General features: G+C 40.7%; 1 protein-coding gene across 6 annotated transcripts; it reads right to left on the bottom strand.

Moving 5' to 3' along the window:
- Nucleotides 1-33473: 33473 nt before the first annotated feature.
- Nucleotides 33474-96889, bottom strand: TPM4 (tropomyosin 4). Of its 6 annotated transcripts, none has more exons than XM_075205120.1 (9): nt 96671-96889; nt 85647-85772; nt 41937-42070; nt 39646-39763; nt 39269-39339; nt 36723-36798; nt 35503-35565; nt 35210-35279; nt 33474-33917 (listed from the first exon to the last, which is right to left on the bottom strand). In XM_075205120.1, exons 1-9 carry the CDS (start codon nt 96782-96784, stop codon nt 33835-33837), a joined length of 855 nt encoding a protein of 284 aa, XP_075061221.1. In that variant the 5' UTR covers nt 96785-96889; the 3' UTR covers nt 33474-33834. The 6 variants fall into 6 exon arrangements, with proteins under 6 accessions (XP_075061221.1, XP_075061210.1, XP_075061241.1 ...); XM_075205109.1 differs by lacking the exons at nt 85647-85772; nt 96671-96889 and adding exons at nt 51857-51995; nt 52327-52432; XM_075205140.1 differs by lacking the exons at nt 85647-85772; nt 96671-96889 and adding exons at nt 51857-52083; nt 52327-52414.
- Nucleotides 96890-144179: the final 47290 nt, after the last annotated feature.

The raw sequence follows: 144179 nt of genomic DNA on the forward strand, positions 1-144179 counted from the left end.
CAGGGCCATCTTACCGACTGGGCACGATGGGCAGGTGCCTGGGGGCCCAGGAGCAAAGGGGGCCCAAGGCAATGAAGAAAAAAATCCTGTATAAAAAAAAAACTTACCTTTTGTGGTCACGATCCAGCTCCCTCCCTGGTCCCCTCTTCAATGAAGGGGGTCAGACTTAGGCGATTGAAAGGTAAGTTAAGGGGGGCCCTAATATATATATATATATATATATATATATATATATATATATATATATATATATATATATATAATTTTATGTAAAAATAAAAGCGATTATATGTGTGCATATATATATATATGTGCATATATATATATATATATATATATATATATATATATATATATATATATATATATATATATTGTGGCAAGAGCCCGCTACTGCTGCAGCACATGCGAACAACTTCTTCCTTTTTATGTAGTTTTATTGTCAGGATGGTAAATGTTTTGACACCGTACAGATTTCACAGCAATTCTTGGAGACCCTAAACGTTAGCTAGACATAGCTCAGCTCTCTCAAGACCAGCCAGCTTTCCCAGCGTTGGTCTTAGTGCACAAATGATAAAAACAAGCTTTTATGCATGATACTCCACCCCAGCCCTAGCTTGATGGGCAGGTGACACACCCACCTTCTCTTTAAGAGGAAACGCCCATCCCTGGCTCTGTTTGCACTAACAGACACACCCTGTCTGTTTGCTGAGAGGAAGGATTTCAAATCATGTAAGTTTAACCAAACTTAAACTATTGCTTTTCATACATAGGTGCATTACTGCACAAATGTTTTACTCTACTTCCCTGCTTTCTCTGCATATTGCCAGCTAAATGCCCCCTTTTGTTACAAAATATATATATATATATTTATAATCACTTTTTACACACACTATAATATATATATATTTATATATATATATATATATATATATATATATATATATATATATATATATATATATATATATATATTTATTAGGGGAGAGGGAGGGAAAGAAACACTTCAGACCTTAAGTCCCGCAGTGGAACGCATATGCGTTCCACCAAAAGGAAGTTGAGCATTTGGAACTTCCTGTTGGTGGATGCGTTCCACTGCGGAACTTCAGGCTGGCGTCTTCGCTACTGTCTTCAGTCTGGCTGTCACAGTGACAGCCAGGCTGAAGATAGCGGGCCCCCTGGTAAGAGTGTGCCGCCGGGGCCCCCTGGTGAGCCCGGGCCCGGTACAAGGGTACCCCCCTGATGGCGGCCCTGCAGACGGGGCTTGACTGAGTGATTTCTTTCCATTCAATTTTCAATGTAGTCTTTGACTTCTATGCGCAAATGGTCCTTGAATGGCTTATTTATTGCAAAATCAAAAGTCTGGAGATAAGCAGTCATTCCTGCGGGAATCTTTACTTGATTTATTCTTCTCTCTGCGAGGAAGATGTTCATGTCTTTAGCGCAGTGAGTGCTGGCTGTATCCAAGACTAGCAGACCTCTTTGGTCACCTCGCAAAACAAGTGGCAGCATTAAATCCAGCCACTTCCTTATAACTGCTTGTGTGCACCAGGCTTTTTCGGTTTCAAGAACGTAAATGCCTGAAACACGTTTCTTGCCCTTACTGATGATTAGAGGTGTGGCTTTCTTTTCATCCAGACGAATTGCCAAAACACAGGTAACCCATGCACTTTTGTAGCCAGTGGTGGGAATGTTAATTGACGTGGCACCCCTGTGAGGAACTGTCATTTGAGATCCTTAACCCATAAACACTGCAGTTTCATCCATAGCAATCATATTGCAGGTTTTGTATTTAGAAAAGTCAATCCCATCAATAAAGGACTTGAATGCAAGTGCACGTCTAATAACTTCAACATCTTCCAGCTTAAACAGTGTTGTTGATCTTCTTAGAGACAGTTCATATCGCTGAAGGAAACCGTCCAACCAGTGTTGTGATGCTTTGAATCCTTCTGGGACCATTTCGAACTGTGGTGCCATTGCAAGGGCAAATGCTTGAATATCAGCCCTGCGCACAACCAACGCCTTTGCTCTCCTGTCAGCAATCCATTCACCAATGATGTCTTCCAGCTCAGGATATAAGGGTTGCCGACCTGATCCAGACCTGCGCTTCTTAGCTTTTCCCTCATCCACCTGTTGACTGAGGTTATTGTACTCTGCACATTTTCGGACCATTCGGAGATCCAACATCTTTTCTTTACAGAAAGCTGAAAGATTAATGCCCTGTGAGTCCTCCACAATTGCTTTCTTATACTCAACGGTATAGCTCTTTCTTTTTGCACTCATGTCTGGGGGTCAAAACAGACAGGATAATAAAATGATGACCGTTATGCTCCCCTCATGCCCCTCAGTCCTGCTTTTATCCCCATCATGCCCCTCGGTCTTGCTTTTATCCCCATCATGCCCCTCGGTCTTGCTTTTATCCCCATCATGCCCCACAGTCCTGCTTTTATCCCCATCATGCCCCTCAGTCCTGCTTTTATCCCCATCATGCCCCTCAGTCCTGCTTTTATCCCTATCATGCCCCACAGTCCTGCTTTCATCCCCATCATGCCCCTCAGTCCTGCTTTTATCCCCATCATGCCCCACAGTCCTGCTTTTATCCCCATCATGCCCCTCAGTCCTGCTTTTATCCCCATCATGCCCCTCAGTCCTGCTTTTATCCCCATCATGCCCCTCAGTCCTGCTATTATCCCCACCATGCCCCTCGGTCCTGCTTTTATTCCCATCATGCCCCTCAGTCCTGCTTTTATCCCCATCATGCCCCTCAGTCCTGCTTTTATCCCCATCATGCCCCACAGTCCTGCTTTTATCCCCATCATGCCCCTCAGTCCTGCTTTTATCCCCATCATGCCCCTCAGTCCTGCTATTATCCCCACCATGCCCCTCGGTCCTGCTTTTATTCCCATCATGCCCCTCGGTCCTGCTTTTATCCCCATCATGCCCCTCGGTCCTGCTTTTATCCCCATCATGCCCTTCAGTACTGCTTTACAATACCTTACTTACAATTTTTTTTCCCCTCTTTTTCTGTACTCTCCTCCACTGCTCCGCTGTAAATGACGCTGGCACGCACACCAGCATCATTCACAGAAAACAAGGGGAGGGTGCATGCTCACTGTCAGAGAGAGTGAGACGTTGCAGCTGTGATTGGATGCCACTGTTAAATCTTTAACAGCGGCATCCTTTTCATTCGGGGGGGGGGGGGGGGGGCAGGGCTGGGGGCATTGTATTGTAGCGCAGGGACCGGGCAAAATAGGGATTTAACTAGGTCTTATTTTCGGGGTAGGGCTTATTTTGGACTGTTCTGCAGAAGTAAGGGTAGGTCTTATTATCGGGGTAGGTCTCATTATCGGGGAAACGCTATAGGAGATCTCAATTGTAAATCGCTCCCCACATTTTAAATTTACCTTCCCCTCCAATGCAACATGGTTTTGCTAAGTTGCAAAGTTATCAGGCCCGTGGTGTGAACAATGACAATAGTATAAGTACACCTTCTATGAGGGTTGAAAATCACTTTGTGTTTGTCTTTCTGAATAAAACATATCTATGTCAATGCTAGAGTTTATTCATTAGCCCCAACATTAGAAAGGCACGCAAGGTGCTTGCAATCAGTTAAAAACACACATTAAATTCAAACTATAATACAGATGTATAGTACATGATACATAACTGAGCCACTTTAAAAGGCATAGAGGTTCCTATACAAGAAGAATATACGTGTTACATTGTAAAGGTGATGTGATTGTACCATCAGCAAGGGATCTATTGATCCCTATGCCATATTGAATACACAGTCCACACTGGCATCAGAGCATAGAAGTAATTAAGAAAATTATGCAGACACAAGGTTCTCATGATCAATTCCACACTTCATTGCTGTCTGTGGCAATCAATGTATTACTTGCCAATGGTATTTACATGTGGACATGCCCAAACTGTATTTTCAATAATCATCATGTGTCATATTGGCATAAACAAAATCATATTACAATTTACACATACTGGCTATTATACTGCTTTGATAAAACTGTAATAAAACAGATAAAGGAAAATGGAAAGACACCACTGGAAGTTTATTCAACCTTTATAAAGCCTTGTGTGAATAAGCTCTTCAAGCAGATATCTTGGATCTGTGCTGTCACTTTTCCTTTACATGTTTCTGTGGAAAGTTTAAGCAGATCTCACCAGTGATGTGCAGACCCTATAAGGGAGTAAGATTTTTTTATTTATTTATTTTCCAGATGTTACTGCAGTGCTGTTGATTGATGTGGTGGGAATACAGAATATATATAGAGAGATATTGAGTAAGAGATGCAATAACATGATTTATTAGAGCATGTACTTATTTCACAAGCAATGGGCAGTTTAAAACATGTACAAAAAAAAGTTGACAATCAAATTGGCCACTATGGCCATGGAGTGTGATATTGGGATGGGTATGAAATTGTGGCACTTTTGACATTTTAAAAAATTCAACAATGAATCAGCACTAACATTTGGCACAAATCAAGCAATTCCAGAAAGTTATGTTTACTAGCATTGTGCAGGTTCATTTTTGGGCTGTAACACTTAACTGTACTGTACTGTATTTGTCTGCACTTTGAATAGAAACATAGCTAGAAATTGCTTTTTCCTTGCAGTAAGTTACATCATTTTATGGCATTCTAAGGCTGAACTCTATTCCATTTACTCAGCACTGAACAGAGAAAACCCTGCTTAAAACAGGGATTACTAATTTTCCACACAGTGCACAAATTACATACACAGGAATTTTACAAGGAACACAGAATAAAACAAGACCAGGGGAAAAAATGCTGTAAAACCATTAATAGCTTTTACATTCCAAGAACAAGAAGTTATTGTCATTGAGGATTTGAAAGCCAGAAATCCATTGATAGGTAGCCTAACTGCTGTAAATTACCTTTTAATAACACCCTGGCCACTTTTTAGTTGTAGTTTATTCTGTCATTTTTGCTTAATTAGCCTATACCATACTTGCCAACTTATGGCAAGTATGGTCCGGGAGCCTGCCGGAGAAGGTTGGCGTGCAGGGGGCGGGGCTCCGAAAATCGCGCCATTTTGGCCCCGTCCCAGTGACTTAATGACAGCGGGGGCGGGGCCAAACTCCGTGATTCCCTGTGAATCGCGGCATTTTGGACCTAAATGAAGTGGGCAGATCCGGGAGATTGCCACACTCTCCCGGGAGTCCGTGAGATGCAGGAGTCTCCCGGACATTCCGGGAGAGTTGGCAAGTATGGCCTTGTCGAAGTCAGCAAATTGGATAAAGTCATTTCAATTAAAGTCTAGCAAACTTGGTTGTCTTTGTGTGAAAAGATGCGTATGGTACGCATCGACGTACAAGGGCACGACACGGTGTGAAAGGGCGTACGCATCCACTACACGTGGCAGCAACAGTAATTGGTCTTTTACCATACATTCGCACAAACACGCATACTTATAAAATAGTACACATTAATGGTAGTTGCAACACATAGTCAGTTATGTCGAAATATAGTAGTATTTATATGTTATATCAGAGTTACATGCATATTAGTGAAATACACGGAACAGGTTGAAGGAATCACATCATGAGTGGTATCATAATGAACCTCGTTACATATCCTACTGTTTGGTTCACTCTGCGAGGGAATCGCAGAGTGCATACACAAGTTATGAATGATAGGGAATTATGAACTACTTAAGACTAAGGAATCTTGGCGGGAAGAGCCGAGCATACCCCCTGGAGAGGTGACCCCCTCCTTTGGATTCCTTAGGATGAACTAGCCAATGATTGACAACCCCTTGGACCTTCCTGAGACCTGGAAGAATAGATGCAAGCTATACCATCTTCATTGTATTACTGTATTTGATTGTGTATATAAGCAGCAGCTTCACATCCAGTGTTCAGACATCTTGTCCCCAGACTTCAGGATTGAATGACTGCACTTGATCCAGAGCGCCTGCGATAAGTAACGGCTGTATTTATTATCACTTCGCTTGAGCATATTATTCTACTATTTGCGAATAAATCTTTGTGCGTTGGAAACACAAATCGAGGTTCGACAATCGTTATTGGTTAGCGACAATACGCACATAACAGCCTATACAACAAATGATCTCTACATTCTTGGAATAGGTAACTTTTGTCACAAAATGGAACAGAATAATACAGGCACTTGAAAGATTTGCAAAAGAGAAATATTTCACCTGTCAAATTTTGTCTTAAAATTGATGTTTCATGAAAACAAATAGTTCACAAACAAAAACTATTTCACCAAAGTGAAAAAGGTAGAAGATAAGGAGGATAAGAAATAAAAAAAAGTCTATACCCGGAACCCCATCTTTAATAGTTTGTGAGAGACTAGTATAGTATATGTTACTGGGACCCATTTTTGCAGGCAATGCAAATAGGAAATATGTTTAGGCTAGTGATGGGCAGTTCATGAATGATCAGTTCAAAATGAACTAATCTTCAAAATGAACAAACTCATTTAGTTCACAGCTCTGGCAAAGATTAGTTCATCAGGAAATAAAACAAGTGAGAGGAATTAGACATAGATAAAGCACAGAAGCTCCAGCAGGCTCACTCACACTGGCATTTTAGTTCCTAATGCTGTAAAGGAAAGTAGAAACCACAACATACAAATCTAATGAAACTTAAGAAGAAAAAAAAAGTGTCTACGTGTGTATGTTCATGCTACTCACTTTTTGTGATAAAATCATACTTGCCTACTTTTAGGCATTGAAGTTCGAGAGATTTCGGACAGGGGGCGTGACTAGATGGAGGGGGCGGAGCACAGTCAATTGCGTCATTTTGGCCAGGACCCTGCCCCCCCACACAGAAATGATGTTTTGATGCAGGGGCGGGCCAAAATGACGCAATTTCCCACAAATCGCATTATTTTTCTGGATGCGGGAGACTTGCCTGCTCTCCTGGAAGTCCGACCCGGATTTCTGGAGTCTCCCGAACATTCCGGGAGAGTTGGTAATATGGATAAAATCACTGTCCTATTAGTCCAGAGGTCCAAACTCTTGATGCTGGCTTTGGTACTGGGTCCTGAGCTCCCCTCCTCCTACACTCCTCATCTATGCTAAATATGCTACTGGGTTTGTTGGTGCTACTTCAGCAGCACTGCTATTCAGCTTTCTCATGTTTTTTGGTTTGTTTTCTTTGTAAACTTGCCTGATGAAGGGGCATCTGTGCTTTGAAAGCTGGCAAATATAATAACAAAATGTTGGTTAGCCAATAAAGGTATCACTCCTGGGGGGCGTGGCCTGGCGGTCAATCCGAGCGGATGTGTTTCACTGGAGCTTCTCGCACCAAATACAATAAATAATTGTTGTTTGGTGCTCTGCGGTCACATTGGCCACAAAAAATACACCCCAGACCTCCCTTCCTAATCTATTTATGGAGTTGTACAAGTTTGGTTCTCTCTCCAGTTATAAAGTGAACAATTCCAAATCAGAGGCCCTCACACTACACCTTTCGCCCCCCTCTAAGAAATTATTGCAACTTAATTTTGATTTTCAGTGGCGTCCTTTTGCAATTCGGTACCTGGACGGTTTTCTCACAACTTCCTATGAAACCCTGTTTCAGGCCATCTATCCCCCTTTTCTATCTACAATTAAACAAGATTTACTCAACTGGAATTCCTTTTGTATCTTGTGGTTTGGGAGAGTCAATACCATTAAAATGAACGTCTTGCCCAGGCCTAGAGTATGTGGAAGAGGTTCATCTAGGTCTGCAGTTCATTTCTTCCAAAAATGCTTTACTAGTTCCCGCTCATATTGCCTTCGGAACACATTCCTCCGCCATCTCAGCCTTTCTATATAGTGGTGCCGCAGGTAATTTTTTAGATATCGGCTTTGCCAAGTCTCTTGGGATCCCTCTCATGAAAATCGGCACTGCAATCACTGTCTGTGGTCTGGATGGAGGCCCTTTACCCGGAGGCAGGATTTCCTTCATGACCCCGTCATTACAACTTACAGTGGGGTCTTTTCATTCTGAAAACCTGTCCATCTCATTAATTGTCCTTTCTTTAAACAAGATCACCATTAAAAACACATATCCTCTCCCACTCATCTCAGTCCTGTTTGACCAACTTTGAGATGCTACTATTTACTATTTACACCAAGATTGATCTTCGTGGCGCTTACAACCTCATACTCATCAGGGAGGGAGGTGAGTGGAAGACAGCTTGTAATACTCAGTCTGGCCATTATGAGTACTTGGTCATGCCTTTCGGCCCGTGTAATGCGCCTGCTGTCTTCCAAGATCTTATCAATAAGGTTCTCCGTGATTTCCTTGGACAAATAGTTGTAGTATATCTGGATGACCTCCTGATTTATTCTCAGTCTCTGCCACAGCATCAAGTCCATGTCAAACAAGTTCTCCTAAGACTCAGAGAGGATCACCTCTTTGACAAACTAGAAAAATGTGAATTTGAAGTTCAGAAGGTTTCCTTCCTTGGATATATAATCTCCCCTGATGGATTGTCTTTGGATCCTAGCAAGCTCCAAGTCATTTTGGAATGAGTACGTCCCACAAATCTAAAAGTTATCCAAAGATTTCTTGGCTTTGCAAATTATTATTGGAGATTCATCCGAGCCTTTTCTGAATTGGTGGCTCCCATCACAGCTCTTACCTGCAAAGGGGTGGATTCCAGTAATTGGTCACCGGAGGCCATAGCGTCATTTGAAGCCCTTAAAAAGGCATACACCACTGCTTCGGTCCTCAAGCATCCCAATCCGCAGTTACCATTCATCCTGGAGGTAGATGGCTCTGAACTAGGCGCTGGTGCCCTCCTATCCCAGAGGGACCCCTGTGATCATAAATTGCAATCCATGTGCGTTCTTTTCACACAAATTTTCTGTTGCTGAGGTTAACTACAATGTTGGCAACTTAGAACTTCTAGCAATTAAGTGGGCCTTTGAGGAGTGGCGTCATTGGTTGGAGGGAGCGGTTTATACAATTTCAGTTTTCACTGATCATAAAAACCTTTTGTATATTGAAACTGCTTAACGGTTAAACTCCAGACAAGCTCGATGGGCATTATTTTTCATTCATTTTATCTTTGTCTTAACCTATAGACCTGGATCCAAGAATACCAAGGCAGATGCTTTGTCTAGGAGTTTCATTCCTCACCAACTACCTGCTGGAGAACCGCAGTCCATTATTCCATCTTCCATTATTCATGCTGGTTTGACTCAAGACCTAGCTAACACTGTGCGTCAATTCCAGAAGTTAACCCCTCCTGAAACGCTTGCAGGGCACCTATTTGTTCCGGTTCATCTATGAAGAGCTGTCCTTTCTGAGGCCCATGAGAACAAATCGACCGAGCATCCGAGTATCTCAAAAAACCCTTGAGATTCTTTCATGCTCAGTGAGGTGGCCTTCCTTGTCCTTGAATGTTGAGTTTTGTCCTTTCCTGTGAAGATTGCGTAAAAAACAGAACTTCCAGAACCTGTCCTTCAGGTCCGCTTATGCCCTTGTCTACTCCTACGAAACCCTGGATGCATCTGTCAATGGATTTGTGTTATGTTCTTGCCCTTAGATTTGCCCTCATTTAAGATGGCCGTGATTGCCTCATGAAGTTTCCATCTTGGATCTCTGTTATGAACTTGCCCTTACAATAACCCTTATCCAAGATGGCCAGAACTGTCTCAGGAAGATTCCATCTTGGATCTCATTTCCTGTTTGGGCCTAGAAAAGGCACTTTCTGTTATGCAGCCTTTGCTCGAGTATTTTGTTTGTGTCTGAACCAGATGCTTCCACAGAACCTTGCTCCCTTGTGATTTGGAATACAATTACTTGATACCTCTACAAGATATTTATCTTGTTGATACTTTGGACTTGCTTGCTGGACATTTAAGATTTATTTCTATATCAAAATAAATCCTGTTTACTACAGAACTACCTGGCTATTGGGTTCCGTTTGTAATACCAGAAGAGTGACAATTTTATTGTGGATCTGCCATATTCTTCAGGAAACAACACTATTTGGGTAGTAGTGGACCGTTTCAGTAAGATGTCCCATTTTGTTCCACTGACCAAGCTCCCCAGTGCTCAGAGTTTGGCTGTGCTATTCCTACAGCATGTTTTCCGTCTTCATGGCTTACCTATCGATATTGTTTCTGACCGTGGCTCCCAATTTTTTGCCCAGTTCTGGAAGTCCTTCTGTAGCCTCCTTGGGATTAACATCAGTCTCTCATTAGCCTATCATCCTCAGTCCAATGGATAGACTGAAAGAGTTAACCAATCTTTGGAGCAATTTCTACACTTTCATACCACCGAATTTCAAGACAATTGGTCATCTTTGCTCCCATGGGCTGAGTTCGCATATAATAACTCGTGTCATTCCTCCACTCGAACCTCGCCATTTTTCTGCAATTTTGGTTTTTATCCAAGATCCAATTCCTTGTCCTCTCTCAACCATTCTGGCCTCCTGGAGATGCGTCCATGGCTTCGCATCTCAGGACTGTCTGGAAGAAAGTTCATGCTGCTTTACTATGGTGCTCTTTCCAGTTTAAAAAATTTGCAGACCGTTATCGAAAAAATTGTTCATTTAGAGTGGGTTAAAAGGTGTGGCTCTCCACTAGCAATATCAAGCTCAAACTGCCCTGTAAAAAACTTGTCCCTAGATTCACTAGACCATTTCCTATTGTTAAACAGGTCAATCGTGTTGCCTTCAGGTTAAAGCTGCCTCGTTCACTTAGGATTTCTAACACTTTCCATTGTTCTCTCCTGAAGCTTGGTATCCCTGCATGCAAGTCTAGTCTCTGCTACTTACGGAAATCTCAACCTGTCAACTTGGAGGATCCTCAGGAATTTGTGGTGGAAAAAATTCTTGACTCTAAAAGGTCCAAGGGCAAATCCATTACTTGGTTCAGTGAAAAGATCATGGCTTGGAGAAATGATCTTGGGTTCTGTGGAGACTTTTACACGTCCGCAAACTCATTAGGGAGTTTTTCAAAAAATTTCCTAACAAACCTGGATGTTGGGGTTCCTTAACCCCTCCTCAAGGGGGGGTACTGTCATGAGCCACGGCTTTACTATGAGCCGCCGCAGCTCGCTTCTTACTGGTCTTCATCCCGTCCGTCGTCATGACGACTGGGACGTCATTTCCACCTCAACCCCGCCAATGCCAGGGCAATGGTCGGATGCTTCCTCAGGCCCTGACGCATCCCAGCTGGCAAACACAGACAAGCGCGTGCACAAGTAATTTCAAGTACTTAGCACTGCGACCCAGCAAGCTGTTGCTCGGGTGCATGCGCAGTTTACACACACACCAGCTGGGGCTTATTTTCCGTTTATGGAGCTTGCTCCTGGTTGGTCATTATCTGTATTTAAGGCAGGGAGGGCTTAGCCTCCCTGTCTGTTATAGCTTTCAGTTTTCCTGGTTGCTGACCTGCTAATTGTTCCGTGTTCCTGTACTGCTGTACCTCTGGATTGACCTTTCTGTGTATGACCTTTGGTGTGTTTATTGGATTGCGATTTTCTACTGATGACCCCGACTCCTGCCTCTGACTCGGATATCCTGTCTTTCTGCCGGACCTAACCCTTTGCCTGGACCCCCCTTTGCTGACTGCCTGTGCCCTTTGACCTTGGTTTGTCCCTGACTTTGTTTGCCTCGTGCTGCCATTTCCATGCCGTGCTACGGTTTAAACCACAGGCTGATCTGCTTGTGTTTGTTCCTGAGACGCTCAACTCCTTTTTGATTGCCTTCTGTTGTGACCCCTGCCTGTTTACCTGATTCTGCTATTTCGCTTGTTACCCTGACCTTTGCCTGATTACCGGATTCTGCTTGTCTGCCAGTTGCCCTGTTCCACCTCGGACTCAGTCTGGTCTCCAGGTATCCTCCTGCCACCCACACTGCGCTCGCCATATATAAGCCCCTTCTACTTAGAGTTAAAGACCCTGGGGCATCTGAGTACCTGTGAGCTCTACAGGAAAGGCGGCTGCTAAAGGCGAAGACCTTTACCACCTGTTCTACAAGCTTATGACTATAACTGGTAGTCGTGACACTGGGACGGAAGATGAATTGGAGAGGGGCAAGAAGGGAGTTGTCCAAGAGGTGCCTGGTGAGGCGGATGCAGACAACCTGCTCGAGTAATTTAGAGGCATAGGGGAGAAGTGAAATAGGGCAGTAGTTAGTGAGTGAGGTGGGATCAAGAGTTTCTTGAGAATGGAGGAGATAAGGGCATGTTTAAAGGAAGAGGGGAAAATGCCAGTGGAGAGTGACAGGTTGAAGAGGTGTGCAAGGTAGGAGCAGGCAACGGGGGAGAGGGAGCGAAGGAGGTGAGAAGGGATGGGATCCAGGTGGATGGGAGAGAGGAATGAGGGAGTGAAATTTTTTACCTGAAGTAGGGTGGAAGGAGCACCAGAGTTGGTTGATGGAGGAAGGTGGATCGATGAAGGTGGCAGGAGGATGATGCAAGGATTTGATGTCGAGTCTGATTGTCTCAATTTTGGAAGAGAAATAGGAGATAGTAGTCTGTAGCAGAGAGGAAGAGTGCAATAGGAGTGGGGGTGGAGAGGAGAGTTGAACGTGGCGGCAGGGATTGGAGGACTGAGAAGAAATGAGGGACTTAAAGAAGGATTTTTAAGCAAGGGAGAGGGCGACGCTGTAGGAGGAGAGGATAAATTTAAAATGAAGGAAGTCGGCCAGGAAGCAAGATTTCCTCCAGAGGTGTTCAGCAGCACACATGCAATTCTGAATGTTGCAGGTGAATTTGGAGTGCCAATGTTGGGGTAGCAAGCGGCGATAGTGGAAAGAAGAGGTGGTGGTGAGAGCATCAAGGGCAGTGGGGAGGGAGTGGTTGTAGAGAGAGGTTATCTGGTCAGGATAGACCAGGGTAAGAAGAGGGTAGAGGAGAGTTTCGAGAGAGAAGGAGAATGAAGTAGGGTCAAGTGCATCAAGAATGAGCCTAGTGAGGGTTATTTGGCGGGGGTGCAGAGGAAGACGACAGTGTGAAGGAAAGGAGATGGCGGTCAGAGAGTGGGAAGGGAGAGTTAGAGAAGTCAGAGAGAGCATTTATTAGAGAAGACAAGGTGGGGTTTTCAATAGTGATGTTAAAAAACACCTAATATGATAGAGGGGAGGTCAGAGGAAAGGTGGTGAGGAAGCCAGGTTGCAAAGTTGTTAAGAAAAAGGGTAGTGGGGCAGGGGGGCGGTGAATGGCAGATACGGAGATGGATGGGGAGAAGAGACGGATAGCGTGGACTTTAAAGAAGGAGAAAGAGAGTAAAGGCACGGTGGGAATCACCCACAAGGTACAGTTAGAGAATAGAAGGGGACTCACAACACCTCTCGTCCAGTCTGGCGGAGTGGGTGAAGGAAAGGCCCCCTTGGGAGAAAGCAGCAGAGGAAGCAGTGTCAGTAGAAGAGAGCCAGGTTTCGGTGATAGCAAGAAGGTGATGAAGAGGCCGTGGGTATAGGGCAGTTTGTTTCGTATATATCTGGAGTTCCAGTACAGGAGAAGAGGAGGGAGGGAAATGGGGAGATATGTATGAGATGATTAGGGTTGGTGGAGCATAGCAGAGGGTTGAATTTGGGTGGATAAGGGGGCTAATGGAGAGGATGGGTATAGGACAGGAGCAAGGAGTCATGATGAGAGACTGGGAGAGGTGGAAAAATGGAGGGGAGGGAAAATAAACGGGCAGATGATGCAGGAAGAGAGGTCAGAATGTATAGACAGAGGCATGGAGCATCAATAGGCAACCAGTAATGAATCAAACAAAAATAAAAAAGAAAAGATTAAATAAAATACAAGGTAATAATATGGTAATGCAATCGCGAGATCAGTAGGAGATCTCAGGCAGAGAAGAAAGAATGCATGAAAAAATTGAGTATGGCATGAAAAGCTTGGTATACGGTATAAGTATTGCAACAATAGGTACTGTCACTAACCGAACTTCTAGATCTAGAGCTGGGCCAGTTGTCCCTCTGCCGGCGCCTATGCTGCGACGCGGCCGTCCACCATCTTGACTGGGCTTCTGCGCATGTGCAGATCAGGAGGTCTATTTATAACCTTTCCTTTATTGGTATTGGCTATCCATTAGCCTTGTCTCCATTTAAGGCACTCCTGACCGCTCCTTAATTGTCTGATCTTGATTCTCACCTCCTCGTGTCAGCTGTGTACTTTGTTTCTGTGGCTGCTGGTAAACCTGCCTCCTGCTGTATGCTGTAGTGACCGCTGCTTCTTACCTGTTGGCCGGATACTTTTAGCCACATCTGTAGTAAACCTGCCTCCTGCTATATGCTGTAATGACTGCTGCTTCTCATCTGTTGGCCGGATACTTTTAGTTACACCCGTGGTAAACCTGCCTCCTGCTGCATGCTGTAGTGACCGCTGCTTCTCACCTGTTGGCCGGATACTTTTAGTTACACCCGTGGTAAACCTGCCTCCTGCTGTATGCTGTAGTGACCGCTGCTTCTCACCTGTTGGCCGGATACTTCTTAGCCACAACTGTGGTCAACTAGCCTGCCGCTGTAGGTGGAAGTGACTTGTTACCTATTACCTGTTGGCCACCTTTCATTCTATCAGCATTCATTATTTCTGGCTAATTGCCACTATTGTGTTATATCTTTCTCATTGGACTTATTTGCTTCGGTGTTATTGGGATAACATTACCTCTGTTTGCTTATCCTATAGTTTATGTTTCATTATCTCTCCTGCCGGACAAGTATTGTTACCATCATATATATCTACGCTCACCTGAGTACCCTCACATTGTTTCTATTATCAACGTTATAGTTAGCTGTACTCCGTTGCTCTGCGGCACTCTGTTGGGGACCGCGACCTGCGCTGTGATGCCGCGAAACCCAAACCCTCTTGCGGGGGTCCCTGGAGAAGACCAGTCACTGCGTTAGACTCCGCGCCTCGAGAGTAGTGAGAACAACTAGCAGAGCATTGGGTCAAGAACTCTAGTGACCGTGACAGGTACAGTGACAGATGGCGCATACAGTAACTTAATGTGCAGACATGGGTACTATACCATCACAGAGGATGAAAAAAGTCCATGAGGATTTTCCATGAGGTGTAGTGCAACCATAAGAATGGCGAGTCCATAGGAGAAAACTGGATGAACAGAAGAAGGGAGCGCTGGAAAGAGGCCTGGTCACAGGGTGGCATGAGTAGGGGGAAACAGGGGACATCTGAGGGGAAAGAATTCATCTTTAGTCCAAGGGCAACAAGGATTAGTAGTATGACATTGAAGTCTAGGTCCTGGGAACATCAGTGGAGGGGTAGTAGCAGAGGCAGACATCAGATGCTGGCTGGAGGACAACATCCGAGGGAGAAATTCAGAGCTCCTGTAAAGTAAACAGGTAGAGCATAGTGCAGAATGAAGACGTATTTTCAGGAACCTCCGCTTGCTTGAAGGCTCCTTGTAGGCACAGGGAGACGGCAGCAGTGGAGAGATGCTGCACCCAGGGAATTGAGTGATCGCAGACAGAGTGCCCGGGGGCAGCACCAATGGAAAGGTGTAGCACCCGAGGCCAGAGATTAAAACCGGAAGTAGGCCGCAGGTGCAGGCCAGGCAGCAGGAGGAACAGATATAGAAGAAAGCAGGTTGGATATAGGGTAAAGAGTTCTTCAGGAGAGAATGGAGTAAGGCCAGGAATCGCTGTGTAAAGCCCCAAGGTTGGAGCGATAGAGAAGACCAGCGGGTTTATTTACTAAACTGCGGGTTTGAAAAAGTAGAGATGTTGCCTATAGCAACCAGATTCTAGTTATCATTTAGTACAGTATACAAAATGATAAATAGAATCTGTTTGGTTGCTATAGGCAACATCTCCACTTTTTCAAACCTGCAGTTTAGTAAATATATCCCCAGGCTGGAGCTGATGCATGCAGCTAGGCCAGAGCCATGGGCTAAAGTAGCAGGATTGCTGGAGGAGTAACCAACGGGCGCTTGAACACCGCTGGAAAAGAGGTAGGTGTAATATCTAAGTGAGATAGGAAGGAGCAGAGCCGGGGCTACACCGCAAGTGAATGGAACCCAGGAATTGGACCCCAGTGGGGAGCACGTGCGGTACATCCGCGCTGCTCGGAAGCCAGAAAACATGTGAATAAAATACAAAATCGTTTACTCCACCATATATAGCGGAGATTTTATCAAACATTCAAGAGAGCTAAAGTGGACACCTTTCGTCACTATGGTGACTTTTTCAAGGGGGAATGTCCAAGCACTGATTAGTGCTTCTATTTATTGTCAGCGATGTGGAATAAATTAGATGACATCATTCATATGACATCACAACACTTTCCCTAAGTTATATATCACAGCCTAATAATATTATATAAGAAATATTGGCTCTTTCATTTTCTAGTTGCATTGAATATCATTCAAATCCACTGTGAGTGTGTTCTTTGTACAGCGTTGCGGAATTAGTGGCACTATATAAATAGATGATGATAAGGCCAGATAGCATCGTACACTAGTTCCGTAATTGGATCTCAAAGTGCTCATGATGTTAAAGACTATCCTTTTTCCAATCAGTTTTCCCTTCCTCCTAAATGGAGCCTGCCACATTGATTCTATCACAACAGAATTCTTGACAGAGCAGGTTGGCTGCAGATTATTTTTTCATTGGATAGTGGCAATATGGTGTTGTATATCCGGATTCTGTTTGGAGGTGCGCACCGAAGAATTTGACCGGACCTGCTGATTGCCGGAGTCACGTTCATACTGAGAAGGTAAATCCTTTATGTATGTTTTGAATAACGCCACACGCTGATGACAAGATCTATTAAGTCACTGAAGAGCATTACCGGACCCGCTGATTGCCTGAGCCATGTTTATACTGAGAAGGTAAATCCTTTATGTATGCTTTGAATAACGCTACACGTTGACGCTAAGTACTACTGAATAACTTTTGGAGCCATACATTGGAATCTTTACTGTTTAGCTGCTATAGCGATAAGAAGATTTACCTACAAGCTTGACATAAGTTATTTCAGCGATTAAACACAACAGCATATGTGAGATTTTTGTGTTGGCGGTAACAAAGGCACAAAGAACTGATTTTTTTCTTCTATATGGAAATGTATCATAATATTTCAAGTGTATAGTAAGGAATTTCTTTCCCTATATACCTAACAATCAACATCAATATTGGTGTATTATTTGGATCTGAACGGAAACTTATATCTTCTCTATCCATCTTTATATGAGTGAGAGATTGACTATAGATCTCATTAGGAATTATTGGACACTCATCTAGAGTTATAACCAATTTATTATATGCATTCTGTATAAAGATGCCATTATTTTACCTTGTTTATGGATTACTGTGATATGTAATGAATACATCTGATTTTTTATTGTGTTGTAGATACTTTATTCTTGGCCAAGAATTTCTTTTATATGTTTGTATCATTTGATTTTGATTCAAGTGATATCAATTTGTCACCTTTTCTGTACACACTTATGTGCATTAGCTAGACCAATAAAATATACTAACGGTTATTCTGCGCATTTCATATGTTTTTGTTTTAGTTTGTATATAGAGACCTAACACTGTCTTTTTTTAAATTGCTGCATTTGACACCGATATTTGCACAGAGTAATACTAGCTATAGAATTTAGCGCCAGAGAATCAAGTTGCTTTGTTTTGATAGTGGCAATATTATATTTTATTAATGTAACACTCAATATACATAATTACCGTATTTCCCCATATATAAGGCGCTCCCATGTATAAAACGCACCTTAATTTTGGCCCCGAAATTTGAAAAGAAAAATATTACGGTAGTTGTCAAAAAAGGCAGGGAGAGTGTAATGGCCAGCTGCTCTGATTGTGATCAGAGCAGCTGGGCAGCACACTCTCCTTGCAATCTCCAACCCTCCCCCTCCCCCCCTGCTGCCACTGGTCCTCTGTCCCCCTCCTCCTGGATCCCCTGCTACCACTGTGCCTGTCCCCCTCCTTCGTGATCCCCGCTGCCACTGTGCCTCTGTCCCCCACCTCCGTGATCCCCGCTGCCACTGTGCCTGTCCCCCCTCCTCCTGGATCCCCCCCGCTGCCACTGTAATGCTGCCCCGCTCCCCCTCGATCCCCCCCCCCCCCCCCCGCAGCCACTATAACGCATTTAATAGTTGAGTGGTGTATTGACCCATAATTTTCTAAAGTTTGCGTCAAGCTCAAGAGTGTAGTCTAATTTGTAAAAAGCACCAATTTGGGACTGCCAACATTCAGTTTCTTTTTTTAAAAAAAAGGCTTAATTTAAGATATCTGCAAACCAGTCCTTCCTGAAATAAATATCTTCAATTCAAAAGGAATACCTAAAGAGGTCAAAGTGTGATGTTTAAGGTGCAAACAGGAACAGCAGGTATATATAAAATGGCCAGTTTGTTATTTAAACCACCTAACTACACAAACTTCCAATTAAGATACAATACATGGCCAAAAGTATGTGGACACACCTAATTTGTGTGTTTCCCCATTTCAGCCACACCCATTGCTAAAAGGCACATAAAATCAAGCATACAGACTTGAAATTTCCATAGTCAAACCTTAATAGTAGAATGAGTTGCACTGAAGAGCTTAGTGACTTTCAATGTGTTATATCATGCCACCTTTCAGACACGTCAGTTCTTCAAATTTCTGCCCTGCTCAACTGTAAGTGCCGTTATTGTAAAGTAGAAACATCCAATACCAACAACAGCTCAGTCGTATGACACACAAGCTCCAGAACAGGACCAACAAGTGCTGAAACGTGTGTAAAAAAAATGGTCTGACTTATGTGCAACACTTACTGACTCTGGAAGCAATGTGAACACAACAGATGTTCATCAGAAGCTTCATGGATTGGGGTTCCATGGCAGAGCAGCCACACACAGATCGCCATGCGCAATGCCAAATGTTGACTGGACTGGGGTAAAGCACACCACCATTGGACTCTGTAGCAGTGGCAAAGCATTCTCTGGAGTGACAAATCACACTTCACAATCTGGCAGTCTGACAAATGATTCTGGCTAGGTAGTGCTCTCCTGGCAACCACCAAACCCAAATGCATACTGCCGACTGTAAAGTTTGAGGTGAAATAATGATCTGGGACTGTTTTTCCTGGTTTAGCCTGGGCCCTAGGTCCACTAAATTAAAAACTTAATGCTACTGCATACAATGAAATTCTAAAGAAGTGTGTGCTTTGGGGATTGCCTTTGACTGCCTGACCTCAACTCCATTAAACACTGAGATATTGAAACGTAGACTGCAAGCCAAGCCTTATGCCCAATATCACTAATGTTCTTGTGACTGAATGGATGTGAATTCCAAAATCAAGTGGAAAGCGTGGAGGCTGTTATAGCAACAAAGGGGACACCAACCCCATATTAATGCCCATGGTTTTTGAATAAGATGTTCAAGAAGCACACATGGATGTGATGTTCACATACTTTTAGCCATGTAGTCTAGTGTATGTACCTCCCCCCCCAAAAAAAAAAAATATATATACAATCTGTTTTGTTGCCTTATGGATGAAAACTATTTAATAAAACTTTTCTATAGCACTAAGGGTTAACTTGTTTACTACAGTGTTGCAGAAAATTAATAAACTAAAACGGGGCAACTACTATAGGTTGATCTATCATTTTAAAAAGTACACATTTAAAAATAAAAAACTGTTACATCAAGAAAAATGGAATTCACATCTTAACAGATTGGAGGCTTGATGTCCTTCAATTTCCATAAATTTGAAAACCATGTTTTCACCAATGTTTTAAAGGTCTCAAGTTTTTAATTTCAATTATATTTGCAGCATGCATGGATAAATATAGAAACTCCATTAAAATTAATATGAAAATATAAAAGAGGGGAGGGAGGAGGACAAAACAAACAAACAAAAAAAACCTCCACTTCCTCCTCCAAATCCTGAAACAATAGCAGAGAGCCTGGGCTGGATTTCACTAAGGAATTCCACTAATGAAGTACATTATCTTTTTTGTATAAAAAAGAAAAGAAAATGTGAGGAATAAAGATGTACAATAATGTAAAAAAAACACATTAATATTTACCTGAAATTAATCTTGACCATTTTACTTAATGCATTGTACAATAAAACTGTACAAAATGAATACTAATCTCCCTCACATCCAATTAAATTATAGAGCACTCAATACACATCTCCCTCAGCAGCCAAGAAATTGCAGAAGAGCATTGCGAAATTACTTACACTGCATTTTCTTTTTTTCTCCAGTTACAGAAAAACACAAGCAAAAACAAGCGAGAACCATGCCCTACAGCCAAAAAATAGCAATAATGATAGCCATTTTGTCGAAGCCAAAGCTCCCATGCCAACCTCCCTCAAGACTACCAGTCCTGCCCTGGGGCTCTACCCGATCCCCTTAAGTTGTAGATGGTGGAGAAAGGCAAAAGATTTGCCTCCCTGGCAGTCAAAGTAATGTACACTATACCAAAAGTAATAAAAATTATTATGTAAACAATTATAAAATGTGGAATCTATTAAGGATTGAATTTAAAATTGTATATCCAACACTGAGAAATATGACATTTGTATTTTTTGGGAAGTTTGGAAAAGTGGTCAATTGTCTCTAAAAGAATTGGCTATTAGCAAATTAACATGTAAATTGCTAAAAAAAAAAAGGCAATTTTTATTACTATTTCTGCAAATTAACATTTAGTAGATTTCATTGCTTCTAAAGAGTGATATTAGTATTCACGGTAGGAATCAAATGCTTTATGGGCCAAAAATGCAGCACGCTGTATCGAGTTCATATAGTGTTTGAAATAAGTACTTTGAGTGCCAATAGTGTAATCCACAAAACAATGATTATACGCAGGTCATGGGCTCAGTATAGGGCAAAGAACCCAACCAACGTAGTTATGTACCCCCCTCCAACTCTAATTGTGGCTCCCTGCTAAGTTCTATTGTAGTGAACAGGAAACTGAAAGGGGATGCAAGAGCTCATTTTATATATGGTTAAAATCTCCATCTCACAAATAGATTAAAAATATAAAAAAATACACACAAAAAAACAAACATACTTATTCCTTTTTCCTACAGGAAAGTTCTCAAATAAAGACTATTTATTTTTAAACATGAAGGGCCTGATTCATTAAGGAAAGTAAAGCAAAAAAGGTAAGTTTGCACCTTGGCCAAGCCATGTTGCATTGGAGGGGAAGGTAAATTTATAATGTGATGGAAGATTTATAGTTGGGGGAGGGCATAGCCTAGACCAACCTTACATTTCAGTGTACAAATAAAGTTATCAAGTAGAAATGTTCGGGCTCGGTTCTCCGAAAACCGAGCCCACCTGAACTTTGCTGATCCAAGTACCGAGCCGGCTCGGTACTTTTGCACGCCCTCGGAAGTGAAAACAAGGCAAAACATCAATGTTGTATCTTTGGATCTTGCAAGTATTGGATTCTATAAGTACCACCCTCCACGGTGATCCAGCGCCATTACACAGAGAGACACAGAAGGGGTAGCATGGTACTTGGCAGTCTCTAGTGCAGTTGAGCAGCGTCATATCTAAAACAGAAAGAGGAGGGGTAGCAGTTTTCGTAAAACTCTCCAGTGACATTCTACATGTCTAGCTCACACAGAAACAGGAGAGGTCCATTCCTAATTGTCATTGCTGAGATATAAATAATAGGGCTGTCAGGGTTCTTCAAAATCTGCAGTCACATTGTATTGGGGTATTATAGCTCACACAGAAACAGGAGAGGTCCCAGTGGTGTTGAGAGTCTACAGTCTAGGTGGCATTGCTCCACTGCTAATAATTTTCATTGCTAAAATAGAAATAATAGGGCTGTCAGTGTTCTTCAAAATCTGCAGTCACATTACACTGTGCCAAAGCTCACCCAGAAATAGGAGAGGTGGCAGTGTTTAGTGCTGAAACAGAAATTCAAATATTAGGGCTGGCAGGGATTTAAAAGTCTCCAGTGGCATTCTACTGTGCCATAGATCATAGAAACAGTGGCAATGTCTTTGTCACTCTCCAGTCTTCTGTAACATTCTTCTTGTCACTCTCCAGTCTCAATTATGATGATACCAATACCTCTACGTCATGTGCTAAAGCCTATGTTCAAGTGCATAGTGGTTTACAGTCAGGGAAACAAAAATTTAAAAAAAAGCTTGTACCTTTTTAAAGAAAAAAACATCTCTCTAAAAAAGGTGAAAGTTTACTGTAGAAAAATATAAAATTGCCAACATGCCATTCTCCCCAAAATATTAACAAGCATACCAGCATCAGCTAGCTTCCTTCTCTCAGTTAGATCTCAGCACCTGCAATCTACACTGTCATCATCCTCACACAATACTAATTCATCCCCGCTGGAATCAACCATTACAGAAGTCTCTGTACTTTGATGTAATTGCTGGTAATGGTCTTTCCCGTGGAATTTGTAGTTCATTTTACGACAGAGCTGTCACGATTTTTGGACAATTCGTTTACACCAGACCAAATGTCAAAATGTTTTGCTGACCCATCTCCATCACCACTGGGTGTCTTGGGAAGTTTTTACTAGCAGCAGTTGCCAAAGAAACTGATGGAGGATGAGTCGTCGTGTCATGTACCACTTGAGCTTTCAATTTGCTGACCAGGAGCTCAATGCATCTCTTGAGATCTGGGGCAGCTGGAAAGAAAGAGAAGACATAGCTTAAACCTAGGATCATGCACAGTTGCCAAAATATAGTGATCTGATTTCAAGATGTTGATAATTCTCGGATCCTGGCAAAGCGAATAAAGTATTGAACTACAAGTCCTACATAGTTAGCGGCATTGCTTAGTTTCATCTCCTCCTTCAATTTCTCTATCTGCTTTTCCAATCTGCTTTCAATTTCTCTATCTGCTTTAAGAAAGGGTTAGACAAATTTTTAGCGGAAAGATGTATCCAGGGATATGACCGTCAATTAAAATGAAGGATAGTAGTGGATATAGGGTAAAAATAGGACTGCAATATTGAGTCTGGGGGGATTTTCACAATTGAAACAGATTGGCGGTTGCTTACTCTGGATTAATTTCAAATATAAGTGCAGGATCGCAGGAGATCCAAAATAGGTTGAACTTGATGGACTGGTGTCCTTTTTCAACCTCATCAACTATGTTAAAAGTCTAATTAGGGGAATCACTTGACTCAAGCTAATAGTGTCTGAACTCACTTCACAGGTGACTGCTTAGAGTGGTTTCAGCACCTTGCACAACAAGGAAAGTATTCTCCACTGCGCTGGACTAAAGTACATTCCCCCTCAAATTCGATTCTTCTTGCAGCAGCTGCAATCTCCTACATGCTGTTGTAGAATGCCGAAAATGATTCTAATTATTTCTGGATACAGACAGCATCTCCTGTCCCTGTCATTTTTTGAAAAGCTTGTTACCACCAAGTTGATTGTGTAAGCAAAACAGGGAATGTGATGGAATTCTCCCCGCTGTAATGCTCTCATAATATTGGTGGCGTTATCACAAATGACATATCCTCAGGAGAGTCCAAGCGGTATAAGCCATGTTGCAATGACTTCCTTTAGTTTTTCAAAAAGGTTGTCAGCAGTACACATCTCAGTGTAGCCAATGCTACACACTTTGTATTTGCAACAGGACGACAGTGCTAATGAGGATGTTGATGAGGATGATGTTGTTTGTTTAAGTCCTGCACCAGTGGAAGCAGTTCTTGCCAGTGATAAGAAGAAGGCCATTGTCATGCCTGGGCATAAGACCAAAAAATCCACCTCTTATGTGTATTATTTTTACCCAATCCTGACAACAGTTGTCTAGCCATTTGTAGCGTTTGTAAAGTCACACCGACAACACCTTCCTCATAAATATCCTCACTAGTGATCGGAGTTAGTCCTGCATCCAAGTTGCTAAGGCTAGAGGACTTCTCCACTATCCAGGATTACTAGGAAAGAATTCTTGAGCGTTTCTTCCGTTGCTGCTGCTGTTGGGGGTGGATCTTCAACCCAGAAGTAGACCAAAAAGAAGACTACTAGTAGTATACAACAATTGACTGTTAAATAATCCTTTGCAAGAGGAAGCAAGTATGAAAGCTGTCATCCAGTTGCAAAGCGAATCAGACGCCATGGCGACTATGCAAGTATTAGATCTGCGCCCAATATCCACAATTAATGCAGCTGGTTTTAGACGGTTAATTGAGGTCCTGTGTTCCTGTTACCAAATTCCATCACAACACCATTTTACTAGAAAAGCAATTCTTCACTTGTACCAGAAGGTTCCCTAAAATGTAATTATTGGGCTACAAAATTCCATTCTACCCACAGATATTTGGACAAGGGGAACTGGACAAACTAAAGATTATATGACTGTGACAGTGCACTGTGTTGGTGAATTACCTTCAGCAGCAAGAACAGCAGCAGCATGTACCCAACAACGCCAGATTAATTCAAGGCAGGCTACTCTGTGTATCAGCAGCTTCACTAAGAGGCATACTGATGAAATCCTGTTTGAAAAACTAAGGGATGTCATTGCAACATGGCTTATCCCGTTTGGACTCTCTTGAGAATATGTCATTTATGATAATGCCACCAATATTGTGAAAGCATTACAGCTGGGTGAAATCCACCACATTCCCTGTTTTGTTCACACAATCTACTTGATGGTACAAAAGAACACTCATATGCCTCCTCGCCCATGGGATTATTCCTATTGTTGAGGAAAACATTCCTAGGAGGCGCAGACATATTGCTTACACACGAGGTTGGATTTGAATCAGGTGTGCTAACGACTGGATCTTGCCGGCCCTTTCTTGAGAGAGACAGGCTTTGTCCATACGTGTATTTATTTGCACTCCTAGAAATACAAGCTGTTGTGATGGTATCAACTGGCTTTTTTCTATATTGACTAACCAACCATGTTGTTGCAGAAACTGAATCACTTGAGATATAATATCATCCAGATACGGCCACAAGGTCACTCCTCTTTCCCTGACCGCCGCCATTAGTACTACAAGGACCTTGGTGAATGTTCTTGGAGATGTGGAAAGGCCAAACGGAAGACAAGTGAACTGGAAGTGACGCCCTAGAATGCAAAACCTTAGGAACTGTTCGTGATGGGATGTGACCGGAATATGGAAATATGCATCTTTTAAGTCTATTGCCGTTAGGAAATCTCCTGTTTCTAGTGCTTTGAGAATTGTGTTGACAGATTCCATCCTGAAATGTTTTGCTCGCACATAGCAGTTGAGAGCCCTTAAATATAGCACTGTCCTGAAGGCACCTGATGGTTTCTGGGCAAGGAACAGTCTGGAGTAGAACCCTTTTCTTTCTTGTGCTGACGGTACTGATACAATAGCTCATTCTCACCAGGCCTCTGAGACTTTCCTCCAATGCCTGCCGTTCTAGGGAAGAAGAGGGACTTCTTGACTGAATGAATTTGTCGTCTACAGGGTATGTATGGAATGCTATAGCATATCCCTTGATGACTATCTCCTGGACCCATTTGTCTTGTGTGGTCTGAATCCAAACTTTTGCAAAGAGTGATATCCTGCCTCCCACTGGAGTTAGTGGGGACTGGATTCGTAGATAGTCATTGGGGTCTTTGCTGTCCTTGCTTCCCCTTTCTTGGTCTGAAGGGCCGAAAGGACTGTCTTGCCATACTATCCTGTTGTCTAGAATATTGTCTCCCCAGTCTGTAGGTACGGGCCTGCTTAAATTGCTGTTTTGGAGAATAAGAAAAGAAACATCTCACCTTTCTATCCTGTGGTAACCGATTAGCTTTTCCACTTGCTAACCTCTGCATAAGGTTGTCCAGTTTTTCGCCAAACAGGAAACTGCCTTCATATGGAATTATTGTCAGATGGCTTTTAGATTGGTGATCTGTCGCCCACGGACGTAGCCAGAGCGCCCTTCTCACTACTACTGCTGAAGTCAAGATCTTGGAAGAAAACACAATCGTATCCAACGCAGCTTCACACAAGAAATCAAAACTTTTTTGCATAAGCTCTAGGGATTTGAGAAGATACTCTATTTATCTTATCCTCGATATCCGTATACAGAGTATTGGCCCAAAGTGTCGGGGGCTCTAGCTACCGAAGCCATGGCTCCCCAGATTTTAGGGTTATGCCTCAGGAGATATGTAATTTCCTGAAGTAAATCTCCATTTTCCTATCCATAGCATCTTTCAACGGACCCCCATTATCCCATGGGAGAGTGGTCCTTGAGGACAGGCCAGCTATAGCTGAATCCACTTTAGGCACTGAACACCATTTCAGCATATCTTCATCCTGAAAAGGGTACATGCGATTTAGCCTTCCCATGTTAGGATTACTTTTGTCTAGAGCCTGACATTCTTTAGTAATCAGGGGCCTGATTCATTAAGGATCTTAAATGAAGAGGTATCTTATTTCAGTATCCTGGACAAAACCATGTTACATTGCAAGGGGTGCAAACTAGTGTTCTGGTTTGCACATAAGTTAAATACTGACTGTTTTTTCATATAGCACACAAATATCAACTTTAAATTTCAGTGTACAAATATGATATCAAGTATTTGTGTACTACATGAAAAAACAGTCAGTATTTAACTTATGTGCAAAACAGAACACTAGTTTGCACCCCTTGCAATGTAACATGGTTTTGTCCAGCAGACTGAAAGAAGAATCCTCTTCATTTAAGATCCTTAATGAATCAGGCCCCAGATCTTTAACTACTTTATGCGTATGGAACACTCTAGACTTCACTCGGTGCTCTGCAAACAATGCATCCTGCGGTTTGATTGGTACTGCTGGCTCTTCAATACCTAATGATTTGTTAATATGCTTCAGTATAATATTTACAGTATCCAAATTAAACATTCTGGGCTCCTCTTTCACTTCAATCTCACTATCTGAGTCCAAATCCCATTCCTGAGTAGAGCTGAATGTTTCGGAGGACGGCTCTGGCCTAATTTCCTCCATATCTTCCATTGTACGGACTCTGGCCCTTGTAGCTCTCTCTTCTGGGGCCTGAAACTCCTGCATTGCTTTAGCCATCCATGAAAAGAACTGCCTGAATTGTTCAGGGGGGGCAGGTTCCCTACAGTTTCCGGGGTGCATGATACACATAATGGGTCAGTACAATCCTTCGGCAACCTGCCATCACAGGCTGCACACACACGAATATTCACTTTACATTTCCTTTTTCCCTGCACAAGCTCCACAGAGGTACTGTAAACACATAGAAAATAAACTAAGTAACCTATCCTTAGGAATAAAAAAAGACCCCTTACTAATGGCTTACCTTGGTGTATCCTTTAGCTTTTTTGGGGCGGTTTCTTGGTCCATAGTGCACTATCCAATAGCTGCCAAGTCCTGCAGCTTCCAACACCAAGCAAAGACTGAACCTCATTGATAACGGGCTGCAGCTGCTTAATATGGTGCCTGCTCTCGACATCATCATAGTGAGTCTTTGCATACTTATCACCTGATTCTCTCCACAGGTGAGTCTGCCAGAGAATCAGCGGTGCTGGCAACGTATAGCGCGAGCGTTCCTGTGTGCATAACCCCGGGAGTCTCATAAGATTCAATCAAATAGAACACCCGTGCCCATCTGAAACTGCCCTGCAGCCAGCGCAGAGGAAAAAGACAAACTCAGGTAAGCCCTCTCGAATAACATAACAAACAAAAATAACAAACACACTACACTATCCTGTTCTAACACTGCTGAGACAGAAAGAAAAGACACTGAGGAAGAGAAGGAGCTACCCTATTTAGGAGCCAGGTGGGACAAAATTCTTCCTGTCTACACTAGCTGATCAGGGATTAACCCATTGTAAGGGCTGGCATGGGGTAGGGAAAGGAAAGTTTGTTTTATCCGTCACTTTATTTTCCCTGCAAAATCCCATTTAATCAGCCTGCTCTACTACTTGCACAGCCACTCCCTACCCATGCTACAGCTGTTTCAGTCCTCTATCACAAGTAGGAAGAAATAAAACGGATTTTGACCCACTCTCCTCTCTCATGACTCTGCAAGAACTCAGCTATTCCATCACCTGTTCTTTATTACTCTCGATTCAACACTTCCACCCACTCCCCACATCATAACTCCATGCTGTCCAGGCATCCAGAAACGAACTACATGTACTACAGCCTCACACTGCACTACTTCTGATTGCACAGGACATTGGAATCTCATTTTTTGCTATTTTACTAATAAATCCCAATGCTTGCCAAAATATTTTTCTCTCTCTTTTCATGCCATTATCTTTTGGACTATATCATCCCTCAACCTTCCTGCAGCACAAACCTCTCTCCACATTGACCCTTCATTACGTCACTCACCTCTAGTTAACACTCATGAACTCTTTTCCTATTTAAATTCAATCACTTTAACAGCCTCACCCTGTCGCCAAAAATTAAAGGACACACGTCTTACAATAATCTTTCCAACCTTTCTTTCTCCCTGCTTCTATTAGCTGGTGATATATCACCTAATCCAGGTCCCCCTCACTTCTCCCACACATATCTGAACGCTACCGAAATCCAGCAAACCTCAAACGCATCACCTGTCTCTCCTCTCTTCCAAAGTCCTTTAAATGTGCCCTTTGGAATACACGCTCCATTTGTAACAAACTTACCTCAATACATGATCTCTTCCTCTCAAACAACCTCAACCTTCTAGCAATAGCAGAAACATGGCTCACGCAATCAGACACTGCCTCACCTGCAGCCCTTTCACATGGTGGTCTCCATTTCACCCACACCCCCAGACCAGGAGGCAGACAAGGAGGTGGGGTTGGACTACTTCTCTCCCCACAGTGCAAGTTCACATTTCTCCCAAATGTCCCCATCATCACGTTCACATCTTTTGAAGTACTTACTGTTAGGATTTTTAACCCATTCTCTATGCGTGTTGCAGTCATCTATCGTCCACCTGGACCACACCAACAATTTCTTGAACACTTCTCTGCATGGCTCCCTCGCTTCTTATCCTCTGACATCTCCACCATCATCAAATGTGATTTCAACATCCCTATTTCTAATTCAAGTTCCAATGCTGCTTCCAAACTGCTCTCTCTAACCTCCACACTTGACCTCTCCCAGTGGATTGAATCCGCTACTCATCAGGATGGCCACTGTCTTGATCTTGTTTTCTCTAGACTATGCTGTTTCTGATTTCCCTAACTCTCCTTTCCCCCTCTCGGATCATCACCTTATTAGCTGCTCGCTCACCCCCAGTTCTTTACCTTTCCCAGTGTCAAATTTTTCCAAGCCTCCTCACAACCGCAGAAATATCAACTCTATTGATCTTCAACAGTTTTACCACTTCTCTCCACCTTCTCTCCCCAATTTCTATTCTCCTCCCTTGATCGGGCAGTACCCCATTTTCACCAAACCGTAGCAACTGCCCTTGATCAAGTGGCTCCAGCGACACTACATACTCCGCGTAGACTTCGTTGTCAACCGTGGCACACTCAAATAACATGAACTCTACACAACCTCTTTCATAAATCTGAATGTCACTGGTGTAAATTTTGTACCTCTAATGATTTCATCACAAATACTGCTATCTACCACTCCTATAGAAATTCTCTGGACACTGCAAAACAAACATACTTGCAATCTCATCTATGCTCAGGCTTCTAACCCCAAATGCCTTTTTAACACATTTGAATCTCTTCTCAATCCTCCCACCCCAAACCCTCCGACTACCATCAGTGCCCATGATCTCGCTTCCTTTTCAAGGACAAAATTGACAAGATCAGACTTGAAATGGTATCATCTTCCTCGACAAGCAATCAGCTCAATTCCTTTGTGGCACCCTCTGTCACTCTTCATTTGGTCCCACAAATGAAGAGAGTTTCTATTCTCTTCTCCTCTTCCTACTTTACCTCCTGTACTCTTGATTCCATTCCCTCACAAATTGGTAGGTCCCTGTCTCCTGTGCTTATTCCACCTCTAACTAAAATTTGTAATCTCTTTCTACTGGTATTTTTTTCATCACTATTCAAGCATGCAGTGATTACTCCTATTTAAAAAAAAATTAAAAAAAAATAAAATAAAAATTAAATTCTGACCCAAACTCTCTCAAATTACCACCTCATCTCAGCTCCCATGCCCCTTCAAGCTTCTCGAGAGAATAGCCTACACTCGCCTCACACACTTTCTTACAGCAAACAACCTGTTGGATTCTCTTCAGTCAGGCTTTCGATCCCAACAATCCAGAGACTGCGCTGACTAAGGATGTCAATGATTTGATCACAGCAAAAACTGAAGGCTCTCTTCTAATTCTCCTGGATCTCTGCTGCATTTGACACTGTTGACCACTCTCTCCTCTTACAAATGCTACTAGGTCTTGAAGGCACTGTTCTATCCTACCTATCCAATCGCTCTTCCAGTGTTTATTTCTCTGGATCCACCTCTGCTCCGCTTCCTTTATCATCATAATCACCATTTAGTTATATAGCACCACTATTTCAGTGCTGTAAAGAGAACTCACTCACATCAGTCCCTGCCCCCATTAAGGCTTACAGTCTAAATTCCCTAACACACACACACAGACTATGGTCAATTTGTTAGCCAATTAACCTACCCGTATGCTTTTGGTGTGGGAGGAACCTGGAGCACCCGGAGGAAACCCACGTAAACACAGGGAGAACATACAAACTCCTCACAGATAAGGCCATGGCCGGGAATTGAACTCATGACCCCAGTGCTGGAAGGCAGAAGTGCTAACCACTTAGCCAACGTGCTGCCCATCAGTTGGAGGCTCAAAAGGCTCAGTACTAGTTCCTCTGCTATTCTCTATCTACAACACTTCTCTTGGAAAACTAATAAGCTCCTTTGGATTTCAGTATCATCTCTATGCAGAGGATACACAAATCTAGCTTCTCCTGATCTTTCACCATCTGTGTTGTCTCGCGTTACTGACCGAGTTGGAGAGAAGACATTCCAGGATGTAATGGCAGAAAGACCAACTCAATCTTTCTAAAACTGAATATTCCCACCCAAAAACAGAAGCTTCCTGTCTGACATTTCCGTTGACCATAAATACCACCCCACAAGCTCGCCGAGTAGGTGTAATCCTTGACTCACCTATCCTTTGTTCCCTACATCGATTCTATATCTAAATCATGTTACATACATCTAAAGAACATTTCCAGAATACGCACAGCTCACACAAGACACTGCAAAAACCTTAAATTTATGCACTCATCTCCCGAAGACTATTGCAATTCTCACCTTACTGGTCTTCCCAAAATCAGACTTGAACCACTACAATCTCTTTTGTATGCAGCAGCTAGATTGATTTTCCTTGCAAACCTTCCTTCTTCATCTGCTGAGCCACCGTTAGTCTCTACACTGGTTGCTTGTATTTCAACGAATCCAATATAAAATTCTACTAACATACAAGGCCGTCAACAAAACTGCACCTACATACATCTCCTCACTGGTCTCAAAATATCTCTCTTCCACTCTCATCACATCCTCCCATTCCAGGTTACAGCACTTTGTGGAATTCCCTCCCTCGCACAGTAAGACCTTTCTCTTCAAATCTGTTCTCTGAAAACCCACCTCTTCTGGCAAGCTTATAATATTCCTCAACCAGCATCCTAATTTCCCTAGGTTACCCCATTATCACCCTCTACACAGTTAACAGAAGACAACAACCCTCTGACCAACAATGCTGTGTAACTGATCACACAGCCCACTGATTACTTTTTACCTTTGTATTCTATCTGGTCCAATGTGCAATATTATGTGATGTAGCACATGCCTCTGTGTTTCAAACTCCCATTGTCCCCTAGATTGCAGGCTTGCGAGCAGGGCCCTCTTACCTCTCTATGTATTACTCTGTATGGTCTTATAAGTGTTTGTTCCCAATTGTAAAGTGCTACGGAATTTGCTGGTGCTATATGAATAAATGTTGATGAAGATGCAGCACGAGCAGACATGACTTAATAATGTACAGTTCATTAACAGCACTGTTGGGCTTAAGGCAGCCAAGCTCTTGGTAGCTTGTTTTGTGGGGGCCCAAACAAACCAAGCACTTCAGACACAAAAGTGGAACTCCTTGTCGCTGGAGTAATTGCTTTGTTAAAATGTACATGTCTTTTTCAATATCTTACATAAGGGAGGGTGGGAGTGAGGGCCCAAGGACAATTTCATCTTGCACCACTTTTCTTTTCTGCTGTGTGGCAATGTTTCCTAGATCTGCTATGAACGTATCAGCGTGTGTAAATTAGTGTTATTGAGGTTAATAATGTAACAAAAAAAAAAAAGTGACTTTAGCATATTTTTCTAAAAAAATATAGATCCAAAACAAAAACACGGGAGGGCAGTTTTGGCAAAACACGAACTTATTCCAGATCCAAAACCAAAACACAGGGGTCAGTGAACATCTCTACTATCAAGTATTTTTGTGCACATGAAAAAACAGCCGGTATTTAACTTATGTGCAAAATAAACTAGTTTGCAGCCCTTCCATTGTAACATGGTATTGTCCAGGAGAAAACTTACCCTTTTTGCCTTTTATTAACGAATCAGGTCTGAAGTGTTTAAGTGGTATCTCACATTCTAGTTTTTTTTGTCTGCATTTGTCCACAGTAGTTTGTCATAGCAGAGAGAGGTTGTGGCTACTATGCAAGATCAATAGCTAAGTTACCAAATAAAATGTACCTGTTGTATGTCCTTTAATAAAAGACTGCTTATTATCATCATTTGTATTTTGTTTCCTTTTTTTTAAAAAAAGTCTGGATTTCCCATATAAATATAATAATCATAATAAATTTGTTTCTGAAACACAGTAATATTTCTAGCAAATTTAGATGTGAAGGTTACAATTTTTACTAATTTTAATTCACTGTACTGCATCCACTTCAGTATAAAGGTAGAAGTATCATGAAGAAATATTCAACTGTACAAGAAAAATGAATATCTGTTGAGAATAATTTTACCCTGGATTTCTGTAAGAGTTCATTTACCTGTTATTGTGTTGAATGGTAGACTAGACCACTTAAATATTGACATTTTAAATGATCCAACATGTAATAAAAGGTTTCAAAATTTCACCTTTGTTCTTCCAAATAATAAAAACATCAGAAAATGAGTTCTGTAAAATGATACATTTTCGAACTCTGTAATTGCATACAGTGTATTGGGATTCCAGAGCACAATCATGGCGATCCATTTTTTGCAGTGTGACCCAAAGATTAAGTGTACCTGTTTTAAAAAGGTCCACTAAACCGAAAAAAAAAAAAAATACTCAATATGATCTATTAGTCACTGGAAAACTGTTAGCTTTGTGTTCTGTACCTATAGCCACAACATGAAGACACTCAAAGCTAAAAAAAATAATTGCACTTTTGCAAGAGCAAAAGCAAGTGCCCATTTAGCTTACACAAAATCTTGTGTGCATTCATGAGAAAAGTGGTTATCAGGTCAATAGGAATCCTTGCCTCACTTTTGTTGAAGTTTCTTCCTTACTTAGTATCAATTTTAAAACCAGTGTGCCTTGTCCAAATGTGCCATAATCTGTAAGACGTTATGCTCATAATAACCAAAAGCATATTGTTACAATAATGTTTTCCTAGTTTGATTTTTTATTGATATTCAAAAACGCCTATAACAACTTCTGTATTTTATACCAACACTTTGTGGTCCTGTAACAGAATAACATAAGAAATACAAATATTGAACAACATGTGACTATTCTAGCATTAAATGTACATGGGACCTTAGTATAAAAAGAAATATTAAAAAGGTACAATGCACCAACATAGTATGAGATTTTAAGCTCAAAATTGTGAACGGTTCCTTTAAAAAATAAAATATTTGGTCGCATTCATTGCTGTTTTCCCCTGGAATGTTAAGATATAATAGGTGAGACTGTAAGACTTTAAAAAGGAAGGAATAAAGTGTGCAGAGATTTCTTCACTTTGGATTATAAATTATTGAGTTCTAGTAGCGTTTGATCCAGAACTTGATGCATTCCCAGGTTCTCTTCTTTGGCATTCGCCAATTTGTCTGAAAAATATAAAATATATAAACAAATAAGTAATCTGCAGTGTCACAATCTTCAGATTGTTAGTTGTTATTTAAAAGAATATACATTACTTCTAAAATTACTTTATTGACTTTAATATCTGAGCCATGCGCACATGCTCAGCATAAAAATAGACGAAAGTTGTACAAACAATAACAAATGAGCATTTCATGATTCTGCCAAACAGGTATGAACCAAATATAAATAATGGAGTATAACAGTGTTCTGAATACAATTGTTTTTATCTAATGAGGAATTGCTATTTTTAATACACACAGAAAGACAATTGTTTGCAAAGTATTTGCCTGTTCACACATACATGCATTATATAAGCAAAATATTGTTTAATCGGAAAAAGAAAAAGAAAGAAATGAGTGTGCAGATAGATTTTTTATTTCATTTCTCAAGAGATTGTGAGCAGTGCAGTAATTGATAGTAGCTGTCACATGTCACATAGAACCAATGGGAAAGTCTATAACGAGGTCATGTCATTGAGAGCATGGTCAAGCTCCTCGCTGATGGCTTTGTATTTCAGCTTCTGGGCATACAACTCATCTACCATACAGAAGAAGCCAATCGTTCAGAAGGACAGGAGGAGAGCCAAGTACAGACGGAGAACAGAGTGAAGAAAGCATGGAAAAGAAAAACATCATTATTACAAAATTGATTTGTATTGTGTCACTCAGAAAATGGTCACCAACATTTGTCTTTTTTGTTAAATAAAGACTCAGTGAAACAGTTGTGTTAACTGAAGCAATATAGCAAAGTCACAACATTTAGGCTGCTAATTCTCAACTAATTATGTGAAAGGTTTTCACAAATATAGGTGTTTTTACCAACAAGGAAGATGCCATTTTTTGTGAATAATGACAATAGGCTGCAGACATTGAAGGTCTATCAGCTAGCATATTTCTGCCATGTACTAATCACTAGTGGGGGGAGTGGTTACTAAAAAGTTATTTAACCACTAAATAATAAATGATAAAACAAAACAAGCCACATAATTGAAAACTAAATAGTTGTTGGTGAAACAAAATGCAAATGCATGCACATTAAAAAGCATATAGGCAATCTGTTTTAGTTCTCTTTTGGAAAGGTAGTGAGCACCTCCTGAACACGCCAAAGTTTTTACAATGACCTTGTGCGACTCATTTTAAACCATGTTGTGAAACCAAAGTGGAATGCAGATCGGTCAGAACAAAACACCTCCCACATGTAACTGTTTTAGATGCACGTGTGTTCAAAAGAGGCAAAATATCAATGCACTGCTCACCTTCGAGGTCATCAATTGTTTTTTCTAATTTGGCAACTGTTCTTTCTGCAAACTCAGCCCGAGTTTCTGCCTATTAAGGAAGAGAGAAAACAGCAGTCTATAGTGTGAGCTGTGTAACAATCATTGGCATGATATCTTTCTGCAAGTAATGTATTCTATTCACTCCCAGAGTGGCAAAACACCACTGTGTAAATGTCTACAACACCCCACCCTGATAATAGAAATCCAGTCCAGCTTTGTAATGTGTAATCTTTTTGCTTCTTCATGTTTGAGCTAGTACTTCTTTTTCTTACCTCTTTCAGTTTGTCTGTTAAGATTTTTATTTCTTCTTCATATTTATCTTCTTTTTCAGAGTACTACAACAAAACAGAACATTTATTTTATTTAGTATTAATATCTTTGTTTCTGCATTGGGAGGACTAAAAGTTTTGGTGTATGTATACTCATCACAAGGACACTAGTTACATTTTAACTTTTCCAGCTTGTGCTTCAGTTTTATAGTGAAAGCAGGTTATTGTCCTTTTAAAAAGGAAATCAGCACCGCACAGTTGTGGGCTCTATTCCTGGTCTGTAGAAGGCATCTACTCTGTATATATACATAGGCTAGGCATTTTTAACTACTATGTGTAGAAGAGAACTGGGTTTCCAAACGTTTTTTCATGTCTCAGCTAGGTGCTGACAGTGTGAGGGAGGGAATTTGGTTAGATAAGCAAATTTAAAGCATGAGCATAAGTGTCATGATCTCACTTAGTAATAACAAGTCAAACCATATCACCTGGTCTGCATTGTTACTTTGTTGTGGCTCTCCACAGATGCCTTTATAGTTGCTTTGATTTAGCACAGAGCACATGCACCTAAAGGCAAAGCTAGCAAATGAGCCCTAGTGATTTAGTGATAACCTAGTGAGTCTATTACTACATTCTGGTCTAATTAAACATTTGTGCAATGAATACAAGAGGACCTTCTTCACCCTTCTTATGTTGATATAAAAACTGGCATAAACGCTCTTGTTTCAAGTACATAAATGCTGTACTAAAACCTTTACAGTAATAAAGTATATAATATAGCCTGGCTTTGCTCCTATATATCACTTAGGCCAGTGGATCCCAAAGTTTTTCAGTTCGATGCACCCTTAGGGTCTCCATAATGTTTTCAAAGTATCCCCATGACAAAATAGTTATCAAGTAGTCCCCTGTTTTACTTACCACTGGCCCTGGCCGCGGCACCCCTGTGAGATCGCCCCAGCATCCCAGGGAGCCGTGGCACACAGTTTTGGAACCACTGACTTAGACTGTTTGTTGTGTTTATTTCCCTCTGGATGTTTTTTTTTTTTATATATATTAATGAATCAAATAAGCATAGGATAAGGAACAAAAGTGCAGTCTGTACACAGGTCATTCCTTTGTAGTACAAAGGTCTATTTGTTTAAGTTTTGTAAGTGTATATTATCCGATAGTTGAGACATGAATGCATGATGTGCAACTAGAAAATGTACAAATAACATTCTCCTTACCTTTTCAGACTGAGCCTCCAGAGACTTCAAGTTGTTAGTCACATTTTTCAATTCTTCTTCCAGATCACCACATTTACTGCCATAAAATACAGGTTGATAAATTTACAAACAAACCCTATTTCATAACATAATACATTCAAATTTAGTACTTTGGTTTTATTGATTATTAATCCAATCAAAAGCAACTAACCATGACTTATATACAAATGAATAGCAGTATTATATTGTTGTAAATGACAGCAATATTACAGCTGACCAGTGATTTATTTTATTTTTACAAATTAAAAAAAGTTGTGTACTATGAAATCTTGAAGATTTTAGTACTTTCTATTTTCATCATCAAGTGATCTAGATATTTGCTCTATTTATTAAAACACAGCACCTAGAATTGAGGTAAAAATGTTCAGACTTTGTTGCATCAAACCATAAAATCTTCCTTTGCTTGGTCTCCCACAAGTGTTGTGACAAACTGTAGGTGAGATTTCATGTGCGTTTTCTTCAATGAATTTCTTTTTGCCACTCTCCCATAAAGCGCAGATCTGCAAAGTCACCTTGTCTTGTGATCACATTCTCCCATCTCTGCCATGCAAGACTAACTGTCAAACGTGCCATAGGCCACCCTCCTTTTTCATGGATGTTCAGTTATGTTGTAAGACCAATGTTCTATAGAAATTCACAGTTGTGCAATATCTCCACTCTTATATTATGGACTTGGGGATTGTAAGTCTTCGAAATCTTCTATCCCGATTGATGCTTTCTAAACCCTTGTCTCAGATTTGCTTTAAATGTTCTTTGACCTACATGATGAAGCTTTTGTTTGGAAACCAACTGTGGTTCCTCTCACAGGCAGGAATATATATAGTAAAATCAATTTAAACACTAATTGGTTAGAGTCTATCTGTGTACAATTAAGTTTGTGACCTATGAAGACAACTAACTGCATCAGGCTTTATTTAGGTATCAATAAGATCGACTTATGCAATCAATTGTCAATTTTCCTTTTTTTGTGTAATTAGGGAATTGTTAGTGATATACTTTGTATTTGACTTTAGGTATTTCTGTTGATCAGGAGTATGAATTTCCAAATAAATCCATTTGCCTTCTCTGACTGGATCACTTATAAATAACTTATTTGTGGCTGGCTCATGTAGAAATAATTTATTGTAGAAGTGTATTTCAATCAGAGGTGCAGGCACCAATGTATATTTTGAAATGCACTTCTCGTGTTACACTGGGATGTTTTGTATGCAAGTGTCAATGTTTGGGTTTGTATCTTTGCTAGAGGAAGTCTGTTGGGCAGCACGGTGGCTAAGTGGTTAGCACTTCTGCCTCACAGCACTGGGGTCATGAGTTCAATTCCTGACCATGGCCTTATCTGTGTGGAGTTTGTATGTTCTCCCCGTATTTGCGTGGGTTTCCTCCCACGCTCCAAAAACATACTGGTAGGTGAATTGGCTGCTATCAAATTGACCCTAGTCTCTCTGTCTGTGTGTGTTAGGAAATTTAGACTGTAAGCTCCAATGGGGCAGGGACTGATGTGAATGAGTTCTCTGTACAGCACTGCGGAATAAGTGGCGCTATATAAATAAATAGTGATGATGATAGCAGGAAATGTTAAGCAAGCCTTTATGTGAAGTGATAAAAACCTGTTTAGCCTGTATACTCCACAGGGGGCCCGCTGCCTGGCGTTACTGGATCTCAGATAATGCAAGCATCAAGTTTTAGCACGTAACAGAAAAGTGTAAATATTGTTAGCTTTGCACTGCATGTAAATCCATGTTTGGGTAAACAAATTGCATCACGATTCTAAAAATAGCCTGTGAGGCTGTGTTCAAATCGGTATAAAAAGCCTAGTCTTGTATTGAAAATTGTTCTTTCTTGCTTCATCTGACCTGCTCCTGGTACCTTCAACCAGTGTGAGCAAATAACCATCACTTGCTTCAAAGACCTGCTTGGAAACTTCTCTATTCCTGTGACCTACAGATTAGCCCCAAAATCGAATCCGTTCCCGGCTGTTTCTGAGGTTTGGTCTCAGCTTTTCCGGTACCACAGCTCTGCCCGCTACCCAGCAGCTCTGGCCAGTGCGATAGGACCTGGGTGATCCACCCACAGCAACTCTGATCAATCGGAAGAGTCCAGGAGTACCAGCCCTGGTGCACCGGCAAGGGGTGCATAAGCAGCATCAGTTACCCAGAAGAAACCCGATTCTGGATGCCGGTAAAGGAGTCCAGTGGTGGCAGCATTTGTAAGCCCCTCCTACTGCAGTGAGAGGGCACAATTGGGATAACGAAAGGGAACAGTGGCAAAGCAAGCACAGCCGGTTCCCAGCAACTGCAGACAGGGTTGCAAAGGCAGTCCATCCTGTCCCAGCTTCCATGACACAAAATTGTGAAAAATACCAAAAGGGGTGAATAGTTTTATAGCCAACATATGTAACGGCAGAAAGTGTTGGTGCTATATAGAATGAAAAAAAAGTTGAAGTCTGATTCACACAACATTGCAACAATGACCAATACACAAAACAAAAGGTAAGTGTAGATTCTTACAGTTCTGACACCTCTGCGCGCTCCTCTGCTCTCTCCAGCTCTCCCTCTAGAATGACTAGTTTACGAGCAACCTACAAAACAATACCAGTAAGATTAGATCACACTTAGGTACAATCAGGCAGCACACTGAAACAGCATGTGTACGTACTTTAAGGGATTATTTTGATAGCTGCAGGGGGGGGCGGCATTACAAACACTAGTAAAAGCATTATTTAACGACAAAGGGTAACTGAGCAGGCCAAATTTGCAAGTATGCTTTGCTATATAAAACAGACTTTAAAATCAATAGTATAATGCAATTTTTACGAACCCTTCCTATATCATTCATCCTTCAATCTATCTATTTCATGTTCTTTACTCTATTTGCATTTGCTCACCTCCTCATATTTGCGATCTGCTTCCTCTGCAATGTGTTTGGCTTCCTTGAGTTGCATCTCCTGAATTTCCATTTTTTCTTCATCCTTCATGGCTCTGTTTTCTATTACCTTCATACCTCTGAAAGGGAAAAAAAATAAAATGGGTTTTTTTTATCTGCAAAAGAAACACAACTTAATTCTTTAACCTGATGTTCCACATTGTTTAAACAATAAAGCTAAAATATCAAACCTTCCAAAGCGACACCTACCTAGTTCAGTCTACTCTTGAACTTCCCACCTAAATTTATTATTGCTGCTGAATTAAAGAACATAAAAACAAAAAAAAACCACCACCCCCACAAAAAAAACAAACCCATATCAATTAATTTATACTAGGTTACTATGATATGGAGAATCATTTTGTACCAGGTGGAAGGGGTAATATCGAAATACTGGAAATTTTTAAAATAGTTCACCATCTTGCCATTTTTCATACTATAACATTACTTACCATATGTAGGACAGGGAAATGTTTGAAACAGTTATGGGATATCTTAACCTGAATGCAAACCAAATTTTTAAAAATAAGCATTTGCTACATTTCAGTGATTTTAGGAAGAAATGCTTGGAGCTGTCTGTGTGCTAAAGTTATGCCAAGGAGCTCTGCTAGACAACTGAAAAGGGAAATGTGTGGACAGCCTGTGTGGAAGACAGAAGACTTTAAATGTGTTTTAGTATATTTTAGACATTGTGTTCCCAACTGGGTGTTTTCTGTACTTAGGAGTACAACATCCAAGCATTCATGACAATGGATTCTATACCTGCATTTGGTGACCATGAATCCATTTCTTAATACACAAATGTGATATTTATGTCTTTTTTGTGAATAACCCCGAGAGGATACTGTTCCTGCTGAATTATCAATATTCATGAATATTGGTTAAACCCGAAAAAGGTGCCTCTATTGTATGAAGTATATAAAGCACCTAACTCTAATCAGTTGATCCATGTATAATAAATACAACCATTAAAGAGGAGTTTAGTTGAAAGTTGTCCAGCTACTTCATTCATGCACAGATTCTGAATATATTGAAAACTTGAGTTTATTTTTTTTCCCTACTATATTTCCTATAAATGTATTCTGCTTATATTAAGTAAAGAGCATAGGAGACAAAAAATACACAAACAATAATTTGGGTATTTTTTGCAACTTCTATACATATTCTTCCTGAACACCACACTGTCATTGCAGTCTAGTTTCAGAGTGGGTGGCACAGCACCTGGATGTTCATAAGTCACAACTTACAGGCATGAGGAAGGTATAAATTAATTCCAGAAGTGTTTTAGATTTCATTTCAACTGTACAATAAATTAGCCAATGGACAGGATTAATGTTCTCAAAAAAGCAAAAAAAAAAACTTGGAAATAAAGCCTATTGTCATTCTGCCTATTAAATCATTTTACTTATTGTAAACCGACATCTGCACTCAATATATAGGTCATTGCAAGTTTAGAAATGGTCCAGGAGCAGAGACTGCTGTGTTTTCAAACGGTATTAAAACATACAACTAAATTTAAAATACAACCTATATAATTAGTTACAAAAATGAACACATACAAAGTGCTTCCTATTTATAAAACTATCCCGCACTTATCAGATGTATTCACTATATATATATATATATATATATATATATATATATGTACAGGCACATGTATTTCTTCCATTAGATTTAAATCTCTTTAAAATGCCTGCATCCAAAAAAAAAAAAAAAAAAATATATATCTTTATCTGATAATGTGACCATACAGGAAAGAATTTTAAATAAGCAGAGGTAAAAAAAAAGCAGTTTGTACCAATAACCCTTATTTTTTCTGTGCTTCATTGTGCCTAGTCTATCTTAGAGCAAACTTCCACCTCTGACAGCTCTTTCATATTTTTGGGCCTATCAGTGTCCTGAATGACTTTATACCCCACACGTATCCTTCCCATTAGACCACATCAAAATTTCTGTATTCAGAGTATTATTACATTGAGAGGAGATCTCTGGTAGAAGAGATAAAGGGATTTATGGGAACAGGGAGCATATACTACATGGTTAGCTCTTCCAAGCAGACTTTAGCACCACCAAATAAACTAGGTAAAGATAGATATATATCTGTATCTAAGGAGAGGGAGGGGAAGAGATATGTGCATGTTAGTCAAAAAAAAAAAAAAAAAAGCCTAAATATTGGGATAGTGCACTTTTGAAGCTTGCCTATACCTACACATGCACCTATCCTTAGCCATAGCTGTGTATAGTCAAAAATACCTTTCACTCTCATCAGCTGCTTTTTCTGCTTCTTCCAGTTTCTGCAAAGCTGTAGCAAGACGTTCCTGAGCTCTATCCAACTCTTCTTCTACTAGCTGGATTCGACGGTTTAATGCAGCGACTTCCCCTTCAGCCTAAAAAAAGGGGAGAAAGATAAATATACTGATCCAGACCTTGCATAGGTGCATGGGAAGTTTTACTGGTGTGACAGATGTGTAGTTTACCATGTTAAGAAATGTGACCAGAAAAGAGTGTTAATCTGCAACAGTCATTATGAGCCATGTTTTAGGATTCTACTATTCAGAAATGAATCAAAAGTCCTGCAAAACAAAATAATGGATGCAGTGTGCTAATAGTTACTGCTATAGTATAGCTTTCAGCCATTTAGTAGCCCTATTCACAAACAGTATATTTAGTTATTTTTCATTTTTTTTGTTTAGCAATTCCAAAGTTCAGTAACATGTTATGTAAAAACAAATCATTTTCCATTGCGGATGTAATATTACATATATACCATACACCCAAACTTAGGAAAGAAAATGAACATTGCTGCTTTCCCAATTATTCCAAGAAGCAGATTTAAAGTATCACAGTAACACAGCCAATAATCTTAAACTGAAAACAACTACTTTTTTCCTCAAAGCTACAAACACATTTAGGTGACATAAGTAATTGGCACATTTTCCAATTCATAATAGAAGACTTAGAATAAGAAACACATGAGATGACAAAGTACTGGAAAAGTTAGGAAATGATACTGCACACAGTATGTTGCAGAGGAGCACTGTAGGGCAACATAAAAGAAACTACTCATCATGGGAACTCAACCTTTCCCTTCATACAATCTGTGCTCACTGTGAGGGCTGTCCTTATAAGGTAAAAAGGCAGTATGGGAAGGCCGGCTAACAGGAAAATGCCAAGCACGCCTAGAGACTAGCTGTAAGGCCGGCTGGATGTGATCTGTGGTAATAATAATAATCTTTCCACAGATCAGCATTTTATGCTAACACATTACAGATTTTGTCTGCATATTAACTGATGATCGCACACTTTATTTCCAGCTGTCTTTATATTTCCTAGTTTTTCCACAACATGAAAATATATATACACGCACACAACCTTCAGAAAGGGTGCTGAAAAAGCTAGTTATAGACAACAATCACTGTTCAAAGTACAATGAAAGAAACTGATCACAGCAAAAAAAATTGTGCTAAGCAGCAATTTACATATCTGTTAATTGGGATTAACTGAACTGACAATGATGTTAATGATTTCCAATAGAAAAAAAAGTTTCACACTCCTGGGAGCTATTGTCTACTCTTCCCTAAACAGGGCCAAGGTGCAATCTTTGGTAGGCGCTATAGTGTCTGCTATTTGCTGTGGAACTGCATATCCTACCCAATCACCACAAGAGGAGTCATGCCTTTAGAATCCTACTACAGAGGGCAATAAGAGCGTTAGCCATTTAACAGATGAGAGTACAGTACATTTGTCAATAGCTATAAATGGTAAATCACTAACTATACTAGAAACTAAGAGCCATTAACTAAGGGCCATTTCTAATCTACAGGCTAAAGGTTGCAATCATTTCCAATACACTTGCTACCTTGAAAGTTTGCAATCATTTACAAGAGAACAGCATGTAAAAATGCACCCAAGTGTAATATGGCGTGGGTCCCTTGCCTGGGAAATAAACCACTGTCGGCTCAGCTCCCATGGTTGTCCTGGCTAAAAGGCACCGCTGCAAGCGGATTGGCCAAGCCAAAGGGTAAGAGGGATTTGCATTTTCTGCCCACTACTCATAAATGTATAAATTATATCTGGTCTTCACAGACATTCCTCCCACCCTGCAGGAAATATGCCATACCAATACCTTGAAGTTGTTAAGACTTCAAAGCACTATTCAGTCCATCAGGAGCAATATTCAATGAGAAAGACATTTTTTTTTTTTTTTTAAGTGTTCAACGGGTACAAGTCAGGGACAAGTGTTACATGAAATTTTGTTTTAGGATGGTGGAAACGTAGCAAGCATGTACAGTATAAATTCTTAGTTTGTGGAATACCAGCATGTAGCTAGAATGTGTGATACTGGAAGACCAATACTGGTCCATGTCCAAGCAAATACATTAACCATTTGACACACCAAAAATGATTCAGTAACATTTATTGACCCAGTTAAATACAAATATTTATAGCCAATAATTTGCATGATTTAGCTGCTACCTTTTTCATGTTCGGATTCAGTTTATTCTAGTGATAATAAAAACCCCACCTTCATTTCAGATAACCAAATACTGCAATGAATTGGGTAAAATTCTGCAAATACCAAAAAGGAAATTTATGCTGCAGTCATAGCTATTTAAACTCCTCCAGTTTATAAGGTATTTTCAGAAGTGGCAGCTAGACATTCTGTAGTTAATATTGGAATTGTGAGAGATAACCTTTAAATATATTAAGTTGATGAGCTTTGCAATAGGATGGCTGGGTCTAGATTGCTACATATATTACCCCAATTAGAATACATAGACATTGACACATTTTGCACGAAATGTCTGACATTGCCAAAATGTTTACGATTCTATAAAGGTGGGAGCAGTCTATTTCTTCTTTGCTAAGGAACAAGAAGATTTGGCACCTTTAATAAAGTCATGTAGTCAAGATCCCACAAGAGAACAGAGACAGCTGTTTAATTTCTTATTTTTCTATGAAAAACAGACATGGCCTTATCATGGAAGAACTTCAATCCTCATAAGAAAAATAAAAAAAAAATCTGACAACTCTTGTTTCTCTGATTTAATTTAACCAAGGCAAAAAGTTTCAGAACATATGGGTCGATGGTCCTTAAATCTATTCAAATTTGGCCGAATGTTTCATTAATCTAGTAGGTGCTTACCTTGTGAACAAGGTCTCTCCCCAATATTATTAGCCACTGGTGCTGGCATGTGTGGTGCATATAGTTTGGTTTATTATAATTTATTTTTCCATACAAATTATTTTTTTTTAAAAAAAAACTCCCGTTTGTATAATATTTGGTAAGCTTATTGGGTGGCCAACAATACAGTGCACACACACACGGCGAGCAACGGGAAGCTCTCTCCAGCTGACCTACTGTACACTTACAACAGGAAAGGGTGTGCTTGCAGGATACTCTAACCCAAGGCTTCAAACGCAGCCCTGCTGCTCACTTTCAGACACAGATTACTCACAAAAACTTTTTTTTCCCCAACACAACTAAGCTATAAGTCAAAAAGTATAAGTCAAATCACAAAAGACTATACACAAAAACACTATGCTCCCAAGTCCCTGATAAAATGATTAAGCAAGCTACTAGAGTAAAACATTTAAACTCTTCGTCCAATAGCTGTGCTTACACCCGTTCTAGACATAAAATAATAATAAAAAAAAAATATATGTTTCTCCAATTTATCCCAATGCTACCAGATATCTTCCGTTCTCAGTTAGAGAAAATTACAACAAAATGGTAATATACAAATAAGCACATGGATGTTACTGCAACATCTGTAAAATACACATATTAAGACATTTCCACAATATTTAGTTTTATTATGTTGTCTCCCAATTTTAAATAAGCTGAAAGATTCAAGACTGCTGTCTGTTGAATTTCTGCAATTTGCTTTGTTCAGTTCATTCTGCTTTCATACATCCTTGAATCAAATTACTACTAAATTTGCTGTCCCAGCTTTTGTGTGTGCAAAAGTTATATCCAAGAAAAATTTCTACCACCACAGGTCTATACTCTGGCAACCTGACAATAGGCTGGTTAAACCAGAGCCCACACCCATCGTTTTCACAGAAATCAGCCAGCTCAGCCATTAGTATACTCTGCACTAAGGTGTATGACCACTTCAAACCTCTCCGTGTAATGGAAAGGGTTCTTGTGATAAAATAAATGTGCATCAACAAACTATACACCATGCTTGCTAGCAAGAGATACTTTGTTTTGTTTTGATACTACCATACAATGAGAATTGTTGGCTTGAAGAGATAAGTGTCCTTACATCTATATACAGGCTTCGAACCAGACATGAATACAAAGACACCTTGAAGCATATCACATCCAGAATCAAAGGACATGTTTATTTATATTTACAATTTATTTGCACAAGAGCAACTTTTATTTACAGCTCAGTTTTCCTTGAGACATAAATAATGCAAGAAATTCAGACAAACTCCTATTTGCATTCCAGCAAATGGTTTCTTGAACTATGCATTTTAAAGTGCCATCATGATCAAACATTAGTTATGCCAACTTATTTATCTGCGCAGCCAAACTAGCACTATCTTCCAATACAGTCCATGCAGTTAAAGTAGTACTCTCACTCAAGTAATTATAACCAATGTCAGCTTATAGTATGACTCACTTATTTGAGTAACCTGTGCCTGTTTTTAAAAAAAAAGTGGGGAGATGTTCTTGGCAAAAAAAAAAAAAAAAAAGAGTCAGGACAAAAATAAGGATTCAAAAGAGCCAGTCACTTTCTAACAGAAAACTTACATTAGCACACAAACACTGTCTGGGATAGAGATTGAGTGTATAAATGCAATGGCAACAACCTACAGTGCGCAGAAGGCTTTGTGTACATTTACAGGTCTGTTCAAAGTATATTTTATTTATGTTGTAAATCATTTGGCACAACAAATGGCCACATCTGTGTCAGTTTTGACACACATATGGATGTCCAAATTGGCGGATCCAGTCAGTGGGCATAAATGGTTTTCATGGCACAAGGTTTCCTGAGGTACACACACACACACACACGATTTTCAAAACCAGTAAACCAGTATTTTTCACCTAGATTTTCATCAAGTCAAGAAATTGTTTTGGCACACACACCAATTTGGGCCAACACAGCCAGACTGGACAGTGAATTAACCACTTTTGGGGTCACCTTCAGCAAGCTTTTTTTGAAGTCAAATGCACAGCTTTGTTTTGAGGTAGAATAGTGCAATAAAATAATTCAGTCTTCAACATAAATAATATGACCAGCAGGTTTGTGCCTCTGTATATAAATCTTACCTATGTTATCTGCTCACATTGATCAAAGGTCAGCTCAGTCACCTCAAGGAACTTGCATTGACTGCTGGGGGAGGATTTAGTCATTTTTAAATAAAGGTAGGTGGAATGTAAAAGAACAAACACACCACCATTGATAAAATGATATTAGGGGTATATCATGATATAAAATTTACTACTGTATAGCAAAGCTCTGAAAAGGTAGATATGACACAGAAGCTACTTATTGAGTGAGTGCCTGCTCTACAAAGACCAAACACATAGGGGCATATTCCCGCCGCATTAAAACTATTACCGTTATTACGGTAATAGTTAGCTGGATTTCAGCTCGCGGCTCAGGCAGCTGCGAGCTGAAATCCAGCGAGAAAACCACTGTAATAACGGATTTTCTGCGCCACTATTAACGTAATAACGGTAATAGTGCGTGGAGCGTGAGATTTTCACCGTTTCCGGCGACAATTGAATATGCCCCATAGCATTTGTTCTTTTTAACACAATTTCATCAGCTGTAGTATCCGCAATGTAATTAGATATATTAAAAGAAAAGCCAAGATACATTTAATCTATTCAGCCAGTCCAGGTTAAAGTAGTATGAAAAACATAAGGAGACAGCCATTTCCTTGGTGCAATGCTTCATACCATTAGATAAGGTGAACATGTTTTCATGTAGATCTGAGAAAAATGTTCTGATATATAGAAGGCACTAGCATCAGAGACATTAATTGTTTGTGCAGCTGCAAATTAACTACGCTAATCCAAAGCAGAATATAAATATACTACATTTACTGTATGGATTAATCAGCGGTTATCTCAAGTAGTCCTTTATATATGGGTGGTGATTTATAATCACCCAAGATGCCCCCCCAGTTGGAATCTTTAAAAGAGGACATGTAACTAAAATGTCAGTGCAAGTACATTTTTATTTTATATATTTTAGTGACCAATTACATTTATTTATTGTTTTGGACAAGAATAATACTGCAGAACACTAAACAGATAAGCCACTTAAATATTATTTTTAAAATCATATTTCCCTGCAAAGGCTGTATATTAACTGTACACAATACCACTTCATATAGAGGACATTTATAGAAATGGGTACATATGAAAAAAGTGCTGTAACCCATGTTAAATGGATGTATCGTTTACAAAAGGAAAGCAAACACTACAAATTAGTTGCTATGGTTTGTAGTGTCTTGTGCTCTAGTTTTATGTTTTTCTCCCAACTTCAATTAAAAGCCAAATATTGATGTTTTTAAATACATGTATGCAGTTGCTTAGATTGCTGACAATGTAGTTACATGAAGTGGAACAGATGTTCTAACTATGTACTCAGACTTAATACTCTTGTGTAAATTATGTCATGTAATGAAGATGGAGGTGAATGAATAAAGGTGGTCATCACAAAAAACATGAAGGATCATTTGACTCATGAGCTGCCAGTTGAAGCCCTACCCTCAAAATTATATAATTTATAGCCAACTTTGAATACAAACACAAAGGGGGGTATTCAATTGTTAGCGAGATCGCTAAAATACTCGCGCTCCAAAAATATTACCGTTAATACGGTAATTTACTCGCTGGATTTCAGCGCCAGCAAGATATTACTGTATTAACGGTAATATCTTTCAAGCGCGAGTATTTCAGCAGTCTTGCTAACAATTGAATACCCCCCAAAGTATGGGTCTTGGAGAGGCGCGTGCTCTGTATTGTCTCATACTATACTACTATGAATCATGTCTGTGGTGAAATAAAAGAATCAGCTCATGAATGATTGCAACACCTCTGAATGAGCTCATGTGATGATTCATTTAGAGGAATGTACTGCTAAAACAGGTATGGTCTGCATGAACACTGAAAATGTTGGGACATGCCAGGAAGTTGCTGATGTGCCACTTGTGAGTGCACTGTGATGAGTTCCTCTTACACATCATGCGTTCCATCTCTACTCTAGAGTTTGTGCTTTAAGGATTCACAAATACAATCTTAAGTAGTTATGGGTTACATATTCATGTTCCTCTGTCTCATCATATTTTTTTTTTTACAACATTTACATATATTGAGTAAGTAATCTATCACAACTCATGTTTTAAGATTTCATATGCAACAGGGGCAATTTACTAAAGCCCATAACATTCACAAGCTCAGTGAATTAATGTTCTTTATTCCCTGTATAATCAGCAGTGGAAGCAAAAACCCTCCCTAGCTCCAACATACCCGACCAAACAGGTAAAAGGCGCATTCATATACCAAGCATGCAGAAGTTTGGGCATCCCCCTCTACATCCTATTCAAGATGGGACAGAGATCATAATGTGTCATGAACATTGCAATATTTCATTATATAATTTCATAAGCATGACAATAAGAGACCAATTATTTTTGTATCAATATTTTGCCACTTGTGTGTTATGCAGACACCAATGTCAACTAGTGCTTGGAATCAACATTCCTCATCTTCCACCTCCAGGTCCCATGAAGCATCCTTGCAGTGACCATTAAGGATCAAGGATGTGCAGTGTTGCAACAGGGCCACCAGGGAAAAGCAAGAGCAGTACAATCCCACCTGGGCAGCACCACCCACAAACCAACCCCCTGAAGCAAACCCTTTCCTGCTCGTCCAGTTTTCCATGGGAACGATATTTGAAACAGAAGTTTGTGTGGCGTTGCTGAGTTACAGTGGAACCAATATAATTAACAAATACCATACTTTTCTCTTGTCTTGCTTAGCATTATGTTAATCACTTAAAAATGAATGAACAGACAATAAAACGTGTGTGACATGTTCTAAGGGATAAAGATAATCTAATCAACTATGTAAATAATCAGTTGTAGAGGGTTGCAAACTGTGCAATAGAAAATAGCTGTAATGAGAATCAGATTTAAATTGTACCGCTTTGACAATGCAGTAACTTTCTTGAAATGTGTTTTAATATGAAAAAACCTTGGAGTGACCAGAAAGACCTAAACTATGTTTGGGAGGACAGATACCATAAGTAACTACACCTCTGATTTTTGTGCAGTGAAACAAGACCTGGCTACAACAAGCTGGATACTCCTAGATCAGGGGATGTGGTTTTTCACTATGTGGGATAGTTTTGGACTATATTTCTTATCTGACCATGCCAAGTCAAATGCAAAACTGAGCTAGAATAGCAAGTGGGATTTTTGTTAAGAGAAGTGTTATATAATACGTCTGTATTAAAAGTAACAGTATATGTGAACTTTGTCATTTTTGTATTCAACTGTTTTTTGCTACAGAAAGATACTTTATATGGATGATGTTGATTGAAGCAAGTAATTAGTCTACTGCTAAGACATCAACATATATCATTAATGGTCTAATTGAATTAGCGATGAGTTGCCACAGTAGCATCAAGCAGTGTGTTTCCGGGTGATGCTTTGGTAATGATCTTCGCTCATTTTTCGCTTACAAATCCGACGTGTGAGCCAAGATTTCATTATCATAATTGCCGGTTTTTCGCACATAAACAGCGCACAAGGCTACTTTGGAATCTTGCTGCTAATTAAAGTGGCCCATGAGAAAGACAAGCTGAATGTGTGAACTTCATTTCATAGTGAGGAATGTTTGACATCATAATCTTTCTGTATCAGTGTGACAGGAACCTAACTATTTGGCCACAGAGGACACACATATAAGCAGGAGATGAAGACTGAATACACTAAAGTGATTAGACCACAACGAAACACCTTAATAATGGATCTCCACTAAAAAATGAAATCCCATCTACTGAAACTTAACTTTAATCAATTAAAATAGCCCTTGGTGATTGAGTGGTGTGAACATGCATTTTAATGTATTTAAAACCAATGTAACTGGCCGAGACACTAAGGGGGGTATTCAATTGTTGCTTTTAACGCGCTAAAACAAAAAAAACCCGAGCGCTCTAAAAATATTAGCGTTAATACGGTAATTACTCGCTAAATTTAATCTCGATGAAATTCAGCGAGTAAACTACCATATTAACGGTATTTACGCACATATTACCGTATTAACGCTAATATTTTTAGAGCGCTCGGTTTTTTTTGTTTTAGCGCGTTAAAAGCAACAATTGAATACCCCCCCCCTAAGGGGGGGAATTCTATTCTAAGTGAAGCTTTGAGGTGGATGTTAGGTTACTAAAACCGCAACAATTTTTGCTAGCACCTCATAGGGGTGCAAGTAAACATTGAAGTATATACGCTATGTTTTAGAAACAGTAATAGCTGAAAAGGCTTGCAAACGTACATCATGCAAGACTGCAATGCAACCTCGTTCAGAATTGAATCTCCACCCCCTTAAAATCATTGTTCCATAGTCATGCAGTTAAAATTATAAAACAATCAACAAAACATTAGTAAAAACACATCTATAATGTTAGTTTGGGATGTAGCCTTAACTAAATAACCAGCACGCAACCCCTCATTCTCATTTGACTAGACTACAAACTTCATTGAATGTCAGCAAAGTACTGATGGGATTTTTGGTATCTTTATCTATACTAAAACATATAACCAGTGTTGGTCTGTTTGCCAAAGTACTCAGATGACATTTCAAGGGAGTGGAGTTTGAACCCTTGGTAGAAGGCACTAGAAAACAACGTTAATGAGACTGAGCAGAGATTTAACACAAAGTATACACGTGATAGTCTACATTATTAAACCAACATGTAACTGTCCATTGGAATATCTAAGCATCGTTATCACATGGTTATGTCAGAGAGGAGACTGTGGATATAGATTTGTATGCAGAATTTGGAGAAGAACACTGCAGTAGGAACAGTACAGAGGAGATGAGTTGGAAAGGGAGAGGGAGTGAGCAGCACTCTGTGAAAGGAGAAAGGAGACAGGAAGCAGAGGCCGTATAGTTTGGAGTAGCTGCGCCTCACTTTCTCACGCATCTCCCGTTCAGTGTCCAGCTCCCTCTGCAAGCCCTGCGCTCTGTCTTCAGCATCGTCGGCCTGTTGCTGGAGAGCCTGGATCTTCCTCTTCACTGCTTCCAGGGAGTTGAGTCCAGCCATTCTCTTTCTGTAGCACAGTATAATGTGTAACTAAAGGATCTAACTGGTGTCCGGAAATTAGGCTTCCAAGTTCCCTTTTGTGGCTTTGCAATGCACTAAATTTATAAAAAGTACAAGATAATAATAATCAAGCGCTATAAAAAAAAAAAAGGAAATAACAACGTGCAACCAAGGGGATTGGATAAATATTGCACTAGAAACTCCCGGTTACGCTATATTGCACTTCATAGGAAAATACAGGCTTCTTCTGCACTGGAGATATAATCCAAAAAATAATTACCAAAAAAGTGAAATTCAAAGGGCAAGAGGTTTGCACCATGTGTAAGAAAAGTATATACCTATACTGAGGATCAGTGCAGTAGTGGAAACAGACTGCAAACCCTTGGGTGCTGCCTGCGGAATAAGTGTAGTCAATGAGTTGCAGCCTGGAATTCTTGGGTGAGGTCATGGCATTGAGTAGGCGTGTCTGCGAGTGGGCGGAGTCACGACGTAAGCGGACATAGGGCGTTTCCCGCTTTAAAAATATGCACGGATTTTTCGACTTATTTGGGAAAGAAAATGTGGATTTTTTTTTTTTAGTATTCCCGCCCTTTGCTGAGTGACTAAGGCCTCTCGTGGAAAGTTCAGGCAGTTCCCAAGGCTTGCCTGTCTTCCTGCTGGCAAAAAGTACAGTGGAGGCTTTTCTGTGCTAAGAAGTTATTTTATAGCCTATTAATAATAAGCTGTGATAATTGTATTGATTATCTTTTTATATTTTATACCGCAAATGAATGAATTGATTGAAAAACACTAAGCATAGCTAGAAATACATATTTTGCGTTGTAAATATGCTATAGATAGGACTGAGAAGCTCCTTATTACTATACAATTTGTGACATGAATGGTCAAATTCTTCCATTTTCCATGGGCTCCCAAAAGTTAGCAAGTTTGCAACATGTGTGATAGCATTTATACTGTATTATAATTTATGATTATGTCTAAATGTGTGCTAAAGTGGACAGTTTCTAAACAATTGACATTCAGATGCTTTACAATATGAATAAAATGTATCGACTTTGAGAAATTTTGGTCCTAAAATTAGAATTCATAATAAAAATTGAAACGAGTATAAAATGTAGGTGAGCTAAACATATAAGGGGGAGGTTAAATTAACCACGAGGGTCCACAATGTGTCTCCAGAAAATTCCGTGAAGATACAAGTTTTTTTTCTCAAATCTCCACTCATTTTCCCTCATATCCCATAGAGATGAGAGGAGAAAATGAATGGAGATTATGTGGCACCTCGCGGCTCTTTAAATTCCCCCCAATAAGTGACATTTTAAAACATGAATCACTAAAGACTTAAGCAATTTCTAAATTCTCAGGAAAAGTGCATGTTTCTACATGTGTTTCAATTTTGCCATATGAAATGTTATTAGAACGTTATCTTTATATATAACTTCCATTGAATAGTTGGACATGGAAAAAGTACTATAAATTGCTCTACAACGTTATATTTAATATTATATTAATGAGTATTTGTGTTTTAATACAAGGAGATGTTTGAATAGATATGCATACAACTTTATTTTAGTAATTTTTATTAATTAACACAAGGCTAACCTTTGCTTCTGAGGACACATGGAACAGACACACATGACAAGTTTGTCAACTTTAATCTAAATTAGGCCAATGTTTAGGTTTCCGAGCAGGCAAGGATTATACTGGAAAATTTAGAAAAAGTGCTGTTGCACAATCACACAGTTGAAGTTAGAAAGCGGAAACAAATGCTAACTCTTTGCCATAATGCTTTGTGGGTATTGTATGTTTAAACTGTTAAATGGAGAATGCATATATTCTGAAAATTCCTATTGCCTGTCTACTGTGGGAGGTTGAACCACCTTTTTGTCAGATGAAATGCCCAAAAGGCAACAGTTAAATGCTGAATGATTGCTTAAGTCACCAATTTATTTAAGAAAGTCACTTGCATATCGGAGATCAAGCGGCGATTATGAAAAACCAGCGAACCCGATGGGCTTTGTCTTTAATAAACTTGACATTTTAAAAATGATGACCAACCACCAAGAATAATTGTTTTTTCATAACCGCCGTTTGATAAATATACCCCTAAATGTCTTATGAACATTTAAATATATCTTTGATCACCAAGTATAATGAGCAAATGTTATAGCACACTTGATTAACTCTTCATTCCTGAGATGGCATTTATGCAATTAGGACGACCCCAGAATATAGTATGTTACTGAGCTATCACATATAATCTGGAAGTCTCTAGCACCAGCAAATCAGTAACTAAATCTATTACAGTTAGAGTGCTTACCCAGTGGCGTTTGGAAAATGCCAGTGACACCGCATATCTAACATGAACTCATTGACAAGTGGTGGTAACCAGTACTTGCAGAATGAAGGTAAATAGAGCAGGTAGCATCCAAAAGACACCAATCTTGACTGCAGACTTAAGTATAAGTATGGGTCACTGGGATGTATAGATTCTGTAGCCATTAAAGCATGATTTTTAACACAAGTGAGTAAGGGACCTAAGGGCTTGCTCATTTTAGTGCTATATGCATGAGCTGAAATTTGAACTGTCCACATGAGCAGTGCAGATAAAATATTGGAGGAATCGGGATTATTGATCCCAATAGTAGCACACCTACAATGTTCACACTTGCCTAGTTCCCAAAGTGGGAGACACTAGCATGAGCTAGTATGTGAACACAGGAGGTGTGCTGAAACTTTCACTTTAAATAAGCCCTAAAGATTTGTCGACAAGTACAACTAAATGTGATTAATCAGAAGAGACTACTCTCCAAAGAAGTTAGTTTTCTGATGTTTTCTGGACGTTACCAGTAAATGCACATATTTATTTATTAATTAACATTTATTTATAAATCAACCTGATACTCTGCAGTGGTTTAAAACAGGGAATAAACACAGTAATACAAAAGACCTGTGTATTAGCAACAAGACAAAGAGGTAAGTGGGCCCTGCTCACAAGCTTACAATTTATAGACATAGCAGTACAATTGAGCAGTAAATGAAAGAGGAAGTGTAACAAATAGACACAATGAGTAGTGAACATGTAAATATGTTTTTTTTATTCAGTATTAACTACTTTTTTTTAAGGATGCTAATGTGACCATCTTTTGTAGGAAGACTAGATAAGAATAATTTTACGCAAGTGATTTAAGAACATACGCCACTTTGTTGCTGTCACAAACTCATACCTGCTAAAATCATATAGGACATATACATTGCTTTGCTCTAGTTTGTCATACTAATTTCCAAACTTAAATTACGCTGAACACAAATAAGTAACTGATGTCAATGGCTGATTTAGACAACCAGTATCTATTCACTGTAACAGCATCTACATATCTACCTGCATTATATTGTGTAGTGAATTCTGGTGCTTTTGAGTCAAGGCAGGCAAGTCATCATCATGTATTTATTTATATAGTGCCACTGATTCCACAGCGCTGTACAGAGAACTAATTCACATCAGTCCCTGCCCCATTGGAGCTTACAATCTAAATCCCCTAACATACACACACACAGACCAAGAGAGACTAAGGGCAATTTAATAGCAGCCAATTAACACCAGTATGTTTTTGAAGTGTGGCAGGAAACCGGAGCACCCGGAGGAAACCCACACAAACACGGGAGAACATACAAACTCCACACACATAAGGCCATGGTCGGGAATCGAGCTCATAACCCAGTGCTGTGAGGCAGAAGTGCTAACCACTAAGCCACCGTGCTGCCCATAATCAAGAGTAGGGCTTATCCAATTCTGGACGGTTGTAGTCAGTGCATCACTCTTACAAGGTGGCATGTGAACAAACGTGATTAGACATTGGGATCAATGATCCTATGCCTCTCACAATTGAATAGCGCTTTATGCATTTCCACCTCCTAGAATGTACAGGTACCTCTTGTTTGAATGACCCGGAAATTGTCAGTATCAATCACTTTACTCTGTTTGGAAATAAGTGTGGAAAACTGATCTAGAGCTGATGTGTCACAGATAAAATTGGTCATGTTTGTAAGTGTGCAACATATTACCACGTTTCTTTTGTGAGACCCACCTTCAGGTTTTGTTCTTTACCTTGTCACTAGTGGTTGATTTACTAGAGGCATAAGTTATACTCTATCTTGGCATTCCTGCTTTAATTTCTGGCTCCCAATCGGAGAGAAAAAAATCTATTTGTTTAAATTAATAGATTACAAATTTATAACTGATAGAAGCAAATGCAGATCCACCAACCTGAAGTAAAGCATAAATGTTCATAAAAAATACTGCAATCAACACTATCAGGAAACATTCCTAGGAATTTTGTTACTGGTATATTGAAGCTGAATGCTTCTTACTACCAACACAACAGCAGCAATGTCTTATCTGGGATTAACAAAACTATTCTTATTGTCCTTAATTTCTGAAGTACCAACACTACATTGAATGCTCATATTCAAGCAAGTAACTAGAGGTTAATTCCCGTATTACTAAAATCCACTGTGTGTGGATGAAAGTCTAGGTCCCAGGATATATAGTTCACCAGCTGTAATAAGCTTGTTATATGGGGGAAGGGAGGTGAAAATTGATTCATTACCTCTGAACAAGACAGTCTACTGTGCTTCCTGAGAGAGTACTGTCTGTGGAATGTTTTCAGACATAGCTAATATACGTAATCTATTTTAGTGACATCATACATCTTTTGTTTTATCACCTTCCCCTACTTTTATTTAAGGGGTAGTATGATCAAATTGTAAAGTATTTTAGATACTGTGTAAAATTAAATATAGACTTACTTTAAAATGCATTCATTACAATTATATTTGCCATCCTCTTCAGAACAGTGGTCTTCATCTGTCATTACCATCGTCTGAAAAGATCATAACGCTGTAAACTGGATATCCTGATCATGAGTGCAGACGCGCAAAAGAAACAATATTATGTGCTTTGGAACAATCCTTGTTCATTGTTGGAGCATACACACTAATGCGATATCGGGCCAAACATTTGTTTATCGGGTGATTGTGCCAATAATCTTTTGAAAACACTGAAGTGTCTACCCAGCCTTATATGTGACACGTGTGACAGTATGTGTAATATTAACCATCAGTCATTTAGAAACAAAGTTCAATCTTCAATTAACTATGTAGGTAAGAACAACATACTGTGATCTACACCAGTGGTCGAAGTGAGAATGAATACGGTGGTTTGCCATACCTCCACTTCTCCTACTGTTTTTATTGTAAAACTATTAAATTCCATTCACTTAAATTTCCATTACATTTTTCATACCGCCCTTTCTAAATTTCCACTTAAACCAAACCACTGATCTAAACATATACCCACCCACTCTCCACTTGTTACATGTTTCCCCTCCATTGTCACATAATGGGGGGGTGGAAGGGGCAAGAATTATTCTTGGACACAGTCCCACTAATTTCATAAACCAGCATGTGAAGTCCTATATACAGTTAATTTGTTCTCTTCCATATTGGCTTTTATGTATATTGTATAAGCCATGTAGTTGCCAAGTAGTGTCCCTCATTTTCCAAAACAGTCCATTTTTTAAAAATTAGCTATATGATTTTTTACATTGACCAACTGGACATTAAGCTCATATCTGTTCACATCTTCAGTGAAGTATTTAAAATACACTTAGATTATATCATCAATTTGTCATGTAATCATAAACATGGTGGGTGGTGTAGTGTTCTGTATCAACTTGATGATGAGTATGAATGGCGTTTTAGTGTTAATAATAAATTATTTAATAAAAATGGAGTGTCCCTCTCCCAAAAGTGATTCAAGCACCAGCGCTCATAGCGTGGACTGATTGCTGGTAATTCAGGTCCTCTTGCAAATGCCACATCCAGCGCCAGACTATAACAAGCTGAGCTGGTCACACTATAAAACCCAAAGCAGGGTGTCCCCCTGTTATAATGTGACACAACCCCAGCCTGTTCAGCACTAGGCTAAATTCTTTAGGGGAATCAGGCTCCCAAAAACAATTGTGAGCCCTACCACACACACCTAGGAGAAAAAGCAGCACTAGGCTTTTCACAACACCAATGGTGGAGATGTTTGTTGGTGTAATAATGCATTAAATGTAATAAAAACATTTTTGTATGTGGCACAACTGGACCCATCAAGCTTGTGATGTGTAGGGCCACATTAAACATATTTAATAAAAAAATTACACACACGCACACTGTGAAATTGTTATGTTTCACAGGAGATTTCTATCAGTCAGCGTTAGTGACTGGCCTTCCTAAGGCGCGGAGTCTAAAAAATCACCGTGGGATGGATTTTGCTGCCGGAGGTCCGCAGGTCACGGCCCTTAGATTAGTCCACTGATGTGATAGGAGACAACGGATGGCAGTAGTCGACCAAAGGCTGGACTAGGGAAGTGCACACTCAAGTTAGTGTAGTGTTGTGAGGCAAAGCAGACACAACTCCTACAGGTAAGCTGGATTTAGTACGCTGAAGCAACACAGACACAGAAGAATCCAAAGCTGTAGACAGTAGGATCACTGGATCGTATACGCTAAAGCAACACCACATACAATAGAGTCCAAAATCATAGTCAAAGCAAAACCAAGTCGAATACACTGGAGCGCAGACAGCAGTAGACATATCCAGAAGCAGGGTCAAAACAAGCCAGAGGTCATAAACAGGGAACCAGTAGAATACAACAGGCAGGAACACCAGGAGAGCCAGATGCTAGGTAGAAAAAATGTTGCTCTGACACAGGTAAAGTGTCAGAGTGCATCTGAAATAGCAGAGGAAAATCACAAGTCCCCGCCCATCGTCACATGACCGCAACGAGCTGCACCATCCGCCCGAATGGACAGAGCAGGCGGCAGTGATCGGGAGCAGGAACGTGAAGCAGGTAAGTTTCTAACAGAAAAAATACTTTATTCAAATAATGAGTCCCCCAATTTATCATTCACCTACATCCACAGGGATTCTCTTCATTCCTCCAATAATAGAATAAAGGAAAAACTTAAACACATTGACAACATTAACCTGCTCCTTGTATATCCCTGCACTAACTAATGCATAACAGCTTTGCTCTGATTGGTCAAAGCTACTCTGAATGGTCAGTTGCGGCTAGATCTCACATGAGGTCTGGCTACAATGAATCTTACCTTATCAGAGAGGTTCACAATATTATGTATGAATAAACCTTTTTGATACATTCATACATTGGGGCAGATTCAATTAGCCACAATGTTCCTCAGAACATCGTGGCTGCGAGAAATTTACAGAAATCTCTGCTGATTTTTCCTCGTGCCCCATAGAAGTGTGAAGAAAAATGAGCCGATATTTTACCGTAGTAATGCTAATTGAATTCCCCCCATTGTCCATTGAATTCAGTCCTGCTAAACAAGCTAGCGCTGTGTCACATTATCACTGTGGGTTTCCCTGTTATAGTGTGACCAGTCCAGCCTGTCATAGCATGGTGCTGGCACCCTATGAGCACTGGTGCTTGGATCACTATTGTGGGGGGAGGCATGCCATTTTTATTTATGTATTTAAACCATATTTTTGCATTGCAAAGGTCCATACTGATGATCATCATCAACATGGCTCTTTGATCCCGGGGATGAGCACCTACTCACATTCATATCTGTGGCTGCTTCAACCTCTAAGTACCTCACAATTACAATGAACACCCCTTCACTGTACTTTGCCAATGCCTTCATGCTTTTTCCCTCCCCTGTTCTGCCTCTGGAGGCATAAGGATGTGCAATGGGCAGGACGCATCATTGCTGTCTCACGGCTTTGGGGTTATAGGTTTGATTCCAACTAGAGCCCTATCTGTGTGGTGTTTGTATGTTCTCTCGTGTTTGCGTATGTAAAAACATGCTGGTAGGATAATTGGACCAATTTTGAGGGGGGATTAGCACCCGTCCCCTATTTTGCTTCCAGAAGCAGTGGGCATCCAGTGGCAGCTCACTTGACTCATGTTTCCGGTGGCTGACAAGCAGGAAAAACACGTGTCATGTCGAATTTAGAATGTAATCTCCAATACTGCAGGAGAATATGTGAATGACTACATAGTCTCTGTACAGTACTGCATAATATGATTGGTCCTATATAAATAGAACTATTATAATAAAATAAAACAATAATAAAGTCAGGAATATGCAAATATCTTAATACAAATATGGGCATACACAGTTGTCTTGTGCATATACAGTATGAACATGACATTCGTATTCCATGGGGTTTGCCTCCAACGTAAAATGAGCATCATTATATTTTTATAGATAGATTATAAATCATTTATTTGTGATCAAATACATATTTCAAGATAGTGTTAAACAGCTTTTCATTTATAGTAATGTTATAAATACATAATAAATAAAGGAACATAGACTTTATGCTCATTACCATGGACAAAATCCTAAATTCCACTGCTTGATCCAACATCTGACACTCGTTGGTTTAAAAGGTAAAGTTCCACATGTCTCCCCTTTTGATCCTCTCCTGCCATTTTGGCACAAATGCGGTTGTGATTGTAATTCTAGATACTTGTGTGCCCTGCAAATAACTGCACCTAAGCCATTTTCAAGTTCCAGTCCATTGGAGTTCCAAATATTCCTAATAGTTGACAATAGGTTATTTAGGAGCTCATTATTTTTATCTTCAATGTAACAAAGTAAGTCATGTTATCTAACAGTGTAAAATGTTCATAAAAGGCTCCCAAACAATTATATTTTTGTTGCAGGTATTCCCTTACATTTTCTAAGGATAACAACCAAGGCAATTACCTCCTTTACTTTTACTTTACTGTGCTATAGATCACTCACAATTTTAAGGTGCGTACCAAATTTTGAAAAGGCTGGACGTTGAACAACTTGTAGCCAAGTAGATCATCAGAATACTCACAGCAGTAAAACAGTATTTTATAAGATAATGGTACTAATCATGTACAGTCATGGCCAAAAGTTTTGAGAATATTATTTTTTACAAAGTCTGCTGCCTCAGTTTTTATGATGGCAATTTGCATATACTCCAGAATGTCATGAAGAGTGATCAGATGAGTTGCAATTAATTTAATTTGAAAACCTTTCATGTCGTTAGACTCCGCGCCTCCCAGTAGGTGGTGCCAAACTAAGTAAACCCAAAAACTGGATCCAGGAACAGTCCGTTAAAAGCTGATCTCTGTTGGCAAAGAGACCATTCCTGAATCAGAGGTCAGTTATATATGTTTGGTTTAGAGAAAACAATGATGATGTCACAAATATACACAGATGACACTAAGAAAGTTCTTCATTGGCCCAGGGTTTACGATGTTCCAGTAGACTGCTGGTCATAGGTCAGTTCATTTGATTCTCTTTCCAAAGGTGGGGGGCAACTCACTTCAACTGCATACGTGTCTTCTCGCTGAAATAACAGTTTAACCTGACCCATAAATAGAGTGCTTTTGAGTATTAATCTGATACTATTCATAAGTAGCGATTGCTATGTGTGATCGCTTCTTTGTTGACATCGGATTTCTGCTGGTAAAATTTGGCACCAAACTCCATACATTTCTGAGGGCCTGAACCATAATTACCTTTACTGTAATATTATCTATGTGTAAACAATCTTTAATTCACTTATTAAACAATGGAATGTGGATTGAAACTTTAGTAAATGTGTACTATTTACAAGTGTAAGTGTAAATGTAAGTGTGTGTTGTTTACCTGTGCAATTGCATTGTTAGACGTAGCGTACTATTCGCAACCGCAGAGTAAACCAATATTAATCAATTTAGCCAACTTCACCCAATTATTCGACTTCAACAGACTTCAGGGAGGATAATCTGGTGATTGATAGGTTGTTTTTAAACACATTATTTACCAACATAATAAGGACTGGTTGTACCATCAAATTATAGGAACCTATCAAACAAGCTTAATGTTTTACTTGCAACTTGTACCAACACAGGTTTGCTCATTTCTACTTCAAATCACTACAGTCATGGCCAAAAGTTTTGAGAATGACACAAATATTGTTTTTCACAAATTCTGCTGTCTTAGTTTTTATGATGGCAATTTGCATATACTCCAGAATGTCATGAAGAGTGATCAGATTAATTGCAATTAATTTCATAGTCTTTGCCATGACAATGAACTTTATCCCAAACACAACATTTCCACTGCATTTCAGCCCTGCCACAAAAGGACCAGCTGACATCAGGTCAGTGATTCTCCCGTTAACCCAGTGAGAGTGTTGACAAGGACAAGGCTGGAGATCACTCTGTGAAGCTGATTGAGTTAGAATAATAGACTGGAAACTTTAAAAGGAGGGTGGTGCTTGAAATCATTGTTTCTCCTCTGTTAAGCATGGTTATCTTCAAGTAAACATGCGTAGTCATCATTGCTTTGCACAAAAGGGCTTTACAGGTAAGGATATTGCTGCTAGTAAGATTGCACCTAAATCAACCATTTATCGAATCATCAAGAACTTTAAGGAGAGAGGTTCAATAGTTGTGAAGAAGGCTTCAGGGCTACCAAGAACGTCCAGCAAGCACCAAGACTATCTCCTAAAGTTGATTCAGCTGCGGGATCAGGCCACCACCAAGCAGAGCTTGCTCAGGAATGGCAGCAGGCAGGTGAGGCAAAGACTTTTGGAGGATGGCCTGATGCCAAGAAGGCCAACAAAGAAGCCACTTCTCTCCAGGAAAAACATCAGGAACAGACTGATATTCTGCAAAAGGTACAGGGATTTTCTCTGATGAATCCCCTTTCAGATTGTTTGGGGCATCTGGAAAAACGCTTGTCTGGAGAAGGAAAGTTGAGCGCTATCATCAGTCCTGTGTCATGCCAACAGTAAAGCATCCTGAGACCATTCATGTGTGGGGTTGCTTCTCAGCCAAGGGAGTGGGCTCACTCACAATTTTGCCTAAGAACACAGCCATAAATAAAGAATGGTACCAAAACATCCTCCAAGAGCAACTTCTCCCAACCACCCAAGAACAGTTTGGTGACGAACAATGCCTTTTTCAGCATGATGGAGCACCTTGCCATAAGGCAAAAGTGATAACTCAGTGGCTCAGGGATCAAAACATCGAAAAAAAAATTGTCCATGGGCAGGAAACTCCTCAGACCTTAATCCCATTGAGAACTTGTGGTCAATCCTCAAGAAGCGGGTGGACAAACAAAAACCCACAAATTCTGAAAAACTACAAGCATTGATTAGGCAAGAATGGGCAGCCATCAGTCAGTATGTGGCCCAGAAGTTGATTGACAGCATGCCAGACGAATTGCAGAGGTCTTCAAAAAAGAAGGGTCAACACTGCAAATATTGACTCTTCGCATAAACTTAATGTAATTGCCAATAAAAGCCTTTGACACTTATGAAATGCTTGGAATTTTACTTTAGTATACCATAGCAGTAACTGACAAAAAGGTCTAAAACACTGAAGCAGCAAACTTTTGTGAAAACCAATACTTGTGTCAGTCTCATTACTTTTGGCCATGACTGTATATGATAGTGACCTAAATAGGAGGGTTGCGCTCCCTCTTGAATAGATTATAAGGATATCACAGTGCTGCCTTCGGATTGGTGGGATCCCTGTCCTACTACAACAATCATATAAGGTGTGTGTGTGTGTGTGTGTGTGTGTGTGTGTGAGAGTGTGTGTCAAGGCCATTGGCATAGAGAACATATCACTATTGTGAAATTATCATTGTTTTTTGTGGTGTTTGCGTAAATGGGTTGTATTAAAAATAGTGGTAATATCGACTTTCATTAACAAATTGTTTGATTTACAGTCTAACCTGTATGCTGTTAAAACCGTAAAACTGTCAATAAAATATATTTAAAAAAAAAAAATAGTAATACCAGATTATTTTAGGGCGTGTGTTCACAATAAATTCTTTGGTAACAGTGCAAATCATATGACAGTGACCTGTCCACTCATGTATATGTTAGTTTGACAGGTTGCTTGTGACATAGTGTACAATAGAATGGGGAGGGAAAGTGGAGAAGCAGAGTACTCCAGCAGCATAATTTATATCTGCAGTTTGACAGTGGGGAAATTTAATCGAATTAATCCACAACCGTTGGAGTAATAGGTGGTGCCAGATTAATTTTGAGTATAAATTTATTTAGATCTGGTTAAAAAAAAAAATCAAATTATAAGTCTATATAGTAACATAAACCTTGGTACTATGCTAAAAGGATTATGGGTATATCCAAATGCAGAGCACAACAGTGAAATAAATGTGTTTACATTTGAAAGTTTTAAAATGCATCTGGTTTACAACAGCTGATATGTCTCTTAAGCTGGGTACACGCTACAGAATTTTCTACTAACTTTTTATGCCCAACAATTTTACATGCAATCGATGGTCTGATCGCTCGGTCCATGGACTGCACACATAGCCTTGTTTTAGACGATAAAGGGAAGGGCGGCCATCCCGTTAGCGACTTTTTACAGCCATGTTGTTGTAAGCAATAATTTTAATTTCGTACACACTGAAGCATCATTTGCGGGGCATGTAATGATATACCAAAGACATTAGCATAAAGGGGCAGAGCTTTCACTATAGTTAACACCCAAAGCCGCATAAAAAGAGAAGGCGACACTGTCTCTTCATTCATTCCTATAAAATAGAAGTTTATTACCATACATAAAATTTAGAAAAAACATTTAACTGGTAAACTGCAATGCAATAATTATTCCCTAATAATAAAATCCCTTTGTATGTAATGGAATGCTCCATTCTCTGCGGGCATCATCGCTGATTGATCCACAGCAGAAATGAACGCCCATGTCTGAGTGTATAAAATAACAGGGGCCTGTCTGGTGCCGAGGAGTGTGAGAAGATGGTGAGTGAGGAGAAGGTGTCAGTGGGGGTTGCGGGTGAGGAGAAGGTGTCAGTGGGGGTTGCGGGTGAGAAGAAGGTGTCAGTGGGGGTTGCAGCTATGGAGACGGAGACAGAGTCAGAGATGGTGCTGGAAGGGCCAAAAATTTTTGAAAAAGTTAAGGTGGGGGATGGAGATGAACTCAAGAAGACCAAAGAGCAAATCCAATGAGCCCAAGAGAGGTGGAGATGATGGTCAAAGTACTGGACCAGTACGACTACGACATTAAAAAAGGTCAGTAGCACATATAGTGTACCTGTTTGAGGGACTTTATTTCATTCTAGTTTCACACAAAGCAATGTAAACGCCTAATTTGTAACAGATTTTTTTTTTGTCAGAACGAAGAATTAATGGTGAGAAGGCCTGTTTAGATACCACTGATACCACAAAAGTGACACCTGTTATCAAACAAAAATTTTTTATGTAGAATTCCAAGATATGAAAGAAGTTAGACACAAAGGTATTTCAGTGAACATGTATAGACAACTAAATGCTTTGGTCACATACCTGTACCGTTATAATAACCAAAATGATGCCTGTTTTCCAGAATGTATAGAGGTTAAGCCCGCTATTATTGCGATTGCGCCACAGGACCAAAGCATAAACTCATCTCGAGCAGTGTGCAAGGTGAGAAAATGAGAGTATTTCTGGCGTTGGATATAAATTACAGATATAGAAGTTTAATGGTAAACATTTTTTATTTTGTTGTTTCGTAGGTAAAGAAATCAAAGGGAATAGAAACCGAAGCGACATCAAGAAAAAAATTAAAAACCTTGAGAAAAATTTTGTTGAAATGGGTATGCTGTTTGGAACTGTTCTGCCAAAAATCAGTAGCACCTTTAGAGTGTAATACTATTTTTTTTCACTTGCCATATTCTGCAATAAAAATGTTTGTACTTTTATTCCTGTAATAAAACTGTTGCATGAACACTGTGTGCTTTATTCTGGTTATTTTACAAATAATAGTTAATAAAAGTTAATATAACTTTAATAGTTTATAAAGGTATAATTTTATAAGGAGTAAATATGAATAGATTCCCAACATAGATGCAAAGGGTAATAACACACTTGCTTTATACAAGTGTAATGGTCTGCAGCCAGACAGGTGCAATACACATCAAAGCAGTGATGTGCCGATACCGCACCACGTGGGAACCACGTGGGACTGGTACAGGCATCAAAAATTTACATACACACGCCCCCAGGTTGAGGAAGTATCGGAGGATTGTGGTGGATCGGTCGGAAGTTTCTACACACTACACAGCGGAAAGGAGATTGGAACGAAAATATTGAACGGTACGACCAACCAAATGAGGCAACAATCGTCCATTTGGGCAGACTTTCGACCAACATGTCACTACACACACTGACCCGACTTTCATATGTCGGCTGGTTGAGCCAATTATTGGACAAAAACCCTGTAGTGTGTACCCAGCTTTAGCAAGTGCCTAATGGAAACTCTAGTTATAATCAACAGTTGCCTTGGAGACCTGTAATACAAAGGAAAAGATTCCTGACTGTGTTTACTGGTTTTGTGAGATAATTTAACATAATTATCATCACAGTCTGGAATACAGAAATAAAATGCACAACAGTAACTGCTTTTTTATTTTTGGTTCAAAGCAGTCTCCTTACAGTATTTGAACATAGACTGGGTGCATCTCCACAGCAACAATCCATGAATATACTGTACCTATATATACTGTGTGTATATATATAATGTATACTGATCTAGAATTCATCTCAGCAAGAAAAACTTGATATGCTTTGTACAGATATAAGAACTTTTATCTGAAACGTTACTATTAGAAAGAACCAAAAACCAGAAAAAAAAAAAGTAAATAATTGCCGCTGTTACGTGATTTTGTAACAAATATAGTCATGATCACCAAGGGGTAGATTTACTAAAGCTTCTTAAAAGTAAAAGAGTAAGTGTTGCCCATAGCAACAAATCAAATTCTAGTTACCCTTTAGAAAACTATATAAGTCTCTTCTATATACTTACGTTATCTCGTCTGCAAGCTCAAGCCCGGGTTACCACCGCATATCAAGCGCAATCACGTTTCACAAGCAGTGGTAATGAAGTTTTCATAATGACAGTCCCTAACTATATTTACTTATACATCAAATGAGTATGCAGCTAAGACACACAGTGCTACATCATGTTGTTTTCCACAGTTGATAGAAGGTGATATGCTGTTCTGAATAGCTGGTAAGTGATGACCCAGGAAAATATGACCAACATGAAAGACATTATCAGAAAAATGGAATACTATATTTTTCATATAATATTGTCCCCTTAATATAATGAACAATGGTGTTTCTGTGCAAAATACTGGCAGTTACGGTACAGAAATCTTTTTCTCAAACCTCTATAAGCTGCAAGCAAAATGAGTGAAGATTTTACATTAGAAATAACTAATTGGGGTTTCTGTATTATACATACAGCTGCAAAATACTTGTCTACCATACTCTACTACTGAACATACTATACCAGTCATTTAAGGATTCCATGTCTTTCTCTCAAAGGTTTGAGAGAAATTGGACCACACAGTTAAATGACGAAATGTCTATCGAACTGTGTCTTGGGTAAAAAAAAACAAAAAAAAACTGGTTGCTTATTAATGTTATGATTAGGTGCTAGAAATGCCCATAGATGCTGATAAATTAAAATTGGCTGAGAAAAGGAAGGCATTCTTGTGAAGTGTGCAATGAAGACCTGTTAAAAAAAAATGCTCCTGGCAATCTTAGTTAATTTGCATCTCAACTTCCTGGCTCCATCTGCATGCTTTTCCAGTTACTAACACATTTCCTCCTATCTAGAACGGAACAGTAAGTGAAGTGCTGTCTCACGCTTCGGTCAACGCTTCCTGTTTATATATACTGTAATTTAATAAAATAAATATAGCCTTTTTCTTCACCACTTTCTCCTGTATGTGAGCAACCGACATAACAGATTTCATAGTCTTTTGAGGTTTACAAATATTACAGACAGTTAAAATTAAACTTACAAGAAAAATATTTAAATAACTTGTTCGGTTTGAAGGAACTGAAATTAAAAAGAGAAATGTTACTATATAGTGTAAACTGTGCTGACTTGGCTTTCCTTGGATGCTAAATTAGCAACTCAGAAAATCACTTTGCTTTTATCCTCTTGTATTCTGGATGTTGATATATGTTGGAAACATTCTACCCGACTGATTTGTGTATAAATAATACTCAGCTAATTATTATTGTAAAGTCATAGCAAATTATTTTGAATTTGTTTTTCCATATTTAGCTCTGTACCAACCACTTATATGAGATTATCGTCATGGCAATACAAGTGGCACCTTCACATCTCATAATTTTTCATGTTTTCTGCATACGCATAATCTACAGATTTTGTATATATATAAGCAAACAGCCATTACATATATCCCATCCTTTAAAAGCCTAGACATGGTGATGAAAACTTCACATCTCTATATTATAAAATGCTCAATCAGTTTTTTTGATCTTGCTGGGGTTCTAGAACCTTGTTCTTCCACGACATGCATGTTACAGAAGCATGATCTGAGTGATCTTGTTTGGCTCTGTAAAATACCAGTTTTCTATATCTGGTTGTAGTGAGCACTTGTTACTAGATCATAGTGGAAAGTATATGTGTTATGTGGAAACATGTTACAGTAGATTTTTTCCAATTCATTGGGCAAGTGCATTTGAGCCATTTTTATTCTACATTGTTTTTCTTCCCTACCAATACACAGTACTTATAATATGTGGTATCAGTTGAAATACATTGCTCAATTCAAACACCATATAGCACCAGGGCTCCATGTTTGGAATAACGTGGCACCATATGTAATATCTAGGTAGGTATTACATCTAACGCACCTCTGCTCAAAAAAGCAAAGTATTATAAAGCAGGCAAGAATACAAAATTCAACAAACTGCATGGTAATAACAAATATCATTATAATGTGTGTACACTCTCATTCTACCCCTCGGCCACGCCCCTGATGCACAGAAGGCTGTGCAGAGAGGTCTTCCAAAGACAAATATGGAGGAAAGAAGTAGAAAGGCGATGCTCTTTCCTCCATATTTGCCTTGATACAGAGATTCCATTATTTTCACTCATGATATGATGTGCCACATATGCTATGTATTTTATTGTTGTCCACATGGACAGCATATAGCATAACAGCATAAGAATCAGTACTTCCCATGCTGACAGTATTTTACAAGTGAAATACTCTAGTACTATATGTTTCTATTACTATTTACAACTATTTACAAAGAGTTAGTCATCAGGGTGAGAACTTAAATAACTAAGTAATAATATATATTTTTTTCTTAATAAAAAGGTCTAGTGTTCATTTTCTATCTATACACAGAAGTTTGAGAGTACTAATACAAAATTCAACTGGAACACACCAACAATTTCTTGAACATTTCTCTGCCTGGTTCCCTCATTTCTTATCTTCTGATATCACCACCAGTGGAGAGTGTACTGACTGCCTTTATCTTGTTTTCTGTAGACTATGTTTCTGATCTCCTTAACACGGGTGGGGTACAGAATAATGGTTGCCATTATTCCGACAATACTTACTCCGACATGGTAACCGCAAATGGCTCCTTCCCACCACAATGTACTTTGCTTAGCGTTGTACATTGTGTATGGCCGCATACTTACATTTCCACCTTAACATCAAGGAAAAAAGTGCTGCGGTCGGCAGTGATGTCATCAAGACTGTTCAGATTCTTCATAGGTCGCGATCCCTTGCAGTCACCGGTCACAGCAGTCGTCCTGGAGTCAGGTCGGGAAGGAGCCGTTCGGGGTCACCAAGTCAGGGTAAATATTGTCATGGTAGTCAGCATCGATATGCTGACTACCACAGCTTAACACTACTTTCCCTCTCTGAGATCATCAACAGGGGTGGATGGGGGGGAAGGGGGTGGCTGGGCTGGAAAGTGAATTATGACACTACCTCTCTCTACTGGCATCTTTCCAATCATTTTTTTTAACAGAATTATATTTATTAGGGTATTTATGTAGTTAGGGGATGGAGGTACAGACAAAAGAAGGGGAATGGGGAGGGATATATAGTAGGGAGCAGACATACCATAGAATATAACAGAATATACATTGACATTGGTTACTGAAAGATAATAAATTAGGCACCTCTCGGGTAAATAAACAGATTAACACCAACTAGTGCATGACACCTCGAATTAGGTGAGGGGAGACAAGTCGGGTGGAGTAGAGGAGGCTGGTGTGGGTAATTCTTGTGGGTGTAATAGTAACGAGCATTCACTTTACAGTCATTTTTAATGCACACAGTGATTACTCCTATTGGGAAAAAAAATTTTTTGACACAGACTCTCTCTCAAATTACCATCCTATCTCTCAGCGCTCATGCCTCTCCAAGCATCTTGAGAGAATTGCCTACACTCGCCACACATGCTTTCTTTCCTCACACAACCTATTGGGCCCTCTTCAATCAGTCTTTTATTCCCAACACTCCATAGAGACTGCACTGACTAAGGTTGCCAATGATTTTATCACTGCTAAATCTAAGGCCATCAATGAATTTCATTCCGCTGGATCTTTCTGCTACATTTGACCACACTCTTGTCATACAAATGCTGCAATCTCTAGGTCTTCAGCACACCGTCCTACAGGGGCGGGCTGGACCGGGGGGCAGGGGGGCATCGGTCCCCCGGGCCGCTCACTTCTCACCGCAGGGATGCGGAATGCCACAAGATGCGGCCGCGTCAGCGCACAGGCGGCCGCATCACATGACACGCGATGCACTGCGTGTCATGTGATGCGGCCGCTGTGCGCCACCCCGGGCTGAAATCTGCCAGCCTGCGCCTGCTGTCCTATCTAAATCCTGTTACATAAGAAACAGTTCCAGAATACGCACATATCTCTCATTGACTATAACAGTACCATCCTTACTGGTCTTCCCCGAATCAGACTCCCACCCCTACAATCTAGATTGATTTTCCTTGCAAATCATTCTTCCTCTGCTGATCCGCTCTGTCAGTTTTTACATTGGTTGACTTTTTTTTTACCAAATTTATTATAAAGTACTTCTAATAATATACAAGGCCATCAACAAAACTGCACCAACATATATCTCTTCACTTGTCTCAAAAAATCTTCCAAATCGACAACGCCATTCTGCACAAGATCTGCGTCTCTCATTCACTCTCATTATATCCTCCCATTCCCATTTACAGGGCCTTTTTCAGGCTGCACCCACTTTGTGGAATTCCCACCCTCGCACAATAAGACTTTCTTCTAGTCTTCTTCAAACCTTAAAGCGTTCTCTGAAAACCCACTTCTGTAGGCAAGCTTATCAAATTCCTTAACCACCCTCTTAACCTCCATAGGGTACACAGCTAACACAAGACAACATCCCTCTGACAAACATAGTTGTGTGACTGATCATATAGCTCACGAATCATATTTTTGCAATCTGGTTGAACCAATATGCACTATATAGCATTTAACCTCATGAATCAAACTCTTATTGTCTTATAGGTTGTAAGCAGGGCTCTCTTACTTCCCTGTCTGTCTGTCTTACCCAGTATTGTTTTAATACTGTGTTTGTAAAGTACTATGGAATATGCTGGCGCTAAATAAATGTTGATTATGACGATGATGCACCTGAACAGATCTGGAACACATTTAAAAATCCTGAACTGATATGGAACACACATACAATTGCATTCAAGTATATTTGGTTTAATTAATAACTATTAAAACACACGAAAAAGAAAAGTGTTCACCAAAGGCACCTCCAACAGAGATCATACTGTTTCATTTTGCCTTCATCACGATGCATTAAGTCTTATAACCCATTGCTCGTCATTCATTGCTCATCACTTGTCAATCATTACATTGTTGATAAATAATAATAACTAATAAATGAAGATGTCCTAAAATGGACACTGCATTGGAGTCTTTATCTTCTCTTGCACGGCTCTGATGTTGACATCACAGGGGATTACCCTAACAAGCAGAAGCATGTCTGTTTACACGCTCTGTCCTGTTGAATGTTGTGCAGAGGTCATCAGATGACTGAGAACTGTGAGAAACACTGACTCTTTGAGCACAGTAATAACCCATTTGCAACATATCACATGAGTGCATGGCTGCCATATTGTGCTACATAAATTAATGAAGGTATAAATTAAGACAGCTCTCTTCTGTAATAAATAGTTGTAGGAGGTGCCAAACATTGTAATAGGTTTATGATATGGTCGTATAGAAGATAGCATACAACTTATTGTAATATACGTAATTATGTAAAAATGTAGTTACCTGATTTGATTGGCATTTTAAGAGCATATCCTGATATTTGATTGAATAGCATGCTGATTAACTTGGCCAAAATACTAAACAGCTCAGCAAGTATGTTAATCATGGCCAATACTGATCACATGCTCCAGGCTCATAACTGACACTACCTTTGCATTCATATGCAGAAATGAGATTTTGCTTTGTGAGACAAGCTTATTTAAATGAGGTGAAGGGATGGAGAAAACACATTTAAGGGGGTGTTCCGTGCTTTGCATGTCTAGCAGGTGAAAAGCACCAGGCCACCCTCTTACAGAAAGATGCATTACTCACACATGCCCCCTTGCCCAGCAGCTTTGCTCACATATGTCTGCTCTGCCCATATGCTTTAATCACATGTGCCCCCCTCTGCCCACATGCTTTAATCACACTTGTCCCCCCTCTACCCAGCACCTTAAGTCACAAATGCCCCCTCTCCAACACATCTTCTTCTACCTTATTCTCCACTGCACAGCATGGGAAGATATCCAGCAGCCTGCCCGCACTGAGTGCCATGTGACCGCTGCAGTCACATGATCTGGCGTCTGAAGGTACCTGAGCTGAAGGGGATTTAGCCACTACCGATCCCCCCTGCACTCAATAAAAAAATTAAAAACAGTACTTTAAAAATATATTTTTTTTTTCAAAGATAGGTCTTCAGTGGGGCCTGCCTCTGGCCACCAAGCAGGCCCGGACAATTTGTAGCCGCCCCCTCCCCTCTCACCGGCTATATATATACACTTTATATATATATATATGTCTCATTATATGAGGCTAATATCATATTAACAGTAAGGGACCAGAAAAAAGACATTATGCCGCACAGTAGTGCCCCAGTTCACATCATACCTCAAAGTTGTCCCCCCAATTCATATCATGCCATGTAGTTGTGCCCCCAATTCATACTATGCCACAGTTGCCCCCACAAATACATAGTATGCCACAGTTGCCCCCACAACTACACAGTATGCCACAGTTGCCCCCACAAATACATAGCATGCCACAGTTGCTCCCACAAATACATAGTATGCCACAGTTGCCCCCACAAATACATAGTATGCCACAGTTGCCCCCACAAATACATAGTATGCCAAGTATATGTGCTCCTCAATTTGCTGCTCTTACTTACCTTTGGAGACACGTCTTTCTCCAGAAACCCAGGAACTGCTTCAATAAAACAGCCAGTGATCGGCTGCTTTACTGAAGCAGCTTCAGCGCCGGCGTGCCAAACAAAAGTGGTCAGCGTACCACATCTGGCACGCGTGCCGGGGGTTGCTGACCCCTGATCTAGATCATGCCCTACCCCAAGTATAAATCTGTCCCCACATTTTAAATTTACCCCCCCTCCAATGCAACATGGTTTTGCCAAGGTGCAAAGTTTTCCTTTTTTGCTTTGCTCTCCTTAATGACTCAGACCCACTATGTCTATGTTTAACTTACTGCATTGGGGTGGTTCTAAAGTAGAAGTAGGTTGTACTTTGATGTGATGTTTTTACTGCTATCATAATGTGCATTTTCCTGAGTATCTAAAGACTCACAAATGTATGTGCAGACTTATTTTACATGGGTGTTTCCAAAGAACAGGATGGGGTTATGTACCTTGAAATGATTTGGGGGGACAATTAGACACTCTTGCATATATAAAAAATGACTGCTGCCCTACATATTTTCTGGTTTGTAAATGAGCCTTTACGTAATATTTGAAATATGCAATTTATGTACAGAATATTATCCTACTTTTTGGACCTAACCTTCGGGACAATTTGCATCATTGCCCAGCGGGACAATGATGGTGCAGTCGTACTTGTCACTTGGATCGCATGCTCATGCATCAAAGGCTTGGCCTGATGTTGCAAACTGCATCATCAAAGCCCGCCCATTCCCAAAAAAGATAAGCGGAAACTGGTAGGGTGGCCTAGTCTCCAATTCAGGAGTTTCTCATTCATTTCAAGAGAGTAGGAAAGTATGATGTACAGCTTTTGTGATGAGATAATTAATGTATATGTGATTTATGTAATTTCTGTGTGACTGTTTAGTAATGTGGACGGGCTATACGAGATGTCGATTTGAAATTTGATTCTTTATGCAAGTAACCAATATGTGCGCATGTGTGTGTCTGATGGGTGAAATTAGATTTTGCACTGGGGCCAAGTTTCAAACAATGTTGGACTTAAATTATTAACCCTTATGCCCTAAATGTTTTTGCTTTATGTGGATTTTCAGACATCCAGAGTAAACAGAACTACTTTACTTATGTCATTTTTTTTGGATATCTGTTAATCCACATGAAACAAAAACACATAACAGACAATTTTCTTCATAACGCATTTTAAATGGGTGACAAACCCTGGCAAGTTCTTCCCAATTTTATAGTTATTGTCAATCATTAAATTATGCTAGGATAATGTCAATAATATTCTGTTCCTAAAGGGACATATGACATCTATGTGTTGCAGGAAGGCTTCTGTGTGGAGTTTGTATGTTCTTCCCGTGTTTGCGTGGGTTTCCTCCGGGTGCTCCGGTTTCCTCCCACACTCCAAAAACATACTGGTAGGTTAATTGGCTGCTATCAAAATTGACCCTAGTCTCTGTCTGTCAGTGTGTGTGTGTGTATGTTAGGGAATTTAGACTGTAAGCTCCAATAGGGAAGGGACTGATGTGAATGAGTTCTCTGTACAGCGCTGCGGAATCAGTGGCGCTATATAAATAAATGGTGATGATGATGATGAAGGCTTAAGTGAGTGCATGTATCTAGAAAGGTAAGAAAAACAGCATCTTATTAGGATCCCATTTTTGCCATTTAGAAAATTGCTGAACCATTGTTTTATTAATTTCTCATCACATATTTTCAGATATACTGCACCAATATAAAGTTGTCCAGAATGTGTTACATGGCTAAAGGATTTATGTTAATCTCCAGTGTGAGTCATTAAGTGCTACTGAGAAAGGTCTTGCCTTAATAGTTTCAAGATTGCCAGGCATCTTATTTTGCACTGGAAGACAAAACCGCTTGTTTGCATAACTGGCATTCTTGACATTCTCTAGCTTCTATGGGGATGTAGCAGCTCATATACACCCTGCCGTGCATACTGCTGCAGATATTTAAGCCGGGAAGGCATATGTAAGCAATCAAGCACGGTGGGCCCTGCCTCTGGCTGTACAAAATGGTTGGGAAACACAGTATTGAACATGCAAACACTGATTTTTTTTAACAGTCTTCCTCTCAACATCTGTACAGAAGTATGTGACCAAAGATCAAAACGTTTTAGTTTTAAAAGGGAAAAGAGAGCTCCCATATACAGCTCAACAGTTACAGTGAGCCACTTCCAGCACAGAAAATGTGGAGATTAGGTGCAAAAACCAGTGCTTCTGACAGTTGCACCTATTTTTATTGATATCTCTAGGGATTATCCTCGCAATTGGATGTTGATTAGGACAGTAGGCAATTTCTGCTGTTTAGGATTAGGGCTAGCTGTACAAGGGTGGACTGCATAGTTCCATACAAAATGCCAGGTTACCTGTAATATGATGATTCTGCACACATTTGCCAACGAGGATGGGGGGATGGTGCATTTGAGGGTTTCTGGATTTAATTTGAGCTTGTATATATATATATATATATATATATATATATATATATATATATATTTATATACACACATACACAGTATAATAATAGGTATAATAAGTATATAATTTTATACTCACTATACAATGGAACTCCATTTCCTACATCTAGATACATTTTTAGCGGGCGTTCACTAGCATGTAGACATAAGCCGAATAAAAAATAAAAATTAAAAGTTGTGACACTTGAAATAAAGGCAGATGCAGCAGATGCGGACTTCACAAACTCACAGGGTCAAGGTCACAACCAGGGCTGAAAGAAAATTCAATTACAAATAAACCATTTCGTAAATAATCAAAATAAATAAATGACTAAAACCATGGAAAATTGTTAAAAGTATGGAATTATATTATTAGGAAAATCCCAACTCAAAAGCCACAACACCTAAGGGTAGATTTACTAACCTGCAGTTTGATCAGACTGATAGGTTTTCATACAAATTTAGGCCAAACTGGATATCAAACCACATTATATAAAACTTATAAAAAAAAGAGTTAAAATCAAAATTCTGATTTTACTAAGTGAAACATATGAAAGCCATTCCATGTGTTAAGTGGTGAGTCGGCAAAATGCATGGCAAATGTTTATTAGTAAAAAAAAAAATGTAAAAAATAGACGTGGTTCAGGCAGATGAGACACCTGAAACTTGTAGGCGATGTCTTACATATCAGAATGTAAATAAAAATCAAAATAAAGTAAAATAAATACCCTTCCATACCCAGATCAGGTTCTTGCAGCTAGAGAGTATCAGCCCAATGCTAAGTAGCACTGACCTCCTCCTGGAACCCCTGGCTAGTGAGTATCAGGGTCATACATACAAATTATAGTGCACATTCTTGTGGAACTACAAGCACCAGCATGTACATGTGCGCCAGTGCATACTTATACTTGTAGTGCCACAAGATCACGCACTACAACTGTTGTGTTGCCCATTCTAAATGATAGAACTAGTAGTGCCCCCAGTAGTAAATGAACTAGTAGTACTCCCAGTATTAATTCTAATAAAATCTTAGTGCCTCCTTGTGTTAAATTAACAAATTATTCTTCACACTGTAATAAATAAAAAATACTTACTAAATACTTAGTTTAAAACTTATTCTGTTCTTGTTCCAATGTGAGCAAAGGGCATACTTGCCAACTCTCCCTGAATGTCAGGGAGACTCCCTGAAATAGGGGTGATCTCCCTCACTCCCTGAAGAGTCTGGCATTCTACCTGATGCTGAGCCAGTACAAGACGTGGCTGGCTTTGTCATCTGTGGCAAGATGACACGGTTCAGAAATTGTGTCCTATGTCCATGTATTGATGCCTATGGAGGTGGCCATTTTCATGGAGACCAAGATTTAATCAAAGACTGACAAGTAAGACAACATGACTTCAGTAATGGAGACAGAAATGTAAAAGACACTTCAGTCTCTAGAGATTCATTAGCTGCTTTTCTTTAACGCATAGTTGCCTACTCTCCCGGAATGTCCGGGAGACTCCTGCATTTCTGGGAGAGCAAGGCAACCTCCCAGTTCTCGCCCCCGCAATAGATAAGTGTCAGGGGCAGGGCTTAAGAATGCAAATATCGTGTCAATCATTTAGAGGGCATGGCCAAAATGATGCGATTCATCAAGCCCCGCCGCCGCATGCTCACCTCCCCCGGGATCTCCCTGAAGCCGACGGGGAAAAGTTGGCAAGTATGGCAAAGGGTAAGATAAATAAATAAATAATAGAAAACCCTATGGACAGAACAGACTGCTCCCGAGGAGCACCATGCACGAAATTAGTTAATCTCCAGTGAGTATGGCTATTTAATAAATGGGCAGAAGTGGACTCTTACACCATTCAGACAATGACAGATAAGAGACCACTACTGATTGGCTGCTCAGCTATTAACGTAATAACCAGGCTCACCTGAGATTACACCAGAGAATACATCTAAAAGATTTGCTTAAGTCTCAAGTCTTAAGATACCAAGTCTCATTTTATTACTGTGTTTGTTCCCAATTGTAATATTGCTTCAGTATATGGTGTGCTATATGGATAAATGTCAATAATAATAATAATAATAATAATAAATTAAACAAAAATAAGCCAATTTCACTGCTGTATTGCTAGACTTCTTTCTTATCTGAAAAGTTAGTGTTCAAATACAATACCTTGTTTCACTCTTTGTTGAGTGTTGAACTGCTCTTTCACCTACAATGGCTTGGGGACATGATGAAGAGCAATGAGTCCTCCAGGCACTCCCAGGAACCAATTCAGCCTATTGTTTTTAAAAATGGGGTATATATGCAGGGATGTTAGGGCATACTTGCCAACTCTCCCGGAATGTCCGGAAGACTCCCAGATTCTGGATAAGTCTCCTGGACTCCCGGGAGAGTATGGCAGCCTCCCACATATGCCCACTTCCTAGTGAAGTGGGCAGAATTAGATCCAAAATGCTGCGCTTCTCATGGAATCGCAGCATTTGGTGAAATGGTGTGTTTTGCATAGCTCTGCCCCCAAAAAGCCCACCTCCCCCAGACAGCTCCCGGACACCGATGTGAGAAAGTCGGCAAGTATGTGTTAAGGTGCTAGGCGGTGTGGGACTTGTCCTGCGGGATCACCTGCCTGGATTATTTGTGCAGGAGCAAGAGGGAACAGAGGGAGCTTCACAAGTAAAGTTTTATTTTCTGTGGGTGTCCCAGATGTAGCTGCAATAGGGCTCGAACTCCCTCTTGGTGGCCTTGCATATATACCTTGTGTCCCACCATTGGAACCTTACAACATTCAGGCTCCATTGCTATCAGTTGCACTGCCATTGCTATTTCTGACTTTGGCCTGTTATTTGTACATGGCTTCATGTTGTCTGCCATGAATTTGTGACTGTCTCTGACCTTGTTTTTGCCTTATTATTCTATATGCTGTTCACATTTAGGTTTGACTTGGCCTGTCTGATTGTGAGCATCACACATTTTCTCTATCTTTCCTTGTTTGGGTTCAAAAACTAGTTCTTGGTGTTATCTTATATGATAAGAACAGGCTACACACATTAGCATTGAAAAACAACAGTCTTCAGTTACTAAAAATGCACAGTAATGTGACCTTTCCTCAGGGGTACGTTGAGATATGTTCATTAAAGCAGTTTAAAGCTGTGCTGCAGCACAGTGTAGTATATTACTTTAAAAAGCATTAAATAAATATTCCTATGTATCTCCATTATATTTTACAGAGTGCATGTACAGTTCTATTCACTTACATTATTTGTAGAAGGCCTGGCACCAGAGACCATTTACTATGGCTTGTTAATGTGTACGAGTCCTAAAACAACGTGCCCTGTTTTTAATCATACTCTGAATATGTTTAGTAAATTCAGCATTGTTCTATTGAGCATGCAGATGGTATACCGGGAATGTTTATTCTAAATATCATTATGTGCTTCAGGCTAAGCAACCTAAATGTCATTATAGAGTCTGGCAGTTACTATCAGCCAGGAAACAGCAACAAGTTTACGTAAAGGAAATTAAGTCGGGTTCTCTGACTGGCATTGGAAACTTAACCTAAATATCTTTCCAAAAAAAGTGTGTATTTTCCTGGCATGGTAACATCACTAAAAATATTGGATAAATTATTTGGGACGTAAAATCCAGAGGTTAATTAATAATTATAATTAGTTGAAATATTAAAGAGAATTTGTTATATTTTGACATTTGTTTTTGTCCATGTGTTGATTTGCATTAAAGAAGCAGTGAAGAAAGAAGTATTTGTTTGTGTGTCAATCACATTAGCACATCAGGATTGACAATGAATCTACCCATACAATATACCCTATGAAACTATACCCATATAAAATATAATAAAATTCTTTGTAAATGCCATCTATTCATACATTTAAATGTAAGATGCATGGATGGATGATAAATACTGATTTACAGAACATGAGTTACATAATCTCATCCTTTACCGACTATATTTATTTAGTATAGTATTAGTACTAATGTATTGATTCATGCATGGCAATGATGTTGGATGAGAGCCTTTCACAGAAATATGATACAATACATAGCTGTGTTTATACATTATTTTCTAAGATACTGGGTAAATAGAGCTGGCCTTGTATTCAGCAACAGGTACACGCAGAGCCGTAACTTAGAATTCTAGTGCCCTGGGCGAGAAAGACAAATGCCGCCCCCCTAGCCCTCAATTTTAACCAAATTAACCTAAAATATTCGTAAATTGCGCCCCCCTTTAGCGTTGCGCCCTGGGCGGTCGCCCCTGTCGCACAGCCCTAGTTACGGCCCTGGGTACACGTCACTTATACCACCATACTATTTTTAGGATTCATTCTAGTTTGTGCATTTTAATAATACTATAACCCTTTGATGTCTGCAATTTGTGTTCTGTGTTAATGTTAAAATAATCAAATTCCTCTCTAGAGACAAGTCATAGGCCTTAGTCATCTATATAGAAAAATCTAAAGTATTGGGGACTACTTATATCATTGATGCTGCTGATTGTTATTAATGAAACGAAGTAAGAGGTTATTTCAAAACTTTGTGCCCAACTATCTTTCACTGTTTATAGTATAAAGAAATAACAGCCTTTGTAGCCACAAATTTTCTGGTATTTATATATAACAAAGTTAGTGGTTAAGGGGGAAATATATATATTATTTAAACGTATTCATGTTTAGCTTAAATTTTGGGTGTGTTTGAAACTTTAATTGCAGGATGCTTACACCACATGAAATTAGTGTTAACTGAAGCCCTGAGCAGTTTCCTTCTCCATGACTTTCTGTTGTCATGTTCACATTTCATAGCCAGAATAAGAATCTGCTACTAAACGAAAACACATAGCATGTTCAATGGTTGCAACACATTTTTGAGGGTATAGCTCTAGGGGGTATATTTACTAAACTGCAGGTTTGAAAAAGTGAAGATGTTGCCTATAGCAACCACTCAGATTCTAGTTATCATTTTGTACACTGTACTAAATAAATGATAGTGAGATTCTGATTGGTTGCTATAGGCAACATCTCCAGTCTGTCAAACCCGAAGTTTAGTAAATATACCCCCAGGACTGTGATATACCCTACCAGAGAAGTTATACTGTTTCACCTGAGGGAGAACTTTTGTTTGAAATAATAATAATAATAATACACGAAATCCCTTGAGAAAGTGACACATGACATTCAGAAATATGTGAAGACTAGGTTAATACTGCTTAGTAGAACTGAGCACTCTACTAACAATTGCTCAGTGAATGAATCACAAGATTAAGCTGACAGGTAATAGATAGCATTGAGCTTGCAATGAAGTTATGACTTCACCGGCTGAGAACACATTGCTTCACTGTCCCCTCCTCCTGAGCATTCCATTTCTCTGACATTATCCCGTACCTAAATCATATGTGAGTGAAGTTGTTTGGCCTCTGCTGGAGAGTCTTAAAAAAATTATTTATTTTTAACTGAAGCTGCACCCCAGCCATAGAGAGCAGATATCTGAAGCATGAGAAGGCAATTGTAATAAAAGACCTGCACCTGAATACTTTTAAAAGCAAAACAGAAAAAGAAATTGACAGCAGGTTAAATCTGATTGTCACACCCAGTTTGACCTTTTCCTTTAGTCACAATTTAAACCTTATCTTTAACTTGCAGATTCTATGCTGAATTGTCTTTTTATTTCATAAATGTTCTGAGAATCCTGTAACCATAGTCACAGCTGTAAACTGTAAACTATTTCTTTTTTTTATTGTACTAACTAGAGCTTTTAAGCCATTTGTATTCAGCTATCCAGTACACAGCAAGAATACTGCAAAAGTAGAAAATGCGTCATAACTGTGAATCTTTTGGAAAGAAGGGATAGTTTAAGGGTTCAATTATTATATTTCAACTTATCTCTAAATCTGAGTACACACTATAGAAAATTACTGCAGGTACGATTTCTATAACAATTTTACTATAAAACTGAAAGTCCCATTGAGCATGCAGATTTATGTGTACGCACCTACACGATTTACCTTCAGATCTGTGAGCTTCCGAAAAGATTGTGAATCTGCACACTCTATAGAGATCTGCCTAAACTGCGATTGTGAGTGCATATACACACTTCCACATTTGCCCAACATGATTCCATCACTGATTGTGATTTTTAAGAAGTTTATAAAACCAAATCAAATGGTACAATCTGCTTTGGTACAATATACATGATCGTGGTAGCGTACTCACTAATGCAATATCTAACCAAACAGTCGTTTATTGTGTGATTGGTACGATAATTAGATGAAAAACCTGTAGTGTGTACCCAGCTTAACAAAATTTGTGTGTTATTAACAGATTGTGCCAATTTTACAGGCCCCTAAACTTTTACTTTTCAATGGTCATGATACAAACAAATTATGTATAAATACATACAATGTCAGGACAGAGACAGCATGTAAAGATAACCCTGCCCAGTGATACTTACAATGTAAGACAATGTTGGGCAGCAAACGGCCCTAGAGACAAATGTGGTCCTCTGAGCTGTCAACTCTGGTCCCCAGCCCCATCTTGCTTTACTGTCAGATTTGTTTGTTATAACTTGCAACTCTTGTTTAAAATGCCTGCTGATATGTCATTACAGATAGGTGTCTCTTTCTTTGATTATTGTTTCAACTTATTACTGAGATTAAGGGTAATCATCATCATCAGCTATTTATATAGCGCTACTAATTCTGCAGCGCTGTACAGAGAACTCGCTCACATCAGTCCCTGCCCCATTGGAGCTTACAGTCTAAATTCCTTAACATACACACACAGACAGACAGAGAGAGACTAGGTTCAATTTGATAGCAGCTAATTGACCTACCAGTATGTTTTTGGAGTGTGGGAGGAAACCGGAGTACCCGGAGGAAACCCACGCAAATACAGGGAGAACATACAAACTCGACACAGATAAGGCCTTGGTCGGGAATCGAACTCAGAACCCCAGTGCTGTGAGACAGAAGTGCTAACCACTAAGCCACAGTGCTGCCCAATGTGTGGTCCTTTTGAAGGTTAGAGGGCCTCCAATGCAACTACTGAAGTGTATAATTTTTCCTATCACTGATCTTAAAGGTGTTGTGAACACTTGATACATAGGGGGAGATTCAATTAGCTGTGATGTTCCTCAGAACATCGCGACTGCGCATTTTTACCGTTGCTATGGTAAATTTTACACTCACTTTTCCTCGCACCTCTATGGGGCGCAAGGAAAAATCAGTGGTGATTTCTTGTAAAAATCCAGTGGCCGCGATGATCTGAGGAACTTCGCGGCTAATTGAATGTCCCCTATAATGTAATATTTGTAGCTGGGTACCCCAACAACTACAAATATTTCATCATGTATCAAGTGTGCTCGCCACCTCTTAGTTTGTGGCTGTTGTGAGGCAAAGTGATATGGAGAAGAGGAAGACTGTTTAAAAGAGTTTAAAAGTTGAGTTGAGTCCGATAGAACATACTTGTCAACTCTCCCGGAATGTCCGGGAGACTCCCGCATTTCGGGTGAGTCCCAATTAGGGCCAAAATGCCGCGATTTTCTGGGAATCGCAGCCTTTGGCCCAGCCCCCCGCTGTAAAATTACGCATTTTCTGAGCCCCCATCCCCCCGCACGCCCGGCTCCCCCAGGGAGGCTCCTGGACACCAACTCCAAAAAGTTGGCAAGTATGCGATAGAATGGAGCAGAGACTTCCATAAAACAGGGCTGTGGGAGAGTGAGTACATGGGATAATGTTATGAGAGTGGGAGACATCAGAAGTCATTGGAAGAGTGTAGAGGGTGACCTGGATAGTATTCATTGATGAGGTCAGAAATGTCGGTGGGAGAAGAGTTATGTAGAAACTTCTAGGCAAGGCTCAGCACATAGAATTTTATTATTAAAATATGGAAAGCCACTATAGGAACTGACACAGAGGAAGGAAGGGAAGTATAGCTCAGTAGTGCAGCAACATTCATGATTGATTGTAAGGGTAATAGTCTTATAAGCACCTGGAATCAACATAATTTAAGAACGCCTTAGTCTTTGATGACAGTACCGTGGCTAGAATAGTTCTCGTCAAGATTACAGCTGAACTACACCATATCTTCCCAACATTTGGGCAGTCAGCATCAGAACAGGGGCATGACCATGTCATGCTGGGGCATGGCCAACCCTTCGGGGCATGCCTAGGAAATAACCCGTTCTCTTCTCAAAATCCCTTCAATGCCATGCCCACCAGTACGCACAACACCCATTCACTGCTGAACAGAATACCTCTCAACTTTCCCACACCTTTTTTTACACGATCTCTGTGGCGTGACAGAGACCTCAAATCAGGCCTTTCCCCCTAAATCGGCACGGTTTGTATATGCATATTTCACACAAGGGAGAAAAAGAAGGTAAAGTGGGTAAAATTATGTAAGGAAAGCAGAGACAGACTGAAGTGAAATACTCCTCATTGTTATGAAAGGGATAGAAAGATCGATATAGGTAGATAGTTAAGATAAATTTGTGTTAGGTAATTAGACCACATGAACTCACAATAAAATAGCATATAAGTTTAAAATAAAATTTAAACTTTTTTTAAACTCCTCTACAAAGCGTAGCATAAATAAAAATGTACATAAAGTTATTTTTTTCAATGCAAAACAGTTTGGTTACTGCCCTCTGGTGGATATTTGGAGAACTCCATTTCAGTAATGTAGCAACAATAACAGAATACATAGGGGCAGATTCAATTCCCCGTGTTGCCTCACACTATCACCATTACTACAGCAATTTCACCACTGATTTGTGCTCGCAGCTCTGTGAGCCACAAGCAAAAATCTGCATTAAAATGAATACATTAGTACATTGTTACCTTAGTAACAGGAATAATGCGCGGCCCGCGTTGTTCTAAAGAACAACTCGGGGAATTAAATCTACCCCATAGAATACTATAATAGAATAACAGAATAATATAGAAGAACAATTGCTTCTCTAATAGAAATTAGATTAATACAAATTTTAAAGACATTGTTTTACATAGTCTGTCCAAAATTTAAATGCCAATGAGTGCCAGTAACATGAAGTAGGAAAACCAACCTTCTATGATATTGCATTTATTAAGCTTCAACTGACACATACTGGGCTAGAGGAGCTGAGTTTACCTTTGCTTTTAACACCTGCACTGCCCCCTCCAACAAAATTGGTAGCATATCTTCATCCGATAATATTACAATAGAAACTACATTTCACAAGTAATGATCTCAGTTGAATTTCCCAAAATGCAACTTTCAATGCTACTTTTTAATCTGTCAGCTGTTGACGTTTTAAGGTTCACAATTAGGATAAAACAATTATATATCACAAGGATTTATTTCAATGTTTTACTACTTTTACATAACTTTTGTTTTCATATAAGCATATATCGAAGTGGTACTTAATAGAGAATGTCATGTTATTGTTAAACTAGGTGTATTGTATATTGAAAATGTACCCTTTAGGGATATTAGAAATTATTTTAATGTTCCATAAGCATACAGGCACAAGGAGGGATGACCTTTTATTTAGGGCACTGAAATCTGACTGTAAAATCCTTATAATCTCTAACTAAAGGCCATGCAACATACCTTATACTATGCAGGGGCATCTCAATATATAATGAAGTGATGACCTCATTTGACAGTTTAGAGGACTGTATACATAGATTATTGTATTATATTAGCTAAAAATGTAACATAATAAACTACATAGATGCATAGGTATTTAGTCATTTACTCACGATTCATACTTTCTTCAGTGGGTAGTGGTATAAAGGAAATATCTCATCTAGCACAGGATAATAGTGACATGTTTCTAGAATGAGAGCACTTAGCAGACTTACATCAGTTGCTTTTTTCTCAGCCTGCTCCAATTTCTCCTGAGCATCTTTCAAGGCTTCAGAGTATTTATCTAGTTCATCTTCTGTTCCTTTCAGCTTCTTCTGCAGTGCAACCAGTTCATCCTCCACCTAATAGCATAAAGAATAGGATTTTACTTCTCCCATAATGGCCAAACAAAAATCTCAATTGCATTGATGAAAATAGTATCTTCAAATTATTTGAAGTTGGCATACTAACGTAACTTGGTTTTATTTAAAATATCTTGCATCTGTATCTGTACATTTTGGCAGATACAATCGTTTCCTATATATTTTATGATGCCAATAACAAAAGAAAAGACACCCTTCGGTTACTCAAAAACACCATGTTAGTTCATTTGACACATAAATCACAAACTATTGACACTGAATTAATTGGACAAAATATTAAACTATATCGTAGGCCAGTGGTTCCCAAACTTTTTCAGTTCCCGGCACCCTTAGAGTCTCCAGAATTTTTTCAAGGCACCCCTCCAAAATAACTACCGAGCAGTCCCTTTTTATAAGTAGTTGGGTCAAAATAACATAATAAGTATTTAGGTCAGGACAGAAATACTTAGTAAGTTGTTTGCAAAGATAATACACATAAATCCAAGGAAAAATAATATTTGTACATATTTCTTTCAATTATATTTCTGTCAAAGAATAATTTACAGCTAACATTAAGAGGAATAAGATCAAACAAAATAAAACAACAACATGTACAAAAATCAGCACTCTATGCCCCTTTATCCTCACACTCTGTGCCCCTTCATCCTCACACTCTGCCCCCTCCTTCATTCTTTTGCCTCTCCATTGCTGTTTCAAATCACCATTTCCTCTCTGTTTCTTTACTTACCATACTTTGCCTTCTTTCTTCTATTTCTTCTACCTTCTTACCAATCTAACAGCGCCCGGGACCCAGCAAACTTCTTTCTCCTGCCACTCTTCACTGAATATGTCGGACGTGATGACATCAGGAGGATGCTGGGTCCCGGGCGCTGCCGGATTGGTAAGTTATGTTTTTTTTTTTGTCCCCTGGCACCCCTGTGACAGCTTCGCGGCACCCCTGGGAGCCCAGTATGGCCAACAATAAACAAACACTAAATAATGGACATCAAATTTTTGCATAAGGTCTCAAATAGCGGCAACATTATGTAGCACATTTTAATAGTTTATTGTCAAAAGGAAATAATAAAGTGATTATTTACATTTGTGTAAAAAAGTTCCATCTTAGCTTTTTCGTGGTATTATAGTAGTTAAAGTTAGTGTACATCTAACAGATTTGAACAAAGTGGCACTGTAGCAGTTTAGTTGTTTCTATGATACAGGCTTGTCATGACATGGCTTTGGTGTTAAAATCAAACTATGATGTCATTATTACAGAAAAAAAGATAAAAGTGTAAGGTGTGCACCTAAAATATGTACAATGCTGAAATATCACCAGGTATTAATAACTAAAGACGTTTTTTATATGATACTTTCATTTTGTCTTAATGTGTTTTTCCTATTGAGTACTAGATGTAAGTCTAGCATTATGTGATACTAACTAGCTTTTACTAGATAAATACTTGGGGTCTGAGTCATTAATGAAAGTAAGGCAAAAGAATGAGTAAATGTTCCCCAGGATAAACCATGTTACAATGCAAGAGGTGCAAATTAATTAATTTTTTTTCACATAAGTTAAATAGTTGCTGCTTTTTCATGTAGCACTCAAATACTTGAAAGCTTAAATCTGTCTCCACATTTTAACTTTACCTACCCCTCCAATGCAACATGGTTTTGCCCAGGTGCAAAGTTACTCCTTTTTATGCTTTGCTCTCCTTAATTACTCAGGCCCTTGGTGTTTTTTCCAAAATAAAATCATGCCTATATACCCAGAACCAGGGCTGCCATCAGAAACTGTGGGGACCAGTACTAATTGACCTGGCAGGACCCCTTCCCTCTCCCCATACATGCCCCCTCCCTCTTCGGCATACATGCACTCCTCTCCCTCATCACAGTACATCCCCCCTCCCTCTCATCACAGTACATGCCTCCTCCAACTCCCTCTTCACAGTACATGCCCCTCTCCCTCTTCGCCATACATGCGCCCCCACTTCACTGCACATTCACCCCTCTCCCTCATCACAGTACATTGCCCCCTCCCTCATTACAGTACATTCCGCCTCTCCCTCATCACAGTACATGCCCTTTCCACTCTCATCACAGTACATTCCCCCTCTCCCTCATTACAGTTCATTCCCCCTCTCCCTCATTACAGTACATGCCCTTTCCACTCTCATCACAGTACATTCCCCCTCTCCCTCATTACAGTACATTTCACCATTCCCTCATCACAGTACATGACCTTCCCACTCTCATCACAGTACATTCCCCCTCTCCCTCATTACAGTACATTCCCCCTCTCCCTCATCACAGTACATGACCTTCCCACTCTCATCACAGTACATTCCCCCTCTCCCTCATTACAGTACATTCCACCTCTCCCTCATCACAGTACATTCCACCTCTCCCTCATCACAGTACATGACCTTCCCACTCTCATCACAGTACATTCCCCCTCTCCCTCATTACAGTACATTCCCCCTCTCCCTCATCACAGTACATGCCCTTCCCACTCTCATCACAGTACATTCCCCCTCTCCCTCATTACAGTACATTCTCCCTCTCCCTCATCACAGTACATTCCCCCTCTCCCTCATCACAGTACATGCTCTTCCCACTCTCATCACAGTACATGCTCTCTTCCCTCTTTGCCGTACACGCGCCCCCTCCCTTTTTGCCGTACATGCGCCCCCTCCCTCTTCGTGGTACATGCGCCCCCCATCTTAGCCGCACATGCACCCCCTCCTCACCATCGCACATGCACCCCACACCCTCATCACAGTACATGCCTCCCCCCACTCCCTCACCACCGTAATTGTCTCCGCCCAACCCATCCAATGACAGTAAATGTTCCCCTCCCCCCATCCCATCACAGGAAATGTTTCACTCTCCCCCCTCTTTACCATCCAATCACAGTAAATGTTCCCCTCTCACAACCTATCCTATCACATCACAGTAAATATTCTCCTTCCCCCCCATCCCATCACATCACAGGAAATGGTCCCTTCTCCTATCTCCCCTCCTCATCATAATAAATGTCCAATTAACTTACGTTCTTGAAGCGATGCAGTTGCTCCCAGTCATTGATAGACTGGGAGCATGGCGTTCAGTGATGATGTCACCGCACCGCACGCTCCCAGCCTGTCAGTGCCTGGCAGCCGCCGCATTGCAGAGGAAAAGAGGGCCAATCTGTCAGACTAAGGGGCTTGGACAGTCCATGGGTCCCGGACAGTCAGAGACATCTGTCTAGGTCTCCTAGTCTGTCTGGGCCCCTTACAGCTGTACTAGCCGTACAGCCCATGATAGCGGCCCTGCCTCGCGCTAGGAGCCCCCTCTTCACGTTCTTACCTCTGTGTAGTTAGCAGAGGGTAGGCAGACAGAGGAGAGGCATGTCTGTCTCACTACTGCCACTAGCTACTGCTTTTCTATATTAATAAAAGGTTGGGAGTGTAGTGCGGTGTTGTGACATCAAAGTGTAGAGACACACTTCCAGCCTATATAGGCACAGATTTGTAGCAGGGCTATGGAAGCTAGAAACCGCACAGGGTCTGCTCAAGTTATTTTAAATGATTAATCACAAATAATCTTTCAGCCAATGAGGAAAGGGTCTGAGTTTAATTTAAATCCTGGGGCAACTGACGTTCATTGCAGGTGCTTCAGTGAAAATAAAAACGCTAACTGCCTCATGTAGTATTAGGAGTGACTCCAGGGATGCAAATTTTCACCTAGACAACCATATTGCGATGCTAGGCGTGCAAGTGAGCTAGGATGCTCTTCTCTTCCCTCCTAATGTAAATGTCCGTACATTTTACATTTGACCCCCTGCAACCCAACATTGCATCTCCAACTGGATTTACTTCTAACTCTAAATGGGCCTTAAAGGAGTGACATGATTTCACTCATTCAGTGTTTTAGATGCCCTTGAAGTTTTGGCACTGTGGACTGCTGCCTGAATTACTAATGGTAGTGCCTGCCCTGTATATGCCTTTTTTTTCTCCAAAACGAAAGCCAAAGGAAAAAGGCACCTGACTGCTTTCATTCTACTTAAGTAGTTAGAAAAACCCCACAAATGAGTAAGTAAAAGTGACTTCATTAGAGTATGAGCTGGTAAGAATTTTGGAGAAACATAGGTAATCCTAGTTTCTGAGCTTAGAAATGATTGTAGGTGAAAAGATGTGATGTAGACAGTAGACAACGCACACAAGGGTGTGGATATAAGGATTTTAGACAGAAAAGGTATTAGGTATATATATGAAAGAATTAGAACATTTGTGTAATTATATATTATTTTTAATAGAACTGACCTAAGCAGATATGAATCATTACCTGATTAAAGAACCACCCACAAGATCTACACAACTTGTACTTTCATGAAAAACAAACTCTAGAGTTTAGCAAGTTCTAGAAAAAGTATGTGTCATGGCAAGTACACCATCTTTGTTACTTTATTTAATAACTTTATCAAATCTCCTCCCTTCTCAATTACAGTGCTTTAGTGGGAATTCAAGATAAAGGATTTGCTTTGTTTATCAGGGTCCCGGCATTCACATACAGATAGGACTTCTACCTATCACCATGTTGAATCTCATATGATTTGGGGATGTCATGGTTACATTTAGTACTGGGGCCCTGCTAAATAAAGTAAATAGTGTAAGTGTCTCATGGAAGCTCCCCCATCAAATTATTATTATTGGAAAGGCAGAAGATTTAGTAGATCGCTTAAAGTTTCTCCCTATTTATTAAAGTCCCCTGGCCAGTGGCCTCCGATGAAGCTTCCCCAAGCAAATGTGTGGGCTTCCAGTTCCAGTGTACATGCACAAACTGGCAAGCCGGATCATGCATGCACAAACTAACCCAAGATTGGCCTGGGGAGCGGTGAGCCTCCTCTTACCTCTGTCAGTCATGTCAGTCAGTATCCCCGGGTATCTGAGCATCACTTAGCTGACTCGGTTACCTTTTATTTATAAATTATGTGGCTGAAAATTTTCTATCACAGCAATAGGAAATCTTTAGGGCTTCACGGTCATGATAAATAGACCCCATAATTACCCCTGTAGCATACATTGCAGAAGTACTTGTACCAAGTTATGCGAGACATACAGGCCACTAAGAACCCGACTGATCTGTTAACACACAGAAATACTGATACCCATCATTACCATTGCAGTTTTCAGAACAGTTATGAGAAATCTGTGGCTATAGGATTACCAGACCTTAAAATGCATAATTGCACTTATGAGAAATGCATACTAGAATGGTACAGTAGTACAATGTTATGTGTTCTAAAGATTGCAGCAGAGCGTAGAATACAAAAGAACAATGTTGTTTCTCAAGTTTTATTGTCTTTATTCTTTTGTGGTTTAAACACATTGCTACACTAAAATAGAACTGATTCTTTAGGAAAAAGAACAACTGGCAAATCTAGTTTATCTCAAAGCAAACACAAGCACTAATCCAATGTATATTAAACCAGAAATGATCTCACTTTAATATGTCACTAAATCTCTCTCATGTCCCAATATAATACCATGTAAATTCTGACCAGTGGTCAGTTAATTCCAGCTATTGTTTGTGTGAGCATATGTGTCAAAAATGATCTAGCTGATTTAGCTTGCTGGAGAATCTTGCACAAAGATAACCAGCCCTTTTGGACAGCTGTGACATGATCCCCAGCTATAATGAGTGGATTCTTGTACTAGGGCAAATTGTTTGTAGTAGAAGACTTTGGCAGAACATTCTAACTGCATATTTTAAATATTCATCATCATCATCATCATCATTTATATAAATATTAAAGGGTAGTTTTATAATACACCAAATAATACATTAAAATATGTTAATGTATTTATTGCAGAAGTATGAGAATCAGAAATATTCTTGCAATTTATTTCTATTCAGATTCATTTATCTACTCTACATCTGGCTCTTTACTTGTAAACAACCTTAATACACTCACCTGTGTTAATGACCCTGCTTTAATGCAAGTTGGCTGCACAAACATGGCAAATAGCTGTTAATGCATGTTACAAATATATGTCTAGTAATACTGACTAGAGAGATGTTGACAACACTTGTCCCATTCTTAGGGGGGAATTCATTTGCCTGTGTTACTGCAAAAAGTAACGCGGCCTGCGCACTATAACCGTTATTACGGTAGATTCAATGCTGGCTTTTTGCTCGCAGCTTAGGGAGAAAGCCGGGTTAAAATTAAAGTAATAGCGGTAATAGATTTTACGCTACGCTAATTCGGGGGGAATTGAATTCCCCCTTAAAATATAAACCAAGGCAGACCAATAAATGAGAGTAGGGGGAGTGTGAAATTGGCAGTTAGCTAATCAGAAATGGACAAACAATAGAATATGTACACAATGTAAGGGGATTTGTTTAACATTGTTACTCCCTGCCCAGGTTAAATGTAGAATTAAGTGAAGAAATATAGCGAGGATCACAGAAATGTAAGGTAGAAGAATTGTGTGGGTTATCCAAAATTAACAAGGAGTCAATAAAGAGTTTTGAGAAGAGAGGGGAAAACAAAACAAGAAATGGTCAGAACATTTTTGCAGCAGCATTTTGGATGTATTTTAGATTTGTAGCAGGAAGACCAGATAAAAGAAGGTTACAGTAGTCAAAGGGGAATAAAGTTATAGCGGTTGAATGACAAAAAAAAGGGAACATCTTAATAATGTTTCAGAACTAAAAGTGACACGTTTATGTGATTATTTGAATGCTGTAAGTGAAAAAAAAGTGAAAAATATAGTAAGACAGCAAAACAACAATCACGTGAAACTGACTCAGTTGAGGTGGTATCAGCCTCAATGGAACTTCAGAACAAAGTTTAGGGGGAAAGACCTCTGTTTTATTCTTGCTAAGTTTCAGGCATCAGAGATTCATACACTTAAAAAGTCCTGATAAATAGTTGGTGATTGTTATTTGAACATCAGGTGTAATTTTTTGCTACTGACAAATAGAGGTATGTGTCATCCACATAAAAAGTAATAACTAAATCTAAGGGATTTAACGAGATAGCCAAGAGACAACTTATAATGTGAAAATAGAAAAGCCCTAGCACTGAATCCCAAGGCATGCCAACAGCTAGATCCATAACAGCTGAAGATTAATTTACAAAAGTGACACTAAAAGAGCGATTAGAGAGATTTGACAAGAGCCAAGAAAGAGCAGTACCACAGGCCTCAAGTGACTAGAGGATCTGATAGAGGAGAGAGTGGACCACTGCATCACATGCTGATGAAAGATCCAAGAGAATTTGTATTGAGTACTTCCTTTTATATTTAGCCAGATGTAGACTGTTTCTGTCAGGTGATGTGGGCGAAATACAGATAGAAGAGGATCAAGTTAGTTATATTTCAAGAGATATGAGTATATATGTCAAATACTTAAACATTTTAGACTTTCAGGAAAATAGTAGAGACTACTTCAAAATTTGAGCAAGTAAGTGTAAGGTAAAAGGAGGAAAATCTGGAAGCGAGAGTAAAGAAGAGACAGATGGAATTTCTTTGTGAATGGATTCTAGAAAATAATCTGCAAACTTTGGTTATAATATGAGGCGCTGGTGGAAAGGTCAAAGTAGAGGTTCAAAAACAGTACAGCTGACATGGATTTGATTTGTGTTTGTTGAGTGATCTGAAATATGGTCGGATTGTTAAAGAGACAAAATAGAAGCTTGTCAGGATAAGCTTGTAATGACAAAATCAAGAAAATATTTGGATGTTCTCTAGAACTGTGCAAACATACACAGAAAATGTGTTTACTAAAGCAAGGCTGGGGGTTTAATTACCAAGAGCATTGACATTTTTATCGAACAGCTTTTCAAGACACTAATAGAGCAGTTAAAGTTTTCAACCAGAATTTTTACATCAGAGTAATTAGGTACAGATGAAAATGCAGAGTTGATATAAGAGTGAAAAACTGTGAATAGAGCGAACATAACAAGGAGAGAGCACTGGAAGAGAAAGAGTGTTTCCTAGCAAGAGATACTGTGGTCAGAAAGTGGGAATAGAGCAGCTGGAGGGGTAAATGGAATGAGTCCTGCCCATGGTCAAATCAAACAAGTCTGCTAATTAAAACAAATTGAAGCTTTGTAGTTTTGATCTTCTCATGCCAGTGCAGGCAACATCATGTTTGCATTTGTGGAAAATCTGTAAATACTCTGCATAAACTTTTGACTCTTGATCAACTGAGTGCAAATATGTGCAGTAACCTATAGGAAAGAATCTAACCAATGTTTTCATTCTCTCATTTGCAGAAGATTGATCAAAGCTGGCTGGTTGCTATTGGATACTGCACATTTGCACTATTCCACTATATTAGTAAAAGATCCCCATAGTCAAGATTCCACTAATGTGATGAAAGGTATTGCTGATTGGTAGACTGGTTTACTGGACTTTTGCACTATATTAGAAAATAAACTCATGTGTGTCATTGCCCTGTCAGATAGGTTGTTTAAGATAAAGAAACAACAGATATCTATGCAATAAGAAAACGCAAATCACCTTATTTACAATGTGCAAAATAGGTGAGGTGTGGTGCAAAATCCCCTTTGTGATACTACATGCCTTGTTTTTAGTTTGTGCGTGTAGATTTCCATCAAAGTGCTTGGTGTTGTGTGGCTAGATGGTGGAATCTGCAGATGAGTAAAGAGTTAAACCACCCGATGGAAGGCATTGGCCAAAGTAAAGACTTCCCTTGCTAAGTGCTAAGAGCCAAGATGTGGAGCAAAGTTATTAAAATGAGATAAAGGGTGTGGAAAGTGCTCAGACTTTGGGGGCTTTCCTTGCTTTTGCAAAAGCGTGCACATCTATTTCAAATCTGCAGATCACGTGAATTCTGCTCCAGCTCATGACTGGCAAACATCGGAACTTACCCTTTTTATTTAATGGGGCACATTTTGCACTTCCCGCTAATGCTTTTCTAGGTGCGCTTTGCCCACTGTAAAAAAAACAGCTTTAAACACTGAAACTAAACCTATTTGCAGTGTGCATCTACTGTGTGTCATAAAAAGACTGAGGTCCAAAGTAATTTTGTAGCTATAAGACTTACTAAACCTAATGTTACTCGAATGTTTTAGAACACAGTGCTTTGAAACCCCCCTAGTGACACACAGCTGTAAAGGGAAGACTTGGTTGTACTGTCACACGGTAAGCTAGAGCACTTTAAAGTTATTCCTGTGTGACACAGAGTTTTCCTCTCACAGCTGCGTGTCACTATGGCAGTTTAGAATACTACACTTTTCTGCCTGGAAAAGCATTCTAGAAAGTCTGTCTGACACTGATTAAACTATAAAGTCAAGGATGGCTCTGGCATGTAATGTGTATAAAGAACTGTCATGGTTGGGTTAATGAACAGACACATTTATAAAGCCGTACAATCAATAAACTAAAACCCCCATTTATTATGGAATGCTGTTGGCTAGTTGCAAAGATTTGAACACTTGGCGTAGATTCAACTTTTTGCTTAGTCAAGTTTTCTTACCAAATAAGGAAGGGAATTTGCTATTTCAGTGTCAAATAGCCATGAAGCAAATAATGTGGTATAAAATCAGACAAAAGAGGAAGCATGGGTAGGATAGCTATACTTGCAAAACAGTATTAAATATAAAAAGGAGTTAAAACACAAATCTCACTGTGTGGTCCTTTGTGCATTATGAACTCAGTTCTAATTATAATACATTATTTATAAAGCACCAGAATTGTACACAGTGCTGTACAAGGCACACAGATATTGCACACAAGTAATATCCAAAACAAAACTTAAATGGCTCTGTGAAACTTACAATCTTTTATTGGGTATCTTTCAATAAAATCAAGGAACGCGAAGGGTGATTGGTTATTTACTGCACATTAACAGTTTTGCACATTACTAATGAATACCTCCAGTGTTTATCAGTGAATTGAACACATTTTCAATTGAAGCAACAAGTACCAACGATACAAGTAAACTCAAAGTAATTTATTAGCTACAAGGAGTCCTAAGACTTGCGTTCGCTGTTTGCTGGTAATAATATTATCATATAATAGAATAAAGGGTATTTCTTTTAGAATATTATTATTGTTAAGTAATGTCATATTTTAACTGAATACTGTCAATATAATTGATATTTGATATATAAAATAAGACAGTATTGTATGCAATAGGCATGAATGTTTTCTTGTGGAATTTTTATACAATGCTGAGAGAAAAGATTTTTGTTTTATACCTAATATTGAGCTATGGGATAAACAACCTGTTTTCGAAAATAAATTTTATTTGTTAGGATTACCAATGTTATTATTAATTATAAGGTCTTAAGCTACACTCTTTTGTCATAAAAATATTGAAAATGTAATATAAGTTTATTTCTGTATTTATGTGTTTCACCTATTCCTGGTGTTCCTACTTGAACTGTACAATCTGAACACATCTGTCTGCCCTAATCTATACTGGTGGCTATGTGTCACATAAAGCGGTTTGTTACACAGGACCAGCTAGCTGGAGAAGCAGTACAATTTATAGTTTATGATGATATCTGATTAAAACCTTATTTACTGGTATTATCCTTGTCTCAGTTACCACCTGTTATGACTATTGACTGCCTACTCTCACATACCACAATGATCAGGTTATTTATAAATAGTGTATTATGTATAAAATAATATTTATTTTTAATAGAGTAGATTTCCTCAGAAATTGCAGGAAATCGATAGGTGAAAGGGGGATAGCTACATGGAAAAACTTCCAAGCATTACTTATAGTTAATGAAAATATAGCAATAAACTTGTGGTAATAGACATGTACTTATCATAATACATTATATGCTGAAGTTTTTAAACAGCTTGGGTCCTGGGACAATCTTATGTGCTGCCAGATGTTATCTACCCAAGCACAGGTTACTGCCTGCAATATACCTGTTTGCACTTGTCCTCAGCTGCCTTTTTATCAGCTTCAGCTTGCTCTGCCCTGTCTATGGCATTCTCCTTATCCAGTTTCAGCATCTGCATCTTCTTCTTAATTGCTTCCATCCTGGCTGGAGTTTGTAGTCTGACTGCAGAGATGAAAGGAGCAGGACCTGGTGCAGGAAAGGATTGTGTGAACTGAGCAAAGCACAACTAGAGGAGGATACTCTACAGGCAGCTTTAAACTCACAGAGAACATCATTGGATGTTTTATTCCCATGAGACACCACAAGACTTTCACTTACATCCATTTCAAGGAGAGAATTGGACTCATTTCAACTGAGAAATCTGCAACCCTTAGCCAGTCACCTTATTTGGGATTGATATTGCTGTAAAGGAGAAAAGAAAAGATTTGGTTTCCATTTTTAACCTTCTGACAACAGTAACAGTGCTGACAAATGAACGCATGCCACAGATAAGGCTTATTAGCATATCTCAGTATATTTGTATAGCGTGACCAGCTGCCCTTGCAAATGGAAGTGGTGCCATGTCACCAAGTCACATGAACAAAAGCTACTTGTAGAAACACAGCCCTGGTAGTACCCATTTCATTTGTATATTTACATGTATAAAACAACTTTCTAATAGTTATATAATTTATTATTGTTTTGAACAAACTCTAAAACCATTTGGACAATGACAACACTTTACCAACCATGGGATCAATACTATAGAAAGGATATGAGGGATAAAATACTTAAATACATTTTAATTTACAGGTGCTGGATTATGCTGGTTACCAGGAATCTTCCTATATGTTCAGTGGGATGGCTTTTTCACCATTTAGATGGTTTTAGCAACGCGCACAAATACCTAAGTAATAGAATCCTTTTAAGCACACAAAAGACAATCTTAATGTCCCCTCGCCCTCATCATTCATTTATGACTTAAATGGCACCTAAGCAACATTTTAGATGAAAAACAAAAATGTTGAATTAATAAAAGGAGTTGTCCTAAAGTAGTAATAAGCAGGGTTACATTTTTCTTTCCACATTTGCATGTTCATTTGTCCTCTCAAACCTGCAAAAGAAGGCACATTGCCTTGTTCTGTGGGCACTGCTAAAAGTGGAATGTGGTCTGTGTGTTTAGACTTCCCTGAATCCCTTGTGTGTAACAAGTTTCCTTCAGTGATGACATAGAAACAAACATTGATTGTACATAAATGATCCCAACAATTTGATAGCTACATGTGCAAAATAAAGATGACATGAAAAATATGACCATGGAAGAAAAAAAACATAGGTAAAAAAAGCAGACAATCAATAATCACCTAATGTATATTGCCCACATAGAGAGGTAAACATGCGGAAAAAAATAGACTATAGATAACCCTTTCAACAATAATACATAGCTTTGTTATGTTCTTTGTCAGAAGGCATTTAAGTAAGTCACACCCTGTCTGATGAAAACGGTGCTTGTAAAGAAAAATGCAGCAGAAAGGTAGGTAAACCCATGTCAACAGGTAGGCCAGTTCCAGACAAGTATGTCTATCACCTTGCACCTAATGATATTGTCTGAGACATTCTATGCAAAACCTGAAACAACAGCCAGGAGCAACAACTAGAAAAAAGTGAAGTAATAGTTGTTAAAAGGACTACTTAATATCCACATTGTCATGTTCTAAGCACAAAGGCAGAATACTCTATTCAGTCTTACTATTCCACTAAAGATTTGCTGAAATAAAAGTGTTACAGATCTCTACACTCTTTGTCAGGCCGGGTCCCTAGTGTTTCAGAACTGCATTAGTGACAGACTGTTAAGTTCCCACTAGTGGTTTTTAATTAAAATGCATTTTCAATATATTCCTTATTGCCTACAAATCTGTATCTCTACTGGAGGTGTTTGGCAAGCCAGCATAAAATCAACACATATTTTTAACTACTGGTGTAGCAGATTTATTTATGTTATACAGATAGAAGTTGGGAACATGAAGCATGGTGGTCATGGAATTAATTGGTAAGTAAGCAAGAACAGTAGGAGTTCTACCATTCTAGCGGCAAGTACTATCAGAACATGGGTCGTAATATGTTACCATAAAGGGGCTGTGTATTGTACCATGGGAATGTAGGGTGGCATCATGAAGCTATACTGCTCTGGGGCTGTGTATTGTGACAATTAGGTGGTATAGTGGCATGGGCCTGTTTATTATGGACACAGAGCTGTTAAACTAGCCGTTAAACAATATATGTTGGATAAGGATGTTACTAATAAAATTTGCGTAGTGTATCTTGTGTAAAATAGCTCTGCAGATGCTTAAAACAACCCTTATGCCAATGAATGCAATGGCATGCAATTAGTTTCTGAACGTAATAGACAGTTACGCAGCCTACAACTTGAGGGTCGGAATGAGGGAAGGGAAGGGATGGTCTAATGTAGTCAATGTACAGTAAGGGTATACCGAGGGCATTCCGACGCAGATGCAGCCGATCCTGGATCTCATTTGCACTAGGTAGAGTACTAGAGTAGAGTGGAGTACTAGAGTAAAGTAGAGGCTAGAGTGCTACTGTGAGAGTGCTACTACTTTTTATGGGTCAGTTCTTCGTCGGTAGGACACATATGCAACAGTTGGAGTGAGTTGCCCCCTTCTTTTTAAGAAGATCAAATGAACTAACCTATGACCAGCAGTCTACTGAAACTTTGTGAACCCTGGACCAATGAAGAACTCTCTTAGTATTATCTGTGTATATTTTGTGACATCATCAGTGCTTTTTCTAAACTTAACAGCATAAAGCAGGACTCTAATTCAGGAATGGTCTCTCTTTGCCAACAAACATCAATTTTGACGGACTGTTCCTGGATCCAGGGCGCACAGCGTATGTATCGGTTGTACTATGTATCATTATTGTGTTCTGCTAAATTTTGCTATCAAATCTCTTTTGTGCTTTGCAACCACATTAATCACATTGGACAATATTTATTGGTAGCAACAATATGGACATAACAGAGCCTTGTGCTACAGAGGGCCTCCATATGGTGTCAGACACTTTTGAGCCTGGTTGATTTAATGCAGACCATGCCACGAACTCTGGTTCCATTTATCTCTCCCTACATCTCATAATTGTCATATCAGATCTAAAGATTTATAGACATGGGTGACCCTGATCTCCCAGTTAGACAGGTCCATATATTAAGTTGCAGCCTTCACCTCTGGATTAGATTCTGTCAGACCAACTATTGTATCTGGTGGGATCATTGGGCTTGAAGACAAAGGCCCCAGGCTTGAAGTTCATCTTTTGTGAAGCAACCTCACTGATTAATGCTCTCTCCTTCTCCACAAGAAGTGACATGAATGCCTAATCTCCCTCTCCCCATCCTCTATACTGAGGTATGGCAATCATTCTTTTCACAGCAACCACCAGACTTCACTGCTGGCACCAGACTCCCACAAAAGTTAGTGCTTCAATTTAGATGAGCCTCTTTGGTGGTATCTAAAAACCTTTGCATCCTTTTTCTTGCTTGTGAAGCGTATAGTAAATTGACTGGATGAAGCTTTCCCTTAGGCTTCTGCATTGCTTGTACAAATCTTAAAGGCCATTCTTCTTTAGCCAAGAGCTTGTCTCTAAAGAATTTTTTGGTTCACCTCTGCTCGTAACAATTCCTCCCCCCCACCAGAGATAATTCTCTAACTCCTCTTCTCCCCTCATTATTAAGCTTAACATGAGGTAATCCATTTGACTAGGATATCCGAGTTCTCCCCTCTAGAACAAACTAATATGTCATAGTGTGCACTCATTCTCTTAAGATTCAGGTTCTCACATAAACCACATTTTACTGAATAAGCTATCTTTCTATGGAAGTTGACACATGCTCTGCCATAACACTCAGCTTCTCTCTGACATCTCACTTTCTCTCATTCAGGGGTCTATTTACCAATGACCGCATAATATGAATGAAACTTTTCAATCCTCATCGCATAGATGCTGATTGAAAAGTTTCTCATATGTATTAAAAAATCAACACAGGAACAGCCGTTCCGAAAAACGGTGAAGATTAACACTTACCTGTCACTGAATCTTCTCTTCTCCTCCCTCTGCGGTGCTGCTCGCCCCTCTTTCAATCCCTGTGCGCATGCGCCGACCAGTAAACTCGGGCATGCGCACAGAGATCCCTGTCTGACGGAACCTGAGGCAAGTGTGGAGGGATCACATGATCCCTCCACACATGCGCTGTGCAGCCCTGCTCGTCAGAGCAGCGCTGTTTTCAGTGAAACTTTTCAATTATGGTAATGTACGCCAGCTTCTGATGGCGTACATTACTAGAGATGGTCACTGACCCCCGTGTTTTGGTTTTGGATTCGGTTTTGGATCTGGATTACCGTCGTGTTTTGGTTTTGGTTTTGGTTTTGCAAAACCGCCATTGCGTGTTTTGGTTTTGGTTTTGGTTTTGTTTGGTTTTGTTTTGCTATTTTTTTGGAAAATCCATGTTTTTGGGCCTAAATTAACCCAATTTAGTGCTCCAACTGTTTTAGAGACAAGTAATCTAATTGTTGAGGTAATAAATCATCCAAAAAAACAGTTCAATTCTTCGTTGGTAGGCCTATTCTACACACAAAACAGATTGTCTTCCTCTCCATCTATGCATATTGGCAATGCAGCCATCGTCTTTGAATGTATATTACACCCTACACTTATAGTTAAATATGTAAAGAAATGGAAAAAGCCAGTTTGGTTTCTGTCTCTCAAGGCCCCCCTCCACTTGTATAAAATACCAAAAAATTCAGCCATTATAGACTGTACAATATTAATTGACATGGAGAAAGCCAGTTTGGTTTCTGTCTCTCTAGGCCCCCCTCCACTTGTATAAAATACTAAAAAATTCAGCCATTATAGACTGTACAATATTAATTGACATGGAGAAAGCCAGTTTGGTTTCTGTCTCTCTAGGCCCCCCTCCACTTGTATAAAATACCAAAAAATTCAGCCATTATAGACTGTACAATATTAATTGACATGGAAAAAGCCAGTTTGGTTTCTGTCTCTCTAGGCCCCCTTCCACTTGTATAAAATACCCAAAAATTCAGCCATTATAGACTGTACAATATTAATTGACATGGAAAAAGCCAGTTTGGTTTCTGTCTCTCTAGGCCCCCCTCCACTTGTATAAAATACCCAAAAATTCAGCCATTATAGACTGTACAATATTATGAAAAATGGACAAAGCCAGTTTAGGGTCACTCCGTCTATGACACCCTACCCTTAAGGATAAATTGCCCTAACAGCAGCCTTTCAAGATGGTATGTGATATGGAACTGCCACAAGTCCCTTTCCTCTTTGGGGGTAGATTGCACCCTACACTTACATAGAAAGTTTTAAAAAGATGTTATCGGCATCATCTTCAGCTTAATCCTCACCCTCATCAGTGTGTACGTCATCATCACAGACTATCAATTCATCGCCGCTTGAATCCGCCATTAGAGAACAGTCAGTGCTTGGATGTCTTGGATGGTGAAGGCCTTCCTCGTGGAAGATGTAGTTCATTTTTATAAACATCATTTTCTCCACATTTTTGGGAAGTAACCTTCTACGGCGATCACTGACTAAGTTCCCTGCTGTGCTGAACACTCATTCAGAGTACACAATGGAGGGTGGGCAGCTTAGGTATTGCAAAGCAAGTTTGTACATGGGTTTCCAAATGGCCTGCTTTTCTTCCCAGTAAGGAAAGGGACTGTCTGACATTTCCATATCAACTACCTCTTGAAAGTAATCCTCCACCATCCTTTGCATGTTTATACTCATATTGGATGGAGTTATGGGCAAAGTGACACATTTTTTTGAAAAATCCTTCAAACCAGCCCAGATGTTAAATTGTTCTGGTCTGCCCCCTGTGTCTTCCCTGCTTCTTTTTTGGAAATTTAATTTTTTACGAGCAACAGCTTGAGAAAGTGAAGGAGCACATGTCGTCAAGCCGAGGCCCAGTTCAGCGGCCAACTTGCTGAGCAATAGCTCCTTGCAAAAGTTCACATCTCGCTCATTTACAAGTAAAGACTCAATGTAGGTTTTAAACCTTGGATCAAGCACAGTGGCCAAAACGTACTGATCCGAGTTCAAGATCTTAATAACTCGAGGATCATTGTGAAGCGAATTAAGTACTTGATCGACAAGGCCAACATACTTTGCTGAATTGCTTGCTTTCAGCTCCTCCTTCATTTTCTCAAGCTGCTTTTCCAATAGTCTAATTAAAGGAATGACTTGGCTCAAACTAGCAGAGTCTGCACTGACCTCACATGTCACAACTTCAAATGGTTTCAGCACCTTGCACAGCACTGAAAGGATTCCCCACTGTGCAAGAGTGAAATACATCCCCCCTCCTTTCCCAATGTCATGACTTGTGCAATATGCTTGGATGGCTTTGCGCTGTTCCTCCATCCTCTGAAGCATGTACAGGGTGGAATTCCACCGAGTTACCACCTCTTGCTTAAGTTGGTGGCAGGGCAAGTTAAACTGCTTTTGGAGCTGCTGTAATCTCCTACATGCTGTGGCTGAATGCCTGAAATGGCCTGAAATTTTACGGGCCACCGAAAGCATCTCCTGCACCTCACGGTTATTTCGTAGGAAGCTCTGTACCACCAAGTTGATGGTGTGAGCAAAACAGGGAATGTGATGGAAATCACCCAGCTGTAATGCTCGCACTATATTGTTGGCGTTATCTGAAATGACATACCCTGGGGAGAGTCCGAGTGGTATAAGCCATGCATCAATCACATCTCTCAGTTTGCGTAACAAATTGTCAGCCGTATGCCTGTTAGTGAAGCCGGTGATACAAAGAGTGGCCTGCCTGTGACAAATGTTACGTAGTGGTGTACATGCTGCTGCTGTTCCTGCTGGTGAAGGTGAATGACCAACCCAGTGGGCTGTCACAGTCATATAGTCTTTGGTTTGGCCACTTCCACTTGTCCACATATCTGTGGTTAAGTGAACAGTGGGCAGGATGGCATTTTTCAGCGCAATCTCTACATTTTTACACACTTTTTGGTATAGTTGTGGAATAGCTTTACGGGAGAAATGGTGTCGCGATGGAATTCTGTAACGCGGACACAAAACCTCAACTGTGAAAAACCAGCTGCGTTTATTGTGGAGATTGGACGCAGATCTAACACTAACATTGCAGCCATGGCATCTGTGATTCGCTTGGCGACTGGGTGACTGCTGTCATATTTGCTTCCCCTCGCAAATGATTGTTTCACAGTTAATTGCTGAAATGTAGGACTGCTCATTTTATTAACCTGCCTCTGGGATGACGATTCACCCCCAGCAACAGCAGCAGCAGGACTAACGCTTTCTTCAGAGGAATCAATAATAGTGCCGGAGTCATCCAGCCTTTAGTGGGATGCCGGGATAACTCCGAGCGCTACTGAGGATATTGATGAGGATGGTGTGGTGGGTGTATTTTGTAGCCATCGGTATGTCGGTGAGCGGAGGGTCTTAGCTGATGAGGGAGTGCTTGTATTCTTTTGGGAAGAACTTTCAGCTTTTCCCAACACTTTGCCATGAACTCTCGTTAAATGGCGTAACATAGACGAGGTTCCAAGATGGTTAAGGTCCCTCCCTCGACTGACTGTGGCTTGACATACACTACAAATGGCTATACAATTGTTGTCTGGATTTGGGTAGAAATAATTCTACACATAAGTGGATTTTTTTGTTTTATGCCCAGGCATGACAATGGCCTTTTTCTTGTCACGTGCCAGAACTGCTGCCACTGGTGCAGGACTTACACAAACAACCTCATCCTCATCAACATCCTCATTAGCGCCCTCGTCGCCTACACAAATCTCCCCCTCATCCTCTTCTAATTCCAAAGTGGCATCCTCAATTTGGGTATCACCGGCTACACTCGGGCTATTAAGGCACACATCAGCAGAATGCTCACGATTAGACATCCCACTGTTGGATGGACTCTCCACAGGGATTGTTGTCATTTGTGAATCAGAGCAAATATTCTCCTGTAATGCCTCACTGTTATCTTGCAGCTCGGCTTTGACGCGTAACAGTAGTTGTGCATCAATTGTAGGCTGGGTAACTTTTTGGGATCTGCCACTAATAGCCAAAGGTGAAGGCCTCATTCTCTCTTTGCCACTGCGTGTGTAGAATGGCATGCTTGCAATTTTTTTTTTATCGTCACTTAACTTTTGCTCAGTTACACTTCTTTTTCGCTTCAATACAGTAAATTATTTTTTGGTTTTTGTTTTTTGCACTAATTTGAAAACACTCTGTTGTTTTACATCGCCTTGGCCAGATGACGTACTGGGAACACTAACATCAGGACTGGTGACAGAACCTGGTTGCTCATTCAGATCATATGTGGACTGCTTTGAATCCATTCTGAGCGCAAACCACTGGGGAGTGCTAAAAATTATTTAGTAGATACTGCTTACAGATATGACTTTTGACAGCCAGAAATATTAATGCACAATTAGGGAGGACACCCCAAAAGCACTGAGGAGTGCTAAAAATTATTTAGTAGATACTGCTGACAGATATGACTTTTGACAGCCAGAAATATTAATGCACAATTAGGGAGGACACCCCAAAAGCACTAAGGTGTGCTAAAAATTATTTAGTAGATACTGCTGACAGATATGACTTTTGACAGCCAGAAATATTAATGCACAATTAGGGAGGACACCCCAAAAGCACTGAGGAGTGCTAAAAATTATTTAGTAGATACTGCTGACAGATATGACTTTTGACAGCCAGAAATATTAATGCACAATTAGGGAGGACACCCCAAAAGCACTGAGGTGTGCTAAAAATTATTTGGTAGATACTGCTGACAGATATGACTTTTGACAGCCAGAAATATTAATGCACAATTAGGGAGGACACCCCAAAAGCACTGAGGAGTGCTAAAAATTATTTGGTAGATACTGCTGACAGATATGACTTTTGACAGCCAGAAATATTAATGCACAATTAGGGAGGACACCCCAAAAGCACTGAGGAGTGCTAAAAATTATTTGGTAGATACTGCTGACAGATATGACTTTTGACAGCCAGAAATATTAATGCACAATTAGGGAGAACACCCCAAAAGCACTGAGGAGTGCTAAAAATTATTTAGTAGATACTGCTGACAGATATGACTTTTGACAGCCAGAAATATTAATGCACAATTAGGGAGGACACCCCAAAAGCACTGAGGAGTGCTAAAAATTATTTAGTAGATACTGCTGACAGATATGACTTTTGACAGCCAGAAATATTAATGCACAATTAGGGAGGACACCCCAAAAGCACTGAGGAGTGCTAAAAATTATTTGGTAGATACTGCTGACAGATATGACTTTTTACAGCCAGAAATATTAATGCACAATTAGGGAGGACACCCCAAAAGCACTGAGGAGTGCTAAAAATTATTTAGTAGATACTGCTGACAGATATGTCTTTTGACAGCCAGAAATATTAATGCACAATTAGGGAGGACACCCCAAAAGCACTGAGGAGTGCTAAAAATTATTTGGTAGATACGGCTGACAGATATGACTTTTGACAGCCAGAAATATTAATGCACAATTAGGGAGGACACCCCAAAAGCACTGAGGAGTGCTAAAAATTATTTAGTAGATACTGCTGACAGATATGACTTTTGACAGTCAGAAATATTAATGCACAATTAGGGAGGACACCCCAAAAGCACTGAGGAGTGCTAAAAATTATTTGGTAGATACTGCTGACAGATATGGCTTTTGACAGCCAGAAATATTAATGCACAATTAGGGAGGACACCCCAAAAGCACTAAGGAGTGCTAAAAATTATTTAGTAGATACTGCTGACAGATATGACTTTTGACAGCCAGAAATATTAATGCACAATTAGGGAGGACACCCCAAAAGCACTGAGGAGTGCTAAAAATTATTTAGTAGATACTGCTGACAGATATGACTTTTGACAGCCAGAAATATTAATGCACAATTAGGGAGGACACCCCTAAAGCACTGAGGAGTGCTAAAAATTATTTAGTAGATACTGCTGACAGATATGACTTTTTACAGCCAGAAATATTAATGCACAATTAGGGAGGACACCCCAAAAGCACTGAGGAGTGCTAAAAATTATTTAGTAGATACTGCTGACAGATATGACTTTTGACAGCCAGAAATATTAATGCACAATTAGGGAGGACACCCCAAAAGCACTGAGGAGTGCTAAAAATTATTTGGTAGATACGGCTGACAGATATGACTTTTGACAGCCAGAAATATTAATGCACAATTAGGGAGGACACCCCAAAAGCACTGAGGAGTGCTAAAAATTATTTAGTAGATACTGCTGACAGATATGACTTTTGACAGCCAGAAATATTAATGCACAATTAGGGAGGACACCCCAAAAGCACTGAGGAGTGCTAAAAATTATTTAGTAGATACTGCTGACAGATATGACTTTTGACAGCCAGAAATATTAATGCACAATTAGGGAGGACACCCCAAAAGCACTGAGGAGTGCTAAAAACTATTTGGTAGATACGGCTGACAGATATGACTTTTGACAGCCAGAAATATTAATGCACAATTAGGGAGGACACCCCAAAAGCACTGAGGAGTGCTAAAAATTATTTAGTAGATACTGCTGACAGATATGACTTTTGACAGCCAGAAATATTAATGCACAATTAGGGAGGACACCCCAAAAGCACTAAGGTGTGCTAAAAATTATTTAGTAGATACTGCTGACAGATATGACTTTTGACAGCCAGAAATATTAATGCACAATTAGGGAGGACACCCCAAAAGCACTGAGGAGTGCTAAAAATTATTTAGTAGATACTGCTGACAGATATGACTTTTGACAGCCAGAAATATTAATGCACAATTAGGGAGGACACCCCAAAAGCACTGAGGTGTGCTAAAAATTATTTGGTAGATACTGCTGACAGATATGACTTTTGACAGCCAGAAATATTAATGCACAATTAGGGAGGACACCCCAAAAGCACTGAGGAGTGCTAAAAATTATTTGGTAGATACTGCTGACAGATATGACTTTTGACAGCCAGAAATATTAATGCACAATTAGGGAGGACACCCCAAAAGCACTGAGGAGTGCTAAAAATTATTTAGTAGATACTGCTGACAGATATGACTTTTGACAGCCAGAAATATTAATGCACAATTAGGGAGGACACCCCAAAAGCACTGAGGAGTGCTAAAAATTATTTAGTAGATACTGCTGACAGATATGACTTTTGACAGCCAGAAATATTAATGCACAATTAGGGAGGACACCCCAAAAGCACTGAGGAGTGCTAAAAATTATTTAGTAGATACTGCTGACAGATATGACTTTTTACAGCCAGAAATATTAATGCACAATTAGGGAGGACACCCCAAAAGCACTGAGGAGTGCTAAAAATTATTTAGTAGATACTGCTGACAGATATGACTTTTGACAGCCAGAAATATTAATGCACAATTAGGGAGGACACCCCAAAAGCACTGAGGAGTGATAAAAATTATTTAGTAGATACTGCTGACAGATATGACTTTTGACAGCCAGAAATATTAATGCACAATTAGGGAGGACACCCCAAAAGCACTGAGGAGTGCTAAAAATTATTTAGTAGATACTGCTGACAGATATGACTTTTGACAGCCAGAAATATTTATGCACAATTATGGGGGACACCCCAAAAGCGCTGGGGAGTGCCAAATATGAAGAAAAAGTAATAAACCTCTATCCTCCTCTCTGCACTAGCGATTTTGGTTAGAGCAATTGCAAGAACAATATTGTATTCTCTGTCCCTGCTCTAATTAGCCTATGACTACACCCTGCTCTCTCCCTCTGTCAAATGGCGATGGATTGCTGTGGAGGCGTGTATTTATAAAGTTGAAGTATCGCAAAAACCGAGCCCCGAGATCCGACGACGTCACAATGACGTTCGGCCTCGATTTGGATTCGGAATGGGCGGGAGAGTACCGAGCTGCTCAGCTCGGTACTCGGATACCCAAAGTTCGGGTGGGTTCGGTTCTCGGAGAACCGGACCCGCCCATCTCTATACATTACCATGATTGAAAACTAAGTATCAGTCATTGATACATAGCGTTACTGAGCACTTCCCATACACTGTTATGGGGAGTGCTCAGTAAACCGATGAGAGAAGCAAAGCAGCAGATATCTGAGATATCTGCTGCGATGCTGCAGTAATACATAGTAATTTAGTGGTAAGTCCCCGAAAACTGCTGTTTTCGGGGATTTACCTCTAAATTAGAGGGGAGAGATCTTTGATAAATAGGCCCCCAAGTCCTCTCTCAGAACTTCATTCATTCCTCTTGTTCCTTTTCCCACTCTTGACTAAACACTTCCCAGAAGGACATTTCAGATGCTCTAATGCCACAAGGGGCGCTGTTCAGCTACAATACAATGTTCATTACACATATGTGTGTGGTATAAGTAGAACCATACCATCCATCCACTAAACTCTTGGTTTGTCCTGTGTTTGAGTGATAAGTCCAGAGTCAACATAGAATTCCTCAGGTGTCCTAATAGCGGCAACAGTAAGCAGTCTTTCCGGTAATATAAAAATAAAAAAAAATATAACAGGTTGTTTCCTTTAACTATAACAGTGATGGTGGACTGATAACTCTGGTGCATTTTCCTCATTCACTTCTCCTGTTCCAGTTGAAAGACGGATCATTGGGAGAGAAGTCAGTGGGAACAGGAGATTCTTGTGTTAAAAATTGAACCATGACTGCTGTTATAGGAATAGATAGGAAACAACCTGAACTCTTAACCAATCACAGCTTCCTCTTGGTTACTAGGACAGCAGACACAGAACTTTAGAAGTTAGCCAGTAAAGTTAAGAAGTAAGTGACTGAAGACCCTGGGAACATACTGTCATTGGGGGGAATTACTGCATATAGAAATTGGTTGGAATACTTTCACTGGAGAGGCATTACTGCATACTGGTAGTGGGGGCATACATTTGTGTTACACTGACACAGCACACACAGCACACAATGCTGACACCCACATTACACTTCTTCCCTACTCAGTACTAACTCAGTTAGTACTCAGTACTAACACCCATATGTGACTGGATCACTTATGTATAGCTTGATTGGATGACAGGTGTAGTGCAATATACAGCAATGATGAACTCACATCAGAGATGAATAGCAATTTACCACAGATGGTGGCACAGGTATGCAAAAATGAGAGGAATCCAGCAAACAGCAGCGATGAACACAGAACTGAGATGAGATGACTAACCAGGAATCAAGGATAGCTTCTCATCAGATAGAAGGACCTGATTATCTGGCAAAGGTTACTTGAAACAGACAGGTTTATATAGGCCAGAAGCAGGTGTAAGGCTCCTAGCAATAATGAGGCAGGTAAGAGCAGTCCAAGTAGCACAGTGGCCCCTTTGGTGGGCAGTGGTACTACAGGCAGGACAAATAGTCCAAGTAGCACAGTGACTGCTTTGGTGGGCAGTGGTACTACAGGCAGGACAAATAGTCCAAGTGACCATTCTGATAGTGTACCCATAAAGAAGGGCCCTTTCAGCATTTCTGCTGATGTGTGCCTGAACAGCCCGAGTGTAGCCGGTGATACACCAAAAGAGGATGCCACTTTGGAATTAGAAGAGGATGAGGGGGAGATTTGTGTAGGCGACGAGGGCACTAATGAGGATGTTGATGAGGATGAGGTTGTTTGTGTAAGTCCTGCACCACTGGCAGCAGTTCTGGCACGTGACAAGAAGAAGACCATTGTCATGCCTGGGCATAAGACCAAAAATGTCACTTATGTGTGGAATTACTTCTACCCAAATCCTGACAGTTGTATAGTGATTTGTAGTGTATGTCAAGCCACAGTCAGTCAAGGGAGGGACCTTAATCATCTTGGAACCGCATCCATGTTACGCAATTTGACGAGAGTTCATGGCGAGGTGTTCGGAAAAGCTGAAAGTTATGGCAAAAAAATAACAAGCACTCCATCATCAGCTAGGACCTTTCTCTCACCAACATCCTGACAGCTGCAATCTACACCAACAACACCGTCCTCATCAATATCCTCAGTAGCGATCGGAGTTAGCCCTGCATCCCACTTGGTAAGGCTCAATGACTCCTGCACAATAATTGATTCCTCTGAAGAATGTTTGAGCATTAGTCCCACTGCTGCTGCTGTTGCTGCGCTGGGGGTGAATCTTCCTCCCATAAGAAGGCCAAGAAAAAGAGCACTACTACTTTGCAATAATTAACTGTAAACAATCTTTTGCTAGAGGAAGCAAATATGACAGCAGTCACCCAGTCGCCAAGTGAATCACAGATGCCATGGCTACTATGCTAGTGTTAGATCTGCGTCCAATATTCACAATACACGCAGCTGGTTTTTCACAGTTAATTGATGTTTTGTGTCCCCGTTACAAAATTCCATCGCAACACTATTTTTCAAGAAAAGCTATTCCGCAACTGTACCAAAACGTTCGTAAAAATGTAGTAATTGGGCTCAAAAATGCCATTTTACCCACTGTACACTTAATCACAGATATGTGGACAAGTGGCAGTGGGCAAACCAAAGACTATATGACTGTGACAGCCCACTGGGTTGGTCATTAGTCTTCACAAGCAGGAACAGCAGCAGCATGTACACCACTGCGTAACATTTCTCACAGGCAGGCTACTCTTTGTATCACCAGCTTCACTAACAGGCATACAGCTGATCATTTGTTACGAAAACTAAGGGATGGCATTGATACATGGCTTATACCACTCGGACTCTCCCCAGGGTATGTCATTTCTGATAACGCCAACAATATTGTGCGTGCATTACAGCTAGGTGAATTCCATCGAGTAGGTTGTGTGTTGGAGAGCTCCTGCAGACCCAGAATAGTACTTTGTTTGATCCAGGAAGGATGGAGGATCCTGGGGGAGGCGAGGAGGAAAGCCCCCAGGTTTCCAAGCCTACTCCACCTCCAGAAAGTGTGATCTCTGGGGTAAATTCTTCCCTTCTGCAGCCTCAAAATGTCTTAGTCAGCATGGTTGATGACCCCTCTAGCATGGAAAGCCGCAGTCAAGCTTCCAGCATTATTGCTGAAGCCCCCCCCCCAAGCAATATCACGGCTGAGATCTCTGGGCCTCTGGCTATGACCTTGGGAAAAGAATGCTCCCCCTGCATGGATTTGAATTCAGGGGAGGCTGTATCTGAGGACCCATCCCATGTACAGGCCCTAGTGAGGCAACTAGGTGCCAGCATTGAACTCCCACCTGTGAAATAAAACATGGTGGGGAAAGCGAATGAAGCCAATGTGGTCCCAGTGACTATGCAACTAGGGACCGCGATAGATCCGTCTGTGCTGCTTAACATGTCGGACTCCTCTCCGAGTGGTGCAAGTAAGCAAGTCCTGGTGTCTACACAACCGAGGACCGTGGGAGACCCGTCTGTGCAGTCTAACAAGTCGGACTCCCCAGCATCCGTGGCACCGCCTGATGAGACCCGTGAAATTAACACTGGTGCGGCCGATCCGGAGTTACCTCAAGAAGAAATCCGGGACAGCCTGTCAGTGGATCACGCCATGTCCCGAGGAGAGAAACCTCTTGTCGTTGATGTGGATCCTGGTAGTATTGACTTACCTGAATCGGAGGGGGAGGTCGAAGAGCCAATTACCAGGGAACGTCATGAGGGGCTGATCGCTGATATAGCGAGGTTGAAAAGACAAATATCTGCACTGAAAAAAAAGAGCAATCAGGCTTTTAGCAGGGAAAGAGTAGTTATGCGTTTGTTACTGAAAGAACAAAATCTGCAACGCCTGACTGAGCAACTACAACACATGGAGTCCTGTAATGTGGATGCCTCGGCCGGTGATCAATCATGTTTACCTGCTAACCCGGTGATGGGTACTCCTGTTGATGCGGGGGTAGACTCCCTGTATGATAAAAATCAGGAGGCAGGAGGGGGAGCCGCCCGTGAAGGAACCCGTGGGGGCTGTAGCTGATGCCGGGGTGGTTGTTGCATCGGCCGTAGTTACTGCGGCTGGTTCGGCGGTCTTGCCTCTGGCGTCACTTCCAGTCACGGCTGGCAGTCCTGATCCGGGTATCCCGAGGCTATGGGTAGATGCAGTAGTATCAGGCTCCTTTCTCCAGGAGGCAGGTATGAATGAGATGTGTAATGTAATGCCAGTGAGATCGGTTGTTGAAGGCGGGATCTCTGATGCCATATCTGTTGTTGATATTGTCTCCACTAAGTTCAAAACAGGCACTGATATGTTCCCTGCTACTACAGCATTAGAGGTTGGTGCAGGGATTAATAGCGGTGGATTATCTACTCCTGTCTTTGCTAGCAATAGCTCCCCTCTCCCTGATGCTAAGGTGCTCGCTGATGTAAGCAGCACGACTATGTGTACAGCTAGGCCCCTTGAGTCCAGTAAGGTTTCTATATCCGCAGGCCGGATCGCCCCTATTAGCAACTGTATTGGAATACCTTTGAGCCCGGGACAATCAAAAATTATTGATACTATATACGGATCCCTCCAGGTGACAGAGAGGGCTAAAAAAGCTGCTCTTCTAATCGACCAAGTGACCAGGGAAAATGCGGAGAGGTTCCAGGTGGGTCTGGGGGATCAAGATAAGTCCAGTATTAGCGCTAGAGGGGAGTTGGTGGGTCCAATTTCGCCTGCCGTGGTAAGGCAAAACCCTGATGTCAGGACTGGCCCCGGGCCGGTCACCCCTGTTTGCCCCTCAATTAATCTGGTGCCCCCGAGATATGGTCAGGGTCCATTAGGTCCAGTTCCGGGGCCAATTTCTTATGCCGGGGTGGTATCGGGTGCACAAAGACATGTGGCGCCTCCTTCCGGTGGCCCTCTTCCTAGGGGTCCTCAGTCTGGGGGCCCGTCTCTCACAGGCCAACCCTCCAAGAGAAGGAATGTTGTACAGCTAAGGTACATGGGGAAAGAACCCCCAAATAGAGGTGATTTTCTGAAGGGTTTTTTTCCTCCTTTGGTTTCGTCCCAGCGGATCTTTTTGCCTGCATCCATCCCGTCGGAACCCCGAGTATGATGTCAGCTTTATGACATATCTGGGGCTGCAGGCGTTCTGGGGCCGATGGGGTGGCTGTAGGGGACAGGATCCGTGGGCAAAATTTAAAGCTATTGCTGTCACCAGACAGGAAAGGGTCAAGATTACCATCCTGGTTAGAAACGGGTCTATCCCCGTAGCTGACTTAGCCTTTTGGGTGGGGCAGTACGCGTGCCTGGTGTCCCCACTTGTGAAGGTGCCTGATCCAAGCCATTGTGTCTGGGGTGGTGGGTGGTGCGCCATGGTAGACCTGCGGTGCACGGAGGCTGGCCTGGCCCATATACCAAGTGCTGCCTTTAATCTTAAAGATAGTCTGACAAGAGCACCTGCATTGGGAATACCTGATTATGAAAGCCTTTTGAGCTATTTTATACAGAAGCTGATGGTTGTGCAGCAGGGGTCCTCGCACAGAAACATGGTGACGCTAGCAGACCGGTAGCATACTACAGTGCACAATTAGACAATGTGGCAAGATCACTCCCAACATGTCTCAGAAGTGTAGCAGCAACGGCTCTTCTGGTGAGTAAGAGCGGGGAGGTAGTATTAGGACATAATTCAACAATCTATACACCCAATGCTGTATCAGCTCTGTTAAATTCAGCCCAAACCAGACATGTTTCTTCAGCTAGATTCACAAAGTGGGAACTAGTCCTGATGGCACCCTCAAACATCACCATCAAACGATGTAGCACCTTAAATCCAGCTACATACCTTCCGTATGTGTCTCTAGAGACACAAAGGGTGGGAGGTGAGGAGACCCTGGTTGATGATGAGTTAGGCAAGAATACTGACACGCATGACTGTATGGAACACCTGAATCAGACCTTTACTGCAAGGCCCGACATACGTGACACCCCCTTAGAAAATGTAGATTTTACGTTTTATACAGACGGAAGTTGCCATAGACAGACAGAGACAGGAGAGCTATATACTGGTTACGCTGTTGTAGACGATCAGGATGTGGTAGAAGCTGAACCCCTTGGTCCACCTCACTCAGCCCAGGTGGCGGAACTAGTAGCACTAAGGAGAGCGTGTGAATTGGCAGAGGGTAAATCAGCCAATATATATACTGACTCTAGGTACGCCTTCGGGGTAGTGCACAATTTTGGGGCCCTTTGGCTTCTTAGAAACTTTACGACAGCAGCAGGTACACCAGTGGCACACTCACAACACGTAAAAGGACTTCTGACAGCGATACAGTTACCCAGAACAGTAGCCGTCATAAAGTGCAAAGCCCATACCTTTGAACAAGACCCAGTGTCATTGGGCAACAACAGGGCAGATGAAGCTGATAAATGGGCAGCAGGGCAACCTATGACTGTATCGACCGAGACTATGATGGTTTTTCAGACATTAGACATACAGAAATTAATTGAAATGCAAGATTTGTGTTCCCTGCAGGAAAAGGCGGTATGGAAGGCGAAGGGATGTGGTCAAGAGTCCTCAGGACTCTGGAGGGATCGACAAGGTAAGCCTGTAGCTCCCCGAACATACTATCCAAGCCTGGCTGAAGCAGCACACGGCCTGACTCACCTGGGTAAAGAAGGTATGTGCAAACTGGTGAGAGCATACTGGTGTGCTCCCGGATTTTCCTCTCAGGCTGGTAAGAAAGCAATGTCATGTCTTACTTGTTTAAAAAAAAATGTTGGGAAAACTATTACAACTGAGCCATCCCACATCCCTCCTACAGACAGACCTTTCCAGGTAATACAAATTGACTATATCCAATTACCACCGTGCAGGAATTTAAAGTATGTGTTAGTGTGTATTGATGTGTTTTCCGGTTGGGTAGAAGCATATCCGGCAGCCACTAATACTGCTGTGTTCACTGCAAAGAAAATTGTACAAGACTTTGTGTGTAGGTTCGGTATCCCTAGAATCATTGAAAGTGATAGGGGTACCCATTTTGCTGGTGATATCTTCCAAAATATGTGTAAACTCATGGGAATTAGTAGCAGACTTCACACCCCTTACCGACCACAAGCCAGTGGTAAGGTAGAGAGAGTAAACGGTACTATAAAGAACAAGCTTAGAAAGATAATGGCTGAAACTGGGTTGGCATGGCCTGAGGCTTTGCCGTTGGTCCTCCATAGCATTCGAACCACTCCTAGACATCCTCTTAATGTGTCCCCCTTTGAGATACTGTTCGGACGACAACCTCATTTGATCGTGAGTCCACAAGACGACTTGAAGTGTAATAATGAAGTGACTGTACAATATCTTATAAGAATGAGTAGACAGCTGAAACAACAACAACAAAAACTAAAAATGCTGTCACCTGGTATGCCAGAAACGAACTGTCATGATGTAGAACCTGGAGACTATGTTATGATCCGCAATTTCTTACGTTCAGGTTGTTTAACAGACCGTTGGGAAGGCCCGTACCAAGTGCTACTGACCAGTACTACATCACTGAAGGTTGCAGAGAGAGACACTTGGGTCCATTCCACCCACTGCAGGAGAGTCCATAATCCGGAGAAAGTGCAAGATAAAACTAAGACCGACGACACAGAGCTGTCACTTGTGAGCCTGTTCCGGGAGACCTAAAGCCTGCAGTCGAGACACCTGAACCAGAGACGTTGCCTCAGAATGATCTTTCCAGCGATGGAGTGGCGGTTTTTGTTTTTCTTTTGTTCCAGGATTTTCCTTGTTTTTACTCTTTCTAGGACATTCTATTTTTGTGAAGGAGGATGGAGGACGGAGGAGAGTTCTGGGAGTGATACGGATAAAATGGAGGCCGAAGAAAAGTTAATAGGATACTCAGAGCAGCCCATTATCAAACTTGGTCCAGGGGTTATGAAAAGGTCTGCTAGCTCAGGAACTCGGAGGCAGTGTGAGGGGCTATTGTCTGATGAGTATTGTATCTGCAAGTTCTGCGACTCCCTAGTTGAAGAGAGATGCATCCAACGATGCCAGTCCCCCAGTACTCTGAATATAGGCGGGCATCCTTTGGAGGATTATCACTCCCTGGTGGGTAAGGTGCTAAACCAAGCCGAGTGTTGGGTGTGCTCTCACGTGCCTCAAGGGCAGCATAATATAGGACTAGTGCCATTCCCTCTAAACATATCTGAAGTACTCAAATTGAGGGGTGGGAGGCCCATAGAAGGGAAGTACAATAACACTAGGTCCCCTAGTCTGACGCTTCGACAATACTCCATAGGCAGATCTTTGCTGTGCCTAAACATATCTCATGCAAAGCGCCTGGAGAATTGGGAGGCTGACCTATCAGATCAGACAATGGCTCGCCACACTCATTTTAGAGGGAGACTCACAAGGTCACTACTAGGCAGGAATGTTGATGGAAGTCACAAATTAGGGCGTATAACCAAATATAAGAAGGTATCCATTGGAAAAGTCTCTACAGATAAATGTAAAAATGTCATTAATGCCGACACGTGTCTAGAACAAATGGAGACACTGGGCATGGGTAGTTTTATCAAAACTCTGTGTGATATAATTCATGGGCATACTGCTCCTTATGTTCTCCCTGATGATGTGTATTTTGTTTGTGGGAGGAAAGCTTATTCCTGGGTGACTCCGAGTTCCAAGGGCTTGTGTTTCTTAGCTAAACTGGTTCCTGAAATCATGACTATTACTCATGAAGAAATGGTTGATATTCACAAGACTACATCACCACCATACATACACACACAGTATGAACACCGTGGCAAGAGAAATATGATTCCTGGTGAGGAACCCATAGCTACAAAATTGATTAGTGAAACTGCTGGTTTCCAAGTTATGGTTGCTCTAGAACTAACCAGGACCGCTCGGGGAACATTAAACTTTAAATATATCCAAGACCTAGTTAAATTAATAGATAATATCACCGAGATGTATGATGACACTTTCAGGTTTACTGGAAGGGAGCTACAAGCGTACAAGAAGGAGTTGGTGCAACATAGACTGGTACTAAATTATCTCACCTCTATTACTGGTGGGTACTGTGTGACACTGGCCACCCAGTTCGGTGTCAAATGTTGCACGTACATTACTAATAATACGGATGACCCTAAAGAGGTTATAGACCGGGAGATGGATGAAATTTTACAGCTGAAATGGGAATTTCGAAAGGGCCATAATTCTTCGTTATATGAGGTCGGGGAAAAGGTGGCGGGTTGGTTCTCGTGGTTGAACCCTGTGAAATGGTTCTCCGGTCTGGGGGAGTGGGTACAGGAAATGGTTGCTAGTGTAGGTAAGCTCCTTCTCCTTGTACTGGGTGTCATCTTAGCAATTGGTTTAGTTGTCAAATGTGTTCCTACTGTGTTGAAGTGTGGAAAACGGTCTCATAGGAGTAACACTGAGAAAGAGACTGAAAGGGTGGTACCAGATACCGAGATCATGGTTTGTGAAGAAGTATTGTATAATCCTGAACTTGAAACGGTGATTGTGTGATTGTTTATTGTTTGGCTGCTCCCCTCAGGTTCTTGCCAATAACTGGGAAATCTTTTCAGCGAGTGGCTGTGGACATAGTAGGTCCCCTGCCTGTGCCCAGTATACTGAGGAAAAGGTACATCCTCATTGTGGTGGACTACGCTACCTAGTATCCAGAGGCTGTAGCTCTGTCCTCCATAACTGCGGAAAAGGAAGCGAAACAGAAGACTTGGTATGTTCAGAGCGCGCGTGAATGAGTGTTTGAGGTAGGGCAGAAGGTCCTTGTTGTGATGCCCACGTGCCAGAACAAGCTCCAAGCTGTCTGGGCTGGGCCGTACATGGTCTCAAGATGCCTGAGTGACATCACTTACGTGGCATCATTTGATAGTGACGGTAGGTGGCAGTGGACCTACAACGTAAATATGTTGAAGGCATACCACGAGCCTGTGGAGTCGTTAGCAGCGGTTTATTGCTTACCAACTGAGGAACCAGGAAGTGACCCACTACCTGACCTACTCGCGGATGTCAGAGGTAAAGGTGGTGTAGAGGAAGTTGGCTGGGATGAGCAGTTGAGTGCCGGCAAGAGGGAGTAGCTTGCAGCAGTGCTGTGGCCCTTTGCGACTCAGTTCAGTAGAAATCCTGTTCAGACTTCCTTGTTGATGCACCATGTTGACACTGGTGAGCATAGGCCAGTTAGGCAACCCGCATATTGGGTTTCACCAGCGGCCATACAGGGAGATGTGGGGGCTGCTTAAGCTAGATGTGATCCAGCCATTGCGCATTCCATCTGCTTCCTCCGGTGTATTGGTTCCCACGGATGATAAGGCAATACGGTTTTGCGTATACTACCGCCAGTTCAATAATGTGCCCATGTCTGACACCTACCCCTTGCCTTGTATTGCCACTTTTGTAGAGGAGTTGGACCGAGTTCAAGGTTCCCTAGAAGACATTTCCATTTTCATTAAGATTTGGGAAGATAATCTGGAACAAATAGGGCTGGTGTTAGGGAAAATTGGGTGGGCATGTCTGTCTGTTAGGGCAGAGAAGTGCCAGATGTCAGAGGTACAGTACCTGGGTCATAGTGTGGGGGGAGGAAGTGTTAGGTCAGAACCAGCTAAGGTAGAGGCAATCCGAGACTGGTCCCAGGCCACGATCCAGTTACATGTACTCTCATTCTTTACGACTGCAGGGTATTACAGATGTTCTGTCCCAGACTTAAGTACTGCACCAAACTCCCCAAAGTATTTGACTGAACACCCGCTTGTGAGCTGGCATTTCAATCATTAAAGGAAGCCCAGGTTCGTGCTCCAATACTGTTGGTACACAATTATGAAAAGGACTTTATTGCGCAATCTGATGTGTCACAGTATGGACTGGGAGCAGTACTTTGCCAGATGGGCAGGAACACTCTGTGGCCTATTTGAGCAGAAAACTGCTAAACAGGGAGGTGGGGGTATGCCACAATTGAGAAGGAATGTTTGGCAATTGTTTGGGCAGTGGAAAAACTTCAACCTTATTTGTATGGACAAAATTTTACTGTTGTGACTGATCATAATCCTTTAAAGTTGCTACAACATACCTCAGGGGAAAATGGCAGATTGTTGTGGCAGATGGCTGGAGCCTTGCCCTGCAAATTTATGACTTTCACATAATTCACAAGCAAGGAAAGGCTCACAGCAATGTGGATGGACTGTCTTGGCAGGAAGAGCCGGATCCCCCGGGTCACCCCCGGTAACCCTAAGAACTGCGGTACCAGGAGCCAAATCGTTGAGACATGGCACACTGGTTTCCCGCATGGACAAGAGGGGACTCGATAACATATGAATAACTTATGGTATAAATGTGTTTAAAGGAAATAGCGCAGGGCACTTATTTATATAATTGCAAATGTACTTATTTTTGATATTGTGGATATATTGGTAAAAGAGATATCTATTTCTGAGACCAGGGAAGAAATTAGTTTGTTTTATCTTTGCTAGAGGAAATGCATGATTTCTGAGTATATATCTGATACAATAAGTCTTTGTGGAAGAAGTCTTTTGTGTATAGTGATGTGGGGAAATGACTTGTTTGGGGTTTTTTGTTTGGGAATGTGTATTCTGCGACTGTCTGAAGAAAGAACCCATGTTAATCTCATGTTAATTAGACCCTTTGATGTGTCTAGCACCTGAAGGCACAGATTTAATTAGGCTGCTGTTAAATTTCCTGTGTCCAACATAAGATGCAGGAAATCACAGCAAGTTTCATGATATCACAGATAAGTGTAAATATTGTTAGCTTTGCATAGCATGTAAATCCATGTTTGGGTAAACAATTTGCATCCTGTTTCTAAAAATAGCTCAGATCTCAGTGGGCTGGATTACCCGTAGAGGCTGTGTTCAAATCTATATAAAAAGCACTGTCTTGTATTGAAAATTGTTCTTCATGTTCCATCTGACCTGCTCCCCAGTACCTTCAACCAGGATGAGTAAATAAACATCACTTGCTTCCAAAACCAGTTAGGAAACTACTCTATCCCTGTGACCTACAGATTAGACCCAAAATCTAATCCGTTCCTGGTTGTTTCTGAGGTTTGGACCCAGCATCCAGTTCGACTGATCTGCCCGCTACCCAGCAGCTCTGGCCAGTGTGATATGCCATGGGGATCCATCCACAGCAACCCTGATCAATAGGTAGAGGTCAGGATTACCAGCCCAGGTACACCAATAACTGGGTACACTCGCTGTATCAGTTACCCAGAAGAAACACGGTTCTGGATGCCGGTAAAGGAGACCAGTGGTGGCAGCATTTGTAAGCCCCTCCTACTGCGGTGAGAGGGCCCATTTGGCATAACAAAATGGAAAGGTGGCAAAGTAAGCCCAGTCAGTTCTCAGCAACAACAGACAGGGTGGCAAAGGTGGTCCATCCTGTCACACCATACTTTGCATCCACATACCGTAAGTTCTACGTAATCAATACTGATATCCGCAGTGCGCTGCCACCATATAACAATAATCCCAGCGCTGTCTAGCTGTAGATGGTGACATATGTAGGCAGAAAAAACAGTGGTGCTGCCTTTGGGGAATGAATGGTATCTCTACCATGAAAGATATAGATTGTGTGCAATAACCCCTGGCACTGTACTGATTCCGTAATGTAATGTGATGTATTAAGATGTTGAAATAAGCAGTATTTATTAAAAACATTAATGTACTGCAGTACATAAAACATATAGTATATATTATATGCAGTTTTGGCCAGATAATGATTCACATAACTAGGGTTCTGAATAAACTGATAAAATCCCTAATTTAAGGTTGTAGGTCTATATGGTATAGACCGGGAGTGGCACGCAGACCCCTGAGTCCTGGCACGCCGTCCGCTGTCTAAATGACAATGGCTGTCATTTATTCCCCACACTGAACTGCTGCGCAAGCGCAACAGTTCAGCACTTCTCTGGCTGTCATTTATGACAGTCGGAGAAGAGCTGAACTGCTGTGCTTGCAATTCTGAGGCCATAAGAGTCATTGGGGGCATTACTGTGGCATAAAAGATATTGGGGGCAACTGTGGCATACTATGTGTTTCTGGGGCAACTGTGGCATATTATGTGTTTCTGGGGGCAACTGTGGCATATTATGTGTTTCTGAGGGCAACTGTGGCATATTATGTGTTTCTGGGAGCAACTGTGGCATATTATGTGTTTCTGGGGCAACTGTGGCAAGGTATGAATTGGGGGCACAACTATGTGGCATAAGATGAATTGGGGGCACAATTATGAGGTATGATGTGAACTGGGGCACTACTGTGCGGCATAACTTTTTTTTTGCTGGTTCCTTACTGTTAATATGATATTATCCTCATAAAATGAGAAATATATATATATATATTTATAGCCGCAGAGAGGGGAGGGGGCGGCTACAAATTGCCTTTGGCCTGCTTGGTGGCCCGAGTCCCCTCTGGAGACCTAATTTTGAGTGCAGGGGGATCGGTAGTGGCTAAATCCCCTTCAGCTCAGGTACCTTCAGACGCCAGGTCATGTGACTGCAGTGGTCACATGGTACTCGGCGGGCTGCTGGATATCTTCCCATGCTGTGCAGTGGAGAATAAGGTAAGAAGAAGGTGTGCTGGAGAGGGGGCATGTGTGACAAAAGGTGATGGAGAGGGGCATGTGTCACTAAAGGTGCTGGGCAGAGGGAGGCACGTGTGATTAAAGCACGTGGGCAGAGGGGACATATGTGAGCAAAGCTGCTGAGCAAGGGGGCATGTGTGAGTAATGCATTTTTCTGTAAGAGGGTGGCCTGGTGCTTTTCACCTGCTAGACATGCCCCCAATGATGTACTGCCACACCCCCAATTGTACGACCACTTGCATGGTTTGCGGCGGCACAACATTTTTTTAACCATGCTTAACTATAAGGGAGGACCCATGGAGTTGCTGTACTGGGGCCATGAATTTCTCTAGGCAGATCTGTATGTATGTATGTGTGTTTATATATATATATATATGCACACACACACAACTGGCACACCTGGGCTTAACTAGATTTTAGCCGGCACTCCGATAGAAAAAGTTTGCCAACCCCTGGTATAGACAGTCTTTAATATGCCCAATAAAGAGGGTACTTGAGTTCTGATATTATAAAAGTTCTGATTAATCCTGGGTCTCAGCGTTCCTACAGACACAGTTCATGAGAAATCCCAATAAGTTTCTGGAGGTGGTAGCCAACGTAATGAGGTGATGGGTCCCAAGAAGTAAGAAGAGACAATTACAGTTTGTTGCAGGGCCTTCTTCCCTGTGGCTAACTCGGCACTTCTTCCTCTTCTCCTTCTAGTTGTGCTGGAGGTAGTGTTTGGGTATGTTGTGCCGTCTTCCGAGTATGATCCTTGCACATGCGCACCGGGTCCAATACGATTCCAGCTGTTCTTCTATTCTTAGTCTGCAGCCACTTACATCCCGCAAGCAGGTGATTCTTCTATAGGTGCAGTGCGAGTAAAAATGAAGGCTGGACACGTGAAGTTGGTATATTTGGTATAGTCTATTATGGAAACAAATTCCAAAGGGTGGCAGTATGTTTTAACAAACGTGTTTCACCTCATATAATATAGAGATGAGCGGGCTCGGATTGCGCTAATCCAAGCCCACCCGAACAGTGCGGATCCGACGGGATCCGAGCACTGTTCGGGTATTTCCGGCTCCCAATAAAAATGAAAGTGAGGCTCTGACGTCCAAGTCTCGCGTCGGATCTCGCGAGACTCGGATTGGTGCCTAGCATGTGTAAACCTCTTCCACTTGTCAGAAACAAAAAATCCTAACCAATTGATTTTTCTCTCAGTCTGCATAGAGTTCCGAGAGAATCAGTTGACGTCATCTTAATGTTTTTCACGTCATCTATTTTTTTTTATTATCTCTCTTTCCAGAGGATTAGAAGAAGAGAATATGCCTGGGATATTACTTCGGATTAAAATAAGAAGTTCTGGCTTTGATTTCCCTTAGGATTAAAAAAAGAAAATTGAATTACAAAGTAAGGACATTTCCTTTTGGATCAAAAGATGCAAGAAATCCAACTGGACCGCACCGCGATGATAATTTATAATAACTTGGTGGATGAAGGTATCATGGAGTGTTTCATTTAATGAACCTTTATTTTTACAAATGTGCATTTTTAATTTTTTAATTATTATATATTTGTATAATATTTATGTAATGGGTGGGAATTTTAGGAACCCCCTAGCATTATACAAGGACTATGCTTCTTGAGTTAGTGGAAACCAGCCCAAGTAGACTAGCGCTGGGGCTGGTTGAAGAATTTTGGGAGTGGCACACTGCCATATTTTTTATATATATATTTAGAAGTGGAGCTTCTCCCATTCAATTTAATATCAATTTAATATCCCATTAATTTTATTTTCAAAATGCTCGAAATCTCATTGACGCAAATGGGAAACTGTGCCACTGAGATATTTCTCACTCCTTTACTGAGCCTATTTTGGCACTTTTTGGGCTGGTTTCATTTGTTTGTTTTTCTCAGAAGACTTTGAAAATACCATTAGTTTGCTTATAACTTCTGACAAGTGTTTGTTTTTTTAATTGAAATTGCAAAACAATTAACTAAAAGCAAACGTGTATATATATATTTTTAAATTCTACTAATACATACTTTGTAGTTCTTGCTTTAGCATCTATCCACTTTTCCAAAACAACAAGAATCCTGATTCTACAGAATGATAATACAATGTTTGCAAGTTTGTACTGTCTTGGATGAAATGAGTAACATGTGTAGGAATAATATAGATAGATACCATTTTTAAAATTAAACAACCTTCTGCATTAAATGGGACCCCTGAGTTTATTTGAGCCAGTATGGGCACGATCTTGGCAATATAACCTCCATCAATGGAAAGTTTAATGTTTTCTGTAATGTAGGATGTTATTGACAACTTCTAAGGGGGGACATTGTTTGAAAGCTGGGACTCCACTCTTTCAAACAAGAGTGCCTCTGTTTCTCTAGGTGCCAGGCAGGGCTATATTGGGCACTTTTAATTAATATTTTACTAAATATTTTACTGGCCATGCCCCTGTGTGCATATTTATACAGATTATTTGCGTTACCTAGGAGACTGCAAGCAAGGCACTGATCCTGCCGTATAAGTCCAGTGGTACTGCTGTTTAAGTCCACTGATCCTGCCACGTGTTGGGTCACGTGTTTGTGCCTCCCACTTGTGTCGCTTAGCTTAGTCATCCAGCTACCTCGGTGCAACCTTTTGGCCTAAAAACAATATTGTGAGGTGTTCAGAATAGACTGGAAATTAGTGGAAATTATTGTTATTGAGGTTAATAATAGTGTAGGAGTGAAAAAAACAACAAAATAATGGATTTAAGCACTTTTTATGCTTTTTTAAAAAAAAATCAGAACCCAAAACCCGAAATCAGAACCAAAACCTTTCGTGGGGTGTTTTGGCAAAACAAATCAGAACCCAAAACCTTAAGCTAATCAGAACCCAAAACACCAAAAGTGGCCGGTGCACACCCTTAATATAATACAGAGGCTTCCTCAGGGATATGTCAAAGTTGAGCCACTAGTTAGCTTGCAAGTTTAAATAAGCCTCCTCACAGTCACTGATTGGTGTTGCTCTGAAAGTAGGAGGTGCTGATCGGGAGCTTGTTGATTTGTCGATCGCAACAGGTATGGAGAATCCCTGCTCTGTTGTCACAACTGCTCTTTTAGTCAAAGTCCATATACCTCCATATGTATGGTGCTTATGCATCTGTTACAGCAGAGTCCAATGTTAAACTGAACTATATATTAAGATGGTGCATTCCTCTTAAAATAGCTGTTTAACAACATAAAGGTATTAAAGAGTTCAATATTGGTAAAATTCTTCAGCTCTTTGATTATAAGCAAATTGTGTGTTATTAGTGTATCTGAGTACTATTTTTTAGAGCATGTATAGACTATTTTTTAGAGTTCGCACGCCTAAAAGAACCACCACGCCCAGGGCTGGATTAAGGGAATGGAGACCCCTGGGCTAAGGGGGCCTCCATTCCCCCGTGAGGCCCCCCGCCTTGTGATCCGAGCTGCCCCCCCCCCCCGGCACTTACCTCCTTCTCCGGCGCGCTGTACACACTTTACTGAGGAGCTCTCGTGAGAGTGAGACTCACGAGATCTCCTCAGTAAGGAGACTACAGCGCGCCGGAGAAGGACCGCAGTGAAAGTGCTCAGCAGCACTGGTCGTGCCGGGGGCGCCCCCGACCGATCAATACTGCTGCTGAGCACTTTCAAGGGCCCCCTGGATGCCATAGGCCCCTGGGCTGTAGCCCAGTTAACCCTATGGTTAATCCGGCCCTGACCACGCCTAACCCCGGTAAAATCAACAAAAAATACCCAGAGAAACCTAAAAGAAAACTAGGAGTAGTAGAAGGGGAGGAAGAGGAGGAAAACTGCATTGGTACAAGGCCAAAAACAGAGAAATTAATATGGGATGAATATACAAGCTTAGCACACACACGCTGACCCCTCATCAGGTTAGGGTACTCAACAAAAATCGAAAATTTACCCCTAGTGCAGGTTCCAATAAATTCAACACATATGTGGATCTACACAAGTTCATACGCAAATTGACCCTTAAGAAATATTTCTTAAACACTCCACGTACACAGGTACACACCACACCATTGAAAGACCAATTTCAACACACAAATCTAATACCTAAATCTTCATTCTCCCCAAGCTACCTCAAAGGTCCCTCCCTATGTAGAGACTTTCCAGAGGATGGCAGAAGAAGAAATTGAAAAATTAGTCCTTTAGAGGACATACACAAGAAGACCTAACCTTAATAAGGAAGAAAAAGAGGCCCTTCAAGAACTAAGCGACACATCCAACAATGTTATAAAGCACGCTGACAAAGGGGGCGGTATAGTGGTGATGGATAAACCTCAATACATACAAGAAGCCTTGAGACTTTTAGGGAGAACAACACATACAAACTTCTGAGGGAGGACCCTACCTATCTCTACAATACCTAATTACTTATTTTAATTAACACAAGTAAAAATAATGGCATCATCTCTAAGAAAGAACATGAATACATATACATAAAAAATCCAAGACTGCCAGTATTTTACTTTCTTCCGAAAATCCACAAATCACTTACAAACCCACCCGGAAGACCCATAGTGTCAGATATAGGATCCCTCACATCCAATCTTTCAGGGTACATCAACACTTTTCTTCAGCTATTAGTAGTTAAACAAAGGAGCTACTTAAGAGATACTACACAAGTGCTAAATCTCCTTAATAATGTAGATTGGAAAGAAGAGCGTATCATGATGACATGCGATGTGAATTCATTATACACCGCTATCGAACGCTATCCCTTGTAGAAACGCTTTTGAAAACAGAATCGTCACTAAAACAAGAACAAATCGCCTTCCTTGTATATTCAAGGGAATATGGACTTCACAGCTCCCTGACAGCAGGAAAGGGGATCGTGGATAATCAGGTACGTGGTTTAGGAATCCTGGAGGGCACAGAGGTGTAGTAGTCTGCAGAAAAGTGTAGCACTATGGTCCTGAAGAGCTGGGAAGCCCTGGAGCAAGATCTGCAGGAGTACATTGAAGTACCGGCACCAGATGGGGTGAAACAGGAGTACACAGGAGTGTAATGGTCTGCAGAGGAATTGTTCCACTGAGGTCCTGAAGAACTGAGAAGCTCTGGAGCAGGATCTTGTAGGAGTACACTGAAGTAAACAACAGGAGCCAGGTGAAGGAACATCCTATCAGGTAAGGAGACCTGAAGATCTGGTACTTGGGAGCTAAAGGAGGATGTTTATATAGAGGGAACCTAACAATCAACCAATGGGTAAAGAGGAGAAAAGTTATAAAAGCGTAAAACCGCCAGAAAGATGGCACCCCGCAGCAGGAGCGCAGCGCTGTCACAGTGGAGAAAGGCTAGACAGATGGGAGCAGGTAGAAGCGCCGGACCTCGACAGCGGGATTATCTGGTCCAGTGGCTAAAGAGCTGGTTTCTGTGATAGTTAGCATTAGGGTCACCAGGAGGTGTAAGCAACTCGATATTGCTTACTAGTGTCACCCTGACAAGACTGCGTGCGGTTTGTCATAAATTATGAGTCAGGTGGTACCTCGGGTGTATTTGGCTGAACACTACCCACAAAGAGGCGTGGGGTCTAACGGAGAGGTAAGTTTTCACAAAGGGATCCCAGCAAGGGAATATGGACTTCGCAGCTCCCTGACTGCAGATCACAGCCCTCTAGTGGCTGACAAGTGAGACTGGGTGGAGAGCCCCAATGCTTAGGCCAGCGGCATAGGAGTATTAGGCAACAGAGATAAACAGCAGGACAGAGGAACGTGGATAACCAGCTACAGGGTTTAAGAATCCTAGAGGGCACTGAGGTGTAGTTGTCTGCAGAGAAGTGTAGCACTGTGGTCCTAAAAAGTTGAGAAGCCCTGGAGCAGGATCTCCAGGAGTACAATGAATTGCTGGCACACAACAATTAATAATATTCCATTCTATATAAACTCTAACACAAAATTTTACATCTATTTTTTGAATTATAGCTGCAACCTGCAATATGTAGATCGTAACTACAGAAGACTGCAATTTTGTGATCTGAAGGTTAGATGAAGGTTAGGTTCATTTAGATGAAGCTCAGTCTTTTACAGCCTTTGTCACTTGTCTTTTGTTATTACTTCATATTTCACCTCTGATCCTTGACCCTTTTTTAACCCCCCCTTTTCCCTCTATTTTTCATATTAACAACAAACATTTTTGTATTTATTTTGCACTTGACTACTATTGCTATGCACTAATTGGATGAATTCATTCACATCTTCTTTTTAGATGTTATGGTTATTAACATTGTTACTTTTTTATTCTGCTATGAAACCTGCCATATTTATTATATTGTTATATAACTGTTGCTCTTTATGCATTTTCATTGCATGTCTATTATATTTTAATAATCTTATCTTTGTGGTCTTGGCAGTTAATAATCTGAATTGTCAGACTATATTAACCTTGTTCCTTTTCTGGAACACATTGCATATGCTGAATTTCCACACAAGGAAGCTGATTTATCATCAATTTGATCTCCATATTTGGATGCTTATTCCCTGGGGTGGAACAGTGTATCGCTGGCCCCATAGTAAAAGTTTTGGTAGGGGCCTGGTGATGCTGCTGTACCCTCCCAAGACTATGCTCTTCTCTGATCATGTTCGGCAGGTGCATGCACCATTCAAAAGAGAACTTTGCTCTTTTCAGAGCAGAGTGTTAGCCTCAGAATGGGGGATGGGGGATGGTCTCAGAAAGGGTGGGGGGAATGACATTTCTGGACCCTGTTGCAGCCTTACCCACTGCACCCATAGTAGTTCTGCCACTACGTATTCTTCTGGCTGCCTGCATGTGCTATCTTTGCATTGAATTTTAGCCATTTTGTCATTGTTTAGTCACAAATTGTTATTTATTATTTTTATTAATGGATCACAAAGTTGCGCTCGTTCTCCTTCCTTTCCTCAAAAACAAAAGTGGCTTTAAACAACGCAAAATAGTGAGTGCCATATCAGCTAATATCAGTCTATAAGGAACATAAACAACATTTGGTGGTTTATACACATAACATTGGGTATATTAACAATTGGCCATCAACAAAATGACAGTTAAGGGCAAGCTACATTAATTGGGTATCACATAATCACCTGTTTTAATATCCAAAGGAATTTATTGGATAAATATTGTTTCTATCAGTGGAAAAAACTGTGTCTATTTTATCCACCAGAAATGATTATGTTTTAAAAATTTGCAACATTTATGTCAACATAGCAATAAATAATCTTAAAAATCTACACTTCTTAAAATCTGACATTTTCTTTCCTAAAGCAGACCAATGAGGAAAGGGACTGACAAAGGTTGAAAAGACTTCTGTAGTATAACAGGCAGGTTGCAGTCTGCCAGCTGCAGACATTAGTAACACAGAAAGATGCATAAAAAATGCTCAGCTCTTCATTCCTTTTGGAACTTCATGGATTGGGTATAGAATCTTAGGACTTTATCAGGTTACATTCTTGTCAGTAAAAATCAACTATTACTGCAATAGAATAAGGAACATGTATACTGCATGACAGGAAAAAGCTTTGTTTGGTATGATGAATCCCAAATCCTGTTGATTGACCATGAAGGGGTATGGCAAAAAATTGCATGTATTTGTGCAGCTATCCAGCCAGGGGTCAACAGCACAGTGTAATGGTGTAGTGTAGTGTTTCTTTTCTATATTCTCTGATTAGCTGATTAATTATCATAGATGTAGATAGTTTGTATTCATCCCATCTATATTTTAGCATTTAAGGGGAAATGTGTTTGAGGTGTGATGTGTTGGGGTTTCCTACACTAAGTGGGTTTTTTCACAAAGTCTAAGGTAATGTACAGTTAAACAACACAGTGGAACAAACACAGAACAACTTCTGAAGACATCCAGAAATAAGCTATACCTATTACAACCTAACTCTGCACTTCTTCTCTAACTGTGGACATTGCAACTAGATATTTCTTTTTCCCCTCTAGTTTCTTGTCTTTTACTCTTCAATCCCAATGTTAAACAAATTGCTTTTCTTACTCTCCTTTCATGGCATTTTCTTTAGGACTATATCAACCTTCACCCTTCTTGCAACACAAACATTTGTCCACATTGTCCTTTCATTACTCTTCTCACCTTTAGTTAACACTCGTGAATTTTTTCCCTATTTATCTTTTGAAGTGCATGCTACTTGGATTCTCTATGCATGTAGCTATGATCTATCACTCTCCTGGACCCCACTGACAATTTCTTGAACATTTCTAGCCATGGTTACCTCACTTCTTATCTTATCTTATCTTCCAACATCCCCACCACAACCATGGGTGATTTCTACATTCCTATTGCTAATCCACGTTCCAATTCTACTTCCAAACTACTCCCTATAACCTCTTCCCTCCGCCTCTCTCAGTGGGTTAAATCCTCTACTCATCGGGATGGCCACTGCCTTGATCTTGTTTTATCTAGACCAGTGGTTCCCAAACTTTGCAGTTCACGGCACCCTTAGAGTCTACATCATTTTTTCAAGGCACCCCTCCAAAATAACTACCGAGCAGTCCCGTTTTATATGTAGTATGTGCCCCTTCATCATCAACCACACACTCTGAGCCCCTGCATCATCATCCACACACTCTGTGCCCCTTCATCATCAACCACACACTCTGAGCCCCTGCATCATCATCCACACACTCTGTGCCCCTTCATCATCATCCACACACTCTGTGCCCCTGCATCATCATCCACACTCTCTGTGCCCCTGCATCATCATCCACACACTCTGTGTACCTGCATTATCATCCACACTCATTGTGCTCCTTCTGCATCCACACTCTCTGTGCCCCTCTGCATCCACACTCTCTGTGCCCCCTCTGCATCCACTCTCTGTGCCCCCTCTGCATCCACTCTCTGTGCCCCCTCTGCATTCCCACTCTACCCCCTCTGCATCCTCACACTGCCCCCTCCTTCATTCTTTTGTCCCTCCATTGCTGTTTCCTATCACTACTCCCCTCCGTTTCTTTACTTACAATACTTGACCTTCTTTCTTTTATTTCTTCTGTCTTTTCTTATTTCTTCTTACCAATTCGGTGGTGCCTGGGACCCAACATCCTCTCTCCTGTCGCTTGTCATTGATTGTCGAGCGTGATGATGTCACGCCCGACATTCCATGAGGAGGGAGGAGGATGCTGGGTCACAGGTGCCGTCGGATTGGTAAGTTGCTTCTTTTTTTGTCCCCCGGCCATGGCACCCCTGTGACAGCACCGCGGCACCCCTGAGAGCTCCGGCGCACTTTGGGAACCTAGGCTCTAGACTTTGCTCAGTTTCTGATGTCCTTAACTCTCCTTTCCCCCTCTCAGATTATCACCTCTTCAGCTATACACTCTCTCCCAGTACTTTAACCTCTCTGCTGTCAAACTCTACCAAGCCTTCTTTTACCCACAGAAATCTTAACAATTTTCCACCTCTATCCAGTACCTCCTCTCCCCAATCTATACATCCTCCTCCCCTGATATAGCAGTACCTCATTTTCACCAAATCATAGCAACAGTCCTTCATCAAGGGACTCCAGCGAATCTTCATACTCCACATCGACTTAAATGTCAGACATGGCACACAAAAGTAACAAAATCTTCAAAAACTTTCTCGTAAAGCTGATTGTCACTGGCGTAAATCTTGTACCTCTACTGATTTCCTAACATATACTGCTATCTACCACTCCTATTGAAATGCTCTGGACACTGCTAAACAAACATACTTCCAATCTCTCAACTCTGCTCAGACTTTTAACACCAAACACTTTTTTAACACATTTAAATCTCTTTTCGACCCTCCCACCCTAAATCCTCTGACTACTATCAATGGCCTGGATCTTGCTTCCTACTTAGGATACCTACAAGATTGATAAGGTACAACTTGAAATGGTATCATCTTCCTCAACAAGCAATCAGCTCAATTCCTTCCCGGCGCCTTCTGACACCTTCTCTTCATTTGATCCCACAAATGCACATGAAGTATCTACGCTCCTCTTATCTTCCTAATCTACCTCCTGACCGTTTATTCCAATCCCCTTGCAAACTGGTAGATCTCTGTCTCCTGTGCTCATTCCACCTCTAACTAAAATCTGTTATCTCTCTCTCTTTCTCTACTGGTAACTTTCTGTTATTATTTAAGCATGCAGTGATGACTTCTATTCTGAAAAGCAAAATTGTGACCCAAATGTTTTCTCAAATTACTGTCCCATCGCTCAGCTCCCATGCCCCCCGAGAGAATTGCCTACACTCGCCACACACACTTTCTTTCCGCAAACTTGCGTAACCTGTATTTACTGTATTACAGGTTACGCAAGTAGCGTTGCGCATGCGCAATGCGCTACGTTAATTGCGTAAGCGCTAAATACTGTAATATGTGATTTCCCCACTAGCGTGGGAAAATACCATAATACAGCGTAAGAGCATAGGTAGGAGGTGTTTGCGGCGGCTCCTGGCTTTTATTTTTTTTTACTTCAATCAAGACTAAAGAATTCGGGAAATTACAAATATGTGCCCCTTCTGGGTGAAGTGTTCCAGTTGGCACAGATTCATTTATGGAGGTACAAATGGCTGGGACTGGGGCAAGCCGGCAAGATAAATGTACAAATAATAAGGGACATTGGATCAAGAAAGAAGACATCATTGGTAAGTATTTTTTATTTTTAATAAATAGTTGTGGTTTAAAAGAGGGTGGTTAGTGTCTTTATTGTGGGTTTTATTATTTTTAATAAATATGTGTGGTTTGTATGAGGGTGTTGTTGTTTTGTTAACTTTTTTCTTTGTGGAACTACAGGTCCCAGCAAGCCAGGAATGTCAGGGCATGTTGGCACTTGTGGTTCTCCAAGTGCCAACATGCCGTGGCTGCCGTGGGTAGTTATACAAGCACCAGCATGGCCACACTGTTTTTGGCAACCTGGCTGGCTGGGACTTGTAGTTCCACAAACAAAATTGGTGTCAGTTTGTTTTTTTAAACCATTTAGCGCCGTATTACCCTACTACCCACAGCCCAGGGGTAGTAGGAAGGGCCCTAGTGCTATCAGCACTGGGCTGGTTCTTTCTAGGGGGGCCCGCTCGTTTTTTTTCAGCGGACCCCACTCCCCAGGGAATCCAGCCCAGCGCTGAACAGTCTAGGGTTGGTTAGTCATTATGGCAGGGTGACCCCTGCCGCGCGTCTCCCTGCTATAGTGCCGCCAACCCTGGCTGGTTTGCCTAGTGCTGGTAAAGTGAAAATCGGGGGAACCCCACGCAAAATTTTTCCCCGATTTTCGGAGCTCCGGCAGCTGAATGACAGGGCAGTGTAACAGTGATGTGTTTACAACTCACTGTTACAACACAGGAGAGTTTGCCAAACACAGGAGAGTTAGCTAAACTCAGGAGTGTTTAAATCGCTCAAAATCGCCAGAGATGACCAGCGATTTTGAACATGAGTGTCAAAATCGCAGCTTGATACATTTCCAGTTTTTTTAAAAAAAATTGCGGGTAAACATCCGCGATTTCCCGCGATTTCAACACGCTGGCAAACTCGCAGTTTGATACATTTACCCCCTGGTGTCTTTCGAGAGACTTGCAAAATGGCCTAAAGATTGGGCTGAGAGACTGGCGCCATATCTGACTGGTGAAGCTCAGCGAGCTTATATGGATCTAGATGAGGAATGGGCCTCTGATTATCTGTGTCTAAAGTCTGAGATATTGGCTCGCATTGTTGTTTTCGGGCCAGGCCGAGCCCAGCGCTATCACCAATGGCGCTATGATAAAGAAAAACCGGTCAGAGCGCAAGTGGCTGAGCTTTCTAAAATTTTAAAGAAATGGCTGCAGCCTGAGGAGAATTCGCCTTCTCGGATTATTGAAGTTCTGGCGATAGATCACTGCATCCGGGGGCTGAACCGCGATTTGCAAAGGTGGGTTCTGCAATCAGACCCACAAACTTATGAAGAGCTTGCCACCGTGGTAGAAAGGTTTTGTGCGCTACAGCAAATGACTAAAGAACCTGCATTTGTGCCAAAGCCGCTGCCACTTCAAAAGCCAGGTTTGACAATCCTTACCACAGGGTACAATGGCAAAACTGCTACGGACAGAGGGCCAGGTGCAAAGCTGTCTAATCTGAAGTGTTTTGAATGTGGTGAGCCAGGCCACTTTAAGGCAGAGTGTCCTAAACTACAGGAACCCGTGGACTGTTCTGTAGCACATATTGGACTTGCATTTCCAAGCTGTTTTACCATGAGTCCCACATCAGGAAGTCCTTGTTTGTTCCGGGTGACTGTGCTAATCAAGCAAAACCTTATTCTGGCCTTGGTTGACTCGGGGAGTGAACTCTCATTGGTTTCCAGCTCTGCTTTACCGGAAACCATAACTTCTCGGTTGCCCAAGGTGAAGGTTCTTTGCGTAGATGGCACAACAGAGGAGTATGAAAGAACAATACTACCAGTCACACTCAAAGACAAAACTGTTATGGTGGTAGGTGCCATATCACCTAAACTCCCATATCCACTCATTTTGGGGCGAAACTTCCCACTGTTTAATGATGTCCTCGGTGAGCGGATCCGGCCGGACATGCCGGCAACTGATGCAACGGTCGGAAGCCCGGTCTTAAAGGAACCGGTCAAGAATCCACAACATCTGGACATCGATCTTTGGGAACCGCCAAACTGGAATGCCATCCTGGGAGTCACAGCAGGAGTTCCACAAAAGCATCCAACTGTGGGGAAACATGGACAGTCCAAACTAGCATTGGTCGGTGATGTCGCAGATGAGCCACCCCGCCTGTCAGTGAGGATACGGACTGGTCCGCAATACCAATTTTGTTTCCTTTGCAGGACTTTGCTTGATACCAACTTAATGATGCCACTTTGGAACATGCCTTTAAAAGTGTGACTGAGGTAAATGGGGTAGCTAAAGCCGCCCAGCCTGCAGAAGGTATACCATATTTTATTGTTAAAAATAATTTCCTGTATAGAGTTGCTAATGTACAGGGGGAAAAAGTAGAACAATTAATGGTTCCTCAGGTCCATGTAACCCTAGTGTTAAAAGCAGCACATACACATGTCTGTGGGGGACACCTAGGGGAGGATAAAACATGGGAACGAGTTCTGCTTAGGTTTTACTGGCCCGGTGTACACATGGCAGTGAAAAAGTATTTCCGGTCCTGTCCCATTTGTCAGAGAACCTGTCCCAAACCCATGTACAGGGCACCTCTCATTCCAATACCAATAGTACAAGTTCCCTTTGAATGGATAGCTATGGACCTTGTGGGGCCCCTGGAAAAATCTGCAAGTGGGGACCAATATATACTAGTGGTGCTTGACTATGAAACCAGGTATCCAGAGGCAATTCCCCTATGAAACATAAAGTCCAGCACCATAGCTAAAGAACTTGTATTGATGTTTACATGCTTGGGAATACCCAAAAAAATTCTCACAGACCAGGGTACTCCATTCATGTCTAAACTGATGAAGGACATGTGCCAGTTGCTAGGGGTTACGGCGCTTCACACCTCTGTATACCATCCACAAACAGATGGCTTGGTGGAACGCTTTAACCGCACATTAAAGCACATGCTCAGGAAAGCAGTAGCTCAAGAGAAAAAAGATTGGGACACTCTTATTCCCTATTTGATGTTTGCCATCCGTGAGGTACCTCAAGCTTCAACAGGGTTTAGTCACTTTGAGTTATTGTTTGGGAGACAGCCCAGGGGTATCTTGGATATGTTAAAAGAAGGGTGGGAACAGCAAGGTCCCAGGGAGCCAAATCTGGTACAATTTGTGTCCCAAATGTATGAGAGGCTAGGAAAGATAGGGCCCATTGTGCAGCAACATGTAAAAGAGGCTCAGGAACGACAGAAGAAAAGTTATGACAAAAGTGCTGTTGTTCGATCTTTCAAGCCTGGGGACAAGGTCCTAGTCCGCGTTCCTACCCAGGAAAGCAAACTTTTCGCCCATTGGCAGGGTCCATATGAAGTTCTAGAGGCTGTCGGTCCTGTCAATTACAGAGTCCACCAGTTAGGTAGGAGAAGGGAGGAGCAAATATATCATGTGAACCTACTTAAACCCTGGCATGATGAGGAAACCTCTCCTCAGGTAGTGAGTACTGCCACTGAAAAGTCTAAAGTGCCCATAGAGCCAGCCTTGTCCATTCAGCAGAGACAACAGACTGAAGAAATGATTCGCCGGAACAGGGATGTCTTCTCTTCCATTCCTGGGCGCACTACCTTAATCGAACACGACATTGTCACTGCGCCAGGAGTCATTGTCAAGCAGAAGCCATATCGTATTCCAGAAGCCAGACGGGTGGACGTGAGAAAGGAGGTCGAGAAGATGCTCCAGTTAGATGTAATTGAAGAGTCCACTAGTGAATGGAATAGTCCCATTGTGCTTGTTCCGAAACCCAATAGGACAATTAGGTTCTGAAATGACTTTAGGCGCCTAAACAGTATGTCGCAGTTTGATGCCTATCCAATTCCACGTGTGGATGAACTAGTGGAAAATCTTGCTGGTAGCAATTATTTAACAACCCTTGATCTAACAAAGGGTTATTGTCAAGTTCCCCTGACTTCCACAGCCAAGCCAAAGACTGCATTTTCCACCCCTGATGGTCTCTATCAATATAAAGTCCTACCCTTTGGGTTGCATGGGGCACCTGCCACCTTCCAAAGGACTATGAATAAATTGCTACGACCTCACACAGCTTATGCAGCTGCTTACTTGGACGATATAGTGATTTATACCCCAGATTGGGGATCACATTTAGCCAAAGTTGAGGCGGTCTTAGCTTCATTACAGTCCGCAGGGTTAACAGCTAACCCAGAGAAATGTGCCATAGCCATGAGAGAAGCCAAATATTTGGGGTACATTGTTGGTCGAGGGCATGTAAAACCCCAGCTAGACAAAGTGAGGCAGTCAAAAATTGGACAAGACCAGAGAAAAAGTCACACTTAAGAACCTTTTTAGGCTCAGTAGGTTACTACAGGCGGTTTGTAAGCCACTTCGCCACTAGAGCTGCTCCACTTACGGACATGTTAAAAAAAAGTTGTCCAGATAGATTAACCTGGTCTGACTCTGCAGAAACCGCCTGGTCTGATCTTCGGTTAGCTCTTTGTTCCTCTCCAGTTCTACAAGCACCAGATTTTACCCGGAGGTTCTTTCTCCAAACTGATGCTTCTGGTGTTGGCTTAGGTGCAGTCTTGTCACAGGAGAAGAATGGAGTAGAAAATCCTGTCCTGTACCTAAGTCGTAAGTTGCTTCCAAGGGAACAAAAATATGCCACTGTGGAGAAAGAATGTCTCGCCATAAGATGGGCTACAGAAGCTCTGCGCTATTATCTCCTAGGGAGAGAGTTCACCCTAATAACAGACCATGCACCATTAAGATGGATGCAGAACAACCGGGAGGTAAATGCCAAGGTAACCCGCTGGTTCTTGGCACTACAACCTTTCAAGTTCTCAGTAGAACATAGGCCTGGGATTCTACACAAAAATGCAGATGCGTTGTCACGAAAATAAGTCCTCGTCCCCCTACTTGGAGACGCTAGGGGGAGGGATATGTAACAAAAGGAGGCATTTAGCTGGCAATATGCAGAGAAAGCAGGGAAGTAGAGTAAAACATTGGCACAGTTATGTAACTAGGTGGAGATTAAACCAGGTAAAAACATATGTGTAGTTTAAAATTGGTTTACTTACATGATTTAAAAGCTGCTTCCTCACAGCAAACAATCAGGGTGGGTCTGATAGTCTAAACTGAGCCAGGGATGGGCGTTTCCTTTTAAAGAGAAGGTGGGTGTGTCACCTGTCCATCAAGCTAGGCCTGTGGGAGGAGTGTCAGGTATAAAACCCTGCTTGTTTCATTGTTCAGGGAGATCAACGCTGGGCTAGCTGGCTGATCGGGACAGAGAGCTGGACTATGTATAGTAAGCGTTGAGGGTCTCCATAATTGCTGTGCAAGTATACGGTGTCAAAACATTATTACCATCCTGACAATAAAGAACCATAAAAAGGAAGAAGTTGTACGCGTATGCTTCTGCAGTAGCGGGCTCTTGCCACAATACTTAGATTAGGCCAAGGATTAAAACATACATTAAACTTGAGAAACTGGCGATGAATAAAAAGTCCTCAGTCCAGTGGGACCCCTTTTCATAACATTTGGTCACTGCTTACTCTCTTCTAATTTTTCTGGATCTTCAAGACACTGTCCTATCCTGGGGCTTGATTCATTATGGATCTTAAATGAAGAGGTATCTTATTTCAGTCTCTTGGACAAAACCATGTTACAATGCAAGGGGTGCAAACTAGTTTTCTGTTTTGCACATAAGTTAAATACTGACTGTTTTTTCATGTAGCACACACATATCAACTTTAAATTTCAGTGTACAAATAAGCTATCAAGTATTTGTGTGTTACATGAAAAAAACAGTCAGTATTTAACTTATGTGCAAAACAGAAAACTAGTTTGCACCCCTTGCATTGTAACATGGTTTTGTCCAGGAGACTGAAATAAGATACCTATTCATTTAAGATCCTTAATGAATCAGGCCCCTGGTTCTTATCCTACCAATCCTATCGCTCTTTCAGTGTTCATTTTTCTGGATCCACCTCTGCTCCACTTCCCTTATCAGCTGGAGTACCACAAGGCTCAGTACTAGGTAATCTGCTCTTCTCTATCTATATTACTTCTCTTGGAAAATGAATAAGCTCCTTTGGCTTTCAGTATTGTCGTGAACATAGGGAACTTACAGTTATTTATAAAGGATAAATTATAACTGCAGTGTAAATATGTTATATCAAATATATATATCAAATTAATCCATTATTAAAGTAATTCTATCGTTTTAAAATAAGCATTGCCCAATCAATTGTATGTGTGTCCAAAGCACATGGTGGTTTATTTTAACAGATGTAAATAGTCAACAATTCAATACATTATTATATCATGATAAAGTACAGTACAGCACAGCCAATACCAAAAGATAAGTACATACCAAATGCAATCGCTTGCGCACGCTGCGCACCCACCGGACCCGATGGACAATATTCTGTATAGAATATTGTGTCAGAGTTGACTGAGGCCCCAGTGAGATGCAACTAATATATATACAGTCAGTGTTTCATTGTGAACAATAGAGATGACGTAGATTGTTTCTATAGGTCCAGACGTTGGGTGGGTCCAGGCCAGACAGGTAATAGGTTGATTCAATCTAAGGAATCCAAAGGTGGGGGTCTTCTCTCCAGGGGGTCTGCTCCTTTTCATAGCCAGTATCATACAAAGGTTTTACTCTCTAATATCAATAACTAAAGTATGCAATGTGCGATCTCTTCGCCGACTGCACCGGACAGCTGCTGATGATTAGGGCTTCAATATGATATCAGGCATGACACCTTTCCTTTTACCTAAACCTTTAATAACACTACAATGTACATATAATCACTATATATATATATATATATATATATATATATATATATATATATATATATATAGACTAATAATAAACCGAATACTATCTGCTCCTGAATTACAGTGTAACAGAACCAATATGAAATGATATAAATAACTGTTGTAATGCGAGTGTGTGCGTGCGTATTTTACCGTGCGAACGCACCACGTTACGTAACACGTGGCGTACGCTTCGCAATACGCACGGCAAACCAATATTAAACCAATATACTTTCGTTCATCCAATTATACGACTTCAACAGTCCACCCTTTGATAGTACAATAAACTATCACCTTAAAGATGTTATAAGCAGGATCTCAGTACCACGTTTCATTGTTATGTAATACAAATCCCCCTTGGTGTATGTCCACGCTGTTTGTAGATCTAAACAAGTTATCATGAGAGAGAGTCTTAATCCTCTAAACGACTTCTTCTTTTACTATAAACCGTACACTTCTGGAGCTTGGAGATAACTTTTTGTATGCCCTTCGAGGGTGCAATAAAACACTTAATACATTATTTGGAAAGGTACATGGTACAGTAGAACGTGTATCAGCTATACAGAATTCTCTACTACAGTTCTTCAAGTTTAACAGGTTCTTCTGTCCAACGCATGTCTTTAAGCTCAGAATACATTTAAACACTTCATGTTCATCAATAGCATCATCCTATGTCTATCAATAATGTCATATGCAATCTCCTTCAGCTTGCGTTAATATACACACATCTAATAATGTCACCAGTTCTTTTCATCAACACTTGTGGGCGGGCTATTGTCTGTTCGTTCTTCCCAGTCTCCCAATACCCAGATTTAACAGTGATCGGCTTGTAAAGCATTGGGAGACTTCAGACTAAGGGACCTAGGTGTCCTACTTTTTCCCCTAGTGACCTCCCACCCATAGTTCGGGTACCTCAAGAATATTTAGTGGAAAGAGAACTAATCCTACTTGATATAATCACTGAGGCACGCGTGAGCACGCCCAGCACTTTGTTTGGTCTAAAACCTTACCCTCCCAGGAATGATAATCATTCTCAAGGATGCCTGCTCGAGTCCGGATATTACTGGACTGGCATCGCTGGGTGTGTCTCCTTTTTTTAACTATGGGGTCGCCGTACTTACGGACGTAATGCTACTCAGACAATAGCCCCTCGCACTTTCTCCAAGCTCCAAGGTTTCCAAATTTTCCTTTACCCCTGAATTGAATAGAGTAATTGACTGGACTGATTATGCTACTAACTTCTTCCTCCCCAATACCTCCTTATCATTACCTGAACCAGTCTCTGTCACCTGCTAATAATCAAAAGAATTAACTGTCCTGAGAAGAGAGTGAAATGAGAGAACACAAAAGAGGATAAACACTTCATGCTGGACAACAGTCTTAGCCTTTGGCTCAGGCGCTACTAACTGCATTCGAGGCCTTTCAGTACAGACTCATGAGTGCCCTTGGACCCTTCTCTGAGTGTTGGCCCCTCTGCAGTGGGTGGTATGGGCACCAGTGTGTCTCTGCTACCCTTGAAGCCGTGAGGCTGGTAGCCTACACCTGGTACCTGTCTGGCAAATAACCTAAGCTTAAGAAATTACTGCTCCACAACTTACTCTCCTGATCCAACATCCTGACAGTTAGTGTGACCTTTCAGGAAACAGTGTTTTGGACGTTCTCGGTTGCTGTCTCACTATTTACCTTCTCTCAAGGTCTAACCTAGCCTCCCAGTTACAATCTCATCTCACGAGGGGTCGAGAACATTTCAAAAACTGACAGGTTAGGAGTCTGCCCAGGGGTGATCTCTTGGTAGCGGGAAAGGACTAGTGGCACTTCAATCAAGTTCCAACTCTTATTCTATTCAATTCATTCTACCGAGTACCACTACTTTATGTTCACACTGGTTTATGGCTAATTGAAAGTATGTGATTTGTTACCACTACTCATACATTATACATCTATTATCAATAACATGAATACCCCTATCATCTATTATAACTCTAGGACTATCACATTGAATAACAACAGCTTTGAGTATGATACAGTAATACATTAGACACATTTCAATACACCTCTACCCAGACATTTTTCATTGGTACACCTGTGTATACTTGAGGATCCTGCATGGTGGTAATTGGATGACGTGCATTTGTTTTACCTGGAGGAAAACCCATCAGCAGGAGGGATATGGGATGGCTCTATTGGTCTACCTTGTCCATCTCTCCAGAGTCCACCAGACTCCTCACCACATCTCTTCACCTTCCAGACAGTTTATCCCTCAGGTAACACAAATCTTCCTATATTAACCAATATGTGTATGCGTGCATGTGTGTGTGTGTGTTCACCTTTTTAAAACGAGAAACAAACAAACGAGAAACAAACAAAACATAGATTTGTTAGCTGTCACATAAAACCCTGCTGTCTATTTGACAGCTATGTTCTCCCTGGTGTGACAGCCCTGTATGGTTGTGCGTGTAAGTGTGGACCTTACTAGCAGCTACTTCAGTTGGTAACTGTGTCACTGTATAAAGTCCTCTATGTAGTGTCCTAATCATGTGCTGGTATTGCTATAAAACGATTTCTCAGTCACCTCAACATCGCCCTCTAGACTAGAAAAATGCTAAAGACCAATGTATATCAATCGATTTTCCCTCTGCCAACTCACATGTCATTCTCAGTACCTCATATTCAGCTACTTGACTAAGTGGGAAAGGCAAAGAGGTCTCTTTCTATAACACTTTCTTCAAATATAACAGTATCCAGTACATGCCTGTCTAACAGTGAAAATTATAAAACATGAAAATTCTACATTTTCTAGGGTTTCACATTATGTCGTATCTTGTGGTAAAAAATCCTACTCCAATGTTCCACACAGAGATGCATATCTGTATGCCTATCCTCTAGCAATCTCCTGTCTCCACCCTTTGTGCATCCATAAAAAGGCACATTTTTGTACAGGAGGCACGAGCCAAAACAAAAAAACAAAACAGATATGCAATCTATAACACATGAATCGTATTTCCACAACAGAACCTTTCTGCTTAAAATCAGCAGTTTCTATACACATGAAAACAAAACCCCTGACTGCTTCTGTAACTTATGTCAATCTAGTGTGTGTATCTCTGAATTTGTCTTATTTAGCCCCATTGTTGAGACTGTGTCTGATTTTATCTCTACCAGAGCAGAGAGAGAGAGAGAGAGAGAGAGAGAGAGAAAGGTGGAGAGGTAGAGAGAGAGAGAGAGAGAGAGAGAGAGAGAGGTGGAGAGGTAGAGAGAGAGAGAGAGAGAGAGAGAGAGACTAGCGTTTGTGTAAAGAATGAGAAATAGGAAAGCAATGAATGATGGGAATACAAAGGTTTGAATAGAAACATACATGTAGAAAGGGAGATTTTTACAACAAAATGACAGCTGGATTGGACTCTGACTCTATGGGGAAATGGCTGTATTCATTCCACTGTTCCCCTTTGCTATTTGCTAACTATGACCCCTCCCCATACTTGACTAGGGGTTCTTAACAGTGCAATCCAGTGTCGTCCGTCATTTGTTCATTAAGAACTCGGTATCTCATTGACTACATACCTTTTCAACGGACTTTTCTAACTTATAATAGAGAAATGTAAAAATGTACTCTTAGTGACTCATATTTTCTCTGACATACATAAAACGATATTTTGGAGCAAAGTATGTACATACTTCATTGTTGGATAATGATTCTCAGCCAAACAAATTATCATGAGTCACTGCAGCCTAAAACAAAAGAGTGTTCCAATTGTCTATTGTTAATTAGTCTTTCAAGAGTAATTCTTCTATTTCTCTATCTCACCCCTTTTAAACACTTGTATATACTTCTTTTGTATCCCTTTTATCTGTGAAAAGAAAAACAAGATAGTTATCTTAAAACAGCAAACAAAACAAACATTTCTATTCTTTACCGTCGGCTAGCGATTTAGGAAAACAAACATGTGACAACATAAAACGAACAAACAAAATCAACAAAGATTACTTTTAAAAAAAATAAGTTTCTTTCTACATTTTGCACCTTAATGCTCACCACAGATTAACTCTAGAGTCGGCTATATTTCTCCCCCAGGAATTGGCTGCTATGAGGTGCACAGGAAACTGTTGAGAAGTCTCCGAGACTTGTGTGCGCCGTCTCTGTGGGTGTCTATGTGATTCCCCCTTAGATGGGCCAAGTCTCTTTGCTTCCACTCTTGTCATTGTACAGTCCTGTGCTTGGTGTCCCATTTTAGTGCATCTAAAACACTTTCTCAACTCATGTTGTTTCTCTTCTTTTTTACAATCTCTTGCAAAATGGCCTTCTTCGTTACACTTAAAACACCTGATTTTTCTATGTTTCTTATTATGTGGGTTGTATGCTGGTGGTCAGGTGTGCAATCCCTCTAGTGCTGGGATACTTACCATCATTACCCTATCACTTAGTGCTTTTTCCTCTTTACATATATTTTTTATCATGTCCTATAGCTGACTCCCTGAGAACACTTACAGTGATTCCTTTCCAGTTTGGTAATGAAGTTTGCACCCTTCTTTTCAAGTTTTCCCTGAGGCCATCCATTAGAACTTTAA

This window comes from Mixophyes fleayi, chromosome 1 (assembly GCF_038048845.1).
Source record: "Mixophyes fleayi isolate aMixFle1 chromosome 1, aMixFle1.hap1, whole genome shotgun sequence".
NCBI lineage: Eukaryota > Metazoa > Chordata > Amphibia > Anura > Limnodynastidae > Mixophyes > Mixophyes fleayi.

Bases quoted from the DNA above. Each gene is read 5' to 3' on its own strand.
- TPM4 (XM_075205120.1), bottom strand. From the start codon at position 96,784: ATGGAAGCAATTAAGAAGAAGATGCAGATGCTGAAACTGGATAAGGAG. The intron at 85,773-96,670 runs GTATATTGCAGG...TTATGCTATTAG, and splicing joins CTGAGGACAAGTGCAAACAG to GTGGAGGATGAACTGGTTGC. The intron at 42,071-85,646 runs GTAAGTCTGCTA...CCCTTTTTTTAG, and splicing joins CTGAGAAAAAAGCAACTGAT to GCTGAAGGGGAAGTCGCTGC.